At 38.0% G+C, this 144,179-nt stretch overlaps 9 protein-coding genes across 9 annotated transcripts; 2 read left to right on the top strand and 7 right to left on the bottom strand.

Annotated features, from left to right (window-relative positions):
* Positions 1–2,386: 2,386 nt before the first annotated feature.
* Positions 2,387–3,337, top strand: LOC121162158 (olfactory receptor 2AG1-like). Its single transcript, XM_040989007.1, has one exon. The coding sequence runs from the start codon at positions 2,387–2,389 to the stop codon at positions 3,335–3,337; it is 951 nt and encodes a 316-aa protein (XP_040844941.1).
* A 3,215-nt stretch (positions 3,338–6,552) lies between these two features.
* On the bottom strand, positions 6,553–7,476 carry LOC121162157 (olfactory receptor 2D3-like). Its single transcript, XM_040989006.1, has one exon. It carries the CDS (start codon positions 7,474–7,476, stop codon positions 6,553–6,555), a length of 924 nt encoding a protein of 307 aa, XP_040844940.1.
* A 42,796-nt stretch (positions 7,477–50,272) lies between these two features.
* Positions 50,273–51,196, bottom strand: LOC121162156 (olfactory receptor 2D3-like). Its single transcript, XM_040989005.1, has one exon. It carries the CDS (start codon positions 51,194–51,196, stop codon positions 50,273–50,275), a length of 924 nt encoding a protein of 307 aa, XP_040844939.1.
* A 10,173-nt stretch (positions 51,197–61,369) lies between these two features.
* LOC121162155 (olfactory receptor 2D3-like) lies at positions 61,370–62,293 on the bottom strand. The gene has a single exon (XM_040989004.1). The coding sequence runs from the start codon at positions 62,291–62,293 to the stop codon at positions 61,370–61,372; it is 924 nt and encodes a 307-aa protein (XP_040844938.1).
* A 13,531-nt stretch (positions 62,294–75,824) lies between these two features.
* LOC121162191 (olfactory receptor 6) lies at positions 75,825–76,781 on the bottom strand. The gene has a single exon (XM_040989031.1). The coding sequence runs from the start codon at positions 76,779–76,781 to the stop codon at positions 75,825–75,827; it is 957 nt and encodes a 318-aa protein (XP_040844965.1).
* Positions 76,782–90,758: 13,977 nt separating this feature from the next.
* LOC121162190 (olfactory receptor 6-like) lies at positions 90,759–91,694 on the bottom strand. The gene has a single exon (XM_040989030.1). It carries the CDS (start codon positions 91,692–91,694, stop codon positions 90,759–90,761), a length of 936 nt encoding a protein of 311 aa, XP_040844964.1.
* Positions 91,695–98,316: 6,622 nt separating this feature from the next.
* On the bottom strand, positions 98,317–99,255 carry LOC121162189 (olfactory receptor 6-like). The gene has a single exon (XM_040989029.1). It carries the CDS (start codon positions 99,250–99,252, stop codon positions 98,317–98,319), a length of 936 nt encoding a protein of 311 aa, XP_040844963.1. The 5' UTR covers positions 99,253–99,255.
* An 11,245-nt stretch (positions 99,256–110,500) lies between these two features.
* LOC121162154 (olfactory receptor 226) lies at positions 110,501–111,487 on the bottom strand. The gene has a single exon (XM_040989003.1). It carries the CDS (start codon positions 111,479–111,481, stop codon positions 110,501–110,503), a length of 981 nt encoding a protein of 326 aa, XP_040844937.1. The 5' UTR covers positions 111,482–111,487.
* A 26,786-nt stretch (positions 111,488–138,273) lies between these two features.
* Positions 138,274–139,236, top strand: LOC121162188 (olfactory receptor 10A5-like). Its single transcript, XM_040989028.1, has one exon. It carries the CDS (start codon positions 138,274–138,276, stop codon positions 139,234–139,236), a length of 963 nt encoding a protein of 320 aa, XP_040844962.1.
* The last annotated feature ends 4,943 nt before the right edge of the window (positions 139,237–144,179 follow it).

The raw sequence follows: 144,179 nt of genomic DNA, 5'->3' as shown, positions 1-144,179 counted from the left end.
CTTACAAACTTTCAGGAAGTAGTCATACAGACCTGGAGATAGTCCAGGCCAAGAATACCACAAACAAGGGAAGCAGTTATCCACAGAACCCATGAGCTCTACCTTATCATCAGGAGCACAGGAGTGGCTGCACAAGGGATTTTTTTGTAGGCTGGTCTACTTGGTTAGTAATTTAGAAATGGCCCTTCAGGGTTTCCCTAGGATCCCACAGCTCATTTATTGAAAGAAGTAATAGTGCAAGGATCCAGGACAAAAAACACACCCCAGAAGAGTCATTAACACTGTGTTTTCTGGACCAGCATTTTCAGCGGAGGTCAATCCAACTGAGGGCATAAGTCCTTCTGGAACTAGGAATAGAATAGAGTAGAAGGGAGCAGTCATGAGGTCAGAAGACTGGAAAGCTTCCCCAGGGAGAACACCCTGGCTCGTTGTTAGCTCCAGGGATAGTGAGGCAGGCCAAAGTGGCACCTCCTTTGAGCAGCCCTTGCTATATCTACTTCCTCCAGAATCCTGCAGTTTTCATCTTCACCCACATGCAGCAAATGAAGTCTGAGAATCTGGATCTACCAACTCGTTCTGACAACAGCTCAAGAATAGAGGTGCTCTTTTCCTGACCATTATGACAGAAGCAGTTTGTCCTCACTCTTGGCAAGTAGAAGAATGGGAAAGTCATCTTCTCATTGTGCAAAACTCTACCTGGAGACTGTATTGACTGTTGATCTGTATCTACTACCATCTGTAGAGATGTGCAAATGAATGAAAAGGAAGGGCACATCCTCCCTCCACATTTCTACTGGGATAGCCCCACTCTCAAAAAAAAAAATCAGGAAAGTGTGTGGCCAGGAATCTGGGCTTCTCATAACTTGAGGTAAGAACTTACATCTGTCTTTCAGAGAAGTATGTAACTTCCAGATCTGTTTGGTCAAAAGCTAGAGTAGGAAATCAAACTCAAGAAATTCAACATCTCTGTCTTTCAAATTTCCTAGTGCTTCAGGATGCATAGTTTACCACAATCCCTCTCTTCTTTGTTTTCTAAATATGAATGTTAAGTGAACTTGGGCTACAGTCCAGGCTTGGGTGTTTGCTTCCTGGTGGACGACTCAATAACAATCTTTACTGTCTGTGGGCTACATAGAGCTCTGAAGATGCATTTTGTACCCATCAAATGAGGATTAACCGAAATGGGCATTTGAAAAACTGATGATTTGCCAAACACATATTCTTCTATCCTTTAAATGCTTGAGTATTAACTATGTCAAAAGAGGCCAGTAGAACCTAACAAAATGTTAAAGTGTATTTTTTATAATTTTGGGAAATATTTATAGAAATATTCTCACTAATTTTACTCACGAATTTTTAACTGCATGCACAGTTGGCTCTATGTGTTTGCTTTCATCATGTTAGGACTACACACCAGCAACAGTTTTCCATAAGTGAATCTAATTCTTTTTATCTCTGTGCACATTCTTCTGGCTACAGAAATTATACTGCGCATTACAGGCATTAGAGAGAACAAGATTAGAACAAACAACAAAGGACCTTTCATTGCTTTTCACCATTGCTCCCGAACAGTAACACCATGACCTTTCTGTGAAAGTATTCACCTATTAGCATATTTTTGGATTCTCCCTACCCCCAGGTGCACATGTATCATTATTATATACAAATCTAAACTCTAAAGCATTTATTACTAAAAGCAACACTCTCTCACATATTACATCTTCTAGTTCCACACAATCCAGACTTCTTTTCCATAGGATAACAGATAAAGTGGTGCTGACCAAGATACCTAATAAACTGGAACAAACTTTAGCTCTTCCAATGGAGGCTTGAACATGGGTGCTTACAAACAAACTGGATGCTAAGTTCCACTTTCTAGAATAAAAAGTGAAAGAGCTGTATTTTCTTTCTTAAAATCACATCCTTGTACATGTGTGGAGCTTAATAAACAAACTAGGCAGAAACAGAAAGCTAACTGCATATTTAAGACATTGGTAAAACATTATACTGAAGTGTTGACACATGATTAAATGAGACCATACAGAGAATAGATCTTTAATGTTAAGCAGGAGAAGTTGAGATCCTTCTGAAGATATATATATATATATATATATACACATAGTTTTTGTGTCCTGATAAATGTTGGTATTTCAAGTGGTGAACTCTTGCATTTTGCAATGGATATAATGCTCATTTTCTTAGATGAAAACTCATCCAGATACATTTAAAAGGAGTAAACATTCAGCTATCAAGAAGCAGAAAAAGTTATCAGTGGGAATCATGTTTGTAATCTGAGGGACTTCTGATATCATGAACCAGTTTCTATGTTTGCAAACGTTGATTGAGAATCCATCCATCCATCCCAGGCAACTGAAGAGCACACAGAATGGAGCCATGGAACTCCACTGTCGGCACTGACTTCATCTTGGTGGGGATTCTGAATGACTGTGCACTTCCTGAACTGCTCTGTGCTACAATCACAGCCCTCTACATGTTGGCCCTGATCAGCAACAGCCTGCTGCTCCTGGTCATCACAGTGGATACTCGGCTGCACGTGCCCATGTACCACCTGCTTGGGCAGCTCTCTCTTATGGACCTCCTGTTCACATCTGTTGTCACTCCCAAGGCTCTTGTGGATTTTCTGCGTAGGGACTACACCATCTCCTTTGGAGGTTGTGCCATGCAGATGTTCCTGGCACTGACCCTGGGTGGTGCAGAGGACTTGCTCCTGGCCTTCATGGCCTATGACAGGTATGTGGCCATTTGTCACCCTCTGAACTATATGGTCTATATGAGACCAAGGGTTTGCTGGCTTATGGTGACCACATCCTGGATTCTGGCATTAGTCAGTGCCCTAGGATACACTGTGTATACAATGAATTATCCCTTCTGCAAAGCCAGGAAAATCAGTCATCTGCTCTGTGAGATCCCTCCCTTGCTTAGGTTAGCTTGTGCAGATACCTCTAGGTATGAGCTAATGGTATATGTGATGGGTGTGACCTTCCTAATCCCACCTCTTGCTGCCATCCTGTTCTCCTACACACTGATCCTATTCACTGTGCTCCACATGCCCTCAAATGAAAGCAAGAGGAAAGCTCTCGTCACCTGCTCTTCCCATCTGACTGTGGTGGCAATGTTCTATGGAGCTGCCACATTCATGTATGTTTTGCCCAGTTCCTTCCACAATCCCAAACAAGACAACATCATCTCTGTTTTCTACACAATTGTCACTCCAGCCCTGAACCCCCTTATCTACAGCCTGAGGAATAAAGAGGTTATGGGAGCCTTGAGAAGGGTCCTGGGAAAACATGTGGTTGTGATACACTCTGTCTTTTAGGAAATGCTCATGTAAAGCTTGTAAATTTCATTCCTTCGTAAAGTCAGAACATCTCTACTGCTGTGTATCAGATTTTCACAGGAAAAAAATAAATTTATCTTCTAATTAAGAATTAAGAATATTAGAATGTAACTGTGCTTACCAAGTAGTCTTTAATTTTTCATGAGCTATTTTCTAGGAGGTATTTTACACTGTTTAACCTTACTCTTCATCCTTTTTTGAAATTACTTTCTATTTTCCCAGATAATATTTAGTTAACCTGATATAGACAGTATCGCCAGTTTGAGCCGTAATTCCAAAGTAAACCTAAGGAGTATATAGTGGATAAATCAAACCAAATAAAGTTTTGAATTAAATAAAAGTTTGGAGTTCATTGTTCAATCAGATTTCAATGGGAAATGGGTTCTCAAGTTGTGTGCAAAGTTTAAATGGACAAATTTTGTTAAGAGATCATATAGACAGTCTTCAAACTGTACCATATAGTGGTAGTTTACATGTACTTGCATCATTTTCTTTCTTTTTTCGTTTTTCAGCCACTCTGGATGCTCCAATAGGTGTCTTTCTGTGTTTAGATTTGTGCTTGGAATAGGAATATTTTTTTAACGACTAAAAATTTAGACATTAAATAAATGAATAAAAGAGAAACTTAAGATGGCTGTGACCTTTCCATACTCTCTTTAAATAATGATATAGGTAATTTATAATTTTTCTGTTCATTTTAGCCTTATGTTGAACTTCAAAAAGTTTATACTTTAAGTGTGGAAAAAGGTGACACTTTACATTTCTAAATTTACATTTTACTTTACAATTTACATTTTAGTAGTATTTTATATAATATCTCCATTTCAAATTATTTTTCTCCATATTTTGTTTCACCCATTATGTCCCATTAAGCTCATTTTAACTATCTCTTCAGTCCAGTTTCTTTCTCTTCTTTCTTTTTCAGAAGAGGCGTGATTATTTTATCCACATCTTTAAAAAGTCATTGGTAATTTGACTGCAGCATGTTCAATTTACACTTTAACTTTAATTTGGGTGTTCTTCCAATACTCAGCCTTACCCTCTTACAATGATACCTTCCTATAGCTCCCAAATGTAACTTTACATTAACAAGGTTCTTGTACATCTTCAAAGCTAACTGTCTCATATGTCAATAGAATAGAGCATAATCCCAGCCACAGTCTCTGCACCTGCCCCTCTTCAAATGCCCTCTATATCTGTTCCTTTAGTGTTTTCCTCATTACAACTGATAGCCAAAAGCCAACCTACACTGGTTCTGCAGGGTCTAGTCTCAGTGAACTCCGCCAACAGTTTGCTCCTCAGAATCCCTTTCATATAAAACAATTTTGTTTCACTTTCTTGATCAAAGCAGTCACAGTACAAATATGTCTGACAGCCCCCATTATAAAGACTTCCCATTGGTTACTGTTATAATTGTTCAGTTCCTCTTTAGAAATGTTCCTACTGAAAGCCTCCTCTATGTATTCTCTGTTGACATTTTATCCCTCAGACAATCGAGCTGTTTTCGCTCTTCTTGGATCTGCTCTTTGTCAGTCATCATTGTGGTTACTGCTACATCTTTGCATCTTCCTCATTCCTCTTGTCTTCTTGATTTGCACATACCATGTACTTCCAATTGTCCTCCTTTCCACATTAATTCCTTTCAACTTTTTTTTTGGCATGCATTCTCCACTTGCTTTATTTGTAGTTAACATTTGGAAGCACTGTTCTAGCCCATGTCTATTTTCTTATCTTTAGCTTTTACATTTCCTCAGGAGAATGTGATTTTTTAGCAACAATGGTGGAACACTTTAATGCTGGGGTAGTACACAGTTTAACAAAAATAATAACATTCCTTACTGACACAGAGTTCGCCACCTAATAGAGAATTCTGACTTCAGCAAATAGCTGTATACTTCTTTTGCTTTGAGTTTGCCTATTGTTTAAAATGTGCCACAGAGTTTTTAGTGTATTTAAAATCTCCCAGGATCTACTATAAATGGACATTCTCAAGTTCCGCTACCTTATCTCAACTGGAAAGAATAAAAGGAAAATGCAGTCTAGATTTTTTAAGCAAACATAAGTCATTGCTGGTCACATAATTCAAAAGTATGGCTTATGTATGAAGTTCCTCCCACAGCATAAAACAGTGTCTCGGACCCCTTTCTTGTCCTTTTCCACCACTGTTCCACAAACTGACCAGTCTTTACTCTTTCCAGAATTATATCCAAAAAAGATTGTTTTTTTACCTTGTTTTGTATTTTTTTTAAAAGAAAGATAACATAGTTCACATATTTCATAAATATAATTCTAAGAATACAGGGCATTTTTCAAACTAACCCCTTTCTCCTTACAAGTTTGGATCTCAAGATCCTCTTAAAAATCCACTTATTCTTAGAAAACTTCTACCATTTTTTATTCTGTAGTGTGATGTTTTTTAAAGTGCAGACAGTGTTATAAATATTCATATTACACAAGAATACAATAGTGTGTGTGTTTGAGTGTGTATCACAAGCTCCTAGAAATACACCTGAGAAATACAAAGTATGTCCCAATAATATCCAGTAAAGGCATGCTTCGGGAAAGCCTATGTGCTCACATGTGTGTTAATTTTGCTTATCTGGTTCTTGGGTTGCTTCTGACATATATGAAGGCATGTCATATAGTACAATTTCTGAAAATTCTGTACGTAGATTTCAAAATTTTCTGTCAAGAGAACCTTACTTTTAATTTCCATTATCAACAGAGTATCTAATATACACTCATAGTTATATGCCTTTATGTTTTAATTTAATTATCTTTTAGGGAAGTAGAGAGTAATGTGTTTCCTCCTCTTTCTCCTCTCTCCACTCATTCCTTTCCTTGCTTCTTCCACCATTTTTCCTTCTTTCCTCCTTTCATTTTATTTCCCTCATTCCTTTATTTTATTGCAATTCTTTCCATTTTCGGTAAACAATCCTTCTTGGAATTTAAACTGAGATACATTTTATATATATAAATTAATATAAATATTACAAATAAAATTATTTATAAACATATAATATTGAACGGGTAGTTTCTCAAACTTATCCAATAATATAGGACATATAGGCAATATATGAAAATATTAAAAAGAAAAGAGGAAGAAATAGAATGTGACTGAGCTAATATGTTAGAAAAATAATTCTCTCTTCATCCCTGTTGGGTCATCGCAGAGATCACCACCTCCCAATGTGCTATTTTGCAGTTACTCTCCAGAGGGCCCCTTTGACATCCTTGTTCCTCAGACTGTAAATGATGGGGTTCAGCATGGGTGCCACTGCTGAATAGAACACAGAGATTGTTTTATCCCTTTCATTCATTACCTTGGAGTTTGGTCTCATATAAGCAAATATTGCTGAGCCATAGAAAAGACCAACAACAATAAGATGGGAACCACAAGTGGAAAAAGCTTTGAGCCTCCCCTCCCCAGACTGCATCCGAATCACAGTGGAGATGATGTTCCAGTAAGAGGTGAGGATGAGGGAGACAGGAGCGAGGAGGATCACCACACCCATTGCAAAGATGGCCATTTCTGTGCTGTAAGTGTCTGCAGAAGCCAGCTTCAGAAGGGCAGGAGGCTCACAGAAAAAATGATTAATAATGTTTTTGCCTCGGTAGGGCAGACGCAGTGTGAATGTCGTGTCCACCAGAGACACAAACGCTCCACTAACCCAGGAACCTACCGCCAGCCATACACACACCCAATGTGTCATGATGGTGGAGTAGTGCAGGGGCTTGCAGACAGCCACATACCTGTCATATGACATCACTGCCAGCAGTGCACATTCTGTACACCCAGCTAGAAGCAAAACAACCATCTGCGTTGAGCAGCCAGCAAAGGAAATGGTTTTCCTCTTTACCAGCAGGTGGGCGAGCACCTGGGGCACTGTAGTGGTAGAAAAGCAGAGATCAGCAAAGGACAAGTTCCTAAGGAAAAAGTACATGGGTGTGTGGAGTCTGGAGTCTGCGTGAATGAGCACGATGATGAGCAGGTTTCCCAGCACAGTGAGCAGGTAGATGACCAGGAAGAGGAAGAAGAGCAGCACTTGTGTCTTCGGGTCCTGGGACAGGCCCAGGAGGACAAACTCAGTCACAGAGGATTGGTTCTCTTCTCCCATGATGTTTATTCCTTTTTGTAGATGGGCAATGAGAAAAAAAAAACATGCAAATCAATTATTTGTAAAAATACATATAACTCATATCCTTTTTAAATCAATATTTAATGTGGGATATTTATTTCTCTGTCTTACTAGCTTCATTATGATAACAGATCTTTTTTGCCAAAATTTTTAACTATTCTGACAATCTGAAATCATTTTTGATTTTTTTCCCATCCTTTTATATAAAAGATCTATTTGAGAGAAGTCATCTTGTTTAACCCATGTGACTAATCTTGGAATGGCCTACTTTGGGTAGGGTGGAAAGTATCATTATCCCCTTGAATCTGTTTTGTGAAATATATGAAATGTGTTTTTACACACACATACATATATATATGTAAAAATAATTACATATTTACAACTTAATTTCCAAAAATGGCATATAGTTCTGAGAAGACTGTAGTTCTGTCCTCAGTGCACTTTTGCTTTATGTGGGCTTAGGAAAACAACAAACCAAAAAATCTTCTTGCTTTAAACCCTTTATACCTTTATGCCACATAGAATTTGAAAGCATTTATGGCAACTGGTCTTTTCTTCCTTATGTTTATATATAATACTAGCGACAAACTCTTTACTAGGTATGGAAAATCAAAATAATGGAAAATGTTTGTGAGTAGGAAGCATGGCCCTTGTACATATTTTTCTGTCATTCATGTTTAAGATGCAGAGTTCCAGAAAAACATCGATAAAAAGAACTCTCCTTTGTTAATTATAGCAGCAGTGTCTTTCAAATATTCTCAAACTATCTTTTATACTCTTTAATTTCTCTTTATTGGATCCTTTGGCAATAGCGATATTTATATCATATTTTATGTACCTTTATGATGCCTTTTTATTTGCCTTTTACTTCAATCCTCTTTAAGACTATTGAGAACTACTTAACAATGTCCCAATAAAATCTAATGAAATGAAAAATCATAGAAACTCTAAAATGGTACTGGTAACTTCCTAACTATTTTGGAATTCTGCAACTGTTGATGAATGTCATCACAACTGAATAGATCAAGTAACAGAAAGAGCTTCAGAACCTGAAAACCAGCATTTACATTAAGTCAGCCAGGGGAAAAGGTGGAGAAAATGAAGAAAGCCTGCAAGACTCATGGGCATCATTAAACACACAAAATTTTACTTTGTTAGAGTTCCAGAGGGAATGAGCAGGAGGAAAGGAGAGTGAATGATAGATAGATAGATAGATAGATAGATAGATAGATAGATAGATAGATAGAATAAGAGAAGATGTGGGAAAAGTTAGACAATATATTTAAGAAAATACAAAATAATGCCTGGAACTTTCATAGTTTTGGAATACATGCTCAAACCCCAGGATGCTCAAGTTCTCAAGATGCTCAAACCTCACCTACCCAAAAATATATCCTAGACACCTAATTGGCCAATCTGTCAGTCTCTCAAAAAACAAAGACAGATAGAATGCTAAAACTAGCAAGAGAAAAACACTAAGTCATACAATGAATCTTCATTAAACTAACTGATTTCTGTAAGGAAATATTGCAGGCCAACAGTGAATGGGATGATGTACTCAGAATGCTGAAAAGAAATACTGCCATTCAAGAGAACTATATCCGACATAGCCATTTTTTGAGAAACAAAATGTAAAAAAAAAAAAAAACCTTGACTGTAGAGATGTCTACACAATTATACCTACTCTTTGTGCAGAAAGTCACAAAAAAAATCTTGACTGTAGAGATATCTACACAATTACACCTGTTCTTTGTGTAGAAAGTCACAATCCTCCTTCATTTTAAGTTTTCCAGAGTGAATCATCTAAAATCAGTGGCAGCAGATTTGGCAGGTGAAATCAGGAGTCTTTCAGTTTTTTTCAACATTGCACATGCCTTGCTCAAAAGTAAAAGAATGAATTATAGAATAATTATAGAGAAATAAATACTGAGAAATATAGCAAACAGTATTTGCTGATAATTTGACTCATAAAAATTAAAAATAATTTGAGCCTTCAAACACTGTAAAAATGTGATGTAACATGAGTAACTGAGGATTCCTCTGTCATGTACCAAAATAAACAAATATTTCAGAAAAAATTTCTGCATTAGAGGAGCAATTTCTTTTAAAGGTATACTTAAGAATTCATAGTGTGGGGCCCGGCGCGGTGGCGCAAGTGGTTAAAGTCCTCGCCTTGCACGCCCGGGATCCCATATGGGCGCCGGTTCTAATCCCGGCAGCCCCGCTTCCCTTCCAGCTCCCTGCCTGTGGCCTGGGAAAGCAGTCGAGGGCAGCCCAAGGCTTTGGGACCCTGCACCCGCGTGGGAGACCCGGAAGAGGCTCCTGGCTTCGGATCGGCGTAGTATCGGCCCGTTGCGCTCACTTGGGGAGTGAATCATCGGACGGAAGATCTTCCTCTCTGTCTCTCCTCTCTGTATATCCGCCTTTCCAATAAGAAAATAATAAAAATAAATCTTTAAAAAAAAAAAAAAAGAATTCATAGTGTGTTTGAATAAAACTGTGAAGCATGGTCTCCTCAGTTTTTAAAACTCATTTTCCTAAATGAATCCATGAATTCAATGAGATCTTAACTAACTTCACAAAGGCTTTGGGTAGAGGAATTTAGTAAAATTCCTCTAAATATTTTTAAGTGAGTAATGTTATAGTAAAAATGAAGTGTATAAAAAAATCAGTGGTGGGATCTGTGACATAGTAGATTAAACTGTAGCCTTCAATGCAGGTATGCCATATGGGTGCCAGTTAGAGTCCTGGCTGTTTCGCTTCCAACCTAGCAACTTGCTAACGTGCCTGAAAAACCAGTGGAGGAAGGCCAAAATGCTTGGACACCTACACCCATGTGAGAGACTCAAAAGAAGCTCTTGGCTATAGTTTGGTCCAGCTTCAGCTTTTGCAGGGGACAACTAGCCAATGGAAGATCTCTCTGTCTCTGTCTTTCCCTCATTCTCAGTAATTGTGACTTTCAAATAAATACATCTTTTAAAATGAGCAGTGTTTATTACAGTACTATTCAGAATAACCAAGACATGCAATCAAACCAGAAATCCCTCAGTAGATAAATGGATAAAGAAAATTTGATGTGTGTGTGTGTGTGTGTACAGAAGGCATGAACTATTGTCTTTGTTGACAACATGAATGGAGTTTTCAGATATTATCTGAAGTAAAATAACCTAGGCACACAAAAATACATCCTGTTCTCACACATATTAAAGCTTAGAGATTTGAGCTCATAGAAATAAACAATAGCGCCCGGTGCCATGGCTAGTGGCTAAAGTCCTCGCCTTGAACATGCCGAGATCCCATATGGGCACTGGTTCTAATCACAGCAGCTCCAGTTCCCATCTTGCTTGTGGCCTGAGAGGACAATCGAGGATGGCCCAAAGCCTTGGGACCCTACACCCATGTGGGAGACCTGGAGTAAGTCCTGGCTCCTGGCTCCTGGCTCCTGGCTTCAGATCGGCACAGCACTGGCCTTTGTGCTCACTTGGGGACTGAATCATTGAATGGAAGATCTTCTTCTCTGTCCTTCCTCCTCTCTGTATATCTGACTTTGTAATAAAAATAAATAAATCTTTAAAAAAGAAGTAAACAATAATAAATAATAGAATGGTGTTTACTAATAGCTATCATAATAATAAAAACATCCACTTGGTGGGAGGGAGAAAAGATCAAAAGTGGGTTAATTGTTCAAAATACAATTTAAAAAAAATACAATTATATTGGAAAATAGAGTTCTGTGGCACACTAGATTAACAAAAGTTGGGAATAATAGTGATTATATATTCTAAAATAGAATTTTGGATCTTTGCTACACAAAGCATTGGACATTTGACATGTATTAAAATAGCATATCATATGAATATATATGATTGTAATAAGCAACATCCATCCATAAGGAAGATTAAATTTGGTGGGGCAGGAAACTAGGACTTGAAGGGTCTGTCCATTCATGCAGACCAGCATACTTGAACTCAATACCTTGTCCCAGCTCGAAAGCCAAGGAGCTGCACAGAAAAAGAAAATAATAAACTCCCTGAAGGGGGAGCATTGACAGCAAGAGGCAGAACAATGCCCAAGGAAAGGCTGTGTGAGTCTACAGCACTTGATGCCTTGGACAATACTGACCACTCTCTTAAGTAACTGCAGAACGGGATTCAAGGGGGGTATCTGTTCTACCTTGGAGCCTCCTGGATTGAGGAAAGGTGCAGGAGAGAGAAAAGGAAACTCCTTTCTTTGGAATAGAACCAAATTTTCAGAGTCCTCAAAGGGAAGACTTCCCCTTAGCATTCTATCCACTCTCACCTTGAGGGCTGGAATGACATAAACACTGGAGATTCAGTGCTGAAACAAAGAGATTAGTAATGGATGAAGAACGTTGTGATTTCTGCAGCCTGTTAAATTAGAGTAGGCAACTCCGTTGCAGTTTGCCAGAAATGTTGAGACTGAGGTATGATCTGAACTGTGAGTTTTATTCCATGCATCCCAAGGAGCACCAGTTGATTAAAAGTTCCAACACAAATTCACCATGGAACCAGCCTGCAGATTGTCCTGAAAGGAGTCATCAAACCTGAGGTTCTAAATGTTGTTGTAAACAGGGTATTCCCTGGAGCCATCAGTACTGCCAAGCTTTCTAAATTTTCTAGGCAAAGACATCCCAGGGGCACTTCTTAACTAAAATCCCAGTCTGAAATACCCGGAATCTCCTGTGAAGCCAACTGCAACAAAAGTGTTCCTAAAACCACCCTGGATTCCCCAATTACCCCTTCACAAATATCAGAAAACAGTTTCCAATAACGAAATTTTATAAAAGACAGATGACATAAGGATGTTCTCCATTAAAGGACATGCTCCCCAATTATGAACCTCCAGGGGATTTCAGAACTCTGGTGTGCATTTGTGTACAACCAAAAAATCAATTCTCTTCATCCAAGAAAATACACAAAATATTAGAGAGTATGGTACAGTCCAAGGGATTATCCCTGTTACATATGGGACTTTAGCTTTTGAAATATAGATGGGGATGAGAACTGAATTAGCCCCTTCCCACAAACCAAGTCTTTTTTTGTGTTCCAATTATCCATTGCGATGTTCAGACAAGGATATTTCTTCCTATATTTTCTTTGCTTGTTTGTTTGCTTTTCTGCTTTGTGTGTGTGTGTGTGTGTGTCTTGCAAGCACTATCCTTTCAAGTCTTTTTCCACCCATCTCCTCTGCTTCTCCATTTGTATAGCCATTGTTCAGCTTCTTATCAGGATCACCATAATAAAGCTCAATTTTGATGATTTTTTTTTTGCTTCCATGTTTGTTCTCTTACAATCCGTTATCCAAAAAGCACTAAGAGTGAACTTTCCGAATACAGTATAGAACAGAATACTGTAGAATATTTTAAAAGATTCATCATCTTTTAATAGATTACAAGGCTTTAGTGAGTTGAGTTGGGTAACAATAGAAACAACCACTTGGAAAGTCTCAGTGCGAACAATTCAGTAATAAATGTCTGTGCAATTGCAATTAAAGGAAATATTGAGACGAGATCCTTTGGGGCTAAACTGAGCTCTGAATCCAATGCTGCTGTTATTTTTTTTTTTAAGATTTTTTTTTTTTATTGGAAAGGCGGATATACAGAGAGGAGAGACAGAGAGGAAGATCTTCCATCCGATGATTCACTCCCCAAGTGAGCGCAACGGCCGATCTGAAGCCAGGAGCCTCTTCCAGGTCTCCCACGCGGGTGCAGGTTCCCAAAGCTTTGGGCCATCCTCGACTGCTTTCCCGGGCCACAGGCAGGGAGCTGGATGGGAAGCGGGGTTGCCAGGATTAGAACCGGCGCCCACATGGGATCCCGGGCGTGCAAGGCGAGGACCTTAACCACTGTGCTACCGCGCCAGGCCCGCTGCTGTCTTTTTAAAGAGAGAAACATGGAGACAGAGGGAAAACATCCACATTAGACAGAGGCAAAGGGGCCAGCGTGTGGCATATCTGGTTAAGCTGCCATCTGCAGTATCACTATCCCATATTTGTGCCAATCACATCATGGCTGTTCAACATCTGATAGAGCTCTCTGGTAAATTCATCTGGAAAAGCAGTGGACGACAATCCTAAATGCTTGTGCCCAATACCCACATGGGAGACCTAGAGAGTTGTCAGCTTCAGCCTGGCACAACCCAGGTCATTACAATGATTAGGAGTGGAATCAGAGAATGGAGGATTTCTCCCTATCCCACCCCACCTCACTGCTATGACTCTGCCTTCTAAGGGGTAAATGCATCTTAAAACAAAATACACAGTCAGAGACTGGAGTGATATCACCGAAGAGCAAAGATAAACCTGTGAGCAATAGAAGCTGCAACACAAGGCCGGCTCCTCCTCCAAGGGCTTTTTGAGAGAACCTCACCAGCAAATAACCTTATCATGCACTCCTCAGCTCCAGAATTGTATCAGAGTAAATTTCTGCTAATTTAAAAACAAAGATTGTAGTGATTTTCTCTAGTAACCCATGAAAATTACTGCCAAAATCCAACTCAATTTGTTCTGATTATTTTTATTAGACTTGTTTATTATTTCACATGTTGCTTTGATATAATCATGGGACACAAAGTGACATTATAAAAATATATCCATTGCAGTAAAATTTTACCAATCTAAGTAACAAAGCCACACCTTTAAGCATGTCATTCATTTCTCCTGCCTTACAACTTTGTACCTTGTGACAATTATTTGAAGTTCCCTGAAACCACTAGCCTCTAATAACCATCATTTTCTGCTTTCATGAGATATATTATTTCAGATGCCACATGTATGTTATATAATCACAATATATTCTTGCTATACCTGTCTTCTTTTAATTAGGGTACATTTCTCATATCATTCATATTATTGTAAATAACAGGAATTTCATTTTTCTAAAATCTTAAAAACATTCTTTTGAGTTTGCATACTACCATTTGTCATTCATTAACGAACAGAGCCTCAATTCATGTGTTGATTACTGTGGCTCTTGATGTAACGAATATGGGAATTCTGATATCTTTTCACAACAATAATTTTATGTACTTTGTACATATAATTAGAGGGGTTTTTTATATCTTTACTATCAGCTGTTCTAATAGTTATGAAATAATATCTCATTGTGGTGGTAGGTATGAGTTCCTGTGATAATTAAGATTTTTGTGGCTTATATAGCATAACTATTGGCCATTCATCTTTTCAGAAATGTCTCTTCAATTCCTCTGTGAATTGATCTTTTTTCTTTGTGGTTGTTTTAGTTCCTTATGTTTTGGATAATACCTTCTTATCAGGTGTGTGGTTTGCATATATTGAGCCTCATTCCTCGAGTTGTCTCTTCACTCTGTTTAGTTGCATGGAAGCTTAGTGGTTTTGTTTTTTATATAACCTATTTGTCTCTTTTAAAGTATTTTTTTTTTGTCTAATTGAAAAGCTGAGTGTCAGAGCAGAGGGAGGGAAAGATCTTATAGCCACTGGTTCACTCAGATATCTCTAATAAGCAGAGTAGGTTGATATGGAGCCAGGAGCCAGAAATCTCATCCAGGAATTGAACACTTGTGCCGTCAGCTGCTGCCTTCCTGATACATTAGCAGGAAGCTGGACGGGAAGAATGCAATAGCCAGGACTCCAACTGGCACTCCATTAACAGATGCAGGTGTCCAGAACAGTAGCTTTCTCCAGTGTGCCAAGCCATTCACATCTATTATGACTTTTGTTGCCTGTGCTTTTGGTCTGGGAATAATTTCTTGGATATAGCCCTCATGTACAGGTCCCAAAATTAAGCTTTAACAGGCGCCAACACCATTTTTTTAAAGATTTATTTATTTTTATTGCAAAGTCAGATATACAGAGAGGAGGAGAGACAGAGAGGAAGATCTTCCCTCTGCTCATTCATTCCCAAAGTGACTGTTAGAGCTGGAGCTGAACGACCCAAAGACAGAAGCCCAGTGCTTTTTCTGGGTCTTCCATGCAGATGCAGGTTCCCAAGGCTTCTCAGCCACAAGCAGGGAGCTGATAGAATACAGGCCACTGGGAAACTGGCACGACGTGGGATCATGGCACTTATAAGGCAAAGAACTGCACCGGCCTGCCAGCACCATTTCTTCTTCTTCTTCTTCTTCTTCTTCTTCCTTTTTTTTTTTTCATTTGTGACAGATTTTGTTCTACCTGGTATAATACATTCAAGCAAATGTCAGAATTTTCTTTCTGAAACTGAAGTTCTATAGTGTGTGTTTGTGTGTGTGATATTTTGTGTACCCATTTGACATTCAGTAAAAACTTGGGTTGTTTTCCATTTATAGGTTTGTTGAAACGCAACCAAAAATCATCATTTCACCTTTAAAACTTAACAGTAATCAGAAATGCCCCAATAGCATTTCACAGATATGTGTAATATATACATGCTGAGGGTAAAATTTAAAAGCAGTTTTTAAAACATAATAACTCATTAAAGTCATCAAATATATAGTCTTCAGGTTTCTCTTTGTCTCATAAATATTTTATGCTGATTGTAATTATTTTTGAACCAACATTTCTGACTCACAGCCTGTTTCATCATCTTTCTCATGCAGAGTCTGGTCGAGAATCTGTGCCACCAGGGCCACTTCCCAACGTCTTGGATGATGCTTGTGTTCAGGGCAGCCCTGTTGTAGAGAGCCAGCACCATTTCTAAGAATAACTAATGTTATTTATAATAAATATGACAGCTTCTAAAAAGATCCATAGTTTGAAGCCATTTTTAATCACTTTAAAATAATCCTTATATAGTGTAGACTGATGCTTTTTATAAACACATTAACTCCTAAAATGAATTGAAAAATCAAAACAAAGATTTATAGAAATGACTCATTTTAAAAATTCTTACATTAGATGTAATGACTCTATATAGTTGCTGTAGAAATTTCTCAATACAGAGTCCAGTGCAGTGGCATAGCAAGCTAATCCTCCACCCTGTAATGGTGCCAGCATCTTATATAGCTGCTGGTTCATATCCCAGCTACTCTGCTTCTGATCTAGCTCCCTGCCCGTGGCCTAGGAAAGCAGTTAAGGATGGCCCAAAGCCTTGAGCCCCTGCATGCCTTGGGTGTGCATACCCAGAAGAAACTCCTGGCTCCCAGTTTCAGAGAGGATCATCTCATCTATGGCCATTGCAGATTTTAGGGCATGAAACAGTATATGGAATGTCTCTCTTATCTCTCTTTTTCCCCCCTTCTGTCTTTGTAGATCTGCCTACCAAATAAAAAATAAATAAATCTCAAAAAAAATAATGGGATACGGATGATTTTTACCCTGAGCCAGGGGCAGTATGCATGCTGAACTTGGGGAGAAGTACACATTTTGTCTAGGCCTAGAGCTCCCTTCATCTGCCAGGAGATTACTGAAGGTAAGTGAGGCCTGCTCTGATGGCTAAAACACGAGGAGCAATGTATCAGGAACTGGAGAAAAGGCTCTAAAAAGGCTCAAGTGTGTCTGTGCTAGCACACTGAAGACGGAAGAATTTAGTAATGATGAAATTGACAGAAGAAATCTCTGAGCAGGATGTTGTATTATTTCTCTTTGTTGCTCATAGTAAAATGTGAAAATAAAATAAAATATAATTTATAGTTAATTGGGAAGCAGACACAAATATTTTGGCAATCTGCAGCCTGCGTATAGAATAAAACATTATGTTTAGGAGAGGGGGGAAGATATGGTCAAATTACTATTCAATAAAGAAATTAGTATGTGTGCTAGTGGCATAGCACACCAAACTAAGCTGCCTACTACAACACTAACATCCCACAGGGGTACCAGCCAGCACAAATCACGCTTGTTCCTTCTGTCCAGCACTCTGAAATAAGCACCATAGGCTATGGCTTAATACCCTGTACCATAATGCATATCACATGTAACATAAATTTATTATCTAAAAAGGTGACAGTTCTTACATGACCTAAAATTGCATTTCCACAAGCTTCAAAAATTTAAAATAATTTCTTTCATTTTTGTCTTTTTATTGTTTTCTTTTTAATTTGTATTAATATAAAGAGAACAGATGTTATGCAGTCCATTGGTACAGTTCCAAGTAAGCAGCCCCTTCTCTCACTTCCCTGCTTCCCACAAACATCCCTTCCTCCCGCCCCTCTCTTCATCAGTTTTTGCAAAAAAAAAAAAAATAATTTTAATCCATTCTGTATTTGACACTAGTCAGAATATTCAACATGTAAAAAGTAAAGACTACAGAATCTCTTACCATCCCAAGCTTTACCATGCATTATCAGGCAGTTCAGAAATAACAGAAAGAAAAAAGCATATATCCAGCATAGAAATCAAATACCATAAATGTAATATTTCTCTCCACATCCCATAAGAAATAATTAGATTTATGTTTGTTGGAAATATTGTTCTTTTCAGTCATCATCATCACTTGATTCATCATCACTTGATTCTTCATCGCTTGATTCTTCATCACTTGATTCATCATCATCATCATCATCTGTTTCATCATCCTCTTGCATTATAGATTTTATTTTTTCTGAAAATTAGGATTTATAAAACATTTTATTTTGTAGTCCTTGTTAAACAATAATACTATAACCAGGAACTGAGAAATTGTGCCCCTCACTTCTGTTACAATGAAGATCAAAATGACCTTATATTGGTACTGTGTCTCCTAGTATTCCTTAATTATTCTGAGCCTTTTAAGTTTATATATCTACTCTCCAGATGTTGTTAGGTATCTGCACAATTTTCATTTCTATTGGTTCAGTAGATGTACAATAAAACACCTACAGACTATATGTTTTATTATTTTCATGAATATTTTTGTGTGAAAATGGCATATGTTCTTTTTACAGAGATACAGCTTAAGTTTTGCTTCCTAATCTTAAAAGCATTTTAAATGACACAATCAACCATAAATGATTTGATCATTGCCAAAATCAGACACAGTCCTAGGGATAGTGAATGATAATGACAGAAAAGTTAAGGCCTGTTGTAGTAGGCGTTTATAAAGGTTTTCTGGAAATGAGATATTGAATGTAGCAAGATATAAAAAGTACACTGGTGAGTAGGTAAAATTACCATTGAGTTTTGAAGCATATGATGGGCAACAGCAAGACCACCTGCAGGTCTGAGGTTTTGACTCACCCTTGAATTCGTGGAGGAGTATCTCGGCCAAACTTCTTTTATTAATTTTTTTCAGGGCTTTTAAGACAACCTTCACTGCATAATCTGACCCATAGTGTTGGACCAGGATTTCAGCAAGATCTTCATTGTCAGCCTTCATTACTTTTGCCCTGGGAATATTGTTAATTTTTTTCTTCATTTTGATATAAGTGAGTTTACTTTTAAATTTCTTCAATTCTTCATCTACAAGTTCTTGAAACGATTCTGCCAGTTGCTCTCGTGTCACTTTATACTTTTCAGCCATTGTGCTGACCCTATTAGTGAATTAAAAACCAGATGAGGTAATGCAGATCAAAAATTTGTTTCAAATTAATGCTTTACTCCCATTATCATGAAACAAGAAGAGCAGGCTAGATAAGAAACAGATGAAAGTAATAAGAGCCATGGTCTGTGGGGAAAGGAAGTGAACCTGTATTCCATGAATAGATTCAACGTACTTAGAAAAAAATCTCTAGGCAATTATTTATTATTCATTATTATTTATTACTTATTATTATTTATTATTACCTACTTTTGTGGTAAACTTTTAACTGTAAATAGAACATTGTTAATCATATGCCCAACATTGCACTACTGCACTCTGGAGAACTTGTTCATCTTTCATGATTAAACAGCATCTTTTAATTTCCCTCTCTCCTCAGAAACCACCATTTTACTTTCTGGCTGTAAGAATTTATTTCAGATTCCACATTTAAGTACACCAGTCAGTAATAGCTATGCTTTGAATGTTTCATAAAAGCCTCTCAGTGGTTAAATGAAAAAACAAAATATATGTATGTTTGTACCTAGAAAATGGAACATCATTCGGCCATCCAAAGGAAAGCACTGTCATATGTGACAATATGGATATTACATCAAGTGAAATAAACCAGTCAGAGAAGCAAAGACTGCATGATATAATATATACAATATATAATATATCTAAAGTGGATGCATTTTATATAAAAGAACATAGAGACAGAGAATTATAAGAATTTGTAGATTACTCACCAAAAATTAAATTCTGAACTTTCTATATGTAGGAATTATTTCAAATTATGTGCTAATGATTAAGAATTTCTTGTCTAGAATTCAATTGTTATTTGCTCTCCAAATTTCCTATAGAAATTGGTACACAAACTGTTTTTATAGTCTTTAAAAAGAAAAAAAACTTCTGACTTAATCTGATAAGCTAAATGCTGAATCAATCATTGATGCTATATTCCAGAGAAATAAGAATAACAAATTATGGCATAGAAAAGTGAGAGAAAGATGAAGTCACTTCTGCCTAGAAGCTATTGGCATAGTGGGAAAATTTGCCAACTGATACTTCTGATGGTGGAAAGATAAAGATTTCTAAAAGGCTTGTCATCACATATATGTTTGGAGGGGGGAAGGAGCTTCTATGTGTTTTGAGATGAATTTATGGGATAGGATAGAAGCCAAAGACCAGGCAAGCTGTTTTAAAGAGGACTTATGGGATGCCCACTGTGTATCAAATATAGAAAACCAATTAATAAATCTTTTTCTTTATTTTTGAAGCTTAATCAAATGAAAAATAACATTAAGCCAAATCAATTATATAAAAACTATAAGTTTGCTTATAATAATTAGACAAAAGCAAAAGGGTACCACAATAGGATATAGCAAAAATAGTGTTAGAAAATACTGATTTTATCATGAATTAAATCACTTAAATTCTGTCTGGAGTTAGTTTTCCTTTTACATGTTTCTATATCTGGCTTAATGTTTACAGTATTGTTAATGTATATTCTGAATAAATCATGCAGGAGTTATAATAAATTTGCCTTCAATTTAACTTTTAATTAAAATTTCCATAGACTTTTCAATATAGCCTCACTTTAACTTCATAAAATGAGGTCAGAGATATTTCCAAATTTTCTATTTTCTAAAAGACACTATGTAAAATCCATTTTTTTGGATATTTGGTAGAATTATCCAGTGAAGTTATCTTGTCTTAGAGATTTGTTATATTCAAATTTTCTACATCTTTTAAAATCATAATAGTATGTGATTTTTAAAAATTGAAACATTTCTATGAAGTTGTTGAATTTGTACTGGTAATTATTTTCTCTTTCAGTGATAAAGATCTATTGTTATGTCCTATTTCACTTTAATATTAGTGATTTAAGTATTTTTAAAATTTCTATTGCAAGAGAAATATTAACACATCTTTCAAGGTAGACTGTCAAATGCTTTTTCTCTACCAGTTGGAAATACTATTAGACTTTCTTCTTTTGCCAATTAATACATTATTATTGTTACATTACCCTTTTGATGTATTATTGTTAGACCAGATGTGCTAAAAATTCTTAGATTCCAATTTATTTTTAAAATGGATTTTCCCTCTGTCTGTACAACTTTTTAACATTTCTTGAAAGGCAACCATACTGGCAAAAAAATTCTATTGAGTTTTGTCTAGCTTTCCATTATAGTTTTGAAGAAAAAATTGAAAGGATATTGACTTTGAGCCTTGTGCTTTGTTTTGCGTATTATCCTTGCACAGGGACCATGTAATCTCTGTATCATTCCAATGTGTTGGTATATGTGATGCTGAAGTGAGCACTGGTGTTTTGTTTCTTAATTTCAACATTTTGAATATTTCACTTTACTTTCTTGCAGAGTTTCTGAGAATTCAGGTATAATTCTTATCTTCGTTCCTCTGCAAATAAGGCATCCTCTCTTGTCTTCCACCTGAATCCTGCTCGTTTCAGGATTTTTTCTTGTCTCTGCCATTTGAAAATGGTGTGCTAAGGCCTGGTACAAGGGCTCACCTTGCACTCACCAGGATACCCTAAGGGTGCTGATTTGTATTTCACCTGCTCCACTTCCTATTCAGCTCCTTGATGGTGGCCTAGGAAAAGAGCAGAGGATGGCCTTGAATCCTGCACACTGCAGGGAGACTTGGAATAAGCTTGTGTCTCTTGGCTTCGGATCACTCAGCTCCAGCCATTGCAGCCTCTTGAAGAACAAACCAGTGGACAGATCTTTCTCTCTGTCTCCTCTCTATAAATCTGCCTTTCCAGTAAAAATAAATAAATCTTTCTTAAAAAGAATATGATGTGCCTCATCTATGTACTGTTTTTGGCATTTATTCTACTTAGCATTCTCTGAATTTTCCTTAATTTAGGGAATATTTTCATTCTTGCCTCCAGATTTCTTTGACTTTCTGTCTTCTCTGTCTGGAGTTCTCATAAATGTGTGTTGACCTTTGGTCGTGATCTCACAATATTCTATTTTGGTTTTGACCTTTCTGTTTTTGACCTTTCAGTTTTTAATGTCTCCATTAATCCAGACGCAAGCTCAGATATTCTTTTGTCATCAGTGTCCATTTTACTAATAATTCCTAGCAAAGGAATTCTCTGTGCTGCTTATGACAATCTTTTGTCTCTGGCATTTCTTTTTTGTTTCTTGATGTTGCTATCACACTGCACATCTGATCTTAATTGATGTCTACCTTATCTATTATAGTCCTTCAGATCTTAATTTGAGTTATTTAAAATTTGCAAACTAATAATACTAAAGTCCTTCTCAGTTTGTGTCTGTATTTGTTGTGTTTCTTCAAATTCTGCTTGAAGTTAAGTTTTTCATGTTCATTATATTTTCTTAATATTTAGACATGATATACTGGGAAAATATTACTGCTGTACACAAGCCTATAACATTGCAATTATATTATGCACCCTGGGGGGGAAGGTTGTGGGAGGAGTGGGGAAAATCCAAGCACCTATACAACTGTATCACATAATACAATGTTATTAACAATAAAAATTTTTTTAAAAAATTAAAACAAACAAACAAAAAACATTGCAATTATAAAATATTGACAAGGGGGAGGAATTTGCATTGCTGTGATTATGTCTTAGCACTTAAACAAGTCTGTGCCCATGCACTGTGCATTTAACAAGGATTGTCCACTCTCTTCACTCAGCATCCGGGTGGATAACACATATTATAATAGGCAGCAGTTGGGTGGAGAAGGTTAGAACATACTAGAGTTAAATACTTACTTTCCCCCCATGCTTAGGTATTTATTAATAACACCCAAAAAAGCTAAACCTTTATTTTAACTATTTTATACTGAGTGACAACTTATTAATAGCAAAATACTTCAGTATATTTAAAATCACCAATTTTGTTCTTTCCTTTCCAGAAGCTTGGTGAACTTTTCCAATTGTTTACTGTGTGGCTACATAGGACTCCTGGAAGTAGAAAAACTACAAAAGTGTCAATCACCCTATGACCGAATCCCTCTGGAATAAAATGTTCAAATTTGTTCATTTTGTTACTTTGACAATGGTTTTAATAGACATTTCTGATTGTGGTGGTCAGTTCTGTGATCTCACTTCACTAACAGAGCTAGAAACCCTCAACACACTCAATGGTGAAAACCAAAATCTTTACTATGAAAATCAAAAAACAAGACAAGAAGGTCAGTTCTTGCCACTTCTATCCAAAATCACACTGGAAATCCTACACAATTAGGATTAATTACCAATTAGGCAAGAAAAATGTTTAAAAGACTTTAGTATCATCACAGAGCTAAAATTATTCTGTTTTGAGTTGAAGTTAATTTTGTCAAGTTTGCTTTGCTCCTTTAAACCTATAGTTTCTTTTTGTCTATGTTTGTTATTTCTATGCCAGTATTTGTTATGTCCTTTGTTCTGTGAAATTTGCTTTGAACTTGTACTTGTTCTATTACTTTGAGATATAGACTTAGATTTTCTACTTTGAGATTTTAGCTTCCGCAGGTATTCATTTCTGTAAAGTTCCCTCTGAGCACTTCTGCTGCATTCCATAGATTTTAGTATGATACATTTTAATTTCTTCCAAGAGCTGTTATCTTAATAAATTGATTCATTGACTCAGTGTTCTGTACAACCCCAAGATCTTTTTCTTTAGACTCTCATCAGGATGGTACGGATGAAGACCCTCCAGGAATTTCCATAGAATTTGAGCACCAATAACACATTTCCCCTGAATTTGAACAGTAATTACGTTTGTATGAACAATTCCCGTACTTCATTCCCCCTTCTTCACACAGGAGGAAGAATCTTGCTCCATGCTGAATTGCTTGGATCAGGGGAGGGATGCTGCAAATAACTCTTCCTGTCTTGTCCAGTGTGCTTTTCTTATCATTATGCTAAAACAAGATACTGCAGCACAGGAATTAAACATGGAACTCAGAAACTTCACCACTATGGTGAAGCCCAGTACCAAGAGGGGTTCTTGCCATTAATACCTAGTCCAATGCCCCAAACTGTGCCTGTGATCCATATCAGCCTATCATCCATGGAAGTGTTAGCATTTCTGCATCCTTGAAGAGCCCAGTGAGAAGGAGTCCATCTGCTAGATGTAAGGAAATGGGCATGAGCATAGGAAATTGCCTTATTATCTGGTGCCATACATACAACAGTGAAACTCGACCTGTGACAGAATCCAACAGGGCCCACACACAGAGCGTTTAAATGCTTTCCAGAACCAGGAGAAATCCTGTGCCCCAGGGTTATTTCAGCCTGCTTTACCACCAGCTGTCACACAGGCTTAAGAAGCATGCCTGAAATTCTCCAAGTGTCTGAAGCTGTGAGGCTTCGGTGTAACCCAGCTCAGTATCAGTCTTGTTAGATAAGAGATTATTTCTCTCACCTTTATACTATCCTTGGGCCACTTGGTACAGAAAAATACCGTATCTATTGGAGGGACAGGACAAGGAAGCAAATGTAAGACTTTTTCATTGCAAATCAGTGCTGAGATAGTGAAACCCAAAACTGAGCAGATTATAATGTCCTCTGCTTCCAAACTAGTATCTGAGTATTGAGGTCTGAGCTGACCATGACGATAGCGTGAGCCCTGGCCATTCAGATGGGATGATATTCTAACCGATATTGCTTGTGGCTGGCTGCAGCAGTCTCAACCACGAATACAACACAGCAACAGGCAACCTACAGCTACATGGACATTGGTATCTCCTTGGCTCTAAGTACAATGCAACGTTGAAGCCTTTGTGGCCAGGAACCTTGTCCTTTCAGCCCCTTCACCCCTCACAAACCCAGGTGGGCAAATAATTCTTCGCCAATTCACTTTATGAGAGCTGGTCCCTGGGTATGTGAAGTGCAGGCCCTGCCAGATCATAGAGTAAGCTCATTCTGGCCCTACCCTGAAATTTGCAATTGGAGTATCTTTTCTGGGCACTTCCCAGTTCATCCTTAAGAGCTTAGCTGTGGATTTGGGAAAAACATGCACAGTAGCATCCTCTAGTGACAAACTGTGACAACTGTGAGTAGAAGGCAAATCTAGATAGAGGATCCATTTAAGATTCAGAGAGCAGAAAAGAGCAGAAGTTGAGAGAAAATTAGAATCCTGCTTAGAAGTTTTGAAAGGATAGACACAAAACCAGATTTTGAAAACTGGAGTAAATAACTAAACCTCCGATGCACTGAAAACAGCATTCGAGGAATCATAGAGAGCTGGGACATGAACTGGTGCCAATATGAGATCCTGGTGCATACAAGGTGAGGACTTTAGCCACTAGACTACTGCACTGCGCCCATGTTCATTAATTTTGTATACTGCTATCCTGCCAAATTCTTCTAAGAATTCCAATAGTTTCCTTTTGAGTCTTCTGGTTTTGCTATGTATAGAATCATGTTATCTACAGAGATAACTTTTGATTCTCATTTTCTATTTGAATTTCTTTAATTTCTTTTTCTTACTTTACAGCTCTAGTAAAGACTTCCAATCCTGTGTTCATTGATGTTAATGGGGTGTTAAGGTCCAACACTATTATTGCATTGGAGTATATGTCTCCCTTTAAAGCCATCAATATTTGTTTCATGTAGCTAGGTGCCCTGGCATTTTGTGCATATATATTTATTATGTTGATTTCTTCTTGCTGAATGAATCCTTTGATCATTATGCATTGTCCTCTCTCATCTCTTTTAATTATTTCCATATTACTGTCCATATGAGCTGATATAAGAATGGTTATTCCTGTAGGCATCAGACAGATGGGTAATGTTTTAATTTTTTATCTAGTCCACTAATCTATGTCATTTGATCAGTTTGAGGCATTTATATTCACGTTAGTCTCAGGAGATAGTGATTTGACTTGTCATTTTACCAGTGGGTTCCTCATTGCTTGATTAGGCTTCTTTTGACATTTATTGGGATGTTCTCCATGTTTGCCTTTGGATTTGGTAGATGTTATTCCTTTTCTCCGTCTGTAACACATCATTAAACAACATTTGTAGGACAAGTCTAGTAGAGATGAAGTCTTTCAGTTATTATTAGCTTTGAAAATTCTTTTTTCATCTTCAAAAACAAAGGAAAGTTTAGCTTGTTTTTCTGGACTGATATTGATTGATTAATTAACTGATTGATTGATTGATTGATTGGATCTGGAATATATCATACCATTCTCTTCTGGCCTGTAGAGTTTCCTCTGAAGTCAGCTGTGAGTCTCATTGGGGTTCTTCTATAAGTAAATTGACTTTTCTCAATACATATTTAAGGATCTTTTCTATGTGTTCAATTAAGAAAAGCTCAATTATGAAAGCTCAATTATGGTGAGGATCACTTTTGGTCAACTCTATTCAGAGTTTTGCACCCCTTCTGTATTTTGCGTCCCAATTCATTTCCCATGGTAGGGACTTTCTCAGTTATTACTTCATTGAATACATCTTTTAAACCACCTTCCTTCTCTGCACCTTCAGGAACTCCTATAACTATTATTTTTAGCCATTAAATGGTGTCCTTTAAACCTTGAGTGCTCTTCCTATATTGGTTTAGTTCCTCTCCTAGTTTTTTTTTTACTATTTCAGCATTATTTCAGGAGATGTATTCCAATTCTAAGATTCTTTCTTCTGCCTCACACATTCTATTATGAGGCTTTCTGTTGAGTGTACTTCATTTCTAGTAATTCTAGCCCATTTTTTAATGCTGTTATTTCCTGTGTAGCATACTCTTATATGTGCTTCTCATTTTTTTAGTAAAGATTTAATTTTTTGTATTGGAAAGACAGATATACAGAGAGGAAGACCTTTGTCTGCTGATTCACTCCCCAAGTGGCAACAATGGCCAGAACTGCACAGATCTGAAGCCAGGGACCCAAAGCTTCTTCCAGGTCTCCCACCCAGGTGCAGTGTCCCAAGGGTTTGGGCCATCCTCAACTGCTTTCCCAGGTCACATGTAGGGAGCTGGATGGGAAGCAGGGCTGCTAAGGACATGACGCGGTGCCCATACAAGATCCTGGCAAGTGCAAGATGAGAACTTTAGTAACTAAGCTACTGCGCTGGATCCCTTTTCATTGTTTATAAAGAGCTTTATAATGATGTTTTAAATTGCTTACCCAGCAGTACCTCAGTTAACTCTAAGGGTGACAGCTTTGCTGTTTTGCAGGAGAGATATCAATAACCTCATTTACTATTCCTATACATCTTCTTTTGCTCTTGGCCGTCACAACTCTGATTAGTGGATTCTTCTCCTTTGGGCTGGTTTTCAAGTTGTATTATCCACAGTTTTACAAGTCTAATTCGCTGATCCTGTTAAGTGCCCAGTTCTTCATTTGCTCCAGTAAATTTCTGTCCTGGCTCCCCTGCTGTACTTCTACAATGATCTCTGCAACCCCAGGTCCCAGTTTGGCACTGCCCACCCACTGCCCACCCTCTGTTGTGGCCACAACACTGCTCAAATTTCTTCCACTTCAAGGGTATCACAGATTAGGGAGACATCATTTATCACTTTAATCTAGTTCACAGTTTTGTCAGTGGTGCCCATTTATGGATTTTTTTTATTCCTTTGCTCTTCTTGCCAGAACCTGCTGGCAATTGGATCTGGGGAAAACCCAGGTCTGTTTCGATGGAACCTACAGGATTCCAAGTTGCTGTCGTTTTCCCAGCGAAATCAATGCAATGTGATGAATGGGAAATGAATTCTTTCCTGGCTTTGTGCTTGCAAAGCTTGCTTTTGCCTTTCCCCAGAGTCTTTGCTACAGAATTCAAAATAGCACCCAATACGGCACTGGTGGAGTTCTGGACCATGAAATCCACCCTGTTCCCTCGCCTGACCACTTGGTTTATGCCACTTTGGTTCTGCTTGTAGTCAAATTGAACAAGTCAGCAGGACCCAAAGTTCTATGGCTGGATTCAGCTCCTGAGTCCTCAGTGAACTCCTCTTCCCACCTGGTCTCAGTGGAGCTCTGATCCGTTGTGGTATCTGTTCACTGCAGCACTCTTGAGTAAATAAAATTACTGCTTTTTATTAGGGCCTGAGAGATCAAAAAATTAGAGATTGTAATTTTAAAAATTGTGAATTCTGCCATGATTAGTCTTTTTAGCTTTATAATTTTTAAATTCTGAGAAAAAGTTGAAAAACTCAATTTTTGATGCACTTACACAATCAATCTCAAAATTGCGAAATACCTGCTGCTTATTTGTAATTCTGTTCATTTTTTTTACGAGGCAAACTTGATACTTTGAGGGCTTTGTTTTGCATTTTCCTTTTTGCCTGATACCTGATAGTTTGATACAGAAATAAAATTCCTAACTTCTAACTCACTGCCGATTCAATGAGATGATAATTATCAACACATAATAGATATTGTTAAATTTAGCAATAACCTTCAGGTAAGCCTAACCTAAGACCTTCTTCTTAAAATTTCTTTGTTTGTCAAATATTGCCAAAATAGTTGATTTCAGTAAGGAAATGAAATTTGTTCAAGAGTTTTTAAAACTTATCAAAGTGGTATGGGAGCCAAAAACGTAGTGGTTATGCACTGCCCAGGGCTTCAGGTATCTGATTGAATGCTTTATTTTTTAAGATTTATTTATTTTTATTGGAAAGACAGATTTACAGAGAAAGAGAGACAGAAAGATCTTCCATCTACTGCTTCATTCCCCACAATGGCCAGAGTTGAGCCGATCTGAATCCAAGAGACAGCAGCTCCTTCTGGGTCTCCCATATGGGTGCAAGGTCCTAAGGCTTTGGGTTATCCTTGGTTGCTTTCCCAGGCAACAAGTAGGGAGCTGGATGGAAAGTGGGACAGCAGGGACATGAACTGGTGCTCATATGGAATCCCAGCACATGCAAGGTGAGGATTTTGGCCACTGAGCCAAAAAAACAGGCATGACTATATACATTTTTGAGGAAAGAAAAATATCTAATCATTCCATACTACAAATACAATAGTAAAACTTGATTCCTTTTATAATAGTACTTTTTCCAAATATATCTGAATAAGTACAGACTAAATTACTGTTCGAAGGACTTAGGATATACCTAATTGTAAAGTCTTAATTCTATAAACCTGAAATCTGACACTTGGCTAGGAAATGACCATGAGTAATTTTGGCATCTGAACACTTCATGGAAGACATACTTCAGCTTATTTATGATAGCACACACATGGATGAGATGCAACACCTCCACAGATGCAGAAATACATAAAACTGGCCAAAAAAGAAAAGAAAGGAAGGAGGGAAGGAAGGAGGGGAAAGAAAGAAAGAAAGAAAGAAAGAAAGAAAGAAAGAAAGAAAGAAAGAAAGAAAGAAAGAAAGAAAGAAAGAAAGAAAGAAAGAAAGAAAGAAAGAAAGAAAGAAAGAAGGAAAGAAAGGAAGGAAGGAAGGAAGAAAGAAAGAAAGAAAGAAAGAAAGAAAAAGAAAGAAAGAAAGAAAGAAAGAAAGAAAGAAAGAAAGAAAGAAAGAAAGAAAGAAAGAAAGAAAGAAAGAAAGAAGGAAGGAAAGAAAGAAGGAAAGAAAGGAAGGAAGGAAGGAAGAAAGAAAGAAAGAAAGAAAGAAACAAACAAACAAACAAACAAACAAACAAACAAACAAAGAAAGAAAGAAAGAAAGAAAAAGAAATGCCATAATACCAAAGGCAAATGGCACTGCACAGTTTAGATACTTACTGCAGTTGTATTAATACTGATAACACTTTCCCTAAGAATAAAAGCTGCCTGACAATCCCAGAAGTGTTCTCTAATTTAACAAGCCGGAGAGTTCCCCAAGCCCTGTACCTTTAAGCTAATCTGGTCTCTGAGTCCTTTCTGCTTTCTTGATTGTGCACCATTTCCCCCTTCAACCCTGCTTGCCACCAGGCATTATGGAAAACACTCGTGCTGGATACTTAGGCTATTTACCAATATCCAGCATCTCAATCATACCTTGATGTGTCCCCCTCCCAAAGGGGTCAAGTGCATCTATGATTATTGATCTGAGTTCTTCAAAGTGAAGACTTGCTCACTAACACTAGGAGTGTCATAACAATCAGGCCAGCTTTACCAGACTCCAGATCACAAAAACTGAGAATTCGATAATTGCTTCTATAGTTAACATTCTAAATGTAGACATGAGTCTGAGAGATTCACAAGAGCTCCAGACCCTGGTAGAAAACAAAGTAATACCCAGTCTATATGAACGATCAAGACAGAATGGAGGCCACTTGGCCACCACAAAGGAAAATGCTGGCCTTTGATGATTGCTAATCAAAAATTTTGGACCAACCAGAAAGTTGCATATGAGCCAATTATGTACTACTTAACTCCAACTTTAATCTATAGATTTATCGCCCTTGATCCCTTTGGGGAGTTTTTGAAAATAAGCAACAAATGTCTTCTTGTTCTGTAAGAAATAACTTCAATCTACATTCTTCTTCCTGGTATCAGTGATTGGCTTGATGCACACAAGGCAGGCAGAATCATGATTTTTGGAAGTTCTACAACAGAAACTAACCAGAGTGTTTCCATTACATCATGCAATTAACGTTCTCCTCTCTTTGCAGCTGTAAAGGAGACTGTGTTTAACATCAAGCCTAGTGCATAATTGTAAGTATACCAGGGTTGCAATGGACACTGGGTACGTAGTTTTCAGTAATTGTTTTGGTCAAGCTCATTATTCTGTCATATTAGGATGAAGACATTTAGGAGACTAGTAGTAAGAACTCTGCTCATAACACTCCTATAACCCTCAGGGTGATAGAAGTAACCGGATCTTTGTTCCTAGGAGAGATATTATCTTCTGTTTTCCTAAATACTAAAGAAAGCCCCTCAGGTTGATAGTAGGAGAAGGTTATCAGACAAGCCTACTGCAATGTATCTTCACTTTCGGTTAAGCTAGACTCCATTATACAGTTCAACTATGAGAATACATTCAATACCCAATTACCTGTATATTTATTTATTTATTTAAAGGCTATCATATCAAAAGTAATATATGATTTTTGTCCTTTTACAACTGGCTTATTTCACTGAGCATAATACTCTCCATTGGATCATTTTGTTGCAAATATTAGGATTTCATTCTTTATGGAAACAGTTAAGTATACCTTGGCAGTGTAATACTAGATTTTATACCTTTGCTTATACCTACAATACAGTTAAACACTTAAATAGCAGAATCTAAAACTTGCAATTGTTACTAAAGTACAAATCTATTGTGATAATATCAGGGAATATGATGGAGGGAAAATTGGGGAAGAAGAGGAGGATGGATGATTCCTTATTTCTATAAAATTATATCGTGGAAATTATAAAATGATAAAAAATTAATAGCAACCATGAACTTTTAGGCAATCTAAAATGGCAGGAATGGCAGTTTTGTATTTATTATCTTTTGGGCCATCACAGGTTAGGCCTCCATCTATAGTGTCCCGTGTATGCGCACATTTGAGTCGCAGCAGCTCCATTATTGATCCAGCTCTCTGCTAGTGGCCTGGGAAGGCAATGGATGAGGGCCTGGGTCCTTGGTTGGACTCCTGAACCCACATAGGAGACTCAGACAAGACTTCCTGGCTCCTGGCTTCAGATATGTTCACCTCTGGCTATTGTAAGCATTTGAGGAGTGAACCAGCAGAAAAAAGAGTCTATCTGTCTCTTTGTCTTTCTCTGTCTCTTCTCTATATAGGTCTGCCTTTCAAATAAAAATAAGTAAATCATAAAAAAAAATTGCCTAAATCTGAGTGTTGTAAGTGGTAGAGTTTGTCAGCTACTTCCTATTATTTTTTGATTTTTGATTAATGAAAATGTGGAGTTGATCATCTGCATTTTTCTAGTTTGCTCTGAGATCCACAAGCGTCTAGGTATTCTGGGGGATTTTGAAGAAATGCCAACATCAGCACTCAACCTCAAATGTTCAGATCAGATGAGCTTCTTTTTCTCTTAGCAAAGAAGCATCTTAGTCGCTCATCACCAAAACTTGTTATCTCTTGGTAGAAGGCATGATGCCTTTCAGCCTGAAGGGCACTTGGAAACAAATGAGTAAATCACTCATACGAATGAGCAGAGTTGAAAGATCTGTGTTATTATTCATACAACTTGATCTGAAATGAGAACGGCTTTCAACCCATGTTTATGGCCCTACTATCTCAATTTCTTAGTCTGGGTTTGTTGGTAATATTTTTTTCTTTTTATACTTGCAGTTATGTACTCAGTCATTACCTAATTTTAAATAATTTATATCAAATTTAATATGGTTTCAATTTTCTGATAAGACTGTGCTTGATGCAAATCCATTTACCAGCTGTAGTAAACAACGTATAGTTTTTTCTGTATTACTTGCTACCATGCTTTTCTGAAGTTCTTCAGATATCTAACACTGTGAGCAATCATGCTAACTCAACAGAAATTGACTTTCTATAGGTACTATTGGACGTATGATTGCGAATATTTAATTGCTTCATACCTCATAAATAGGTTTCCTATAGTTATGAGAAAATATTTGTTGAGCTACACTGAGTCTTCTGACACCAAAAAATGATCAGAAAAACTATTATAAAAATACACATAAATTATTCTTCAAAAGTATGACACAGATTTCCTTCAAACTATGAGTTTATATTGGAAAACAAAGATGGGATCCAGTTTTCTATTAACCATCATTTAGAGTACATTCTGTTTCAAAACAGGACATGTGATTTATAAATCAGTCCTACCCAGGAGCTCTTTCAAAGGTCAAGAATCCCAAGGGTCTATGATTAAAGCTCTCTGCCCATCTACTTCACCAAGTCTGCAAATCGTTCCCTGCAGTTTGTTACTACCACATTGATTCTACATATTTTTGAATTCCATTACAAAGAAACTCTATTATATTTCCATACTATGCCTATCTCCCTTAAAGGCTCAAATCCTTTGAACTGTATCAAATAATGATCACAGATATTGGTAAACATATCTAGCTTACATAATGTTTCCTTTGCCTATTTGGGACAAAGAAATAGATGGCCTACAGATCAAAATCCACAAGATAGTCTAATAGAGTTCTGCAGAAAACAGTGATTTTAAAATCTTGCATCATTAGAACACAAATTTAAGGAATTTAAGATTCTTCTAAGCATTGTCTTTTCAAATTCTTTCTGATTAATAAATCTTTTAAAATGCAATATTTATGAATGTATTTAAAAGACAGAGTAAAAGAGAGAGAGAAAGATATGGGCAGATACAGGCTCAAAGTTAGCAGCCACTAACTTCTTCAGGTCTCCCACGTGGGTGTAGTATCCTAAGAGCCTGAGTTATCCTCTGTTGCTTTTCCAGGAACATCAGCAAGGAGCGGAATAGGAAACAGAGCAGATGGATCTCAAACCAGCAGCCATGTGGGATGCTGGGAGCACAGGCAATGGCTTAATGGTTACACCATTGTTCCAGTCCCAATAGACCAACTTTTATGTTTAATCTTTATAGTATGAAAATACAAAGTTGATTGTGTCCCTTAACATTTACCAGTAATCTGATCACAACAGTCAGGATTATTCTAGGCACATATGCATTATTTTTCCAAACTGTAAAGATGAGCTTCACTAGAGTGCATGTAAGAAAGAAGTGCGACATATAAGAGGAAAGGGAAAAGGAGATTAAGCAGAACTTCAGAGTAGGTGAGAAGGGAACAATATGCATGGATACAAGGTAGTTCTATGTCATTTCCTACAATCATTAACTCCTGCCTATTTAACTTTGCCTTTTACTCTACTTGGCATCCTTTCTCTCATTTTGCAATGTGTCAATTTTTTTAAATATTTACTTAAATTACTCTGGAAATTTTACAGACTGGAAAAAGTGAACTAAAGTAAATGAACAGAAAGAATTATCGTATTGTGGAGTTGAATTTAAGAGTCTAAGGCTATTTCCCCCATTGAGAAGCACAGCATTTAGACATGAAATTATTGACCAGCATGGCAAATGGCTGACTTTTGTTTTCAGTTAGGACTATGACAATGATGTCTTCTAACATGCAAAGGACCTGAAATTTAAATACACACTATATAAACATAATACACCAAAACCATATATTCAAAAGACAATGAGCTTTGAGTCTATGTCAGTAAACCAACATTGTCATTGTTGGGTTTACTCTCTTGATGAATACTTGAGGACATTTGACTAAATTTATTGTTGGATTCTCCTCCCAGACTGACACAGCGATAATGCTTCTCATGGTTCTGACTATAACCCACATGGATCTAGGATCACATGGTTTTCCTCATTCAGTTCTCGTGCTTTAAATTTAACCAATTCTTGTAAGTTAATATATATTATCCTGAAATTTTCTTCTTGAGTCAAATAATTATGTTTTCCAGGGTCTTCCTTAACCTTGGGATGATAAACTCTGTGGCAACTAATCCGCAGACAGGAAAAATGAAGTAAGTGAATGAATTTTCTCCAAATGCTCTACCTCTAGACATCCACTTCCTTCAGTCCTGATAACTGTGATCGGATTGTTATTTCTTTATGTGAGAGGATATATTCAGTTGAGAACACAATACTGAAATTGAGCTATTGAGGCTGGTGTTGTGGTGCAGCAAAATAAGCTTACTGCTTGTGAAAACACAGGGGAGGGTGGAAGGGAAAATCCTTGAGCCTATGACACTGTATCATGAAAAATAAAAATAAACACTAATATTCCACATGGAAGGTCCGTTCAAGTCACAGTTACTCTAATTTCTATCCATCTTCCTGCTATATGCCTGGCCAAAATACAGAAGAGTTTTCGTGTTTGGTAGAGTGGTGGAGTTATTGCTTGAGATGAACACTTCCCACATCAAAGTGCCTGAGTTTGAATCATGGCTCTGCTCCTGACTCTAACTTCCTCTAATGCAAGCACACCATGGGAGGCAGCAGGTATTGAATCAAGTATGTGGGTCCCTGCCACTCACATGGAGACTTACATTAAGTCCCCAGAGCCCCATTCTGTATGGCCTGGCCTCTGCCGTTGTGGGAGAAGACCAGCAGAAGGGAGACCTCCATGTAAAAGTCTATCTCTTTTCCTTCCTCTTTATTTCTCATTTTATATTATCAAATAATAAACACAAATTTATTAATTTTAAAAATACAGACACCAGCATCAAAAAACACACAGACACCACACACACACACACACACACACACACACACTGGGAAGGGTTGAGAATCTATATTTTATTACCATAACAGGTGGCTCTAAGGCATACCAGTACTTGCCACTTGTTAACAGATGGGGCATGTTGCCATTTTGTAGCAATCTACATTTAATAAAACTTTCACACTTTGAGCAACACTGTGCATAGGCACGCAATGATTTTTCCCAAGAATGGGCAGGATCTAAGCTCTTGTGGAAATGACCTATTTTCTCATTCACATGACTTGATCTAGATTGCGTTGGGATCCAGGTTATTGAAAAATGTACATTATCACTTAATTCTAATTTTTCAGTGATCATTGTAAAGTTGCCTCATATGTTGATCTCTTCTTGAGAGGGTATTATTTTTGTGAACCTTCTGCTTCATTTCAAGACACTGAGGCTGGTTAATAGTATTTGATATATGCGCCTGAAATAAAGTAAAATGGTTCTGGAAGAGAAAGTACTCAGCAAATTGTATTTTCTTCCTAGCTGCAACTATGGATTACCAAACTATTTACCAAACTTGTAAATCTCAGTCCTAAAACTTTAACGTGTCTTTTTGAATTCTGTTAGAACAAACTTTGATGATTGGCTTGGAATTTAAGTCTTCAGTGGCTAAATATTTTAAACCTACCCCCCACAGGCCTTACTTACATCTACATGTCTGATCTATGTGTATATTGTGATTGCTTCATTGTTACTCCTAGTATGTTTTCTAACATGCATGCTTCTAGTTGACTCTTTTATCACCCCTTTCAATGAATGAAAAGGGAGTTTTCTCTCATGGACAATATAAGCTGGCTTTATAATGATTGCTTACTTAGACTTGAATAAATTTGCTCAATTATGAAAAGCAAGTTGCTATTGTTTATACATTTCAGGAAAATTAAACAACAACTATGTTTCTTGAGAAACCTGCATCAAATTGGCTTTGTTTCCTTTTGCATATTTCTTTTTATTGTCATTTTAAATAATACATCCCTTGAATTTGACTTTATATAAACAAACTCTGAGCTAACACTTTTTGAGAGGTAGAGAGTATTTCCTACAAGACAAGAAACATTGCAGTCCCAGCAATCCAAAAGGACAAGTATGCAAACTTCCTCTCCTACCTTTTCTGCCAAGACATTCAAGTAGTCAAAAGTTTCTGAATTTTCTCATTAACCTGTTATTATCTTACTAATATCACAGTCTGCTAATGCTGTGACATAGTTCTATACCTCTTATGTTATCCATTCCTTTCTTAAAGACATGTTTCCCATGCAAAAACAAATACATCCTATCACCATGCCAACTCATTTTAAGGCACATCAAAACTTGTCACTTGTTAACAGATAAGGCACTGTGCCATGCAGTAAAAACACATCATTAATGCAACAGATTTTAAATACCTGGCTTGTATATAGCAGTGCATAAGCTCCCCATCATTATCTTAAAATTAATTGTTTACAGTTGAACTTAAAATATAAATTTTTATGTAATTATTTAACATGACATTATGTAGTACCATATAAAATTAGTGAGGTTGCTTTGGAAAATTAATGTCTGGTAAGTTGAGCATATCTCAAAATGTACTTACCTACACATCTGTGAGTGTATACATGAATTGTTCTTTTTGACCTTGGCATAATGTAGGTATTCCCTCCATTGTAGGGGCATCTCTTAATTCCTCTCAGGTGTTGGCATCATGTCCAAGAACTTCATGGCAGCCATGCCTTGTTATTTGTTTATTAATAGATCAATGTCTGGAGAGAGATATCTGGGAAAAACAGACAACAAAACAGACAGAGTACAGAGGAAATTAGTAGGACATAAAGAAAGAAAGAAGAGATGGAAAATGGAACCATGAATGTGTATTATTTCTTAAAATAATTTCCCTTTGGACATATTTTTTTTCTTTTTTTATCTACCTGATATTTTACAATTATTCATTAAGATACAACTAGTTTCTCACTGCAAAGAGGAAAACTTATGAAGGCAAATACATACATAGAAAAATCAACCACAGCGTTATGGCATTGTATTGGGCTGAGTAATGTCCCTCTGAAGAAGCCTGCTTCCTAATCCTTGGGATCTATGAGTATGCTACCTTAGTAAAGGGAAATTGAAGTCTCAAATAGAATTAAGTTCATTCATCTTCTGATTTTAGGAAAGTCATCCTGGATGATCCTAGCAGAACCAGTATAAACACATAGCCCTTAAAAGTAGAAGAAAAAGGGCCCAGTGCTGACACCTAGCAGCTTAAAACTTCATCTTGCACTTACTGGGATCCCATATGTGTGCCAGTTCACATTCTGGTGGCCCTGCTTCCCATCCAGCTCCCTGCTTGTGGCCTGGGAAAGCAGTCAAGGACAGCACAAAGCCTTGGGACCCTGCACCCTCGGAGGAGACCCAGAGGAAGCTCCAGGCTCCCGACTTCAGATTGGCTCAGTTGCAGTCATTGAGGCCACTTGGGGACTGAATCATCTGATGGAAGATCTTCCTCTCTGTCCCTCCTCCTTTCTATACATCTGACTTTCCAGTAAAGATAAACAAACCTTCATTTAAAAACCTCTGAAATAGACCCACCATCATTTGATCTAAGCCTGGAGAGGCCTCCCAGACAATCAGAAATGTTTTGTTTTGTTTTAATGCACAACAGCAAGAACTTTTTTTTTTTAAAAAAAAATCACTTCACTGATGTTATCACATCCACAGTCAAATCCATGAGTTTGTCTCCATCCTTATTTCCCTCAGGATTTCAGTATTATCAGCAGAATACACTGCATTGTTTCTATCACTGATTTTTTTCTAGGACATTTCACCCTATTTGCATGAAGCAATAAGGACTTTGTCTTGTCCGATTTCTTTTGGCTTTTTTTTTTTATTTTTTAATATTGCTTACATAGTTAAGAGGAATACATGCTCCTGTGAGCCTCTGATAATGTTGAAGAGGTCAGGGATGGAGGAAGGTGGATGGGGCAAACATTTCAGTTCTTTTTTTTTTCTTCCTGTGTCCACAGGCAAGGAGAAGGTAGGGGTGCCACTCCTTGCTATCAAATTACATCAGCACCCATGGATGAGACAATAATATGATGACATCCTAGACACCCAGATGTAGGGAAGAATGTTCAGAGGGTGTTACTTGAGTGGTTTTGATAGTTCTGAGAAGTTGTGGTATCATTACTCCAGGGTTGAGAAAATCTTTCCAAGGTCTGCTTGTTGACAAAATCTACGTTAATGTACCCATAGACCCAGATACATGCTACAAAGCTTGGCCAGGAGAATTATCCAATATGTTCTGCTTTTCATCCTGTAATGAGGGAGTCAACATTCCCTGTTGGCCTAAATGAGCTGGCCAATATGTCCCCCACATTCATCTGTACATGCTGTCCACAGCCCAGGCATCAGCAACTGCACAAACCCAGGCCTAATACATGTACTCCAAGATCAGACCACATATCCTGTGATATTTCCTGTGGCCAGGGACTGACTCCAGTAGTCTAATGAGGGAGTCCTCCAGGAAACCTCACCTGGGGTGACCTCAAACTTGACTCTTACATGTACCAGCTGGTGCAGTGTCAGATGTAGTATGTCACCTAAACCAGACTACTCACATACTGGTAGGTGCAGCTACCTAGTCAGTTTCACCTCAGCTCCATCTCTCACACGAACTGACAGATGCTACAGCCCAACCCAGCTAACCCACAACAGACCCAGTCTTCATGCATATGAGCAGGTACCAATGCCTAGTTGGAGTAACCCCCCCAATAACCCTGGTTTTTATGCATGCCAACCTCTGTTGCAACATATCCTTGCCCAATCTATATCCCATTGGTCTCTTGTGCATACCTGTGGGTGCTGCAGCTTAGCATAACCAATCATGCCCCAGGAACTAAACCTCACACATGCTGACAGATGCTGGTGCTTTTTCCAGGCTGGCCTGACCCCAACCCTTGTTCTTGTGCTCACCCACCTAGCAGGGAAGTATCCACAGTTTCCCAACCAGGCATGTTCCCAGCCCTGGATCTTACACCTGCCAGTAGGTACTATAGTCCAACCTTTCATGATTTACATCCGATCATTGTACTCACCATTTGGTGTGGCCCAGCCCAGCCTAGCCCATCCCATGTCCCAGCTCTCATGCTTACCAGTGGAAGCAACACCCCAGCAAAGGAGTCCCCTGAAGCTCCCCTACCAATCCTGCTCCCAGCCTGGCTCTTGTTCATACCAACAGGTGCTGCAGTCCAGTCTGAAATGGCCTGCTCCCAGTCTTGGCATTTGCCATAAGATGCTATGCCTGGCTCAGTACAGGCTTCCCCTAGTCCCAGCTGTTGCCAATGGATGCAGCAACCTAGCTCAGGCTGGCCCACCCCCAGCTCTCATGTGAACTGTTGAGTGTTGCAATTCAGCCCAGCTTGGGCTGCACCCTGTTCTAGTTCCCATTAATGTCAGAGTGTGCTGTGGGCTGACCCATCTGTGCCTGTCCCCAGACTCATTCACACACATGCCAACGGTGCTGCAGTCCAGCCTGGTATATCCTCCTCCTAGCCCGAGCTCATGTGTTCACCAGTGGGAGCTATGCCCATCAGGGTACTTCTTTAAGTTCTCTTACCAGTGCTACTTCCCCAGCAACAAATCTCACATGTGTTGGTGAGTGCTGCTGCCCAGACTGTGATAGCCAGTCCCCAGTCTTAGTGCTCATTGGTGAGTACTGCAGTCTAACAGGCTGAATTTTCTACATGGGATGTGAATGTTCCTCAAAAAGATCTTTGTGTTCCCATGTCACTTGGAGGTTTCATTTTTTTTATCCAATTGTGTAAACCCATGGGGCAGGTTGCACACATTCATGTGCATTAATTTCATTATATCTACAGTATGATAATCATTATATTAAATTAATAATTTTGTTTAACAGGATTATATAAATTATTAAATATGAAGCACATGAATCATCCCTGACACACACTGAATTCTCAATAAGCATTACATATTATAATGATGTTTTGAGAGTTAAACTCTGGTTATGTTAGAAAGCCAATTACCCATCATACTGGCGATTATGCAAACCAAAGGGACAGAAAACAAGAGTTAATTTTTTAAAAAAAATACTGTCTACCACAAGAGGCTAAAAAAGAGATCTGAAGCACACAAATAAATTTCATAATCAAATGGCTTATTCTCCCAAAATACTCCTTTGCTACATTTCACTTTCACTTTCCTTAACGTACATCTATGGCCTCATGAAGAGTTCTTTATGCTTAAGAAATAAACATAAACAAAACTTAATCCATGTGGTATACTAACAACAACATGAAGTGGACAATGCTCCGTAATAAGCACTCAGGGCTGCCTTCAAAAGTAAGGATGAAGAGAAAGCCTCTCACTGGGTCCAATTTAATGCAATACAAGCAGTTTATATCTTGAGATTAAAAGATCCCCTATGGGGTAGACCTTAATTTCCTAAAATAAACACTGTCAAATGTGGTTCTTCAGTAGTTGGGGGGCTACACAGAACACATTTGTTAAACAAGGATTTGAGGGATAAATTATAAGGGTTAGCCTATGAGAATGGAAAATGTGTGAAAATAACCCTATCTCACATAAAGGCTGATGAGGGTCACCCACCAAAGGCAGGTCTTACTGATTGAATGTGCAGGCATGCTCTTTATCATCCTGGCTCTGGAGGCAGTCAGGAAGGCTATGTACAGGATCAACAATGAATATTTCCTCCCCACAAACAAAGTAGTCAACCTGCTGGCAGAAGAAGTAAATATTGGACTCCTCGTTGGGTAATATTACCCAGAGAAATCCTCAGATCTCCTAAATGTCAATAAATACATCAGATCCTTTCATTGTAGAGTTGGCAAGATTTTGTCCGTACACAGATTCTTCAATGATATAATCACTTTCACTAATATCATTATGTATATGTATTAGATACATCTATAACCATTGTACCCTATACATCTCTTACAAACAGTATATACATTTTATGACAAAAAGGGAAATAAACCCATATCTATTGAATTTACCAATGCTAAATATGCCCAATCATCTAAAAGCATCTCACTTGATAGAACAATGGAACATACTACTAATGTAACATTAAGATGTTCTACACATATACACACATACACACAAGCTATCATAATTATATATGCACATCTTATACATATTTAAGCGTTTTCCTTTTTTTTTATTGTTGCTTACATTGTATTATGTAGTACAGTTTTATAGGCACTGGGGATTCCCCCCACCCCTCCCATACCCCTCCCCCCATGGTGGATTCCTCCACCTTGTTGCATAACCATAGTTCAAGTTCAGTTGAGATTCATTGCTTGCAAACACATGCCTAGCATAAAGTTCAGTGTCTTATTGTCCAGATAAGTTCAGTGGCCTCTTGGGGAGACCTTCTATGGTCTGAAGATAGGTCTAACAGAGTAAAGATCCGGTCAGTTAAAAGCCCCAACAAGGCCTCAGTATCAATATATAACATTATGGAATTAATTGACATAGTATTGGGTAAACAATATGTTAAAAATAATGCAAGTTCCATTCTTCGAAACATCTGGGTTGAGACAGTATCAATGACAGGTTCCTAAATAATAAACTGAGTTCCAGGTAAATATAAATGACTCCTACAAATAGTCCTCATGTTATTAGTAATGGCTACACTGATTTGGATTTCAAAGAATAATCTGGACTGAAAATGTAAATTTTTGAATGATTAGCCATAGAGGGCATCAAAAGCCTTAGACATAAACAAGATCACCTGCAAAGAAAACGCAGGGCAGTTGTTCTCAGCAAATCACACCTATAAGCACAACTTCATGCAGAGATGCATGTTAATGGCAATTCAGAATTCCTAAATTGACTTACTTGTGTGGGATGCAATGTTTTAAACGATTAACAATTATTTTTATTGTTCTGAAGAAAACAAATAACTTTCTTCAATTTGTATCATAAATGCTTTCTTATCAATGTATATTAAAATGATGCAAATCTGGGCCCGGCACCGTGGCCTAGCGGCTAAATGTCCTTAACTTGAATGTGCCGAATTCTCATATGGACACTTGTTCTAATTCCTGCAGCTCCACTTCCCATCCAGCTCCCTGCTTGTGACCTGGGAAAGTAGTCCAGGACAGCCCAAACCCTTGGGTCACTGCACCCATGTGGGAGACCTGGTAAAGCTCCTTGCTCCTGGCTACGGATCGGCGCAGCAATAGCTGTTGCACTCACTTGGGGAGTGAATCATTGGACGAAAGATCTTGCTCTCTGTCTCTCCTCTTCTCTGTATATCTGACCTTCCAATAAAAATAAATAAATCTTTTTCAAAATGATGCAAATCATTTTATTTCATATACAATTTGAGCGTACAGAATAATCATGCAACACAGAAAACCGGGTTGCTTTGCCTTGAGTCTGGTCAAAATAACAGAAGATGCTCTGTTTTAGGATTTTTTGAACCAATCCATTCATATCCATCAGTAACACACAGCACTAATTTTGCACAGAATTTGTGTGTCTCTCTTCCCAAAGCTGTAGGCTTACTATTGCTGTCAAAGATTGAGTTTTCCTTATATGAAGCAAATTTATGATGGGTTAAAGCTAGCCAATATATTCTTGTTTCATTACTTAAAACAGACTATTACTTCATTAATAAATCTTTCACAAAATATGTTGAGAACAATAGAAACAAGTGTTAATGAGATTCAGGTCAACTTCATTAAACCCAATTATTTTTATACTAATTTTTAAAAAGGTTCTCTTGTCCTCACTTTCTTTTCCCAATGATGTTGTTTCTCTTGAATTATACGTGCCAAAACAGTATCTAGTTTTAAACTTTTGCCTTAGGCTCTGTAGGACATTTGACAGGTTCTAGATCCGTATGATTATAAACAGATTTCCTATCTGCTTAAGTTTCTGTGATATGTTCACAGTCATCTCATTTTGAATTGCAAAAATGCTCAAAATTTTTGCAAACATTGGCTCATACTAAATATCCCTTGCCTTTTCTTGTTAAAAGTCAGTATTGTCCCTAATTTTAAACTATATAGCAAACAAAAATGATTCTACACAGTTCTAGCACATTACCATGGATTCTATATTATTGTTCTGTAGGATCAAAAGAATCAAGCAAAAGAGTTATAACAGAAATGTACTTACATCGTTGCGAAGACTGGGAGGTCTCACCTGCTATCTGAAACCTGAAGAACCAGGAAAGCCATTACTATGATTGCAGATATGTCTGAAGATCGGAGAACCAGAGGCGCTGATGGCTTAAGTGCAGATGGAGGCCAGAAACCAGAGAAATGTTGGAGGGAGGTGAGGGTGATTCACCGGTTTTTCAACCTTTTTGTTCTTCATGAGCCCTCTCTAGAGTAGATGGTGATTGTCCACACTGGTGAGGTTGGATCTTCTTTAGTCCACTTACTGTCTCAAATGTAAATCTCCTCCAGAAAAAATCTTATGGACACACCCAGATAACTCGTAATGCATCTCAGACTAGTTAGTCTGACACAATTTATGATCACAGGATGGTGCTATCCAGGAGAGAAGTGCAATATTGGAGTGGGCATCTCTTGTGGTAGTTAGGATGCCACTTGATTGTTTTTACAGTTGCTGCCTATACTTTTGTTATCACATCCAGAAAAAGGAAAAAAAAATGCCAAGATCAATATCAGGGAGTTTTAACCTGATCTTTTCTCCTAGCAGTTATATGATTTCAAATCTTACATTTGAAACTAAACAACTCTAAGATAACTTCTGTGTATGGTTAAGGAAAGGGTCTAATTTCATTCACTCACAGGAAGATATCCAATTTTCCCAACACCATTCATTTTAAAATATTTCTCCATTGTATGTTCTTGGCACCCTTGTAACAACCTGTTTTGTTCTATAATTCCATGGTTCTCTATTTTGTTCTATTTATATAAATCTGTTTTTACTATGGGGCCATATTACTTCTATTACTTTGTTAAGTAATGAAATCATGAGATGTGACGCCTCTAACTTTGTCCTTCTTTAAATTTTTAGTTCTCTGGTATCTTTTATGGTTTAATATGAATTTAAGTATCATTTTTTCTATCTGTATGAAAATAGGATTGTAAATTTGACAGAAATCACATTGCACTTGAGGACATTTTGCAAAGTATAGAAATTTTAACAATATTGACTTTTTTCAATCCATTAACTGGGAACATTATGCCTTTATTTATGACTTCTTAATAATACATTTCTCAGTGTGTATAATTTAATTTAATTTTCTTGTATGATTTACTCTGGAATATTTTTGATTATCCTGTGTTTAACACATTAATTAGTTTGTGAATAGCTCATTGTTAGTATATAGTATAGTAACACAGATAACTTCTTTTCATGCTGATTTTGTATCCTGAATATGTATTAACTTTGTAATTTGGGAAGATTTCAGTGTATATGATCATTTCATCTTGAAACAAATAATTTAATATTTTTCTTCCGCAAATGGGTTTTTTCATTTTAACTTTTCCCTAATTGCTTCAATTATGATTTATTTTTTTCTAATATTTGCATTTTTTGGAAAGGCAGTTTTATAGAGGAGAGACAGGCAGAAAGATCTTCCATCTACTGTTTCACTCCCCTCTTCCCTGCCATGAAAAGAACTGAGCTGATCCAAAGCTGAGAGACAGGAGCCTCTTCCATGTCTCCCATGCAGGTACAGGGTCCCAAGGCTTTGGACCATCCTCCACTGCTTTCCCTTGTATATTAGCAGGGAGCTGGACAGAATATGGAGCAACTAAGGCACATACCATAGGGGATGCTGGCACAAGCAGAAGATTAGCCAGTTCAGCCACTATGCTCAACTTTAGTCAGAATTTCTATAACTATTCTGAATAGAAGTTACAAGAGTGGTATTCATTGACTTGTCCCTCAACTTAAAGGAGAAACTTCCAATACTTAATTATACAGTGTGAGGTTAGCTATAGGGTCATCATATATGATGTTTATCATGTTAAAACACATTTCCATTCATTCCTAATTCATGGATCAACTTTTTGTCTCAAAGTGACATTAAATGTATCAAATGCCTTTTCTGCATGCATTAAAATGATCTCATAGCATTCGCCCTTCATTCTATTAGTATAACATTTATGCTACATATCATAAATTCTTTGATATGTAGCATACATAACTTACATGTTATGTATAACATGAATGACATACTAATAGATTTTATGATATGTAAATCACATATACGATTTATGCATATTTAGCCATTTGTGTAGTCACGAGACGAATCTCACTCATTTTGAATAATCTTTTTAATGGGGTGTTGGACTAAGTCATTAGTATCTGGTTGAGAATGTTTACATCTAGGTAAGTCATGGATATTATCCTGTAGCTTTTTGGGTTTATTTGGCTTTTGCTGTTAATACTTTCTTTGTCTGGTTTTTATAACAAGAGTAAGGCTAGGCTCACAAATGAGTTTGGAATAATTCTATTATTAAATGTCTATAATTATTTTGAGGAGAATTTGTATTGTTCTTTAATATTTGTCAAAACCAAATAGTGAAGTCATTTGATCCTTGATGGGAGATTTGTATTTATTAATTTAATCTTATTACTGCTCGGCACATATTTCTTATTTATCCATACTTTAATTTGGGGAAGGTTTGTGTGTTCAGAAACTTGTCCATTTCTTCTATGTAATACAGATTGTTGTCATATAGCTGTAATGGTTTCTTTATGATCTTCTGTATTTCTGAAATTTTTAATCAAGAGTCTCATTTTTCATTTCTGGCTTTGACTTTTTTTGGGGGGGCGGTTATTTCATATGACAATTATAGTTTTTTGTTTGGCACTTGCCATAAGGCTCACAAAAATCCTTTTTGATAATAATATGTTAGTTGAAACGAGAGCAACTTAATATTGTCCATAAATACATAAATATATCAAAAAGAGATGAAATACTAATAAAAATTCGTACCCTTGTACTTTCCACTTAACAATTTACATTTTAAGTCTATTTCACATTTTATATCATCTATTTTTTAGCATGTGTAGTTGTTCTTCATTTAATTGCTTTGATTTGTTCTTATACTAAAGCGTTATACATCATGTTTACTGTATCAGAGCACACTGAATCTGTCTGAATAGTTATGAAATAGCTTTATACCTACTGATATTGTCTTCTTACTGAAGATTTGATTCTATAGTCCATATCTTAAAAGCTAACCAGAAATTAGATCAACTATGTTTAAGTCATAATTTGTGAATTGTACTCATTCTTATCTTCTATTATGCTATAATAATCTCCACACTTAGCCTCTGTTCTCTTTCTAAACAGCCATTTCATATCTTTAGATTCAGGTCACTTTTGTGTCATTTCTTTCACTAGAATAGGAAATTTATCCACAAAGTATCTGGAGTTCTCTTTTTCAAATTTCCTGCACACAGGCATCTTCACACACCCCAAATGTTCCATCATTTCACTGACACAGGCCAACCTCCACTGGCTCCTGGAGTCTGAGCCTCACTGGGATCTGCAATATTCTATAATCCTTCAGAGTGACTTCATTCCACTTTCTGGGTCATATCCATTAGAATACAAATACATCTAATAATTCCTGTGGCTAAGGAAGCCCTGTCTGTGATTCCAATCCCTTTCAGTTACTGTCACTTTTATTATTGTAGTTGTTTGTTTTTTTCATAAAAAGAATGTTCCTATTGTTTCCTATGATATTCCTGGTCACACCTTAACCCACTCTCAGACTCCACAAACTCCAGATATATCTCCTCCTTGTGTAATTCCCTCTATCTTTTTAGAGGTCTTTTTCTTCTTTAATTTGAAAATTACTATGGAAGAAATCAAACCTCAGCTGTTCTCTTACCTAAGAATATCTTCCCCCATAATTTCATCTGCACAAAGCTTAAACATAATGTCTTTAATATCAAGAGATCTGAATAACAACATAATCCATATGTAAAATTGCCTACTTTCCATTTATGATAGGGATTCCAAATTCTAATACTTGCCTCATTTTCCTGTTAATGTATCATTCCCTCATTTTTCCATGTCCATCCACATAATAGACTGAACTCAAATCCCACAGCATCTATTTCTCCTTACTACTTGGTAAATAAATCCTATTGACTTCACCTATAAAACTGATTCCACATATATGCATTTAGCTTGATCTTCCCTACAAGTATCTCAGCTCACGTCTTTATAACCTGCTTCTTATTGGTTGGCAATAGATTGCTAACAAATCTTTCTCTTTTTATGCTTGTCTGTATTATCTGTTTTCTCCTCACTGTACAAATTAAACCTCCTAAATACAAATTAGACTATTTTTTTGCATGCAGATATACCTTCTTGTTTCTTCCTTCCAGTCTACATCTTATACTCACTCTAATCTCATACCATTTCCCTCCTTGCAGTCTGTCACACAGTCTAACATTTCTTGTCTTAAGGCAAATTGGTACTGCTCTCACAGCCTGTGACATTTGTTCGTCAAATATGCATAGCACACTATTTCTCAATATGTATGTATCAACTTAAATGTTAACACTTCAAAGAAGTTTCAGTCTCTTATGTGTTCATGAATCAAGATATCATCACATAATTTATTTTGTTGTAGTTGCCATTATAAGTTTTTTTTTTCATTCAGTGGAACTTATAGTTGATAATAACATGAGTTCTTTCCTTGCTTAGTAGAAGAACTGGTAGTATGAGCTTCAGTCTGGTGTTCAAATTCAATCATTCATATACAGTGTAAAGAAATGCAACATATTTGAGTCATCGTTTCTATCCTCTCAGTTGGAGCAATGCAGATTGCTATGGCTTTGATATTAGTTTGGAAGTTGAATTTTGCCAAAGAACCATTTACTTAAGGCTTTGCCTTCAGAGCGGAACTATTGGAAAGTCATAGAAGTTCTAGAAGACAGTAGATCCTTGGTCCATTGAGGGGGTATGCTTGGAAGTTCTCATACTAGAGGTTTTTGATAAAAACTGGAGTTGGATCCAACTATCTCTGCCTCTAAGCTGACCATATAATCCTTCCTCCTTAGAGTGCCCACCACTGCTATATACATGCTCACAAAGACCAAACCAACAGAGCCATTCAGTCTTGGAATTGGACTTGAAAACTGTCATCTCTATGAAGATGGCTACTTTAGATATTTCAATACAGAAAATCAGCATGTTGAAGTGCTATCATTGCTATGTACCTATATCTGAAGATACGGAAGAGCCCTTTGAATTGGCTTACTGTGAAATGTCGCAAGAATATGCAGAAGCAGACTCAGTAAAATCCAGAATGCTGTAAACAGAATTATGGATGACGTTGGTGGGGCACAGAACACCAAAAATTATGTATCAACATTGAAAATAAAATCATACTGATGAAGTTTAATCTAGAGAATCTGGCAATTTGACTACAAATCAGCTAACATTTGGCAAGAGGCCTCAACAGGTTGAGTCACTCAGGGTGTGACACATAGATTGTTTTTGGTTCATAAAGGAATGGGCAATGCAAGGTCTCCTGGCTAATTTACAAAGCTTTCTCAGGGAATTCTGGGCATGTGAAGTCTTGAGACAACTCCATGCAGCCAGAACCTGTATAGGGGAGGTGCAGCATGGGTTGATATTTCTATCTAGAGAAATATAATAGTCGGATAACCTAAATTAGAGTTGATCTCAAGAGATGGAAGGCATAAGGTATGTGCTTGCTTGGCTCCCATCTGGTTAAAGCTGTTGTGGATTTCTTTGCTTTGCAACCTCTAGTTCTTTGCTATCTTTCCTGTCCCTTTTCTCAGTGATTTGGATCTTCCTTTTTGAGTTGTTGTTCCAGGGTTGAGTATTCCCAGTCTAGACACTTTTTCTTGTCAGCCTTATTTATATTTTCCTAACCTGCACATAGTAATAGGAAAAACAAATATGTTATTCTTTAAATGTACTCACCTCAGTGTCAGTAATTGCTAAATTTAGAATTGAAGGCCTTATTAAATATAATCTGTTTTGAGAGTAGGTGTTGAGGCTCACCAGGTTGAATCACCTCCTGAGATGACAGTACTCCATATGAGTGTCACTTCTAGTCCTGGCTGCTCTACTTCTGACCCAGATCACAGCTAATGTGCCTGGAAAGATAGCAAAAGATGGATCAACTCCTCGGGCCCATGCCACTTGTAGGGGAATCTGGATGACGTTTCTGACTCCAGGTTTTGGCTTACTGTAACTCTGACTTGTGAGATCAACTGGAGAGTGAATCAGGATGGTAGATCTTCCTCCCTGTCTCCATTCCTTCTCCATGTGAATCTGCCTTTTAAATAAATAAATATCATTTTTAAAAGTAATGTTACATGGTGTGATGGCTCAACAAGCCAATCCTCTGCCTATATGCATTGACATACATTATTGGTACTGTCTGTTCCACTTTCCACCAACTCCTAACTTACGGCCTAGAAAAGCAGTAGAGGATGACCCAAAGCACTGCATCCCTGCAACTATGTGGGAGACTTAGAAGAAGCTGTAGGCTCCTGGCTTCAAATCATCTCAGTAGCAGCCATTGTGGCCATTTATGGAATTAGTCATTGCATGAAAGATCTTTCTTTGTCTCTCCTTTTCTGTGTAAATCTGCCCTTTCTTCAAAAATAAGTAAATATTTACAAAGACTTTATTTTTGTGAAACTGTTCCAAAATATGTAATGTTTCAGGGATATAAGTATTCAAAAGATACTTGGCAAATACAACAACGAAGGAAATTACTCATTTTGCCAAAATAGGTTCTTAAATTTGTGATAACCTTGTTTTGTATTTTTCTCTTTCTCTCTTTCTGACATAAAATTAAATGCCTGCTTATTTTAAACTGCTGGCTGTGTGGGTTTTCTGCCTACCTTCCCTCTCTGCTTCATTCTTCATCCCATCCCTCCATATTTGCCTTCAATCCTTCCTCTCTGTCTTTGTCTCTCATCCTTCCATCCTAATTCCTTCCTTCACGTCTCCTGCTGTCTCTGCATCCATTCCTCCATTTAACTCTCTATCTACCTTTCCTTTCTTGCATTTAATTCTCTTGCTTCTATTTTTATTTTTTTAAAAAAAGTCTTTTCCCTCTATTTACTGAGTACCTGGTTGTAAAAAGGCAACTTGATTTCGGAGAAGAATATAGGAAAAAGAATGAAGAAAAAGTGAAGGGATAGAAAAATTGGGAACAATTTACAAACAAAAAGTCATTTTGCTCTTCATCCCTGTTGGGTCATCGCAGAGATCGCCACCTCCCAATGTGCTATTTTGCAGTTACTCTCCAGAGGGCCCCTTTGACATCCTTGTTCCTCAGACTGTAAATGATGGGGTTCAGCATGGGTGTCACTGCTGAATAGAACACAGACATTGTTTTATCCCTTTCATTCATTACCTTGGAGTTTGGTCTCATATAAGCAAATATTGCTGAGCCATAGAAGAGAAGAACAACAATAAGATGGGAACCACAAGTGGAAAAAGCTTTGAGCCTCCCCTCCCCAGACTGCATCTGAATCACAGTGGAGATGATGTTCCAGTAAGAGGTGAGGATAAGGGAGACAGGAGCTAGGAGGATCACCACACCCATTGCAAAGATGGCCATTTCTGTGCTATAGGTGTCTGCAGAAGCCAGCTTCAGAAGGGCAGGAGGCTCACAGAAAAAATGATTAATAATGTTTTTGCCTCGGTAGGGCAGACGCAGTGTGAATGTCGTGTCCACCAGAGACACAAAAGCTCCACTGACCCAGGAACCTACCGCCAGCCATACACACACCCAATGTGTCATGATGGTGGAGTAGTGCAGGGGCTTGCAGACAGCCACATACCTGTCATATGACATCACTGCCAGCAGTGCACATTCTGTACACCCAACCAGAAGCAAAACAACCATCTGCGTTGAGCAGCCAGCAAAGGAAATGGTTTTCCTCTTTACCAGCAGGTGGGCGAGCACCTGGGGCACTGTAGTGGTAGAAAAGCAGAGATCAGCAAAGGACAAGTTCCTAAGGAAAAAGTACATGGGTGTGTGGAGTCTGGAGTCTGCGTGAATGAGCACGATGATGAGCAGGTTTCCCAGCACAGTGAGCAGGTAGATGACCAGGAAGAGGAAGAAGAGCAGCACTTGTGTCTTCGGGTCCTGGGACAGGCCCAGGAGGACAAACTCAGTCACAGAGGATTGGTTCTCTTCTCCCATGATGTTTATTCCTTCCTATCAGATAGCAACAATTAATGAAACACATTGATCAGTTACATAATAATTCTGAGTATCTTGTTTTTTATATATCTTTTAGGTACATTCAATTTGCTCTGGAAACACAACAAAAAGATAAATGTGTAAGACTGTGGACATTTGATGATTTGCTTCATTATAGTAGTAGTTAATTTTACTCTCTGTATGCACCTCATAACATTATGTTGTACATCATAAATACACAATAAAGTTGTTTTTTTATGTTTAAGATCTTTATGAAAATAAGTGGACAGGTTATCTTTCTCTCATCTATTCATCCAATGTGTAGGTGGCAAAAGATTTCCTATATCTGCACTAAATGGAGAAAGAAAATTCATAGAATAAATGCCAACAATCTTAACACACTAAAAATAATAAATTTTTCTGTAGTAGATGCCACCAAAAGCAAAATTAAAAATCTGGAAATGTTGAGTATTCAAAAAAAGTAAGCAAATTTCTGTTTCTCATATATGAAGATCTAAAACTCAATGATTTTAAAAAGAGAAGGACCATTAGAAAATTATATAACTAATTTAAATCTCTAAAATTGAAAAAAAAAAACCTTAAGAGGTAAAAGAGAAAAACAAACATAAAACAAGCACAAGCACATTAAATAAGAAATCAGGTATCATATTTTGCCTATTGGTTATAATTTAAGCATGCAATTTTCAAGTTTGATGATTCAACAAGATGATTGTATATTATTAAGTGGAAAGAAAGTGATTGGACATTGCTTACAATATGTCATTTTAGTGTTTTCAATGGAGCATGAATGGATGAGTGCTTTTGTATATATTTTTCTTATCTGAAAGCGTTTCTCTGCAGGAGAAGTCCATTGATCTTGGACTGTTGCCGGGAGCTCTGGATCTGTCCTGCTGGATTTCAATATTGACTTCCTTGGTTGATGTGCAACCAAGAACACATTAATGTGTATGGATTCATTTGTACATGGCAATGAAAATAATACATCTATGATAGTATTTATGTGAAGATTAGATAAAATTAAGTTATTTGATAAGATTAGGACAGCAAGCAAGTCTACTTCATATTGTTTAATATCTCATTACAGTAATGCAAACAGGCTCTAGAAGCAACTGCAAGATTAGAAAAAACATTGTTAAGAACGAAGTATGGCCATGAGGACTGCTGTGTTTATTGAAGATTATAATTCTCATCGAGTTTTACTTTTTATGCTGTTTTCTTCTTTGTTAATCCTAAAGGATTGGAACAGTATTGATATGAAAAATCAAAGTCAAGACCAAATACAACCAGGAAGAATGAGAGGCAAGTCTAATTCAGATGTAATCCTGCTATTTTCTACTGTTTTTTATTTTTTTTTATTTCCATTATGGAAGATTTTTAAATACACATAAAATGACATTGATATTACAATTAAATTGCAATTACTTAACATTGGCACTTCCCTGCATTACTAGTAACTTTGCTTTTATTTAATTAGAGTTGAATGTTATAAGAAAACAAATGTAGGGCTGGTACAGCAGTACAACAGGCTAATCATCAGCCTGTAGCACCAGCATTCTGCCCTCTCTACTTCTGATCCAGCACCCTGCTTATGAACTGAGAAAGCAGCAGAGCATAGCTCAAGTCCTTGGACCTCTGAACCCATGTGGAAGACTTGGAAAGAAGCTCCAGGCTCCTGGCTTTGGATTGGCTCGGTTCCAGCCATAGCAGCATTTGGGGAGTCAACCAGAGAATGGAAGATTACTGTCCCTCTCTGTCCTTACTTCTTTATGTAAATCTGCCTTCCAAATAAAAATAAGCAAATTTAAAAAGAAAACATACCTAAAACTATCTTTAAAACTTCTTCATTGTTGAATCTCTAAAAGAGAAATTAACCTCACCATGTAAGTTTAAGATAAGAATATAAACTGTCCACAAAGTTAATTTTTAAAAAAGATATATTTTTTTAATTGGAAAGTCAGATATACAGAGAAGAGGAGACACAGAGAGGAAGATCTTCCATCTGGTGATTCACTCCCCAAGAGATCACAACAGCCAGAGCTGAGCGATCCTAAGCCAGGAGCCAGGAACCTTTTCTGGGTCTCCCACACGGGTACAAAGTCCCAAGGCTTTGAGCGTTCCTAGATTGCTTTCCCAGCCCACAAGTAGCGAGCAGGATAGGAAGCGGGGCCACTGGTGTTAGAACTGGCGCCCATAGGGGATCTCAGCACATGCAAGGTGAGGACTTTAGACATTAGGCTACCATGCCAGGCCCCAAAGTTAATTTTTTAATTAAGCTAACCATATACAAAAATTTTGGGGGAATATGAAATAGTGCCACAGGGCAGTTTATACACATGGTTAGTCAATCCAGTAAAAATAATCTGGTGAAATGGATTACCCATGGGAAGTAATATTCTAGTGAGAGCATGGCTAATGACTGAGAGGCGTTTTGTTGTCTGTCTGTAAGGAATAATGATTTTTTAAAGTGGAACATGCATTTTTTAAGTTAAAAAATAAAATAAATAAATACTTAAACATAAGAAATAGACAATATATAGAGTGACAATAAAATCAAGGTAGAATAATATCAAAATAGTGATATCCATTAGTTTAAAAAAGAAATCAGAATCATCAAAACGGCATAAAAATTAGTTAAATGCTAAAAGCAACATTTCCATTAATCAATAAACTGTGCATGTTAATGCAGTCAGGTTGCTAGTGGACAAAAAGTGAAGGGTTTCCACATCATTCATACAATATATTTCACAATATATTTTAGAGAGATTCAGGATGTGTTTGTGCATAGATAATAATTTTAAACACATTTCAGGTAAGATGATAAGATTTTTCTAAAACTAGTATAATTTCTTTTAATTACAAAGTTCCTCTAGAATACTGTTTCCTACTAATGGCCTTGTAAAAGCAGAGGAAGATGATTCAAGAGCTTGGGACCTTTCATATACATGAGAGATCCAGATGAAGAGCTTGTCTCCTGGCGTCAGCACTGAGAGCCCTGGCCATTGTAAACTATCTGGAGAGGAACCCCAGTGGAATCAAGATTTCTCTCTCTCTCTCTCTCTTTCTCATTAACTCTGACTTTAAGCTAAATAAATACAGCTTTCTAAAAAGTAATCTCACAATTTAAGTCTCATCTTAAAATTTGTTTCTCCAAAATTTACATGTCTGTGTTTTCAGAGTGATAGAATTACAGGACACTTTCTGTTTTCAACCTTTTGTGATTTTTATAGTCTGTACATGATCAGTCACAACATACAGTTTATAATCTGGGAATAAAAATTTTTTTCTGCTACCTTGGACCCTGCTCACTTGTTTACCCTCGTATCTTAAATTTTCTCTCCTCTTTATGTTCCAGGATATTGCAAAGCTGCTATTCATTAAGAAGAATTGCATTAAACTCTGTGAAGCTATTATCTCATCAGTCTTCAAACTGATCTTAGTTTGGAGTGATATCATCTCTCCATTTTATGTGGACATTGAAGCCGAGATCTAAGCTGATCAGTTTCCAGAATTCAGTTACTAGGATTGGTGTCCACATCCCTGGATTCAAGTCCCATTCACTTAACCATTACAGAGACTGTAGCTTTCTGAAAAACTAACAATATTGAAAGTAGTATTGGGAGAAAAAGAGAAAGAATAAATCAAGAGACTTCCACTCTACTGTACACTTACACAGATTAAGAGCCTTTCTTAAATTTTTTTTTGCTGTTTTATTTTTCTCAAATTTTGAAATTCTACTGTTTTCAATATTTCTAAATTTAAAACAAAAAAGCACAAATTACAGTAAGTAAGAGAAAGAAACAACCCAAGTATCTTTCAATGATGAAAAGTTAAACCAAGTTTGGTACGTGTGAACAATGGAGTATCACTGGGCATTTAATAGCAAAATTCTGTCATTCCACAAGGATGAATCTTGAGAACAACATAGCAACCGAAAGAAGGAAGTCACAAAAAGAGATGGTCCAAATCATGGAAACAACATTAAATCTTGTTTTCCAGTTGCTCAGGGGAGAAATAGTTATTGTTCCATAGATATAGCCTTTTGGTATCACATGACAAGAACTTTCTAGAGAACCATTACAATAAGGTGTGTTCAGTCTACTGGACTGCATGTGTAGAAATGGTAAAGAGATAATCATATTTTTTATTCCCATAATTTGCTTAAAGTTACGTTTTGAAAAAGAGTAATTAAAAATGGTACAATCTCTATGATTTATTATCCATAGCTTTTATTATCTCATTTCTGTTTAGAATTTTGTTAATAAATTTATCAAGTATTCAGTATTCATTGCTTCTTATCTGCATTTCTACCACTAACTCTTCAGATTCGTCTTGTTTCGTTTTTATCTCTATGATTTTTATCAAAACACTTTCTCTATCCCATATCCTTTTCAATAAATCTCTAAAACATTTGGCTTCATTTAGCTATAAGTGTTCCTTAAAACTTCTCCCTTATGAGACTATAGGGCGATACATCTCATTGCTTTTATCCTTATATTCTACAAGATTCTAATCAAATTTTCTAAACTTTATCACCTGGTTGAAACTTCTTCTTGTGATTATGTATATTGTATGTGGAAAACAAATCAGAAACAAGCAAGTTAAGTTATTATAAATACCCCAACATGTATCCTTATCTCAGCTTTTTCTTCTTTAAAGCAATTTTATTGAGGTTACTTAATATACAAATATTATACATGCCAATACCATACTTTTGGTGTTTTGATACATAAACATGATGAAACGAGCACTAAAATTAAGCCAACTCAGTATATTCATCACTTTCACACAGTAACCATTTCCTTTTCTCTCCTTGCTGTGAAATTTAAGATTAATGCTATTAGCAGCTTTTAAATACATAACTCATTGTTGTTAACTGTAGTTATTGTGATGCAACCTAGATTTCAAGAATATACTTATCTTGCCTTATTAAAATATTGTATCCTTCAACAACAGCACCCCAGTGTTATGCTGTTCAAAAAACAAAAAGAAAAATACTTTGCAATTCTGTGAGTTTTCTCTCTTCTGACAATATACTTTTTAAATAATTTTGCCATGATAATATCAAATTTCTCACCTTTTATACTGAACTTCAGTCAAAAAATGCTCTCCAATTCTTCCTAAAGTTCACAATAATTCACAGGTATGTTGTAGTCCTTTTAGCGTTCACCACCAATCCATCACCAAGAATAAAAAAAAATAATAGTAAAATATTTGTAGTTTTTACTCACTCTTAAGAAAGGTTTGGCTTTGCACTATGTACAAATAAAGATTTCAACTTCTTTTCAAGCAGCTGCTGTTATCTTGTAGTTATTTATTTACAAGTTTGTTTTCCTGCACTTGTTTGCTTGTTCAAGATGGTGTAACATATATCACATATTGCCATCATTGAATTTCAGTTTTTACTCTATATGTGGCAGGGGTTTAATAAAAGTTTAATGAGTTAATAAATACACTTACGCTGACATTCCACTCTATGATGTTATTTCCCTCAGGAGTAGCATATGAGGGTGGGGCTGGATGGGCTAACGTGACCTTAAACTCTGATGTAAGGATGAGAAAATCCTAACTTAAAACTCCCAGGACTGATCGTCATGTTAAACTCATGAATTCACTGTAAGAAATGTCTCATGGCTTTCGAAGCTAATGAGTGTCCTCATACAGTCTCTGTGGACATCCACATGTGTCTAACCACAAACGGTTCCTGATGCACCTCTGAGCAGGAGGCTCAGGGCTGTATCCTGGTCCTGATTGCTCCCAACGCCCAATCTGCAGTGGCTAAACAGAAAGAAGGAAATCATGAAGCAGGAGCATGAAAGACCAAGGTGCAGATAAAGTCCACAGCCCTTGGAGTCATTCTGGCATCCTTGACAAGGAGTTAACCCTTCCCTGAGGAATACAAAACAGGACTTATGAAGAGCATCTGTACTATAGCCTGATGGAAAGAGAGGGTTGCAGTAGACTAAGTCATCCTACCCCATGAACAGAAACAATATTTCAGATTTCTTAAAGGATACCTTCCCCTCGGCATCCTACCCACTCTGAGGATAGGGACTGGCATGAGACTGGCTTGGGAGAGTGAGTGCAGTGCTAAAGAGATAAGTAATGGATAAAGAAACTAATCATTTCTACCATCAGCTATTCCTAATCCAACGAGGCAACCTCCACTGCAGTTTGTCAAATTTGATGATGTTGGGGCATGATCTAACCTAAGCTTTATTCTATCCCATCCAGAAGAACAAACTCTTGTTAGAAAATGCAGTGCTAAATTCAGCTGGAAGCCAGCATGGAGGATTTTCCTGAAGGAAATCTTTGAAGTTGAGTTCCTCAAAGTTGCTATAATCAAGCTATTCCCTGGAGAAACCACACTGTTAACTTGTATACATAGTAATAGATACCCTGGGGAATTTTTTAATTATAATCTGAAACTGAAAGACCGGGTTCTCATGTGATATCAAGTCCTTCACCAATGTTTCCCCAACCCCATGTGGACTTCTATGCTATCAAGTTTTTCTCAGAATTTTTAAAGTGAAGACTTCATAATGATGATAATATAAAATGGAGATGAAATAAATGTTGTCATCCCTTAATATTCATAGGATATTGGTTCCAGGACCCCCAGGAATACCAAAATTCATGGATGGTCACATCCTATATAAAAACTAGAATGGAGGCTGGTATGGTGGCACGGTAACCTAATCCTTTGCCCTGTGCTGCCAACATTTCATACTAGTGTCTATTTGTGTACCGTCTGCTCCACTTTCAATTAGTGCTTATGGCCCAGGAAAGCAACAGAAGATGACTCAAGTCCTTGGAACCTTGCACCCATGTAGAAAACCGGAAAGAAGCTCTTGGCTCCCAGCTTCAAATAGGTTCAGCTCTGGCCATCACAACTATTTGGGGAGTGAACCAGTGGATGGAAGACCTTCTCTATGTCTCCCTCTTACTGTATAAAATCTGTCTTTCAAATAAAAATAAATGTGATTTGTTTAAAAAGAACTGGGATAGAGCCTGGCGTGATAACATAGTGGTTAAGGTCCTTGTCTTGCACTCCCAGGATCCCATTCGGGCGCCAGTTCGCTCAGCTCCAGCAGTTGCAGCTGCTTGGGGAGTGAATCATTGGATGGAAGATGTTCCTTTCTGTCTCTCTACCTCTCTGTATATCTGACTTTCCAATAAAAATAAATAAAATAAAATAAAATCTTAAAAAAAAGAACTGGGATGGTATTTTTTTACAACCTGTGCCATTTCCTGTGCACTTTAATCTCTAAATTACTTTGAATACCTTTACAAGCCATTATGTCTCCATTAAAAAATAAATGCAATTAGAGAAGTATTTTTAAGATTTATTTGTTATTTTTATTGGAAAGATAGATACACAGAGAGGAGGAGAGACAGAGAGGAAGATCTTCCTTCCAATGATTCAATCCCCAAGTGACTGCATTGGCCAGAACTGAGTCAATCTGAAACCAGGAGCCCGGAGCCTTTTCCAGGTCTCCCACACAGGTGCAGGGTCTCAAAGCTTTGGGCCACTCTCGGCTGCTTTCCCAGGCCACACGCATGCAGCTGGATGGGAAGTGGGCCACTGGGATTAGAACCAGCATCTCTAGGGGATCCCAACACATGCAAGATGAGGATTTTAGATGCTAGGCTACCACACGAGGGCCCAGAGAAATATTTTCAAGCAGCAGTTGGATGAATCTACACATGCAGAACCTGAGGGTATCAAGGGCCAATTACATGTTCTTCTTTATTTTATACTGCCTCCAATCTATAATCGACCAAACAATTTAAAATCCTAGTCTGTGTTTGATTTTTTTCCATGGTCTTCTATTAGGGGAAGAAATGTGCTGGAGCTTCTTGGCGTATTCCCAAACACCTTTACCGTCTACATGAGATCCTTACTGTAGCTACTGAAATACAGCAGACTGACGTCAAAAGTCAGCACATAATGCACAGTCAGATCAACAAGTTCTTGTTTTTCCTACCATGCTTCTCCAGTTTGAGCCTTCCTCATCAGCCGCACTGTTGCCCAGGCCAGAGACAGCAACAATATTATATTCCTTTATGCCTTTCAAATTGCATGGTCTATTTGGCCAGCTATTGTTTCACCACCCTATCTCTCCATCACTATGACTGCAGTTTAAATCCTTACTAGGGCTTCTTCATATGGCACAATCTTACTGATTCTTTTCCTGCTTTTATGCTTGTCTCTTTACAATCTATTTTTTTACACAGCATTCAACACAACCTTTCAAAACAGCATATGAGGGATGATGTTATACTGAATGTAAATAAAACCGATCTTTCAGAACCTTCAAGACTGATGAGTGGAACTGTGTCACCTGAAAAGATAATCCATCTGTTAGCTCTGAATGTGAGCAACTTTGGAATTAATGTCTCTGCAGATATAATGAAGGAAAATTTCGTAACAAGATCATCCTGCAATATGGTGGGCTCTCAACGATCCACATCCACCTTAGAAGAAAGGTGTATATATAGAGATGACCCCTAAGCCAGACAACAGCAGAGACTAGAATGATGGTACCACAGCCAAGGAGCCCTAGAAGCATCCAGAAGCTTGAGGAAGAGGTAAGTCTGCTTCTACAGAGCCCTTGCAGGGAATGTGGTCTGCAGATGCAGGATTTTGGACATTTGGCCTCTAGAACGGTGAGAAAATAAATTTCTGTTGTTTTAAGCTACAAAAATTTGGAACGAGTTGTTACGGGAGCCCTAAAACAATCAATGGGAAGGCCTTACTTTGGCCTCTGCCTCTTTCTATGACGCCTGTCACTCCAGACACATCTTCCCTCGCTGTCCTGATTGCAAACATCACATTCCTATTCAAGACAATGGACACCCTGATCTGTCTGCCTGAACCCTCTCCCCCCAAATTACTTTGTGTTAATTCTTTCTAACATTTAACCAAAGCGCAATTCTCAATTATTCTGATATATAAGATGTCCTTTAACTATGAGATGAGATTTCCTTTCATGACAATATGTCATGATCACAACCTACTCTTCTTGTTTTTCTTATTATTAAGAACATTTTGAAAAGTCTGTTATAGAGGATGCAAACTGTGAACGTCTTCCATTGCTATGCATTCAGTTCCTAGAGAAAGACTCAATAAACACATAATTAATTAATACAACCAATAGGTAGCTAGTGAATAAATGAACTAAAATAAATCGTGATATTGAAATCAATAGTATATAGTGTAATTAATTATAGAAACAATGGTCATATAACATGTTGGATAAATGAAAGAAATTTCATTATCTTTTATTATTTTAGAGAAAAAAAAGTTTACTCTAAAAAAAAGTTCTCAGAACATATTGACTTCATTAACTGCCTGGTTTCTTGTGTGCTGCCTATTGGTTTAGCTGCTGACACATAGTCATCACACAGTCAGTGAGGGTCTGTGTCTCGATAACAATTGACATTTTCACTTGCTCTGTTGACTTCTTCCGTTTCCTGTTGGCAGTTATATAGTTCTTATGAGCTCAAGGTGATTCATGGCCATGTTTTAGTTGATAATTTCTGTTATGTGATAAAACTTTCCTACTGTTTGTTTTGAAGTCCTTTAATACATACTAATTATTTTGGGAATACACTATGTTGAGATCCTTTTATGCAATCATGCTCATCCCAAAGCTGCTTCACAGTCAACCTTTCCTAACAAATGGCAGCAATCTTTCTGATGACGCATCATTATAAAGATCACTGTTGTGGCTGACATTGCAGCATAACATGTGACACATTCACCTGAGATTCCAGCATCCTGTATGAACTCCAGTTTCAATTTCAACTGCTCCAATTAGATTCCAGTTCCCTGCTAATGTCATTTGGAAAGCAGTGGACCAATTCCAAGTCCTTGGGTCCCTGCATACACATGGGAGGCCTGTATGAAGCTTCAGGTTCCTGGCTTCAGCCTGGCCCAGCCACAGCTGATGTGACATTTGGGGAGTAAACCAGTGAAAGGAGGATCTGTTTCTCTCTCTCTCTCTCTCTCTCTCTCTCATCTCTCTCTCTCTCTCTCTCTCTCTCTCTCTCTCTCTCTCTCTGAGGCTCTGCCTTCTGAATAAATCAAATATTTATATAAATAAAAACTAAGATAAAAATATTTTAAAAGACAACACTCTCTGGGAGGGTCTATCTTCTAAAAAGTTTCCTACATGCCGCCTTCACATCTTTGTTCCTTAGGCTGTAAATGAATGGGTTCATCATGGATGTTACAACTGAGTAGAACACTGAGATTACCTTGTCCCCCTCATTCATTTTCCTTGCATTTGGCTGCATATAAGTAAATATTGTTGACCCATAGAAGAAGACAACAACAATGAAATGGGAACCACAGGTAGAGAACACTTTGAGCCTTCCCTCTCCTGACTGTATTTGAATCACAGTGGAGATAATATTCCAGTAGGAGAAAAGGATCAAAGAGACAGGACCTAGGAGGATTATTACACCCATTGCAAAGATGGCCATCTCAGCTTTGTATGTTTCTTCTGAAGCCAGCTTCAAGAGTGCAGGAGGCTCACAAAAATAATGATTAATTACATTCAGCCCCTGATATGAAAGATCTAAAGTGAACGTGGTATCTACTAAAGACACAATTACCCCACTAGCCCAGGACCCTATGACTAGCAGAATGCAAACCCTGTGGGTCATGATGCTGGAGTAGTGCAGGGGCTTACACACAGCTACATAGCGGTCATAGGACATCACTGCTAGAAGCGAGCTCTCTGTACATCCCATTATTAGGAAAAAAAACATCTGAATGGAACATCCAGTAAAGGAAATGGCCTTTCTCATGACCAGGAAATGAAACAGCATCTGGGGAACAATAGTTGTGGAGAAACAGAGATCAGTAAATGACAGATTTTTAAGAAAGAAGTACATTGGTGTATGAAGTCGAGAGTCAACAAAAGTTAGGAATATAATCAGCAGATTCCCAGACACTGTCAGCAGATAGATAATGAGAAAAACCACAAACAGCAGGATCTGGGTCTGATGATTGGAAGAAAGGCCCACCAAGATGAATTCAGTCACATGAGTTTGGTTCTCTTTGCCCATTGATGATTATTTCTGTTTCCAGACCAACATAAATCGATCAATCAAAAGGTGACTATGATGGAGCACCAAATCCAGAAATCCTGTTTCTCACTGGAAGAACAGATGCATATTTTTTTTTAAATTCTTGTAAACATTTTACATAATTGATTTACTAATTTTTCTTCTTGTATTTCTTCAGAAGCCACTTGGTTTGTGGACACAGCCAAACTGGAACTCTACCTTCATTCTGACTACACTGGAAGAGCCTATCATCCACAGAGCCATTGTTGAACCATCATGTGGAAAATGTTAAGAAATATCTTCATAGAAATAATATGCTTTTGTCTGAATCAAACAAAAGGAATACAGATAAGTTACATGGATTCTCCATTTCAAGGAAATCTCAGGTTGCGTTTTAGTTTCATGGTTCACTCATCAATCAGCATATTTCAGCTTTAATTTTGCTAAGCAGCACAGGTCAATTTTTAGCTCATCCATTTTTCTCCCAGGGATTCTCTATCATCCTCCATAAGCAATGAAGATTATTTTTTATTTATTTTTATTTGAAAGGCAGACTTGCAGACAGAGGACAGACACAAAGATCTTCAGTCTGTTGGTTTACTCCAAATGGCCATAATGGCCAGAAGTGGGCTAGTCTGAAGCCAGGATCCTGGAGTTTCTTCCGGATCTCTCACATTAACGCAGAAGCCTAAGGACTTGGGCCATCTTTCACAGTTTTCCTGGGTTCATTAGCAGGGACCTGGATCAGAAGCAGAGCAACTGGGATTTGTACTAGTGTCCATATGGGGTGTACACACTGCAGGCAGAGGCTAAATCTATTAAACCATAGCCCTGGGCCCAAAAAGAGAATTTTAAAATGCTGTTTTCAATCATGTTATAATTCTTAGTTCTGGCTCTTTCCTAAATTCTTCATTAGAAAAATAGCCTGGATGATATAGTAAAGCAAAAAGAGACCTTATGTCATGGTGCTGACATAAAAAGGTTAAAAAGTGGCTGGACTTAAGCAGCACCACAATGTCCGGGCCCTTAACTGAGGGCAAGTGAAGCCACAATAGCTGTCTGCATAGTTGCAAGTTTCATCTGGCATAGCAGTGTTTGATCTCCTTTGTGCTGTAGTTTTATGCATAGTCCAACTAGCTGATGAATGCATTGATAATCAATTAGGCACTGGTCCAATGCTCTAAAGATAGTCACAAACTTCTGTTCAAAGTTTATACTTTGCTGTGCCTACATAAGAAATAATGGGATGTCTAGATCCAACCTAATGCATAAGTGTATGAGAAAGAGTAAGGGAATGCACACTTGACTTGGGTACACAGATATAATATACCCTCCCTAAGAAGGATTAAAATAGTTGTCCTAGAATTGTCCATCAAAATGAAGTATAGGGGCGGACATTGTGGCATACCTGCTAAAGCCACCACCTGTGACGCTGGTATCCACCATAGGCCTCAATGTAAGTTCTGGCTGCTCCACTTCCAACCTGGCTCCTGGCTCATAGCCTGGGAAAAGCAGCAGCAGATGACCCAAGTTCTTGGGCTCCTGAAAAACATATAGGATACCTAGAAGAAGCTCCTGGTTTCTGGCTCTAGCCTGAACTAGCACCAGCTGTTGAAGCCATTTGGAGAGTGAGTCAGTGGAGGGAAAATCTGTCTGTCTCTTCCTTTATCAATGTAACACTGACATTCAAATAAATAGAAGATAGTATGGATAGATAGATAGATAGATAGATAGATAGATAGATAGATAGATAGATAGATTTTTTTAAATGAAGTATAAGAGCAAAAACTCAGCATTCCTGTCTTAAGATAAAGAAAAGCCAGTGACTACAAACATACAAACATTTGTCTTCTCAATTGGACCATAATCCAACTGGAAGTAGTGGAGAAATAACAACAGAACTACTGTGACTGGACCAGCAGCACACGAACTGGCCAATATTGACTTGATGTTAAAACCATAGAGTGACAGTGAGCTTTTTCATACATATTGGATTTGAACTTGTCCCATTGTCCTTGACAGCCCAGAGAGTTTGGAAAGACGTTGAGAGACTGGTGAAGTCAAATGAGCAAGCTCTTCCCTTCAGCTTCAGAGTAAAGTGATGACACAAGAGGATTCATGGTAATGTTCACAACATCAACAACTAAAGCTGTCTATGTTGTCAGTGCTTTTGAAGCTATGTTTGCTATCTTCGAGAAAAGAAATAGAATTTATGGGTTATTCCAGTGTTTACTAAAATTGAAGAAAAACTAAAATAGTATTTTGCAATAGTATAAGCACAATTTAATTTAAGAAAATGTTTTAGTATCCATGAGTTGTGTGTGTGTGTGTGTGTGTGTGTGTGAGCATACTATATAACGTAAACTCTATTTCTTATTAAGGTTCTTTATGAAAACTTAAGAATACTGCTACAAGTTAAATGTTCTTAAGGACACTGTAGGACAAGTTGCCATTTTCCTCTCCTGCCACTGTAGTATTTTAATAAAAGTTAAAATTTGACTTTCTTTCTAAGTGCTTCATGGCATTATAGATATGGACAAAGGTAGAACACTTGTGTATTGCCGCCAATGTACACCTAACTGTTTCATTGGTAATGCTCCTTTTATGCAGGAGTAGAGACACCTACTGCAATGCATCTTCATTTCTTGGTATGCTAGTCTCCATTATATAGTGCATCTATGAGAACAAATGTATATCTACTTATTTCATATTTTGCATAAAGACTGCCTTGTATCAGAGAGAACATAAGATACATAAAACACTAATTTTTCAGCCTCTGTTAAATGAATAATGAAATTATATTTTTATGTGTACAATATGGTAAACTTAGGTATATGTAAATAACATTATTTCTAAAAGTACATAATGATTATGTTTGAATATTTGTTTACAAGCCTCTTTTTGATTACTTATTTTATTACTGATTTAACTGAAAGATAGAGACTAATTTCCTAACAAATTACTGCCTTTAATAGCCAGAGGCCAGCAACTCAATCCAGGCCTCCCACGGTGGTGACAGAAGTCCGACCACCTGAGCCATGAGCTGCTGCCTCCCAGCATACATAACCACAGACAGATGAGATGTAAGAGCTCTCTCTTTTTTGTTTTAAGTTTTTGGGGTGCAGGGCCAGGAAGTAACGATCTCATTTTACTCCATATACATATAATTCCTGGAATGCACTAAATTTTCAATAAGTGTTCTCTCACTGACTGAATTAATGAACAGATGACAAGTCATCTAGGAATGAAGTGACAGCACTTCACACACATGTACCATCACACATATGCACTCATATTGGTAGTCACAATTCATCGTGTAGTCACAACATCAGATTTGGGAGGCAGAGCTAACACCTGTCCCCTCAGAAAGCAGAAATCCTTAACAAACAGAAACACAGGAAATAAACATCAACTGTACTATTCATGCCAACAAGAGGGCATCATTGGCATGTACTCCTCTTCCAGCAGATACAGGAACAAATTCACCTGAAAGTCCTGGTATTCTCATTGCAGAAAGAAAGTGTTATCAATGCCTCTGAGGACCACAGTGCTGCTCCAACATTAGTACTCACCATGGCCTGACTCCTTGGCACTTTTGAGACAACAGGTGCTGTCTGGCATCTGAGACAATATCCTGTGAATCCAGTGTGTTTCAGCATGAGGAGACAGACTGAAAAAAGTGAAAGAGGAAGAAAAGGCCAGAGGTGAAAGGACTGAATGACTGGAGGAAACAAAAATCTTGGTAGCTGAAGTGGAGTAGTCTGAGCAACTCTCATTCTCCTGGTTTCAGAATCTAAACTGTCCTCACCTCTTTTAAGAGCTCTGTAGGAAGATTTGTAAGAACGAGAATTCTAGAAAAGAAGGAAAAACAAATCCCATCTCCCAAACAGATTATGAGCTATAAAATATGGAGCTGACCTGCTACTTGCATAGACTCATCATTTCTAGTTCAGAAGGACATTGGTTACTTCTGCAGCTTCCTCCTCACTTGGAAATCTGAGACAAATCTGCTCTGAGATGGGAGACTCTGGGTGAGGGAACCTCCCACTAAGGTAGAATGAGATCCAGAGATCTATGCTGCATTTATGAAGTTAGGTATTAGGCCTCCAGGACTCCCAAATCAAATCTTCTGATAGGTGACAAATAGCTGAACTTTGTATAACACTTCATCTTATTATTTTGATGTGTTGTTGACTTAGAGGCAGACTGTCATTTTCAAGCTCTGTTATTGAACTGAATCTTTTTCTATGAGGAATTCATAAAGAATCGAGGTCTGGAAGGTGATGCAAACAAGATAATCTCTAGGGTTCCCTGTGGAAGCAGCTCACTTGATTACCTAGCCACACAATGAGATGCCTTGGGACACTACGCTTATTTATAGTTGTGGATTGGAATCTTGAATATCTTTTAATTTCTAATCTCTCTAAAGAAACAAAAAAAATGTATGCTATTAGCCTCAGAAGGACACCAGAAATCACTCATTTACTTAGTTTATAGATTTCTTATAACATTTTTTAAATTTTTGAATGATGTATACATTGATTATTTAAATGTATGTATTTCATTTTGGAGTGCTAAGTATTCTATTTGATTAATCGTAAGTTCTATCTTCCACAAAATACTAGAACACAAATACAATTTATCCAAATCTGTTGCCAGTTTACAACAAAATGCCATTCCTTCCATTTCCCAATAAACATTCCTCATTTCCATAACAGATCTCTTCATAAGGATCTTTAACATCTAAAACTCTACCAACATATGTTTACAACTAAGATATAATCTAAGGAGTGAGTCCATTCCTATAGCTCTCTATCTCTCCTTCTGAATCCTGAATCCTCTCTCTCCTTCTGAATCCTCCTTCTGAATTTCGATAAGAATCATCTTTTAAGATCTACTCAGTGCAATTAATTTTTCCAATATGCACCTCAAAACTCTCCTAGCTTCTACCAGTTACATTATTCAAATCTATGTCTGTTAAAATAATAACCTAGCTTATCAGAACCAATTTTCCATTTTAGTCCTTTGTAACTGCTAACCAATAATATAAACTGAGTAGCATATAAACAACATTCTTTTCTAATAGTTATGGCAGCTAAGAATTCCAAAATTAAAACTGAGTGTCTGATTAGGGTTTGCTTTGGGGTTCACAGAAAAATCTCCCTGATGTGACTTCAAATGGTGGAATGGATGGTGCTTTCTCTAGGGTCTGTTTAATTGAAGCACAGATCCTAATTGTGACAATTTTGACTTTACAGTGTAATCAACTACCAAAACACATCCACCTTCTATTATTATCTTTTGTGTTAGACTTTTAGTACATGAATTGGAGAGCAAATATGCATTAATTCATTACACACAAAAATAGTGAGTAGTGTATCTCCTTCAAAAATCAAAGTTTGACTCACCCCACCAAGTGAAGAGTCATGACTATATGAGAATAAATACAATATAGAATTGATAGTGGGAAAGGCAATTATAAATACCACTATTATTATTAATACCACTAGGATTGTGTAACTAGGAAAGTGACATCAACAAAATGGGGAACCAAGAAATCCTAGATCTGGCTTCCTCCCAGCCACAGAAAAACTGAATTAAACATGATACATAGACCCAAATGTCTTTATGAGGAGTCCAGAATTGAGGTAGGAGGCTGCAATGCCAAGATGGCATAAAATCAAAGATATTTGCATTGAAATTGATAAAAACAATAATTTCACTCTAACAAAGTCTGTTTTTCTCTCCAAGATGGCAAAGATAAACATTAAGACTGACCACCATGGTCAGTCCCTTCTGGGGGACTTCCATAGACTGGGACACTGCAATCGCAGGTAAACAAAGGTGGTTTACAGGGGTGAAGCTGGAGAACATGTCTTGGTCAGACTAGGACACCTGCCCACATAGAAGTCCTGGGCTGGGATAGCTGGCATCAATCATAGCCACTGGCATATACAAAAACTGGAATTGGGGACCTGCTTGGCAGGTCTAAGCCACAGTAACTGCTAGTAAGTATTGGACCAGGCAGAGGGCCATGTTAGGCTAGGTCATGATACTAATAGGCAAGCAAGAATACTAGGTCTGGGGGCAGATTCTATGGGGAATTTGTGGGCTCATCCCTTTAGAACTGCACAAAAGCCAGCGGTAGTTATGGGTCAAACTGGACATCACCATGGAACTGGGGTTCTGAGTAGGCTAGGATGACTCAGACTGCAGCACCTGCAGGCATACCCTAGAGTTGTGTTTGGAAACAGGCCAGGGTATAGTATCCACAAGCACTTCACTGTGGGGTAAAATATTCCGGATAGGGCCCAAGATTATGTTGATATGTGTGAGATCTGGGTATGGGAGCAGGTCTGGTGGAGAAAGTTGGGAAATTCCTCTACTTGGCTATAGATATTGCTGTTGATCATGAGAGCTGAGGCTGGGTGTGGGCCAGACCAGGCAGGACTGCTCTACTTGCTGGTAGGTGTGTGGGCTGGCTAAGGGGTGGACCAGGCAAGGCCAGGACACTAGCTCACACTGGCATGCTTGGGAGCCAGGACAGGTTGTGGACCATGCTGCGCTAGACTTTTGTACCTTCCATTTTGTATGAGAGCCAGGAATGATAGCAGGCTGGGCAAGGATATGCGGCAGCACTCACCTGTGAAAGTTGGGACTCGGGGTGGGCTAGACTAGGCCAGGCTGCAGCATTCCATGGCAAATGTCAACACAGGGGATGGGTCATGTGGGGTTGGATTAGAGCAAGATACAAGGCACAGGCAAGATCTATGGTTGGAAGTGGGCCTGGTAGGGGAGATATAGGGACATCCCTGCTGGAGTACAGTTCCCACTGGTGTGTAACAGCCTGAATGAGAGCGACAAAATGGGCAGGACATGATTGCAGCATCCCTCAGCATGCATGTAAGCTGGAGTAGGGAGTGTTCCATATTGGGCTGGCACTTGTGAGAGCTAGAGTAGGTATAGGAAGTCTGGGCTATATCATAGCACACACTGAACCACATGAGAGCCAGATCAGGAGAAAGGCCTAGAAAGGCAGGGCTGTAGCAACCACTGGTAAGAGCCAGAATGGATGTATGAGAGCCAGATGAGATGCAGGATGGATTGGACCAGTTTGCTGCATATACTGGCATGCACAGGAACCACGTCTTGGAGTAGGGGGCAAACTGGTGTGTGTTATGGGGGTTATAAATTCAACCGAATACTATTTGCTGGTGTACACAAGGGCTGAGTGTACGATGGTTAGGTTTAGGCTGGTCTGCAACATCTGTTGGTTTGCATAAGAGATGGGATTGGGGATAGAATGAACCAGATGACTACAACCACCAGTGTGTAGGCTGATGATGGTGGAAGGATGAACCAGACCCCACACTGGCTGACACACACAGGAGTCAGATCTGGGTTTCTTGAGGTAACCCCTTCAACTGGACCATTGGACTAAAAACTCCAGCCACCAGAATTTATCATCTGACCTTGGAATGCAAATATCAGGATTGGGCCTTCTCAGTTGTTGATGCCTGTGCAGTGAATAGCATATCCAGACGCACATGGGGAACATGCCAACCAACACACTGAAGCCTGCAGAGGATTTTGAATACTACTTGATAGGAGGGAGGGCAGAGAAGACTGGACAACCCTCTGCCAAGGCTGACTAGGTTTGTCAGCAAGTATCTGGATGAGTGGAAACTACAAGGTGGGTCATATCAATCAACAGACCTTGGAAAGATTTCCTCAACCTGGGGCAATGAAAACAGCAGCATCTCAGAACTACCGAAACCACTCAAGCAACACCTTCGGAACATTCTCCACACTGAGGTCTTAGATTGACATCAAGTGGCCATCACCCAGTCTGAGGTACTGATGTAATTAGGCTGCTGGGAGCAGCTCCTTCCCCTACCCTCCCCAATTTAAAGGACACAAAAATTAGAAACATTTGTCCCACTCACCTTCCCCCATACCTCGACCCTCCCCACCTAATCAGCGGTACACATAGGCATACATCCTTTTCAACCATGTAAACAACATCAAAAATAAAATAATTTTTTAAACTACATGTTATTTTTAAAACCATGGTAAAGATATATACATATGTATATACATACATACACACATATACATGTACATATAAGACAAATACAGAAAAATTTCCTACTGTAGCCATATGGAAATCATGTTTATTTTAGTAAATTGAAAAGACAAAATTAGAAATATATATAGTCAAGATTATTATATATACTTAATATTTACATAAAATGATACACATAATATAATATACATAATAAATAATATGTAAGCTGCTGCATCCATAACAAAGTGTTTTTAAGGGTATAATTTTGTATAAAATAAATTTTGGCATCAGTTAAAAATTGGTGGTTACAGTTATGAAACTGTTTACTGATAAAAATCATGGCAGCCAGAGAAGGTACAAAAGAATAGGAGGAATTGAAATACATCACCATAAAAACACACAAAATGAAAAAGAAGCTGGAAAAAGAACAAAACAGTTACAAAATACCCCCCAAATTAACAAAATGGTAATAGCTAATGTAATCATTGACAATGATTACATTAAGCAAAAATAAACTCTACAATTATAAAGCAAAATGGCACAATGAGATTTGTAAAAGATTCAACTATGTGCCACTTACCAGATTTTCTCTTTAGATTCAGCTGCACATATGACCTGAGAGAGAAGGAATTAAATAAGGTAATCTATCCAAATGTTACTTAAAGAGAGTAGTAGTGACTATACTGATATTGGAAACAGAGTTCAAGGAGAAATACGTCAATAGAAAAATAATAACATTATACAATAGTAAAAGGGTAAGTTAATTGGACGATATAATAATTGATAAGTAAGTATATTTTTATCTATCTAGTATCAGAACACCTAATGAAAATTGTGTAAAAGCTATAAATTTGTGAAGAGGCTATGAGCCAAAATACAAATGGAACTCTTGCAACTATGTAGAATATGAAACAACTCAGTCAAAGAATTGACAAAGAGTATGAGTAGAAATATATTACAATGATATGTACATTGAAAAATGTCCAGCATCACTAATCATCACAGATATGCACATCAAAACAAAATGCGATACCATCTCACACCTGTTAGGATGCCTAACACAAAAACACAACAATACACTGTTGGACAATGAGTTAGTAAAACCATTACAGTAAACAGTATGAACATTCCTCAGAAATCTAAAAATAGGTCTACTATATGACCGCATCATTCCACCGCAGGAAATTTATGCAAAAAAAAAAATGAAACCAGAAAATGACAGTTATCTATACCTGTGTGCTTATGGCAGTTCAACTCCCAATAGTCAGGATATTGACTCAACCCAAATGCCCATCCATCAATGGACAACTAGATAAAGAAATTGTGATGTGTGTGTGTGTTTATAGATACATATTAGAATAATACTCATGAAAAATAATATGATTCTGTTATATGCTTAGTAAAATAAGTCCCAAAAAGGCAAATGTTTTCCCTGATTTATGTTCATCAATGTGTAGAGTATAAAACAAGCAATGTGGATGAGCAAAACAGACATTTTAAATTTGATTATTGCTCATAGCTCTTGCTCCTTAAGGAACAATAGTTTTTTTTTTTTACTTACTTTTTAAATTCTTTACTTGAGGGTAAGTTTCTGATCATAAAGCAAATTGAAATTGTATCACTGCAAATATTTTTTAAAATAAGAAAGGAATGAAGTTTAGTGAGTACAGGTGAGAGAGAGGGTAAGGTGGGAAGTGGTTCATTATGTTCTTAGAACACTATTTCTGAAATACATGAAATGTGTTCCTTTATATAAATCAAAATTAAAATAATAAAACAATAATTGCTGAGAATATGAAAAACTGAGATGTATACACTATTAATGGTATGATAAGATGCTGCAGCCACTATGGAAAATCTATGGAGATGCCTCAAAACACAAAAACACATATACTTTTAATCCAGAAATCCTAAATCCATATACATATCCAAAGGAAGGAAATCATTATGTAAAAGAGACGTTTGCACTCAAATTCACTGCAGCATTAGCGTCATTAGCCAAGATACGGAATAAACTAAAATGTTTATTGGCAGATTGATGGACAAAGAAAATATTACATGTTAAAACAATGAAACATAGTTCAGCATTAAGAAGGTTATAAATTCAACCTAAATGATCATGGAAGATCTTATGCTAAATGAAATTCACCTGTCATGGAGGGAAGGACAACTGTTACATCATTTAACCTCTGTTGGGTATTAGAAAATTCATTCTGAAGTAAAGATTTAGATTGATATTTTCACAGTAGAAGACAGAGAGAAGCATGTCTCTGTACATAGAGTACAAAGATGGCTCGCAGCAAGATGGCTGATAATGTCCTGAAGGTTAGATGTTGGACTCTCTGACACCTCAATGGCAGCATGATGAACTTTGTGAAACTTCACAAAGACACCCATTGTAAAACTGGAGGAGAGATCAGTAGGAGGAGGGAACTTGGGGAGGGGGAGGGGAAACCCTAGTGCCAGTGAACAAAATTGTCAGCATTTATTCTATGCTTTGTTGTATATTTAAACACTTTAAAACATAATATATTAAATATTAACGTGAAAACAAAAAAAACATAACAATGAAAAGAGCAGGAAAATATACTTTTATACAGACAGAAAGATAACTCACTTGAAATCTAACTTGTCAATTAAATAGAAGAAACAAAGACAAAAATGTTTTAAAACAATGTCTAAATGCACTATAAAAATATTAGCTAATTTGTTTACTTATTTATCTTCCATAATTTTATTAAAATATAATGGGAATGAAAAAACTGCATAAAGTGAATGCATACAATTAGTGGGTTCAGATATGTGTAGAATATGTATATGGATAATATATATACTCTCAATGTGTTATCACAAGCAAATAAATCATAATCTCCAAAAGTTTCTTTCTCACTTTTGGAGTTTTTTATATGTGTGTATTTGTGGGAACACTTATCATGAGTTGTACCCTCTGAAACCCTTAAAGTGCACAATATCTTATCATTACCTGTAAATGCTCCAAGCACAGAAGATCTTTAGAACTTCATCTTTTGTAACTATCACAACATACTCCCTTGAAAAACAGAACCTCACATCTCTTTATTCTCTCTGATGACACATAAAACATCAAAAATCAGAAAGTCTATATCAGAAAATAAATATTGACCTGCAAGCATAGATAATATTTAAATTAGAAAAATTAATAAGTCCAGGGATGACTGACCAAAATTAGGAAATATATTTTATTGAGAAATAATATATATTTAATACAATGTGACATTTTGCTATTTGTTTGCATTGTGAAATGAGTATAATCAGGTTAATAACATATTCACCATGCCTACTTAATTTGTGTGTGTGTGTGTGAAGAACATGATAAAAATAATCTTGTAAGTCTTAGAAATTATAATTTTCAATGAGTAATTTAACAAATGTTTCAAATTTATTTCATTTTCTTTGAAAAGCAAAAAAGTAGACAGAGAGCTCCCATCTTCTGATTAACTCCTCAAATACTTACAACAACCAGGGCTTGGCTATATTGAATCCAGAGACTCAATTGGATCTACTGTGTAAGTGGCAAATATCCAATTGCTTGAACCATGACCTGCTGCCACTGGAGTACACTAGTCAGAAGATAGAACCAGAAACAAAGACAGGACTTGAACTCAAGCAGCCTGGTTTATAACTTCCAATCAGCATGTTTATCACATGTCAAATGTGTCTCCAAGACTATTATCTTTAACCAGAAATACACACACACACACACACACACACTATATATATATATCTTGCGATAAAAAATAGAAAACTCTAAGATCAAAGTTTAAAATTATATAATTCAAGGAAAAACTTCTAATTCTTATTTAGTTCTGTATGAGGAGCATAACTTCTAATGCTTTATTTATTAAAGAAAAACGGTATATGCATTATTAAGGATATAGTGTTTAGGCTAAAAGTAATGAAGGCCAGGAAAATCTAATATATTATTATAAATTATTGAGTTGTCACAATTTGTAAAGCTTCCAAACATTTCAAATAAAACAAAAAGAAATAAAACAAGTCCATCTAGCATTCTATTACAAATTGTAAAACATGGAGGACATGTAATTATAAACTAGGAACAAATAATACATAGTGTATAAATGAATGTCCCAATTAAAATTATGAAATATGGGTTCCAAAGGGATGACAGGAAATAACACACTTATCATTCTTCCATTCTCAGCAGATCGTGTTTTATCAACTCATTCATCCTGTATCACTGGTAAGCCAGACAGAACTGTTCTACTGGTTTTTTTTTTAAAGATTTATTTGTATTATTTTTTTTTTATTGGAAAGGTGGATATACAGAGAAGAGAGACAGAGAGGAAGATCTTCCATCCGATGATTCACTCCCCAAGTGAGCGCAACAGCCAGTGCTATGCCAGTCCAAAGCCAGGAGCCTCTTCCGGGTCTCCCACACGGGTGCAGGTTCCCAAAGCTTTGGGCCGTCCTCGACTGCTTTCCCGGGCCACAGGCAGGGAGCTGGAAGGGAAGCAGGGCTGCCGGGATAGAACCGGCGCCCATATGGGATCCCGGGCGTGCAAGACGAGGACCTTAACCATTTGCGCCACCGCACCGGGCCCCATTCTACTGTTTTAATGACAAAATATATACCACTCCTCAGAATCTTGCATCTACCTGTCCAATGTTAAAAGAAAAAAATAAACCAGAAAAAAAAGATGTTCTGGAGAGCCCAAAAACTCTTCGCATTCAGGAGCCAATAACCAAGAGCTATTGGCCTTTTTTCACTGCCAGTGACTTCACTTGAAAAGGAATGGGCTATGTTGAAAATTCACATGTATAAATTCCAACACGGGAAGCAAATTAAAGCATGAAATTTTATATACAAATATGTTTAAATATACACAAATGTACATATGCATGCATTTTTACAAAATTTTCTCCCGCTCACTAAGTAATTCATGTTTCTACTGCCTTAAGCAGAAGTCAGAGCCTGATGGAAGTTGATCTCTAAGTTTGCTGAATTTTAAAGATAAAATGACCTATCATCAAAGTCTATGATTATAAAAGGATCTAGTCCCCCAACCACCTTGGAAACAATAAACTCAAATCATCGCCATGACATGGTCTACAGAAGAACTTCTGTGCGCACGCATGAGATACAGAAATAAGTCAAATAGAACACTTTACAAACAAAACTCTAAAATCCAGGTAGCTATTTCTTATGTTCACAAAAATGAATTAATTTTATAATTCTTTCACAAATGTATCCTGAGTTCTTGTTATTTCATCCACTACCTTATAAAATTGAATATTTAACTAAGGCTTGGAGAAGGGGCATTTTATTTTGCCTTTGGCTCCATATCCTAAAGCTCCATATCTTAAAGCATTGTACCAAGTCAGTATGGTTACAATTTCAGACTTTTTACTAATGAAGGTGTTTCTTGAGTTCAAGCCATGTGATAAAAGAATGGCTGGGTCTCTTCAACAACAAGAACCTTTTGAGAAAAGGGCCTGGCCCCGTGCTATGGTTTTTCTGATGCCATTCTTGACCTCTTTATTCCTTAGGCAGTAGATGATAGGGTTCAACATGGGAGTAAAGACAGCATATATGGCTGAGATCAATTTGTTAGAATTGAATGAAGCAATGGCCCGAGGTCGGACATACATGAAAATCACAGCAGTATAGAAGATGACCACCACGGTAAGGTGAGATGCACAGGTGGAGAATGCCTTCCGCTGCCCCCTGGCTGAGGGTATGTGCAGGATGGTGGAGACAATGAAAGCATAGGAAAGGACAGTTGCTGAGAGAGGAAACACTAAAATCACAATGGCTAGCACAAAATCCACTGTCTCTGCCATTGATAAATTCAAGCAGGCAAGTTTTAGGATAGGTGAGACATCACAGAAAAAATGGTTCAGCACATTATTGCCACAGAAGCCTACTCTGGAGATAAAATATACCTTTGCCATGGAGATGGTGAAGCCACTCACCCAGGAAATGATAGTTAGCTGAACACAAAACTCTGTGGTCATCATAACTGGATAGCGCAGAGGCCAGCAAATGGCCACATACCGGTCATAGGCCATGGCAGCCAAAAGCACACATTCAGTACAGGCAAGTGACATGAACAAATAGAGCTGGACCATGCATCCCAGGAAGGAGATTGTATTGGGATGAAGTAGGAATCCAGCCAGCATTTTGGGGACAGTGACAGATATATACCAGGCCTCCAGGAAGGACATAGTGCCTAGAAAATAATACATTGGCTTGTGCAGGCACCCAGTTACCCATACAGTGAGGATGATGACAAAATTCTCCAAAAGCACAAGTAGATAGGTGATGAGGAAGAGAATGAAAAGAAGAATCTGCAACCAAGGGGCAGTAGGGAAACCCACCAAGATGAATTCACTAATATCAGTGATATTTCCCTCCCACATAGTAATGACACTAATGGACAAAGGGTTGTCTGGAAATACAAAAGGAATGGACTATCCACATGAGCAGCAGGCAGACCTCAAGCTACAAGTAACTTACCATTAGCATTCACCTTGCTGTTATCACCTAGTCCTTCGTATAGTTCAGAAATTCCAAGGGTGTCCAAGATCCTCGCCAGAAAATCAAAGATTGGGACAGGATCCACAGATACAATGTACAATAGTTCAGTCTAATTCAGAGTCCAGGTCCTTGGATCAGAATTAGAAAGAGATCTTTTGGTAGCAGTGGGAATAAATCCTTCTCTTGTCAGCATATTTCCAGACTCCAGAGCAAACTTTCAGGCAGGGAATCCTAGTGATTAAATAACTTCTAAGGATGGTTTATCATATAGAGTAGGAAACAGGAGAAGTTCAAAGCCTAGGAAAAATAAAAGCAGTATGTCAACAGGGCATAACTCTGCTTGTCAGGAGAGCTGCTGACCCCAACCTGCTCCCCATCTACATCAGATATTTTTGAAGACTCTGACATTAATAGTTGACATTGTCTAGCCTGGGAACAAGTACTTAGCATGTCAGCTGAGAAGTCTGCATTACACGTTAGAGTACCTCAGGTCCATTCCTGGCTCCAGTCCTGCCTTCAGTTTTCTGTTAATACATATGCTGGGACTCATAACTTTCCTCCACCTGTGTAGGAGACCTGGATTGAGTTCTTAGCTCACAGCACCGTCCAGCTCAGCCTGCTGCACACATCCAGGAAGTAATGCAGCAGATGGGAGCAGTCTTCTCCAGACCTCCAGCAGCACAAATAAATAAATGCAATTTTACAATTAGTTTCAGCCCTGTGTTTGGGGCCTGGAATTTAACAATAGGGTAAAGAAATATCAACCTTTTCGAGTAAATACATTTTTACATTTTAAATGTCTCACATTAATTTAAATCATAGTTATAGGCACATATGCACCTATTATTATAGATGGGGTTTTTGTGGGGTTTTTTTAGCTAAAATCTCCAGACTGTTAATAAATACAAATTAGTTGGTTATATTTTTGAGAAAATGATGGTAATGAAATATAAATTTTTTACTTATTTCTCCACTAAGAACTGTTCCTTAATTTTAACAATTCTCAAAGAGAGATCATTTTGTCCAAGAGGTATAAGCCAATAATGAGGCAAGAAATCTAAGTCACATAATTAAAAAGCAAGTTTGTGAAGGAATGTTTGTATGTGAAGGTATACTCTGTAATTCTGATTTAATAGCAGTCATAGAAAACACAAGCAAAACATGAGACCAGTAGGAGCCCTTATTTTCAAAAACACAGCAGAACATTAAGAAAATTACACACCATAGGCTAGAACTGTAGTGCATTGGGTTAAGCCACCAGCTGCAATGTAGTTATTCCATATGAAAACTGTTTGGAGTCCCAATAGCTCTGCTTCCAATTCAGCCACCGTTAATGTGCCTTGGAAAGTAGCAGAAGACAGTCCCTGTACTTGGTCACCCATCACCCACATAAGAGCCTCTAGATGGAGTTACAGTCTCTTGACTTTATCTTGATCCAGCCTTACTTATTGCAGCCATTTGAGGAAAGATTGAACAAGCGCAAGATTTTCTCTCTCTGTCTCTCTCTCCCTCTCTCTCATTCCTCTCTCTCTTTTTCTTCCTCTCTCTCTCACTTTTCCCTTCCCTCTCTTCCACATTCTCTCTGACATTGCCTTTCAAATAAATGAATAAATCTTAGAAAAAAGAAAGCTACACACCAATGCAAGAAATAATTGCAAGGCCTTAATTCTAGCAGCTTTTATGATCAGAAGCAAACTTCAACTTGTCTAAACTTCACTGTTGAGTTAAAAGTAGACATACTTCGATACCTAAAATTCAGCAAATTATGACTATTAAAATGTATAGCAATATTAATGGTTATACTAAAGATTATATAAATATCTGAGGTCTGTTGAATTATAAACATAATAATCTTTGTCAAACAAATTGTTAGGAATGAGTAAACTAATCTTAATAATATGTGAGAAGTTCACTTTATATGAGTAAAATATACATTTTTTTCATTTTGTAGAAAGGGATAAACCACTAAATGCCAATGTTTTATAGTTACAAGAAGGATATATGCTTAGACACTCTTTTGGAAAAAGGACTTAGCACTGCTGCAGCAGTTGCCTTTAAGGAAAGAGATCGTTTTTTCTTCATATCAGCACCTCAACTGAGTCCTACTGGAAAATAAAAACACAAGGGGATAAATATTTCTGTCATAAACTAGTGATCAGAGAGCTCAGCTAGGCTCAGATAGCAACCATTTATCCTGTAATGTCTTTTTAGCCTTTATACTCATTGTTTTCTGATTTCCATTCTTCCACTCTCTCTTTTCCTCCAACTCTCAGCAGATAATTATAAGAGATAAATTCTCCTTCTTATAAGACAAAGGAGGCTACAAGAAGAAAATTTATGCAACTCTTAATATCGAATTTTTTACATTCTCCTTCTTGCATCTCCATTTATTCTTTCTGTACTTCTTACCTAAAAGCAGCCTCCATCATCCCTGTTTCTCTGCAAATTCATATAGCAAGTTGGTTTGTCTATTTTTACATACTGAATTCATTCCAGGGCTGGCATTGTGTTACAGTGAGTTAAGCTGATATTTGAGATGTGAGATGTTTGTATTCCATATGAAGAAGATAGTCCAAGCTCCGTCTGTTTAGCTCGTGATCCAGCTCACTGTTAATGTACCTGGGAAAGCAGCAGAAGCTTTTCAGAGTGCTTGGGCCCCTACCGCCTGTATGGGAGATCCCAGGTCAGCCCCAGGTTTTGTAGTCATTGGAAGTGGACAAGTGGATAGGCTATTTCTTCCACTGTTTTCCTCTTTACTAAATGAATGATTGAAATTTAAAAATATATATTATTTTCACAATAATATAAAAAGCACTATTTGATATGTTCAGAAAAGCTCAGTTAACAAAAAAAGCTTTTAAGTAGTCCCTAATGCAGGTATATGGGCAATATTCAATAAATACAACAAAAACATAAATGTAGGAATTGATAGACAACTTCCATGAAGAGAATATCCTAAGGCAAGAAAAACCTAGAGTACAAAGAATGAAGAAGTTGATGTTTTGGTTGGATGGTAGGGATAGGCCTCAGTGAGCAGAGTCCTGAAGAAGGAAAGCATGAGCCATCTGGGTCTACATAGAAAGAGCTTCCCAGACAAAATGGACAGGGGTTTCAAAGACCCTGCAGTGAAGCACAAAGTGAAGAATATCAAGGAAACCAAAGTGATTGCCGAAACATGAACAGAGGGAAGCTGTAAGTATAAGTAGTTAAGGCACTGCAGAGCTTTGGGAAGGATATCAAGGTGAGAAAATGGAAAAGCAAGAAAAGTCAAAATACCAAGGCATGAAGAGATGACAAGTTAATGATGGAATCAGTTACATTTTGATCAGAGTTGGTGGTGTGGGAAAGAGAAATATCAAGAGATAAGGTTAGAGGATGAGACTTCATGTAACTTGTTTTCTCACTTTACAGAATTTCTTACAGCCTTCTACCAGTTCTCCCCATTTCCAGCACACTGATCAAGGATCATCTGACAGATGGGCAACACCTAGAAAATGAGATGTTTCAAATTTAAATGTTCTCTCACATTAGTCTCAATTTCTTTTAAGGTTTTAAGGTTTTCTTTATCTTATTTTAAGATTTTTAAGGTTTTCTTTTATCTTTTAAGGTTTTCTTTATCTTATTTTTTTAATTCTTAAATTTTTAGTATTTTAACATATTCAGTATTATTTGTAGATACAATTCTAAGAATATAATGATATTCTCGTCCAGCCTGCCTTTCTCTCTCCCTCCCACTCTTCATCCCTCATCCTTTATTTCTCTTTTTTTAGTTTTCGAGATAGCATACCTAAATTTGCACTACAGTATAAAGGCATAATGCTTTAACACATAGAAAAACAAAATGATCCTAGTTTGATAGGAATATACACAGACGTTATAAACAACAACTGGAAAATGACCATTTCACACATGCAAAGTAAATTTTAAAGTAATCACAGATTATTAAAACCATAGTTGTCTACTCTTTAAATTGTGAGTAAATTGATGAGACTGTGTTTCAAACACAATGTGAACCTGCCCACCACCGTTCTGGGTACATTTAGTGAAAGCCAAAGACTACTCTCTGGTGCACTTTCCCCTGCTGAATGCCCACTGGCTTTCCTACTGGCCCTTCTTCATTACCATGCTTTACCTCTGACTTTGCTATCCCCAATAAGGATAACGTTGGTCATATACACGTTATGTATCATGCTGCATGAATTGTACTAGGACCTTTCCAGACGTTTTAACACTTAAATCTCACCATAACCTAATTAGAGTAGATATTACATTCCCCCATTTTAAATAGCAGGGTAAACAGTTTGATGAATTCTCACTAATGAAAAGTGACAAAGGAAGTAGGAGTTTTGTGCAGCAGTAAAGCCACCACTAGGGATGCCTGCATTGCCGATTGAAGTGCCTAGGCTTGAGTTCCAGCTCTGCTCTCCATTTCAGCTTGATTCTAACGTGCACTTTAGGAGACAGCAAGTAAGAGTTCAAGTACTTGAGTTGTGTCCTTGCCACTCTTGGAAGACCTGCCTTCAGCCTGATGCAGTCCTGGCTGGTCACTGGAGAATAAGCCAGCAGATGAATGATGTGTGTGTGTGTGTGTGTGTGTGTGTGTGTGTGTGTGTGTGTGTGTGTGTGTATTTAAAACCTAAATCTAAACGATCACATCCCTAACTGTACATTGATTTCTGATATGTTTACTGGGCAGACGTAGTTCACCTTTTCCAAGCTTGAGCTCACCTTCTGAGTCAGAGTGATACAGTTGATGTGGATTACTGATAAGATGCTATACATGGAGCAATCGAGTTTTCTTAAGAAAAGGGAAGTAGATCAAATCAAAGGAATACTGTAAATAAAGGGAAAGGGCTTCCCTAATTATGGTGGTAACAAGTAAATGGTTAAATTGAATAAGTAGCTCAGGTGTTCTACCAGGCAATAAGATAACCACAGAAATTTACATATTTATCTTAAAACACAAGGAGAGAAGAATTCAAATTTCCACCACAAATGATAAATGAGCACATAGACTTGTTTACACTGATTTCAATATCATACAATGCATACATGAATCAAAATATCACATAGTTCCCCATAAATATGTAAATTTTTATGTGCCAGTGAAAAACAGTTTAAAAGAAACTCAAAAGTTTAAATTAGTAAAGAAATGGTGAGTATATTCTTAAAAAGGGCCCAAGCTGAGACAGAGGCTATAAAAAGCCTAATGTCCACTTAATATTTAACTTAACTAATGCTATGTAGAATTCCTATGCCTGGATTGAGGAACCTTGATTAAATGTAAATATGAGCATAAGATACTCTAATCAAATCCTTCAGTGGCTGTTCTCTTTACATTGTAGCATGGGTCCCTCATGATGTGACCTCCATGTTCTCCTGAACTCTAGCCTTCTGTCTTTGTCACATACTCACTCCAAATACAAACTACGTTATAGAATTTTCAGTTTTCAGTGCAACATTCCCCTTCAATACTCTAAACAGGTATTTACAATTTATACTCTACCTGAATTTTTTGGTAACTCTTACCACCAGGCAAATGTTCATGTAGGTTTTATTCTCCTTAAAATTATCCCTAACCACCCACTTCCATTACTTAACCCCTATCCATCACTCCCAGATACTTCTTAAAATAATCTCTACTTTTATAACATTTTGGACCTTATACCATCATCAAGAGATAAAAATATTATTTTGTTACCTTGTTGGTTTCAGATTTATGAATTCCTTGAAAATGTCAAATTTGTCTTCTTTTTATATCTTTTTATCTTTAGAATCTAGCACATTTCCTGATACGTATTTGTCAATAAATGAATTATTCGTGGTATTTACATAAGTGAAATGTCTCACCACACAGCATTCCGAGATTTTATCCTAAAGGACCTGGATCTCAGATCATCTTGATTGATTCCAGCTGGGAGATTTTGGATCTGTTATCCAGTACTTAGATATGTAGCGAGATGTTCCTGAGAACTGGGACATATATCTTCCTCTTAGTCTTTCTAACTAAAAAGAGTTTCAGAAAGATGGCAGGAAGAAAATGGGTACATAAAAGGGAGGCTTTGGAATAACCCAAACTAAATCCTGAGAAATTGTTTTTCTGCGGAGCTGAGGAGTTCCATGACCATGTACTTCTTCCCACTAGAAGATCTGTAGTTGAGATGGTTTATAGAGGCACAAAAATATTATTCTGCTATTAGCTTAAAAAAAATGCAACATCATCTCAATTCTCACATGTTGCAAGCCCAAAATTCACAGGTTACATCTGGACACCAACAGCCCAAGAGGCAACACAATTTTCTCCTTGAGTGTGTTTTCTTTCTGAATTTGCTCACTGTGGGTCTTGCTCTTTTGCTCTGCCTTTGAATAGTGACTTTTACCAGCTCACTCAGATAAAAACTCAAAATCAGACAAGTCCGCAGCAATGAATCCATGGCTCAACAAAAATCATTGCTGTTTAAAGACACATCCTTGGGGACCTGATTCACAAAAGCTAGAGGACTTTTCAAGAGCAATAATGGCATAGAAGTTAGAGAAATTTCCCTAGTGATTGCTATAGGTCAACAGAGAAAATGCTAGATGATTATCAGGTGTGGACACAGGGAAACATAGCAACAAGTTGGTGACAAATCAGCCTTGACTTTCCTTCACCCTAGGGGAAATAACTACTGCACATGATGTTTTCTTTAAGACTTGAATAGTATTTTTATGACAATCTGATGAGGAAGATTTAAATGTTAAAAAAAAAGAGCTATTTAATACTGTTAACAGTGAATATAATATGCTCAAGAGAAGTGCAACTTTTCTCCACTCCTTGCACTCAAGCACTAAAGCTACAGAACTGTGCATAGTTTAGGGAATTGGTGGGCAAAGCTAATTCGAAGATTCTGTATTCTGTGCAGCCCAATTTCTTTATTCCATTTAAGAAGGGTTATTCTTACCTGGGGTTTTCCTTATGAGTTGTTTTACATTGTCCTCTTTGCAGGGAACTGTCATTGACAGTAACAAGAGAGGCATAAAAGGAAGTGGTTCCCTAGTCAATGATCCAGCAAAAGAACAAGCCAAGCTATAAAGCAGAGCAGGAGACAAGAGAAAAAAAAATGTGAAATAGGCAAGTAACGCATTTCTGCTCTAAACTAGTTCTGACGTTGTCTATCCCCTGACTTCCTCTTTCCTTGTTTCCTATTATAATCAGAATGAAAAAAACCTGAGGACCATGATCAGACTGTGGATCCAAGGAAAAGTACAGGAAGGTGGCACAGGCTAGGAATTAGGCAGGTGGACAGGAAATGACCTTGTATCCTGGATTGATGTGGGACTCGGGCAAAGAGGTCACTAATTCAATAAGATGGCGACTAACAGTCAAGGTCACTGGGTTACATGTGGTGAGCAAGATGGCAGCCAAGGACAGAGCCCTAAGTGTGAACCGGGCCAGGGGTCACGTTGTTTCAAAAAAAGACTGATTGGCCAGGGCTGTTTCATTCACCTGTCCCTGGCCTGTGGGAGGTGGCTTCCACAGTCATGTTCATAGTAATTGGCTCCTAGTTTCTCCCCTCCTGGAATTCCTGAAATTCCCAGCCTGAGGCTATCCCTTACCCTATATAAGAATCTGAATTCCCCCAATAAATCAGAACTGCTTAGAACCCCTGTCCATCTGTTTCTTTCTCGCGGGCCGGGAGGCTGGGTGGCTGGCAGCAGACTCACCCCCTCTGGCAATGGGGTACTACACGAATCTGTGGAGTAGACCCCACAGATTTAAAGATCAAAGACATAGATCTGTGACAAAACATACCATTCTGTGGCATAGTAGGCTAAGCTTCTGCCTGGGTGTCAGCATGCATATGCACACAGGTCTGTTTCCCAGCTGCTCCACTTCCCTTCCAGTTCCTTGCTTGTGGCCTGGGAAGCATTAGAGCTTCCCAAAGCCTTGGGACTCTGCCCTCGCATGGCAGACCCGGAAGAAGCTTCTGGCTCCTGATTTTGGATCAGCTCATCTCCAGCCATTGTAGAGTGAACCAGCAACTGGAAGATCTCTGTCTATCTCTCTCTCTCCCTCTATCTCTCTGACTCTGCCTTTTGAATATAATTGAATAAATAAATAAATAAATAAATAAATAAATAAACCCATAGCAAAGTCTACAGCATCCCCTACTTACATATGATTAAAAATAGCAGTTAAGGGGACAGCAGCTAAAAGATATAGCACAATAGTTGGTGATTTTTTCCCTCAGATTTCTGTTAAATTCCATTCTAAAATCAGCACACAAATGAATAAATATGGGGAATTTTTTTGTTGGTTTTATAACATATTTCACAAAGTTCATAGGAAAATGTAATTAAAATGTTAATAAACATTTGCATTCTATTCATACTTTTCTCAAAACCTTGAATGTACAAATTTCAATCTTTTTACCAATCTGTGTCTTTTAATCAGATTAGCTGTGACTGGGCTGTGGCACCCAACAGTCAGAACCAGAATGGATGTGGCCCGGCTGGGTAAGGCCACTGTTTCTGCCAGGACAGAAGGTGGACTAAGTCAGGCAGGGCTAAGGATTCACTGGGAGGAGATTTGATAGAAAAGCTTGGTGAACTGCTCTGTCAGAACACAATCCCTGCAGATGAGTGCAAGAACTAAGACAAGGAGCAGCCCACACCAAACCAGGTTACAGTACCTGCCTGCATATGTATGGATCAAATCTGGGAGCAAAAACTGGCCATGCTGAGCCAGTTCATAACACCTACTGGAAGATCTGAGAACCGGGATAGGGTGCAGGAGAGGCTGGGTTGGGCCACAATACCATACAGTTCACTGGGAGCCGGCTGGGCTAGGTTAGGCTACAGCACCTGCCAGCAAATGCTGAGCTGAAGCAGACCATGCCAGACTGGGCCACAACACCCATCCAAGAGAGACCCATACATGAGATCCAAGATGTTGGGGGGATGGGTAGTGTGACCTTAGTAGCAGCGCAGCATGGGCTCACCTGCTGAGCCACTGCTCCTGCTGGTGAGCTTGAGACTTGGAACCATGGTCAGACTAGGCCAGGAAGGGCTGCAACATCTGTTGGCCTACATGTGAACTAGGTTAGGGGGAGAGCCAGGCTGGGCTAAGCAACTATATCCACTGGTGTATGTGTAAGCCAGAGTAAGTGCAAGATGGCTGGATTTTGCTACAGCATCCATCAGCTGGCAAGTGCTGGGACTTGAGGCAAGCCCTGTCATGCTAGACTATAGAACCACCTGAAGAATACAAGATCCAGAACTGGGAGTGGGCCCAGTAGGAAAACTGTGGACACCTCTCTGTTAGGCTACAACTCTCACTGGTTAGATGAGAACTAGGACTGACGGTGGGCCTGGTTGGTCTGGCAGTGGCACTTGCAGGCATGAGTGCAGGCTGGATAATGCAGTCAATTGAGTTAAGCCAGGCTCCAGTGCCCATTGGTGTATACTACATATGAACAGAATGCATGACAGGCTGGACCAGTTTGCTGAACATAATAGCACACATAGGAACCTGGACTAGGGGTAGGCCTAGTAAGGATTATTGGAGGTTGCTCTGACTAGGCTACAGTTCCTGTTGATCTATATTGTTGCCAAGTGTGTCCTGGGCAGGGTTAAGCTGGGGTGCAAAATCCCATTGGTTTGTGTAAAACATGGGGCTGGAGACAGAACTGACCCAGCAACTGCAACCACCAGTGTGCGCATAGGCTGATGTGGGTGATGAACTAGGCAGATCCCATACTGCCTAGCAAAGAGTCAGGTCTGGATCACCTCACATGAAGTTTCTTTAAGGATACCCCAACTCCAACCATGGGGAGAATCAAAGGATCTATGGTCGGACCGCGGAGTACATGTGTCAGAACTGAGCCTCCTCATCAGCTTAGAGCAGTGGACATGATGCTGAAACGCACGTGGAGGATATGCCAGTCCACTGGAGACTTCTCTCCCTGTTTCTCCAAGATACAGGAAGAATTTAAAGAAAACTTGTAAACAATGATCCCATCCACTTTCCCCTAATCCTCAACCCTTCCCACCCAAATCAGTGGTTCACATGGGTGTGCATCCTTCTCAACTACGTAAACATCATCAAATTAAAAGTGGAATAAAAAGCTGGGCCCAGCGAAGTGGCCTAGCAGCTACAGTCCTCACCTTGAACACACCAGGATCCCAGATGGGTGCCAGTTCTAATCCAGGCAGCTCCATTTCCCATCCAGCTTGTGGTTGGGAAGGCAGTTGAGGATTGCCCAAAGCCTTGGGACCCTGCACCCGTGTGGGAGACCTGGAAAAGCTCCCGGCTCCTGGCTTCAGATCGGCACAGCACCAGCTGTTGCGGTCACTTGGGGAGTCCCATCGGAAGATCTTTCTCTCTGTCTCTCCTTCCCTCTGTATATCTGACTTTCCAATAAAAATAAATAAATCTTTTTTTTAATTAGAAAAAAACTAAAGTATTCTTACTTCCTACATAAATTCATAAGGAAGAATAAAGTTTTTGTTCATGAATTTATTGTCATAAAAGCATGGAGAACTCTAATGACTTAATGTCAATTTACTCATTCAACAAATAAGATTTATCTAAAATGAAGTAAAATAATTGTTAAGATTACTATAAGGTATAATTCCTTTTCTTTACCTCAAGATCACTCTGCTCATTCAAATATCTAACATAGTGTCTGTTTTACAACTGTGAGGATTATCATGGGTAAAGGCTTATAGTTGTTGATGAATATGTGAGAGGAACCTTTATACAGAAGATTGGAACTATTGTCAATAAGCTGTGTAAGTTGTGAGGGTGTTCTGTGTATAAGAATAAAGCAGAACACGGAACAATCGTCTAATCAAGATATAGCCACAAGGACAAAGTGAAGTACAGCTAAAGATCATTTTTTTCTCCCTGGAATGAGAATAAATCAGTACAAGCTGGGAGCTAAAAAAGCAAATAAAGGAGAACATCACAAAGGTTTAGGGACTTGAGCCATTTATTTTAAGTATGCATTTTTGATGAAATTTTAAAGATTTTTTTCATGTATTTATTTAAATGTATCATTTGCAACAACATGGTTGAAAGTGGAGAACATGATGCTGAGTCTAATAAGCCAGGCATAGAAATACTAATACAACGTATTCTCATACTGAAAACTAGAATATAAAAAGCAAATAATATCCATGAAAGAAGAAATACCCATTTGAGGTGCTTTTTAATGACACTAATCGCACTTTCTCTTCTGGGTCATTTAGAGCACTGTGTCAAACACTGCCAGGTGGGCTTCAATATATTCACTTTCATTTAACATTCATGCCTACTTTGGAATGCAGATATTATGACTCATATTTTACAAATGAGGAAACTGTTGACAACCAAAGAAACTGATTTCTCATGACCTATTCAAAAACACAGTATTACCAACATGAAATTCAAGGATTAAGCTAAATACTTGTCTGATATTATCCATTACCCAATAAATTTTCTACTTATTAGTTTCCTAACAAGGCAGCTTTAAAATCAAAATATTTATTAGAATATAATTAAATCTACTGTGTCATAATGTTGACCCCAGCATATGTGAGCTTTTGAAGTCATTTATTCCAGATATTCCAACTACTACCTCCTTCAATTTGAATTTTATCAAATGGTCTATCAGCCAGGATCCAAGTAAGAAACAGAAAAAAAAAATGTTCAAAATTTTAAGGAGTATTAAACATCATGACCATATAGGGACACTGGTTAAGGGTGCAGATGCCCAGCAAGGCAGGCTGAACCACACGTGGATGAGCATCGCAAAATCCCAGTGATAGCCACGACCTTGGAAGGGCTATCTGTGTTGTAGGAACTCTGGAAATTATCAGGACCTCACTCAGTTATCATAAGGCCCTTTGTCCTTTATTTCCCTCCCTCATCTCCTACTGCTGCTTCCCATTGCATCAGGTTGGAACCAATGGCCGACAGCGGCAGGGTGATTCAGTCCACAAGACCAATTCTTCTCTCACCTCTTTGGAGATATGGTGTGCTAAGAGATAAAGGAGAATGCAGAACAGAATACTTGGATTGAGAATAGCCAACCGAGTTCATATGGCACTAGTTACTGAGGCACTTATTTTAGATACAAAGATGAACAGTGGGGAGTCAGCATAGCAGTGGTATTACGTGCAAGGCCAGAATCACATATGGGAGTGCTAGCTCTAAACCTGGTTGCTGTGCTTCCAATCTAGCTCCGTGTTAATGAACCTGGGAAAGTGCCAGAACATGGCTAAAGTACTTGTGCCCTTGCCACTCACCCAGAGCATCTGGATCAAATTTCTGGATCCTGGCTTTTGTCTAGCTCAGTCACAGAAATTGTAACCATTTGGGAGGTGAGCAAACAGATGGAGAACTATTTATCTCTCTGTATCTCCCTTAATCTAGTTCACCATGCCTTTCAAATAAGTAAATAAATATTTTCAAAATGAAGCAAATAGATTTAACTCCTACTCTGGAGGAACTCAACATAGTGCAGATATAAAATACAATCTGATACATATTTAAAGTGCTAAAGGAAAGGTTTGTAACTTTTATTTTATCATCATTATATACTCATTAGCTTTGATATTGTCTGTCTGAAATGGGAGCACAAGAAATAATAAATGAGTGACAAGCAAGACAACAATTAGTTTTCTGAATCATTGAGTACATTAAATGAATAACATCATCAGAATGTATATTCTACATTGAGGCTATGGATAGAAGTAAGCAGTAGTGAGGCTCATGAATATTAGCATAATTCCATAATAATAACTATAATAAATAGAATGGGTAGATCCTATGTTCAAGTTGGCAATTCTTTTAAATCATTTATTATTTAAGTACATTTTATTTGAAACAAATGTAAACAGAGAATTCTCCATCCCCTGGTTCATTCTTCAAATACCTGCGTCATTTAGTGCTGTACCAGAGTGAGGCTAGGTGCCAAGAACTAAGTCCAATCTCCCACATGGGTGGCAGACATTGGATTCTTGGGTCATCAATTGCCACTTTACATAGTGTGCATTAGTAAGAAGCTATAATCAAAAACAGAGCTGTGACTTGAACCCAAGCACAACATTTCAAAATGTACTGTTCCAAGCAGAATCAAGTATTGCAACAAGCAATCATCCTGAGATGTTTCAGGCAGTACAGTAAAATCATAAAATTAATATAAAAGAAGATTGATTACAATATGTTGAATAATCTTGAGGAATCAAAATAGGACCCTAAGTTAATACAAATATAAAAGACCAATGAAATAAATAATTTACCAAAGGTGAACTATAGGATACAAAAAATCCAGAATAGGCCAAAGAATAATGAGATTGAATGAATAATTTACAAATCTCCCCAGAAAAAAAAAAACCCAGACCAGATGAAATCACCACTCTAGCAAACCTGTAATGAACAACTTAAAATCCCAGGACCTATAAAACTGTGTCACATAATGCAATGTAATTAATAATTTTCAAAAACCAGTTATTCTTTCCAAAGCAACCAAAATAATGTAAATAATGGTAACCTTCAAAATTTATTCTAGTAGTCCAAAAATACCTTCATTTGAAAACCAGACCAGGACATAATAAAAAAGCAAACTATATAGATATAAATACAGATATAGAGAGATAGATATATAGAGAGATATGTGATGAACATATATGTAAATTATTAAAAACATTAATAATAACTAATTGTTACAGCAATAACTGTATCTTATTTTTCTTCAATGTATATCTATACTTTTTTCCATAATATAACATCTCCAGAAATCCAAGTCTGAAACCGCATTCATAACAGAGCTCTCATAAATGTCATGAGAATGACATTCCCAAAAGACATGGTCTATGCCTCAAGACAACAATAATCAGCTGAAGAAGAGACACTGGCCACCACCCAGGGTCTTCTTGATAGCATTCTTGACTTCCTGGTTCCTTAGACAGTAGATAAATGGGTTCAGCATGGGTGTGAGAACTGCATACACAGCTGATATCAGTTTGTTGGAATTAAATGATGCAATAGCTCTGGGCCGGACATACATAAAAATCATAGCTGTATAATAAATTATGACCACAGTGAGATGAGATGCACATGTAGAAAACGCCTTCTTTCTTCCCTGAGTGGAAGGTATATGCAGAATAGTAGAGACAATGTAGATATAGGAAAGAATAGTAGTGATGAGAGGAAAGACAAGGATGACAATAGCCAGAGCAAAGTCCACTAGCTCAGCTGTGGACATGTCTTTGCATGCCAGTTTGAGGATTGGTGAGATATCACAGAAAAAGTGATTCATGACATTAGAGCCACAAAAGGTGACATGTGAAATGAAATATACTTTGATGACAGAGACTGTAAAGCCACTCGTGTAGGAGAAGATTACTAACTGTACACAATAACCCGATGTCATGATGACTGGGTATCGAAGAGGGTGGCAGATGGCCACATAGCGGTCATAGGCCATGGCTGCCAGGAGCACGCACTCTGTGCAGGCCAGTGAGATGAAAAAGTAGAGCTGGGTCATACAACCTGTGAAGGAGATGTTCCGTCTCTGCAGGAGGAACCCATCCAGCATCTTTGGGACAGTCACGGAGACATACCACACCTCTAGAAAGGACAAGCTACTCAGGAAATAGTACATGGGCTTGTGGAGGGAGCCTGTGGTCCAAACGGTGAACATGATGGTGAGATTCTCTGCTATCACTAACAGGTAGACCACAAGGAAGATGAGGAAGAGCAGGTTCTGCAGCCACGGGGCACTGGGGAAGCCCACCAGGATGAACTCACTGACCAGGGTGATGTTCATCCCCAGAGCAACGGAAAGCTCTGAGAGACACTGAAGTCTTCTATGGTGATGCCATGAGAGTCAGAGATGTGTATGGCATCGAAGAAGAAACCAAAATATGTCAGCAGTTCAGTATTCCCGGAAAATTAGACTCATAACATAGTTTGTTAAATCTAAGAAATTCTTCAAATATGAAGCATGTATTCTCATCAAATTTTTATTTTCTTAAAATGAAAGTCTCCCAGAATCAAACCGTTTCTATCCCAGTTCTTACTCACCTAATGACAACGAAGTTACTGCCAACAATTATGTAATTCTTGGCTTCTCTGAAAATGAGTGTAAAACCCTATTGTCTCTTCCATGCTTTTTCCAGTTCTCTATGTAACGGGGGAGTCACTGGGCTTCCTGAAAGGAAATATAGGTGATAAAACAGGCTGAGAAATTTCCAAAAGTCAAAATATGTGAATGGTTTCCAGGCTGTGTTCATTTGATCCAAGCCAATTTCCTCAAATCAGAATCTGAGGAAATTTTAATATGCTAATAATTATTGGAAAATTCTTTTGTGGGCCTGACATGGTAGCTTAGTGGCTCTAGTCCTTGCTTTTCACACAGGGGTCCATTATAGGTGCCTGTTTGTATCCCAGCTGGTCCACTTCCCACCCATGCTCCTGCTTGTGGCCTGGGAAAGGAGTCTAGGATGGCCCAAAGCCTTGGAACTCTGCACCCTCACAGGAGACCTGAAAGAAACACCTGGTCCTGGCTTCAGATTTGCTGATATCTGATCATTGCTGCCACTTGGGGAATGAACTAGAGGATGAAAGATCTTTCTTTTTGTGTCTCCTTCTCTGTGTAAATCTGCCTTTCCAATAAAGATAAATAAATCTGTAAAAAAAAAAAAAAAAGGAAAAAAGAAAATTCCTTAATGAGTGCTACATTCACTTCACATATAAAAGCAAACATTATATTTTTCACTCACAGAAATCCCGTCACAATTTGGCCTGTACTTGTATTTCAGTTTTCATCTCTTTTGACCCTCCAAACAAATGCAAAATTTCAGATATACTCAAAATTGCTGAAGTGTTGCTCTCCCAGAAAGCTATAACCTCTTTCATGACTGGGTATACAATATTGCTTCTGCATTTTATACTCTTTCTCTAAGCTATCTGATGACTCAAGAGTGGATATGGCTTTAGGAGACATCTATAAAACCTTGATTAAGTGACTCTTGAGCATTTTCTTTCTGGGCATAACACTTTCATGCATTGAGAGTCCCCCATGTACACTGCACTCCTTCAAACTCAAGACTTTATCTGTCACGTTCTGACTACAGATGCCTAGGATGTTGACTGGCAAACACAAGAAATTTCTGAAATCTGTTCTCTTCCAACTGATAAAATAAAAAACAATAACAATAAACTTAAATGGTGTGGGTAAGAGTCAGAGCCAGGATTCCTTCTTGCTTGCTTAGCAGAATGACAGAATAAACTATTATTATGTTTTCATGCCCTCCCATATGGACTGAGAAAAAATGCAAGGCTTACCTTTCTTCTGTAGCCCTGTGATAATTAAATGTAATTATTGAGATCATGTTTAATATAGGACTCAAACTGTAGTTCTCCCCTACAAGCATTAACTGTGATTGTATCACATTAGATTCCTAGAAGCTTACCCAATTACACATGCTCAATGTTTTCACTCAAATGTACCGATAAATAAACAGTTGTTTTCTTTCTTGCTCCTATTTTTCCTGCTATATTATGGTGAATCAAAAAAAAAATTCCTGGGGAAAATAATTTAAGTAGCCATGAAATGCTTGATCAATCGGGCCTTCTTCCTAATTTAATCTTCAATGAATTATTTTCACTGTTTCCCAAACCTTGAGCAAGGATATACAAGAGCTTCCTTTTTGGTTTTATTCCCCACAAATACTGCCTCTACTGTTCTGAATTATATGTCTAGATATTTTTCTCAAGCCTTTTCTTGTCATTTTAGGAACTCACCAATACATCTTAATATCTCTAACACTCACCATGGCCCACCTGTCCTTGCTCTATGAACAGAAAAATTATTCAGACAATCACATTGATCACAGGAAGGAAAATTTGTTTACAGATTTTTCTACTCTTAAAAGAACTATGCATGGCCCTTCCTTAGTATAGATGATAGGAATTGTAGCTCTAAAACTAGAAGAGGGGAACAGGGAAAGTTTAATAAAGCTAGTCCTTGTAACATTTATCTTTTGTCTCTTCCCAAGGGAAGAACTCACTCTGTTTGTTTGGGCTCTAGGGAAATTTAACGTGTATTGCTACGACGTGGGACCCTAGGAAGCTGCATTTTCATCTACCTCTGTCCATTTTGGCTTAATCCTGGATCATGTTTACCCATAGCTATGAACATGGTGTAGTATTTTTCACTTACTCCTATATGTAAGATAATGTAACATCAAGTTACTTAAGAACAAAGTGCTCTGAAAATTCTGAGGAAGGAGAGGTGCTTTCTTACTGAGAAATTGAAAAACAATTTTTGGAATATTTCATAGAAGGGGCATCTTTCCAGACTCATGGAATAAATATTTTGAAGTTGCATCATGCTAAAAAAATGTTGGCCACCAATTAAAAGACTGCTTCTAATGTGGGTTTTAGTAATTTTCAACAGTTGGGCCCAGAAATTTATCTTTATGCTTCAATTTATTCTTCAACAAACTTTGGTAATAATATCCTGTTTTTTCTTATCAATATCCTGTTATTGTTAGAAGAAAATGTTATCTATGCATCAGGAGTGACATCAACAGGACAGTAGAATAGGAAATCTTTACCTTGAATGTCCTTGACAACCTGCAGGAGAGGTTGAGATGATATATTGAAAATGAAGAAAGAAAATGCCATTCCCCAATCAATAATACTTTACACAGTAAAGTTTCCATTACAAATGAAATGAGGGAATTTATCACTATTAGAATGCTTTACAAGGAATGTGAAATAGAGTTTCTTAAACTCCCATGAAAACTGCATATTTTAATTATATAAAAACATGCAAAAATCCATAGTTAAGATAAATGTGTAGTCAACTTTTTGTGGCTTATGTGTGATCATGTAGAATGAGAGTTAATATTTTTTTTAAAAAAATCATAAAAAGAATAACATCTACGGACCTAGTGTGATGGTTCAAGTGACTAGTCTTCCATTTCAAAGTGCCAGGATCCCATATGGTCACCAGTTTGTGTCTAAGATGCTCCACTTTCTATCCAACTCCATGTTTTCGACCTGAGAAAGCAGCCAAGGATGGTCCAAAGTCTTGGGATCCTGCACCTATGTGGGAGACCCAGAAGAACATCCTGGCTCCTGACTTTAGACAGGTTTAGCTCCAGCCATTACAGCCACTTGGGGAATAAACTAGAGGATGGAAGATCTTACTATGTCTCTCCTTCTCTTTGCAAATCTACCTTTCCAATATGAATAATAAAACAAACACTTAAAATAAATAAAAATAATTGATATTTGCGTATCTAATATTTTCTGTTAGGGGGCTTGTCATCTCTAGATAGAATAGTTATTATCCAAAAATCATAAAACATTCATTGAAGTTTCAGAGAAAGAAGGAATTTAGTATGTAACTAGTAGAGACATCATGGAAAATAGTATGAGGAATCATCAAAACCCAACAAATACATTTACCCTAGGACCTAGCTATCCAATTCAAGTTTTACATTCAAATTAATGAAGTGAGCCTGTGAAAGTTATGCCAGCACATTCATGTTTCTTGCATCTTATTGCACAAGATATGGACTCAACTGAAATGTCCCTCAATGAATGATTGCATTAAAAATGTGGTAATTATCCACAGTGAAATATTACTAAGCCCTAAAAAAGTTTTGACATTTGTAACAAAACGCATGAAACTAGAATTCATTGTTCTAAGTAAAATCAGACACAGAAAAAAGAAAAGCATGCTTTCCCTCATTTCAAAGTTAATATGTAAACAGAATAAGATAAGCTGTACATATTTATAAGTAGTTATGAACGTTGCCTTCACTAAACTATGTACCCTACATAATAATACGCTCTTTATTCTTTATATTTTTGTCATAAAATTCATATGATATTAAGATCTCCATCCATGCATTCAATAAAAAGAAAAAGAAAAAAGGGAGTTAGAAGATGAGTTTATTGGGTTGCAAAAAATTGAAACCCATGATTATTTTTATATAATTCTCCAAATACTTTTTTTCCTTTAAATATTAGAAATGTACTATGTGAGTTGGTCTCAACTGTTCTCCCAAAAGGATTGCAACGTAAGGTGACAACTATGTTAATTGGATTGATTGTGATTAATTTCATAACATCCTCTTATATCAGAATATTACATTGTACATGCAAAGATAGTTTTGCCAGTCACATCTCAAGGAAATTTGGAGAAAAAAAGACATAACTATCTGAAAAGCCAATCTAAAACTGCTTTATGATAACATATACAAGGGAAAATTATAATCATGCTGGAATGTAAGACGAAGCCAAGATATCATTATTAGAAGATGAAACTGCTCTTGGAATGGAAAAATTAGTGTGGAAAACACACAATAATGATAGCTATTAATCAGAAGACAGAGTAATGGAGTATCTGATGGCCTGATTTCACTTCAAGGACCACTCACTGCCAAGGACCAGAGGAAACATGTGGGCATTGAATGAGAACTTGGAAGGCGTGCACCATGTGCTGAGAACAAGGTGAACTGACAGCCCTCTTTCAAGTTTTCCAGTACTTAGGGATTTGCAACCAGTTGGGTGACAATAACTGTGAAACTTAAAAACAACTGCAAGAGTAAACCCCAGAAGAAGCTCTTGTACCTCAATGAGCAAAGGAACTTATTCTACAGGAAGTGATTTTAAGACAAAATAAAGGCACAAGCCACACAGGATCATCTCTATTTATCCCTTGATGGAACTGTCTACTCAGACTTACCAGTAGCAAATGGTGATTTCTAAAAAACGTATATAATATGAACTTTAAATGTACATGAAATAACTACATATCAATTATTCATTGTTTTAACTTTGTTGGCTAAATGAAAAAAGCATCAATTTATGAATTTCATAAGAATTAATGTAAGTATAAATTAGAAGAATTTTTCAGTTAAAAACAGGTATTTGCTATGCACATCACTGTAAGAAAAAAACAAGGAATAGGTAGAACACCTTTATTGACACACAAAGCATTGAAACCAGTGCAATTTCATTTAATTGTGTGATATAAAAAGCCAAATATATATATATTAATGTGTTTCTCTATTTATTTCAATTTTATTTGAACAGTAGAAGCAGATCCTTCACCTACCCATTTATTCCCCCAAATGCCTGCAAAGCCAGAGCTGGACCAGGTTGAAATCAGGGGCCTGGAATTCAACGCAGGTTTCAACAGAGCTGGCAAAGTTCCAAGACCATAAGCCATCATCTTTTGACTCCCAGGTTATGCATTAGTAGGAAGATAAAATGGGAAGCAAAAGCAGGACTTAATCTAGGTACTATGATATTCAATATGCGTTTCCCAACCAAGATCTTTAAGCACTGAACCAAATTCCCACACCTTTTTCTTAAAAGTATGCTTCTGAAAATAAATTTATATTTGTAGAAATTTTGAAAGATGTTAAAAAATAGTGCTCATATGATCAAGAGTTTTTATTTTCTTTAACATTATCATCACACACTATCATATAAACTTAAGACCAACAATCTAAAATTTCAGGATTTTTCCACTAAACAATTCATTTTTAAAAGTTTTTGTTCAAGAATTTGCAAGCTTTCCCCTTACTATCATTTCTTCTGTTCCATGATACTTTCCAAGATATGATATTCTATTCAATTAATGCACTTTCTTTATTTCATTGGATAGTTTTGCAGTTTTTCCTTTACTTTTTTAAATATAGAAACTTTAAGTAAAGAGGGATTTCAGAGCTAAAGATTAACTATTGTTTGTAAAATACGTTAATTGCCTAGAAAAGTTTTAGGGTTGTTTTCTGATTTCTTAATGTGGAATATTAGCAAATAATAAAAGATTTTGTATTAATTTAAATTTGAGAAAGATTATTGATGTATTCATCCAATTAATGATAGGCAAGTTATGAAAATAAAGACAAAAGAGATATATGTGACCATAATTTAGACAAGTAATGTAAAGAACATGGCATCTATTCAGACTTGGTTGCAAACCAGCATATAGATTTGACACCAAATTTTTGAATTTTATTTTTCAAACTTTGCACATTGCGCTTGCTTTGGCAGCACATATACTAAAATTGAAACAAACTTTGCATATCTAAAACATATCTTGAAGAAAGGAGGGTACTTCAAATTTATTATAAATATGGGAATTGAAATATTTGTCTAATATATATTAAATATGTATTTTTATATATTCATTTTTATTTTTATATATTCATTTTACAGCACTTACATATCTTTGTGGTTAAAGTTGTGCTTATTGATATGGTATATTCTTTATACCTTACACTTTGTTTTTACTTCTCCTGTTTTGCAATTTCTATCAGAATGCAGCTCTGAGGAGCAGTGATGATAATAAACAGAAGGATAATTTCACATGGGAATGACATGCTTAATGAGATACAGTCAGTTACTTAAAGCAGTCGGTCTCAGATGAGCAAGAAGCACTGGCCACCACCAAGGGTCTTCTTGATAGCATTCTTGACTTCCTGGTTCCTTAGACAGTAGATAAATGGGTTCAGCATGGGTGTGAGAACTGCATACACAGCTGATATCAGCTTGTTGGAATTAAATGATGCAATAGCTCTAGGTCGAGCATACATAAAAATCATAGCTGTATAATAAATTATGACCACAGTGAGATGAGATGCACATGTAGAAAACGCCTTTGTCCTTCCCTGGGTGGAGGGTATATGCAGAATAGTAGAAACAATGTAGATATAGGAGAGAATAGTGGTAGTGAGAGGAAAGATAAGAATGACAATAGCCAGAGCAAAGTCCACTAGCTCAGCTGTGGACATGTCTTTGCATGCCAGTTTGAGGATTGGTGAGATATCACAGAAAAAGTGATTCATGACATTAGAGCCACAAAAGGTGACATGTGAAATAAAATATACTTTGATGACAGTAATCATAAAACCAGTCATGTAAGAGAAGGCAATTAACTGTACACAGTAACCAGTGGTCATGATGACTGGGTATCGAAGAGGGTGGCAGATGGCCACATAGCGGTCATAGGCCATGGCTGCCAGGAGCACGCACTCTGTGCAGGCCAGTGAGATGAAAAAGTAGAGCTGGGTCATACAACCTGTGAAGGAGATGTTCCGTCTCTGCAGGAGGAACCCATCCAGCATCTTTGGGACAGTCACAGAGACATACCACACCTCTAGAAAGGACAAGCTACTCAGGAAATAGTACATGGGCTTGTGAAGGGAGCCAGTGATCCAAACGGTGAGCATGATGATAAGATTCTCTGCTATCACTAACAGGTAGACCACAAGGAAGAGGAAAAAAAGCAATGTCTGCAGCCACGGGGCGGTGGGGAAGCCCACCAGGATGAATTCATGGACCAGGGTGATGTTCATCCCCAGAACGACGGAAAGCTCTGAGAGACACTGAAGTCTTCTATGGCAATGCCCTGAACAATGAGGATGCCTGTGGCATAAAAGGAGAGACCAAAGTAACTTCATTCAACCTTCTTTAAAAAATAGGATAATTAATAAAATAATTTTTGTTTGCAGGAACTCTATTTCTAACATAAAACACACATTTCTATCAATTTCAAAATGGCAATTTCTTAGAATTAAAACATTCTACCATTTCTAACTTCACTCACTGATAATTATTTCAACATCCCTAGCTCACTACTCACAGCTCCTTTTTAAATATACATCAATTCGTTATGTTATGTGTGTGTGTGTGTGTCCCCCTGTCTTTTACATTGGTTCAGGTTCTCCTTTTGATTAAGATACCCTACACAAACTTATATTCCTGCCTGAAATAAAATATGGAGGATAGTATGGTGTAGAAGAAATTTTTCTTGCAATGCAAACACTTTAGTTATTACAGATAGAAATCATTTAACTTCTTAATCCTTTTTTCCCCAACTCATTCATCTCTTTTGAACATCTAAATGTCATTGATGTGCCAGAAATATTCAACTACATTGTGTTCCCAATGCACACATAATCTCTCTTTTTGGGTTTTCCACACACTTTCCTCTGTTTCTTTTACATTCCCCAAAAATTGTTTCTAAGGAATCAGTAGTACTGGCTTCATTTAGGAGATAGCTACAAAAACTAGATGAAGTGCCTCATCTGCAATCACTTCCCAAAGCAATCCTCCAAAACCCAAAATATTTTCTTTCACAACTGTGAATAAAATGCCTATGACATTGACTAGCAAGCACAGATATTGGACTGACAAGTGAAGATCTCCCTTAAGGAAGTACAGACATATGCTGCACATGTTTGACACATCTGGAGCTTACACTTTTATTTTTAATTTTTTATGAAAGGTTTTCCATTCATTGTCCAATTGTCTGCAACACTTGGGACTGGGCCAGGCCAAAGCCAGGATCCTAGAATTCCTTCCAGTTTTTTGATGAGAGTGTCAGTGCCCCAAGCACCTACATTTTCTTCTGCAACCTCCAAAGCTGTACACTAGCAGGAAGCAGGGTTGGAAGTGAAGTCACCAGAATTCAAACCAGGCACTTCAACATGGGATGTGGGCATGTAACAAGGAGTAACAGAAATCCCTATGCTAATACCCAATCCGGTAGATACTTTCATGACCACAACATCTGAGAACATGAGACCTAGGTCCTGGTTTCAGATCATCCATCTTTCTAAATACCAATACCAATCACTGTTTAGCATCTTCCAGAGAAGAGTGAAGAAAGACTGACAGCATTGAGTGTAGTACAAGGATACAAGGATACAAGGATATGTGTGTGTGTGTGTGAGAGAGAGAGAGAGAGGGAGGGAGAGAAGAAGAGAGGACGCTAGACATACTATTTTAGCCTTATTTTATAGAATTATTTTACCACAGGGTCATTTTTGGAACATTATGAAAATCACTTTGTCATAATGCCTGAATTTAGTTCTTTCCCTCAAAAATTGTACATTCTGACCTCCAAGTGCTTTTTTATGTTGTACCAAGAGAGTAGTATATCAGCCAGACTTGTTTTTATGGAGAGATGCTAAAGGATCAGATACTAGAATACATGTTATTGACACCATTTTCTGTTTCCATAGCAGTGCTCCTATCTGGAACACAGCATTAAATTACCCCCTATAGCTATTGTCTCTGTACACAGCCTCCGGTGACACCTCCAACTTCTGCGGTAGATCCTACTTACACAATGTCTTAGACCACTTTTCCTGGGAAAAGCAACTAGTTCTGAAAGCACAGTAGTGAGTTTTCCCGTGTTCTAGCCTTAGAGGCCCTCCTTTGTAAAGCAACATGGATTTCATTCTACATCCTGGTCAGCACACATTCTTCCCTATAGAATTTAACAGCCTGTGTTTTAGAGTGATAGCAGATGTAGTAGCCACCCTAAAAGATTGCTTAACCCTAAAAGTATGCTTCAGTATGTTCTTCTGTATAACAAAAGTGACTGATCTGCCATGAGAATTAAATGTGATAATACGCAGAAACCACATAAGACTTGATCCGTGACTGTTCCTTATTGTTCTTTATAACGTGTAGCTATCAACAAATATCCCAGTTCATTGATTCATGCTCATTCAAGCACATGTATTAGTATTCACATATGATCAAACACATGTTCATATGTGCAGCATTTGTTATCTTTGACTCACTTGTACTTACCTTATAGAAGTTTAGGTAAACCCAAATTTGCTGGAGAACAGCTCAACCCTTTAAACAGTTCTAGATTCAGGTCACCATTATTCCCATCTTCTCTCTAAATTATTGCTTTCATGTAGTCAAGCCTGCTCCTCATGGTTTCAATTCCTCTCCACCCTTTTTGCCATGAACATATCTTATCAGGGTCCATGTTGAAACACGGATATATTTATAATTCTCCTTACTATCCTTGCTCTCAGAACCAAAACTTCTAAGACCTGGAACTCTCTGTTACTCAAGAAAAGAAATCATGTCACTATACAACATAGTTTTTCCAATCTTATATGAGATTGTTCTTAAGAAACAACTTAACAATGTATTTCTTCTAGAACAAGGAACATACCCTTTGTTTCCTTAAACAACTCCCAAAGACCCCACATGTATCCAGATTACACTTAATGTGAATAAAGTTGCAATGAACCTGAATTTCCCTGTTCATTCCCCCCCCACACCTCCCCAGTGTTATCCTTCTGCTCAGGAACAGTACCAGATGACATCTTCCCAATTCTTCTCTACATTCCTTGGATATGTATTCAAAAATCTATCTCACCTGATATTTGTGACTTCTTACCAATGTCCATTTGTCCTCTCTGTAAGAATGAAAAGTTCTTTAGACATTTGAACTGAAACTGAGAAAAAAAAGCCTTGCAGATTTTTACATTCCCAGAATATCTGTGCCTTGTGTTTGCTGAGACGTCATTGTAGGTGCTATAATGCTAAAGCAGGAAAATAGAAGCTCAGGCAGAATATATTCAGCACTCACCTGACCTGCCCTGTCTTTTCCCCAGGGGGCTCACTTACATTTATTCTCTCCAGGGTCCAAGGAAACTGTGTGTACTGCCAAGCCTATGTCCAGGGGATCTGGACAGGGAAGCTGAAGCTCCCTCTAGCTACCCATCAATTCCTGTTTATACCTGGACTTGTCTATCTTTACCTGAGGGCATAGAAAGGTGCTTTCTTTCTTTGTGTGTGTGTGTGTGTGTGTGTGTGTGTCTGTGTGTGTGTGTGTGTGTGTGTGCAGGATACTGTGATGCAAAATCATTTAAAAACCAAGATAAGAAACATAAGTGAGTTAATAGGATAAGGAAAGCCCATTACTTAAAAAAAAAAAAGAAGAATACTTACTGGTCTCATTAAGTTGGGGTTTTTTTATTGATCTTTTCAAATTGTTTATGATACAGTTCCTTATTTTCTGGGTTTTCTCTTACCCCTACCAATTTCTCCTATGCTATTACAATAGTATAGTTCTTCCAAAACAGTCACAAGTCCATCATTCTGCTACTTAACTGAACCCTGATATTGTAGGCATGATCAACAGAACTCCAGCATCCTACTATCAAGATGTATTTAACAATTTCATTATATGTAGGATGCTGTAATACACTTTCTTCAGACTTAAAATCTGTAAGTCATGGTGCTTGGTCTTTGGAAACTTGTAATGATGTAAGTCAAAGAAGGATACACTATAAGGACCATAAAATGTCCCCTGAGACACATCAAGCAAAAACAAAATGCTCTGGAAACTATAAGAGGAGAAAAAAACTTTTAACTTAGCACAATTGAAAATATTTTACTAAACAATGTCATTCAAGAGAGGACTCAGGTGATTAAAAACAGTTTAGGAATAGCATGATAGAAAAGATTTTTGGTTCAACAGCCTTAAGATCTGGTTCCTAACCTAGACTCTATTATACTTTCAACATTTGATTTAGAAATTTATCATCAGTCAACAGTTGATTAATCTATAAAACTTAGTAACAGAAGCTAATTTTTCAGTACATTCAGTCATGTCAAGCTCCAAATTAAGATGCAAGATTATACATGTATATTTTGGAGAATAAAGATGGTGGAATAGGGTAAAGAAAGGTTTAAACAGATGGAAAAACATTTAATCAGGATGAAGAAGAGAGGACATATTTCAGGAAATAGGAGAGGACAAAACAACAGCAGAGGGGTACCTGGAGACTGACAGACACAGGAAAGCAGCAGACACAACAGTGTTGTGTTACAGTGACTCATATTCCAGTGGCATTCAGTGATCTGAACTCCACCAGCATCTGGAACTCCACGGCAAACAGATGGGAAAGGACTTTCAGTGGGAGCTTGGGAGGTGAACCCAGACAAAGAACTGTCCATCCTGCTGGTCCATTCGATTTGACCAGGAGCAGAAACAGAGCAGCAGATCCCAGATGGACAGTGCGAGAACAGGATGAATTTCACAGCCCAGTCAGCCCCCTAGAGCCAAATTGGGTGCCATTTTGTGTAAAGAGGCAAAGGCAACGGAAAGGCCTGAGCATACGCTGAGCTGGAAGTGAGCTCAGTGAACTGCAGCAAAGTGACATTCTATAGATTCCACCTGGGGCAGGTCTGGGTAGCCCTTAGAACTGACGGCCAGCAGATCGAGAACTCTGGTAGTGGTACATCAGGCACCATTTTGTACAGTGTGGCAATAGCTTTGGGACTGCAGGGGACAAGAGTGAACTGCACATGTGCTGAGCTCACAAAAACTCACTGAGTTCCCTGGATTGCACTGGGCCTGCTGGAAAATAATACCGACTGTGGCATCGCACCAGTAAAAATAGATCCATGTGGCACCAAGACCTAACGTCCAACAGGTTCCAACAAGATCAGCACCACCAACAACCTAACTAGATAGGACACCTGGTGTCTCTCTAATCTGGGGACCTGCTCCAACCCAAAGTTGGAGGAAGGTTGCAGAGACAATGGTGCAGCCTCAGCACAGTATCACAGGAGGTGGAGAGTGGTGAGCCAAGAGCTGGGGCCGTGGAGACCACGGTGGAAATGTAACATAAGAACCCAGACCTGGAACTCTCTAGAGGGAGTGGCATACTTGGTTGCAAGCAAAAAGTTGTGTACCAACTGCACTAAGTAAAATCACATTGTAGACTTGTGGATGACATAGCTTAGAAACCTGCCACAAGGAGAAGACTCTGCTAACCAGAAATATAATGACCAAGAGCAAAAGAGGAGACAAAGGCACAATGAATATTAATGAAGACTCCCCTGCAAAGGAGCAAAGCCCTATGCCAACCTCAGAGTTAACTGAGGAAGACATCTAGAAAATGGGGGACACAGAATTCATAAAATTCATTTTAAAGCTTCTGATCAACAATGAGAAGCACATACAAGAGCTCAAAGAATTTAAGGAAGCAGTAAAGCAAATCAAGGCTGATATATCAGAAATTAAGAACACAGTGGAGCAAATTACAAGTACAGTGGAGAGTCTCCAAATAGAATGAAGCAAGCAGAAGAAAAAGTCTCAGAATTGGCAGATATCTCCTGTCACCAGGGGGAAGTGAACAATAAGCTGGAAGCAGAGCTGGATCAGGCCAAAAAAGTATTCAAGAATTGAAAGACACTATTAAGAGGCCAAAACTAAGAGTTATGGGAGTCCCAGAAGGTGCAGAAAGAGAAGTTGAGTTTGCAAATAAACTTAATAAAATAATCAAGGAAAATTTCCCTAATCTAGAGAAAGAATTGGGAAACCAGATCCAGGAGGGGCACAGAACTCCCAACAGGTTTGATCAAAAGTGATCTTCACCAAGACACATGATCATCAAGGTCTCTTCAATTGAACATAAGGAAAAAAATCCTGAAATGTGCACGTGAAAAAAATCAATTGCCATATAAAGGAATGCCAATTAAACTCACAGGTGATCTCTCACAGGAAACTCTACAGGCCAGAAGAGAATGGAGTGACATATTCCAGATTCTAAAAGAAAAAAATTGTCAGCCTAGGATAACATACCCAGCAAAGCTTACTTTTTTCTTTGAAAATGAAATAAAATTCTTCCACAGTAAAGAAAAGCTAAAAGAATTTGCCTCTTTCAAATCTGCCCTACAAATGATGCTTCAAAATGTTCTCTTAACAGTGAAGAGCAATAGCACCTACCAAAACCAAAGGCAAATGGGAAGAACATCCCAGTAAAATGACAACAGAAGACTAAACCAATGAACAACTCATTCCTAAAATGACGTGACCAAAGTACAATCCATACATATTAACCCTGAATGTAAATGGCTTAAGCTCAATCAAACATCATTGATTAGTAGACTGGATTTAAAAAATAAAACTCCTCTATTTATTGTCTAGAAGGGACTAACTTCAACAAAAGTCAGCGGAAACTGTATCACATGGGTTTTGTTGTTTTCTGTTAGTTGCATATCTTTAAAACACTTTCTTCTGATTAAATCATTCAATGATTCGTAGATCATGCAGTGGCATCATTTTCTGCAAGAAGGTTCTTGATTTTCACTTCTTCAGCTACAAGTTAGTCATTTAGTAGCATGTTATTTAACTTCATGGTGTTGTTAATTTCTTTTTTCTTCCTGATGTTGATTTTGTTTTGTGGCTCTTCATTTAAGGGGATGTATGATAGCTGTGTAATGGAGACTGTCATATCTAGTAACATGTCATTTAACTTCATGGCATTGTAAATTTCTATTTTTCTTTCTATTGTTGATTTTGCATCATGACTGTTCATTTGAGGGGATGTACAGTAGCTGTGAAATGGAGACTAACATCCAGATGTGAGGATCCAATGTAGTATGCATTTCTACTTCCAGACAAAGATGGACTTACAATGAAACTGTTCACTGTATCTTGACAATAGGATTCTGGACTCTCTGCCATTGTTCATGCCCACAATGATTGACATATGACTGTGTATGAAAAATGATATTTCAGTACTGATATAGAGGAACTAGGTGGGGGTGAGGGAATTGAGGAGGGGATAAGGAAATGCCAGGACTCTATGGAATTGTATCATAAAATGATAATAATAATAATAAAATGTAAAAAAAAGATTATACATGCATATTTGAAAAAGTTTGTTGAAAAAATGTATTAAAAGGCTCTTTGGTGAAAAAAAATATCTGAAATTCACATAGTTTTTTTCATAATACACATTTTCTTTCATTATTTTTTTGAGTCCTCATATTCATGTATATAAAAAAAAAACCTTGGTATATGTTTGCAAGAAAGAACCTTGACTGAATTTGAACTGTAATACTGCAACAAGGTGGAGGAATCCACCATGTGGGGAAGGCACAGGGAGGGGTTGGGGGAATCCCAGAGCCTATGAACCTGTGTCACATAATGCAATGTAATTAATTAAAAAAATCAAAGCCTTGGGACCAAAATAAATTTAAATTTGATTTCACTTTTCTTGAATCTCTAAGGCTTCTTTCTGACAACTGCACAAACATAAAATATGTGTGCTGAAATATGGATCACATCCAAGATTTGATCAGTAGGAATGAGTAAGATGGTTTTCAGTGTGGTGAAACCAGCATAAGAAACAACACCGAACGATGACTGCAAAGGGTGAGATACACATGAGGCCTCCACAGTGTTTAAAGGTCAGGCCATAGCCTCCTCCAGGAAGCACTTTGCCTGTGAGCACTGTGTGCCAGGAACACCCCTTCCTGTCTGTCAAGGTGTCCAGAATTGAGTGAGCTCTCAGAGGTCCTGCTAATAATTGTGCTCCAAGCAGCCTTAAAATTATCAGCTGCTTGAAGTTTTATAAGAGCAAAGGCCCCAGAGATGCAGTTATTTCTCAGCAAGTCAACAAGGTAGTAAGTGCAAGCAGAAGCAGACATGGAAAATGAAGACTTCACCAGAAACTTTCTGAAGTCCTGGAGAATCTGAACACCTATGTGTGACTATTTGGGATTTGGAGAGGGCAAGGTGGAGCGTAGGAGGTGTGGGGGCGTGGATTAGGAGGTGGCAGGGAGGAGACCTAGCCCTTCCCTTCCCCTTCTCCTTTACTAAGTGCTTTGTCTAAGAACCGTCTGATGAATGAAAATTAATTCTTGGTAGACACTGATCTTCATAAAGTATGACTAAGGAACAAAAATCAGGGAGACAATAATCATCTGAAGAACGATTCCAAGAGGAAATGAACTGTTTGCCATGTAGATGATCTCTCATTACCACAGATGGAACTGTCCACTCACACTTGCAAGCTCCAAATGGTGATTTCTAAGATACCTGGTATACTTTTTCTCTAAATGTGGGTAGGGCCTACATGTTCAGTTGTCCTTTATTTTAACTTTATCTTATCAATTAGTTAAATAAAAACAGCATCAATACCTTAATGTCCTGAACATTAAAAATTAAGGTAAAAATTCCAAAAACATCTTGCAAAAACATATTAGTATATGTACACTTCACTGTAATATAAAAGGAATAGATAGTATGGCTTTGCTTTATATAAGTCACTGAAATCAGTCAAAATGCCAAAACTATTTGGCATAGAAAAACTAACAATCTGCTTTTAAATTTTTTTCTATTGGTCAAATTTTCTTAAACTGACACTCTTAATTTTGTTTACCAAATCCTTAATAAATATATCTTTATTTGATACAAACAGGTATTTCTAAATATCAAAGAAGTACAAAGACTCACAATTCTCCATGTTTTAATAAAAACAGTATTTAAATAGTGAACACACTACTTCACTGAAATATTTTAAATATTCTAGAGCACTTGAAAGCTCTATTTATAAATAGTAATTTATACATTTTTATTTATTTTATGTTACAGCCTTAATACAATATCCCATTAATGAAACTAGTTATTATATACAATACATCTTAACACTAAAAGCTAAAGCTGTATCTTCACATTTATTTCATTTGCACACATCTTGTCAATGAAAAATTATATATCCAAAATTAAACAAACATATTGCAAGTGACATCTGTAAAGCAACGCGACAGCTACAAGAAATGAGATAACAACATCTACACATTATTCCTTCAATCTATTGGAAACAGCAGAAATAAATGCAGACAAAATAGTTTTTAAACTTTTGTGACTTGATGGAAATTATAATCTCTACACCTTAAAAAGAATAATAACACAGAGCACAATATTTTTAACAGTTACAATACATTTAAAACCTTCAGCCATTTCTTGCAATCTTAAATTAATATTTGGAATTTTACACCCACATGGGCTTGGCTGGCTAAAGTTACTACTTCAAAGAGTTTTACAGTCATTTTAGCACCTTCATCTAAGTCATCAAATGCAAGAATGTTAAATCTACTGCCTGATATCAGCGTCGTAGGATCATCAACTCATGCATCCTGTAACTATACCCTAACAGGCATGCTAATTTCCAAATATTTCACTACTCTACCTATGTAACATCACACATTGTTATTAGCAGTAATTGCACATATTTAGGGAACACAGCATTCCAATATTTATATAGATTGTGTTCTGCTCAAAACAGGATAATCAATATTTCCCTTCTTTGATATTACTTTATCATTAGATCCTTAAAGCTGCTTTCTTCTATTTGTACGGTTTTATAGACTAATAAAATTTAATCTTTAAGTAATTGTATTTGTAGGAAAATTTCAACTTTATAGTTCTCACATACCTCTCACCCAGATTGTTTCCTCTAATAAAATCCTTTCATTGTTATGAACACTTTGTCAAAACAAATAAACCAAAATTGATTTCACTAGTTACTATTCATATTCTACTACTTTACTCATATATTAATTTTTCCATTAAATCATTTTCTTATTCCTAATCAGTTCAACCCTACCACATTCTATTAGCGTCTTTCCTCTTTAGTCTGCTTTGAACTGAAATTTCTTAGTATGACTGAATTTATAACCGTAGCTGTTTTCTAACAAGATAAAATGAACCTTATAGATACTCTGAACAACTGTTTTAAAAATAATCTTTGTTAAGAAAGGTTTAGTTCTCTCGTTCAGTTGGAAAGGTGAGAAAATAGTAAATGACACTAGATAATTTCAAGTAAAAATGGTTTACCCCCTAAATGGCCACAACAGCGAGATCTGGTCCTGGCCAAAGATTGGATAAAGAAATCCTACATGGGTAGAAAGGGTCAAAATATTGGACTGTGCTCTACTAGTCCCAGGTGTATACCAGGAAGCTGGATTGCAAGCAGAGCAGACAGGATTCAAACTGGCACTCTGATGACAGTATCACAAACCGCAGCTCTATCCACCATAGCTTAATGCTGGCCCCTGATGAACTCACTACTCATGAAAGTTAAGCATATTTACTATTTTGCCACCACAAGTTAAAATGTCTGCATACACATGATTCCCTGGATCAAAATGATCACAATATTTTTAGGGTTTGTGGTACATATGTCTACATTTCCTTCCTAAAAGGATAAGTCTATTTTCATCTTCTTGTATCCTAGTGAAGTTTTAGAGATTTATTTGCTACACCTGCCAATCCCATCTATGGGCACCTAAAAGGAACCTTTCCTACATGGCTCCAAATTATACTTATTTATTATATATTTTATTCATAACCATCATGTACTAAATACTATAATTTTATGGTCACAAAATGATGCACAAGCAGTTTTGATTCTGTCTCCAAATAGCTTAATTCTAATTAAGGAGATAAAAGATTAAAGAAACAACTTCACTCAGCCAATAATTCAATATAAACACCAATCATGGGGAATCAGGAAAGGAAGCCTAATACTTCATGTTATTCAGGAGGTGATACGTCATCAAAACAACACCTGATGCTAGCTTATCTTCCTGCCTTGTATCACACTAGAATGATCTTCTGAGCCTGTCGTCTTCTAAATCTGCAGCTGGTGGTCTGAGACTACAAGCAGACCTTCCCATCAAAGTTTCTGTTGCTTTCCTATAATGAAGTCTGTGCTTCCTTGAATGAGATTGGTCATGTGTAAATTACAGTAGGGTAGCTATTATGGAGCTAGTCTCTAGCCTGTATTTCATGATCTTGTCCTGAAGAAACTCAGCTTATTGCTCCCACTCCATCCTTCCTCCTGGACTTTTTACAAGGAAGAATTCCATTTCTTGCAGACGACCTTAAAGCTATTTCTTAGTTTAGGCCCTATAGACTCCACTGGACTTTTAGAAGACATTTAGCCCAGCAGTTCAAAAGCATTTGTTAGAAGTCCCACCTCTTCTCTACCTGTCTCTGCCAGCTTTCCTGGGGTTAACGGCCTGGCCTTGGTATAAGTGCAAAGTATGGCGCAAGGCTTTCTTGACTTCCTGGTTGCGCAAGCAGTAAATGATAGGGTTGAGCAATGGGACAATGACAGCATAGAGTACAGAAACCAACTTGTTGGTGTCAAAAGCTGAGAGTGCTTTTGGCCTGGCATAGATGAAGATACTGGCTGCATAGAAGATGATTACAACAGTGAGGTGAGAGGCACAGGTTGAAAAGGCTTTATAGCGTCCAGCAGCTGAGGGGATGCGCAACACAGCACCGGTGATGGCCATGTAGGAGGCTCCAGTAACAGAAAGTGGTCCCAGTAGGATAAAAATGGCCAGAACAAAGTCTGTAAGCTCTGCCGTGGACATGTCAGTGCAGGAGAGGTTGAGCAATGGAGACACATCACAGAAAAAGTGGTTGATGATATTGGGACCGCAGTAAGAGAGCCGAGAAATGAGAAAAACCTTGACCATTGAAATGCCAAAACCCCCAGCCCAGGACCCAGCTGCCAGCTGCACACATAGCCGGTCACTGACAATGACAGGATACTGGAGAGGATGACAGATGGCCACATAACGATCATAGGCCATAACAGCAAGGAGAACACACTCAGTGCAGCCCAAGCCCAGGAAAAAGTAGAGCTGTGTCATACAGCCTTCAAAGGAGATGAGCTGTCTATGATCCTTAAACCCAATAAAACCAGCAAGCATTTTGGGAATAGTGACAGTGACATACCAGATCTCCAAGAAGGACATATTAGCCAGAAAAAAATACATGGGTTTATGGAGGGTTGGGTGGCTCCTGATTGCCATAATGATAAGCATGTTCTCGGTCAGTACCAGCACATACGCCAGCAGAGACAGAGCAAACATCAGGGCCCTCAGTGGTGCGGGAGCTGGGAAGCCCAGCAGCACAAACTCATTCACCCTCCCACTGTGGTTCCGCCGCTCCATGGTGTCTGCTGCCACTGCTCTTCAAATGATGAGAATGGAGTCGTCTGGAGAAAGTGACAAGAACTTAGCCTGTCTCTTGGCAATAGAATACAGTGTGTGTAGTGGATCACTGGGCTGAGGTCATTTTTTAATCATGAAATCAGCAGAGACAAACATGGATAAAAACAAATGTCTTTGTATTAGAGACTGGAAAGGAGTTTAGCGTGGTTCCTGGAGAAGCATGAATTGAGAAATACAAAACAGAAGTGACACTTCTTGGTTCCAATATCTTTTTTCTCCTAATAGAAGGCAATAAGGAAAGATCAAAATCATAAATCTTAATGGTTAAAATACAATACTAATAAATTTTATTGTGTAAAAACTTATACTATCTAGTGTACCCTAAAGTGTAAGTTTGTCTATCATTTGGGCTATGATTCTATTTGGGGAAATGATAATATAGAAACAACAATAATTTATAATACAACAGAGTATCTACTGTGCAATATTATTATAGACACTATCCTAAAATGCTTTCAGTATCAACTCACTTGTGCTTCAGAACAATTCTTTAAATTAGTACTATGAATAAGCCCACTTAAGGTCTATTACGTGTGTGTGTGTGTGTGTGTGTGTGTGTGTGTGTAGAGAAATTTGTTCTCTATACATAAATGGTTTGTTCTTGGTCACATAAGTTTAAAAAGATACAGAAAACCAGAAGCTCAGGGATTCCAAAATCTCTGACTAACCTGAAAAAACTATGACTTATGCCACATGTTAACACATTACAGGGAATCTTGGGCCATCTGGAAAAGTTCACATTTATAAAGAAGCAAGAACAAGGCAGGACCCAAGAAGCTGATACCGACTGTAGATTCAAGTCCCAACCCGCCCAGCACCTGAAAGGAGGGCTGGCCAGTGGACAGTGGATGGTAGGATGACTGAAACTGGGGGTTGCTTGGAGTGGGAGTTCAGCACTCCCTTTAGCAGCAACACCAGTGTCCACATAAGCTTTTAGAGGACTACTCTGTCTCTATTCCAGTGATGAAAATTTATCTTGCAATCCTTTAAACCCTGCCTGTTTCTTATATGGAATTTGCCAGTTCAACATAGCAATTGTAAGGAAAGGGTTATTTTTACCCTGTGTTCCTGTTTGGTCACAGCATTGGGAGGAAATACAAAGATGAGAAAGTGGAGTGAAATGGAATCAGCTGAATACCTGGATGCTTTTTCTCAGAAGTTAGCTTATGTTTTTGAATTGCTATAGGTTTTCTAAATTTTTATTTAATAAAATGTGTTGACATATAATTACCCATTATTGGGTGGTGTGTTTTTTTTATTATTTGTGGTGAAATTTGTCTGAAAGGCTACCAAATGATATTTAATAAGCAGTTATACCATATATTTAGAATTCAAGGTTTACTTCCACAATTTCACAGAACTTGTGCGAATTGGAGCTAGTGGATGATTAAGGAAAACACAAACCAAATGTGGATACAACTAAAAATTAAAATAATCCTTGCTGATACCTTACTTTTACTTGTAGCCCTGCTTATCTGAGGTTAGTAGAAGCAAATGTGCTCATCGATCAAACTTCGACCAGCTAATAACCCCTATCTGATTCCTCTTCATGCTCTGCCAGCAGTACTCAAGTTTTACTCAGCGCTGGGACTGTTGCCTTTCTCTTCTGCTAGATTACTACAAGGTAAACACAAGATGCCTATATCCGTGGCTTGCATTCCCTGGCTCCTCCGTTCTTACCATCCACGGCCATAATTCTGTTTAATTTCAAAATACAAGGTGGCTCAACTTTACTACAGATCACAGACTAAGCTGTCATACATAAAGATTAATAAAACACTCACCTTCCAAGACTTGAAACCTAACTTGCCATGATTATCACTTCCCATACATCATTTTCATAAATAGGGACGTCAGATCTACAGTTGTCCTTCAAGACCTTATCTATCCCTGATTCTTTCTCCTCAATATGTGCTTATGTATCTTCCATCACACTTTTTACTCTTTCAGCCTCAGAATTTCAAGCTTTTCTACTGTCACATTTCATTCTCTGTAAATGAAAAGAACTTAGCCTCCCAGGCTTGAACGCCAAACTGACCTTTCAGTCTGTCTCCTGTGGAAGCTCAAACCTCACTGCTTTATTCTTGTGCTTAAAACTAGTTTATAGTGTCCCACTAGTGTATGGAATTATATTGAAACAGTTTCACAATGCCTGCAGTTACTTCATGATCTACAATGCATCCACTAAAATTTTATCTTACTCTCTTATGATACCACACACAACACATTTGTTACTTCATGATTTTGTTCATGCTGTGATATCTGTGGGCATAATTCTATCCTACTTGGCCTTTCTGACTGGTGTATAGAGAAGGAAGAATTATAAAGGATTTAGATGGAAATTAACAAAAATAAAATAATAAGTGGACTACTAAAAAATAACAGATCTGACTACGTTGGTTATAGACCACATAATATATGAAGAAGTTAGATAAGGGTATGAAGATTGAGTCTTCACTATATAAAATTATGGTATAGAATACAATAGTGAACAGATATAATGAGAGATTGGGTGAAGACAGCTAACATACAAATAGTATAGATTAGGAATGGAAAATCAGGAAAACTTTGAGTGGCAAGCAGAGTATAAAAGACAAGTTATGAGCATAAAAGTTGAAGTGATGATGGTCTAGATATCAACAGAATGGCCATGATGCATAAACTATTGTTAAGTATTTGCTCCTTTGTTAGGTGTAGAGAGGAATTGGAAGATGAATGTATTGGACAGACATAAAGAACACATGACAGAAACAGTCACTTAAAGAGACATCTACTCACTTTATTCACAAGTCATTGATGTATCAGCTTGCTTAGCCAGCCAGCTTGGCTATGCTGAGGCAATATATATAAAAAGGGTGTAGCATCAAATGAATATTCAAAGAACCCTGCCAAACCAGAAAAGAGTAATTTATCGTGTACCTCCTTATGCTGTCTTGCAGTGACTCTGATTCAAAAGCCCAAGAGACTAACAGAGATGCAAGAGGGGAAAAAAATGAGACAGAAGACTGGGAAACAGCATGTTTCAGAAACTTTGGGAGTAGGAGTTTGTTATAAGTGTTACTTGAAGGAAAAGCAGCCACAATTTCCCTACAGCCTCATAGTCCCAGACCTCGCCATCTAATTTCTTGGCAATCTTAATTTTCTATCATGCCATATTCCTCAAGGGAAAATCACAGGCTTTGGTGGCGGGACTTTAATAAAGTAATCTTGGGCCATTTACTTTCTTCTGCAAACATTAGATTTCTAATCTACTTAATCAGATTTAAAAATGTTTCAAAGTTATTGAGAGGAGTAATTATTAAATGATACATAAAACTTTAAATTGGATTATTTCTTCTTTTAGCTACTGGCATCATTTGGGTAACATTCCTTAATGCCATGGTGTCATAGAAGCAGAAAACTGGGAGCTGTTGTATCTGAAATCTTTTTGTAAGCTTTTTTAAAAGCATTTATCTATTTACTTGAGAGACAGAGTTATAGAGAAAGAGAAAAAACAGAAAACGAGAGTCAGAGACCAAAAAAAAAAAAAAATCTCTCACCTGCTGGTTCACTCTCCAAATGGCTACTACTATGTGGTCTTGAACAAGCTGAGGTCAGGCACTCAAACACATGCACTATGTCCTACTGCCCTCACAGGTGTGTTAGCAGGAAACAGGGATTAGAAGAACAGCCAACACTTAAACCAACACTCCAATATGAAATGACAATCTGTGGCTTAACTTGCTATAGTACGATATCAGCCTCACACTTTCTGATTTTTAACTTCACAAAATCACAAAATGTTCATTATATTGTAGGAATTTTCAGGATGAAAAAGGCAAAAAATGGAAAAGATTTGGCAAATTATTGAACCCATAGTGTAACATAATAGCTAACAATAAGGGCTCTGTAGTCACATTGCTTGTGATCAACATATAACCTTGAAAAACATTATTTAAACATTCTGTGCATCTCTTTTCCTTCTGTAAAATGGGACCAAATTAATATGTAGATAGATATTTACATAGCTAGATATAAAAAGATACATCTATTTTAATGTGTATATTATATACACATTATATTACATTATATATATTAAGATATACATATATCTGAAAGATTTGCTGTGAAATTGAAATAAATTCATATATGATGGATGTTTCTTAATAACACCTGTAAATGTTAGCTATTATCTAAGAAACATAATCTGAAATAGACAGTGATTTATATGCAATAGAATTATTTGATATAATATGATCATGCAGATGGGAAAGATGCTAAACCAAAAACTTTTATAGAGTAGTAAGAAATAACAGAGAACTAGGCACAGAGTGATGCTCAGTGGCTAAATTCTTGTCCCATAGGCACCAGGATCTTATGTGGGTGCCAGCTCATGTTCCAGCTGCTCCTTTACCCATCCAGACCCCAGATTATGATCTAGGAAAGCAGTGTAAGACAACCCAAGCCCTTTGGCCCTTAACCCATGTGGGAGACCCAAAAGAAGCTCCTGGCTCCTGGCTTCAGGTAGACTCAGCTCCAGCCATTGTGGTCACTTGGGGAGTGAACCAGCAGACAGAAGCTCTTTCTCTCTATCTCTCCTTCTCTGTAAATCTGATCTGCCTTTCCAACAATAATAAATAAATATTTCAAAAGAAAGAAAAAGAGGGAGGAAGGAAGGGAGGGAGGGAAAGAAGTAGGAAGGAAAGAAGGGAGAAAAGGTCCAGCACAGTAGCCTTGTGACTAAATCTTTGCCTTGCATGCACCATAATCCCATATGAGTGCTGGTTCATGAGCCTGGCTGCTCCAGTTTCCATCCAGTTCAACACTTGCAATGTGGGAAAGCAACAGAGGATGGCCTAAAGCCTTGAGACACTGCTACCATGCAGGGCACCCAGAGGTTCCTTGCTCCTGGTTTCAGATCAGCTTAGCTCTGGGCATGGCATCCACTTGAGGAATTAATAAGTGGACGAAAGGGCTGTTTCTGTGTCTCCTTCTCTGTGCATAGCTATCTGCCTTTCTAATAAAAATAAATACATCTTTTTTAAAAAAAAGAACAAAAGAAAAAGAAAAGAAAGAGAGATCTTCCATCCATTGATTAACCAAACAGGCACAACACCTGGGGCTGGAACCTGAAACTCCATCCTGTTCTCCCACTGAATACCAGGGATTTGAACTCAGAATCTGAGCAAAAGAAACCTGAGCCAACACTCAACTGTAAGATGTTGAAAGTATAGATGGCTTAACTTGCTGCTCAACAACACAGGCTCTACAAATGCTCACAACAGCCAAAACAGGACCAGTCCAAAGACAGTTAGAACTCAATCTAGATTCACATGTAGGTGATAGGGACCCGACTACTCAAGTCATAACCTGCTGGCATCCAGGGTATGCATTAGCAAGAAGCTAGAATCAAGAGCAGAGCTGAGACATAAACCCAAACCCAGGACTTTGCTTTAGGAAGGAGCCACCACAAAAAGCTGTAACAACCATGTTAAGTGTCTGTCTCTAGTTTTGTTTTGGTTTCCTGTACTTTTGAGGTCTTATCCATAACATTTTTGCCCATTCCAATGTCCTGAAGCATCATTTCTATTTTATTTGAATCATTTATTCGTTGCAGTCTTACAATTAGGTCATTAATCACTTTTAGTTGATTTTTATACAGTGAATGATATATATCTAGTTTTTTTTTTCTTCTTCTGTTTGGAGATTTCCAACTTTTTTGTTCCTTGTACTTTTGTCATAGTTCAGTTGTTGGGACTGGCATTATAATGCGGCAGGCAAAGCCACTACCTGCATGCCATTATCCAGTATGAGTGCCAGTTCAAGTCCAGCCTGAAAAAGCAACAAAATATGGCCCAAGTGTTTGGGACCCTATGTGAGATAACTGGATGGAGTTCCTGGAGTGAACCAGCAGATGCAAGATCTTTTTCTATTTCTGTCTCTTCCTCTTTCTCTCATTAACTCTATTTTTCACATAAACAAAATAAATCTTTAGGGAGAAAAAAAAAGGTCACTTGGCTAAATATGCGTAGGTTTATTTTTACTCTGGATGTGAGTATTCTACATTCTGATATTTTTCTCTTTACCCATTAGTATCTTGTTTTTTAAGCTTGAAGAAATCCCTTTGGCGTATCTTGCACACAGGGCTTTTGGATAGTCTCTGATTTTAAGAATATTCCCATCTCTTCTTAATATTTAAAGGAGAGTACAGTATTTCTGGTGGACAATTTTTTTCCTCCAGTACCATGAAAACTCACCCCACTCTCCCCTTTTCTGTAATGTTCCTGCCAAGAAGCCTGCATTCACGTGAATTAAAGCATCTTAAGTATAATCTGCTTATTTTCTCCTGAAGCCATCTGATATGGGAAGTTGTCTCTTTCTCCAGGTTCAGGAAATTCTCTTTTCATTTGCCTTATAATCTCTTGACCTTCGCAATTTCATCTTATAGACTAATAACTGAGACAATTGTTCTTCCAATGCTGTCCTCAAACTTCTACAAACTTTATTTGTTCTTCTTCATTTTTATTCTCTTCCATATATTTTCAAACAGCATTATCTTTTCTTGTATTCTATTTGTTTTTTTAGTGGTGGTTGCTATTATTTTTATTTCAATCAGTGTAAATTTCAACTCAATGCATTCTTTGTAATTTAGTTACCACAATGTCTCTGTTAAATGATTGTTAGATAATTGAAACATTTTCTGCCTCCCTGACGCTCACTGAGTTTCCTTATAACAGCTATTTTAAATTCTGTTTCTGAAAAATTGAATATATAAGTAGCTATCTGACACTTAGCAATGCTGTTCATTAAAACAGTGCATAATTCCCAAAAATGTCTTGATGTCTACTGCCATGCTATGTTATATGATGGTATATGCATTAAGATTTAGGATTTTTTTTTCAATCTCTGCCTTCTGGCTTTTTTTTTTTTTACCTGACTTCTAGAAATTCTAAGCTATCTGCATATTTTAACTGTTCCTGTGAACACTTCTACTGTTTCAGCACTAGACGACGCCTCATTCAGGGTTTGCCATGAGCCTATGGTGTGTGTTAATGTCAATTCAGCGCTAGAGGGCACCTCTACTCCAGGTTTGTCCCGTTTTGCAATTTGTGTGTCATTAAGAATAAACTGGACAGTGTCTGGGTTCCCCAGTCACGTGGCTGTAACTGGGGGTATCCGTTCCAGATCAGGCTTCCTGCTGGGGACACTAGCTCCCTACCCAACGTTGCTAGGCGGGAGGAGATTCCTAGGCTTGTTCAAGGCCAAGGACCAAGAATTTCCTCTGTCCACAGCGATTATGCTGGGGACTGGTCAGAGACAGCTCTGGGCATTTCCAAGATCATGGCTCTGCCCACTGCCGCCATGTTGGTGGGTGGAGTCCAGGTAAGTCTGAGCAACAGCACTGGTGTCTGGACTTCCTTCCCCACCCCCCACTAGGGTCATAGCTCCCGATGATGAGTATGTGGTAAAGGCCTGGGTATTGAGCAGACTGAGCAGGGTAGCTTCATTTGTTGGCAAGTGTGTGAGTTGGTTTTGGAAGGGGACAGACCAGGCAGAGCCGAGCAAACCATAGCCCCCTGTCAAGTGCAGAAATCAGTATGGAATGCAGGTCATGCCAGGCTAGGCTATTACACCTGCTGGTTTGCATGAGCAAGGAATGAGAGCAGACTGAGCAGGGCCAAGTTGCAGCACTCATCAATGAGAGTTAGGACTGGGAGTTGGCTGGGACAAGCCAGAATGCAGCTTGGCAAAGACCAAGACAGGGGAGGGCCTATAACAATCTTGGTCAGAGCAACCACTGGCACATGTGAGTGAGATCTGCAGCTGAGATCAGGTCTAATTGAGGAGCTAAGAGGATGCCCTGACTGGGTTGTGGGCCCCACTGGTGAGCGTGAGGGCCAGAATGGGGACTGTGGTCTGATCTGGACATGGATGCAGTCTCCCTTGGCATGGGTGTGTACTGATCTGTTCCATGCAAGACTGGGCTAGAATCCAGCACCCCCTGGAGTTATCGAGAACCAGGATGGGTGTAGGATAGGCTGGGCTAGGTCTCTGTTCCTGCTGAACCACACATGAGCTATGTCTGGGTATGGACCAGGCTTGGCTGGCCTGTACTATTCTTACCCAACAGTAAGAACCGAAATGATGAGGGCTGGTCAGGAAAGGATTCTGGCTAGGATAGAAGGTCGACTTAATAGGGCTGGCCCATGAACCCACTGGTGTACACAAGATCTGGTATTGGGAGAGGTTCTGAGCTTGGCAACTCCTATGTCAGGACACAGTCCCTGCAGGTGAACACAAGAATGAAGATAGGGAGCAGCCCACAGGCCAGGTTACGGTACCCACAGGATTACCTTTGTCTCAAGTCTAGGGCAAGCCAGGCTGGGCCAGTTCATATCATTCACTGGCAAATCCGAGCACCAGAATGATGTGTGGGTGGGTTATGCCAAGTCAGACTGCAATACCAGACAGTTTACACTAGGGCCTAGACTGGGTGCTGACAGGGAAGGCTATGCTGTAGTCCCCACCAGCGTGAGCTGGAACTGGTGGAGGTCCAGGCCAGGTTGCAGTACCCACTAGCAAGTGCCAAGGTGAGGTGGGCCATACCAGACTGAGCCACCATACCCAACCAGCACACATGAGACGTGAGGGAGAATGGGTGAACCTAGTAGTAGGGCTGCAGAGAGCTCCCCTGCTGGGTCAGTATTCCGACTAATGAGTGTGAGAGCTGGGACTGGGGGGAAGACCAGGCTGGGCAGGGCTACAACACCTGTTGGCCTGCATGTCAGCTGTATTGGGGACAAGCCAGGCTGGGTGGATTGTACTTACTGGTAAATGCTTATGCCAGAAGGGGTGAGGGTTGGTTGGACTTTGCTGCAGCATCAGCTAGTAGATGCTGGCACGGGAAAAACATTCTGTCAAGCTAAACTGCAGTACCACCTGAAGAGTGAAAAATCTGGGAGTGGGAGTGGACCCAGTAGGGAAAGAGTGGACACCTTTCTCTTAGGTTGCCACTCCGACTGGTTAAAATGAGAACCAGGACTGGGACAGGAATGGCTAGACAGAGTGTGGCATCCACCAGCACATGTGTGGTCTGGATAGTGGGGTTGGTTGGTTTAAACTAGGTTTCAGTGCCCATTGACATGTATGAGAGCTGAATGGATGTGGGACAGACAGGACCAGCCTGCTGTACATACTGGTAAGCACAGAAACCAGGGCAGGGGGCAGGTCTGTGGGGGTTATTGTGGGTCACCCTTACTAGGATACAATTCCCACTGGTTTGTTTGGGGGCCAAGTGTGTGGTTGGCAGGGTCAGGCTGTACTGCAACACCCACTGGTTTGTGTAGAAGACAGGGCTAGAGACAATTGATCCAGCAATTGCAACTAACAGTGTGCGCATAGGCCAATTTGGACAATGAACTGTGCCAAAACTTATATTGGCATGCACACACAAGTATCTGGGATCATCTCAAATGAAGTTTCCTTGCGAATCCCCCCCCCCCCAGCTGAACCACTGGACTCAGAACTCCAACCATGGAGGAAATTGTAGGTTCCATGACCTGACCATGGAATGCATGTATCAGAGCTGGGCCTCCTCAGTGGCCTCTAAGGGAGCAGTGGACAGCATATCCAGATGCACATGGAGGATATGACAGTACACTGGAACCTGCAAAGAACACCTGGTACCATAACATAAGATGGAGGACAGAACAAATAATCAACTACCCCAGCAGAAAGTTGGCAGTAAATACCTGGGCAAATGGAGATTCTAAGGTGGACCATGTCAGCCAGTGGAGACTGAAGAGATTTCATCATGATTGGAGTGGCAAGATTGGCAGCAATACAGAACAGTTGAACTATCAAAACCACTTCATCAGGACCTTTGCAGTATGTCCCACATCAGGGACCCTGGAATGGTTGGGAGGCTGGATGTGGCTTCTCCCTTTATCTCTCCCCTCCCACCAGATACACAAAGCAAAAAAGAGAATGTCAAAACAATGGTCTCACCCACTTTCCTCTAGCCCTTGACCCTTTACACCCTAATCAAATATGTAAAAATAAAATTTATGCAAAAAGAATAAACTGGAAAAGTGACTTCGCCCTGTAAACCAAGATAAATCCAGATACATCATGTGTAGTCTTTGGTCTGCGATGAAATCACATGGAATTCTGTCTGACTCTGGATCTCACTGTGAGGTCCATGCCAGCAGGTCAAAAATCCCATCCCAAGGCCAGCAATTGTGGCACACTGTTTTAAGTGGCTACCTGCAAGGCCAGCATTCCATATTGGAGTCCTGGATTTTCTGCTTCTGATGCAACTTCTAATGTTGTATCTGGGAAAGACCCTTGCCACCTACGTGGAAATCTGACAGGAGTGCTAAGCTCCTGATCCTGGCCTTTGTAGCCATTTAGGGAGTGAACTCACAAGTTGTAGATATCTTTCTCCCTGTCTCTCTCCTTTGTCTCTGTAACTATGTCTTTCTGCTAAATTACTCTTTAAGGAAACACAAATCATAATGTTAAAAATTAAAACAAAATATTGTTGTGAAAGAAAATTAGTAGTGCTACAGAATTTATATAGCATGTATATTTAAAGAATATTTATCTGCTGAAATTGGATATATAATATATGTAATTCTAGTTGTTTGGATCAAGTAAGCAAAAATGTGATCTTGATTTGGCAGAGATCATAATAAAATTTAACAAATACACATTCGGAAAACAAGAATTATTACTATAACATCATGTCATATCAGGAGAAACATAACATGGAATAATGCAACTTTAAAGCATGCCTTGTCATAGTCCCTAGGTTGTTGAAGCCTTAGCTTCACTTCTGTTCCACACTCATGCTGATGCACACCCCAGCAAGCAGCAAGTGATGGTTCAGGGAGTTGAGGTCTTGCCACTCAGTTGAGTTCTGGTTCCAGTTCCAGGCTCTTGACCTCAGTTTGGTCTAGCCTTGGACATCCGGGGAGGGAGCCAGTGAATCAAAGACATCTCTCTTCCTCTGTCTCCCTGTTTTTAGCAGCTTTCATATGGCTCATATATAAAATTCTAGAAATATAATACTATTCCCTTCCTCATTCCCTCCCTTTCCCTTCCTACATTTCTTTAGAAAGGGGAAAATTCTATTTTTATTCAAAGGTACCTCACCAGTACTAGAATAATAAAACTTTTATTCTTCTAGAAATGATTTTTTATCATCTAATTATTGTACTTGAAAGGCAGCATTACAGAGAAACAAGTAAAGACATGGAGAGGAGAGGTCCTCCATCCACTGGTTCACTCTGCAAGTGGTTTCAACAACTGGAGCTGAACTAACAGGAAACTAAGGACCAGGAGCCTCCTCCAGGTCCCCCATGTGGTTGCAGGGTCCTAAGGAATTGGTCATTAATGCCGATGGAAAGAGGACTAGATAAAGAAACAGCAGTACGTCTCCTCTATGAAGTACTACTCAGCTATTAAAAAGAACGAAATTCTACCTTTGCAACCTAATAGTCCCAGTGATATCCAATTGTCACAATAGTATTTGTTAAAGAGATCAAGCCTTTTCCCTGGGTTATTTTTAGTTCTCTTGTCAAAGATTAGTTGGCTGCTCATGTCTGGACTCACTTCTGGGATTTCCATTCTGTTTTGTTTATCTTCTTCTCTGTTTCTGTACCATTATCAGACTGTTTTTTTTTTAAAGATTTATTTTTATTATTTTTTCATTGGAAAGGCGGATATACAGAGAGGAGAGACAGAGAGGAAGATCTTCCGTCCGATGATTCACTCCCCAAGTGAGCGCGACGGGCCGATACTATGCCGATCCGAAGCCAGGAGCCTCTTCCGGGTCTCCCACGCGGGTGCAGGGTCCCAAAGCTTTGGGCCGTCCTCGACTGCTTTCCCAGGCCACAGGCAGGGAGCTGGAAGGGAAGCGGGGCTGCCGGGATTAGAACCGGCACCCATATGGGATCCCGGGCGTGCTAGGTGAGGACCTTAACCACTTGCGCCACCGCGCCGGGCCCTATCAGACTGTTTTGATTACCAATTCCATGTTTTATGTTCTATAATCTGAAATTGTGATTCTTCCAGCTTTGTTTTTATTCTACAAGATAGCTTTGGCTATTCGTGGTCTCTTGGTTTTTTTTATTGCATTTCATTTTATGACATCGTTTCGTAGGCTCTGAGGTTACCCCATCCCCTCCTCGTACCCTCCTCCCATGGTGGATTACTCCAGCTTATTGCAGGATTACAGTTCAAATCCAGTCATGATCCCTTCATTGCAAGCATGTACCATGCATAGAGTCCAGCATCTTATTGTCCAGATAAATTCAACAATTTCTTGGGGAGACCATCTCTGGTCTAAAAGCAGAGTTGGCAGAATATCGTCCCAACAAATTAAAAGCCATAATATAACACCAACAACAGTTTACAACATTATGGTAACTCCCTTGACATGGTATTGAGTGAAGAATATGTTTGAAAATCAAGTTCTTAACCACATCCTGTGACTGCTTCATTGACATTTCAATTTTAGTTTCTATACATTTCAATTTTAGTGTATATACAACAGGCTTCTATCCACCTTAAAATGGCTATAGGATACTATTCAGCTCTCTCATGTCTATTTTCATTTTGTATTTAGCAGTTTATAGTATTGAAGCATAGTTCTTACTGAACTTTGCGAATTTTAGGATAGTCCAAACTGGCTTATAACTTCAACAAGACATACGTCAACAGTTGAGGCACAGTTGAGGCACAGAATAATTTTAGGAGGGGTGTGCAGAGAAATCTTCAATAACCCAGTGAGAAGTAATTTATTTTTGTGTCCTACCTAGTAAGGTATATGTGAGTCCCCACTGACTGTTTCCTGTCTGGTTCTAAGCTTTCCTTGTTCTCTATCTATTCTAATTTTGTTGTTGTTTTATGTTTTGTTTTATTTTATTTTGTTTTGTTTTTTTTTGGGGGGGAGCTCTGGGGTGACCCTGATGGTCATTGCAGGAGAGGGTGGGGATCCAAAGCACGGTCTCTTGTTTTTCAGAAGAATTTTTGCATCATTTTTTCCAGAGCTGAGAAAGCTGTTGGAATTTTGATTGGAATTGCATCAAATCTGTGCAATAACATGAACATGTTGTTGATGTTGATTTTACTGACGCAGAAACATGGGAAAGTTCTCCTTTTAATATCATCTTTTATTTCTTTTTTTAATGCTTTATAATTTTTATCCTAGAGATCTTCCACATCTTTGATTAGGTTTATACCAAGATACTTAAGTTTCTTTGACATTTTGAAAGGGACAATTCTTAAAAATTTCTAGAAGTTGCTGTTAGTAAACCCAAGGAAAATTAATGTAAATGAATTAAAATTAGAATAAAAAAAAGCAATAAAGAAATTTAAATTGTATACCAGGAATTATCTAGCACAGACTCAGTTAGTAATGGAGAAGTAAAGGAACAAGAGAGATAACATCATAGAAATGCAAAAAAGTTGGAATAGTAGACATAAATTCTAGTATTTCAATAAAACATTGGCCATAAATACATTAGGCATTATAATGAAAACTGAAAAATTGAATAAATTCATTAAATGTGTATAAAGTCACTATACATTATTTAGAAGAGAAATGCATCAGATTCAAAAACGAAAATCACCTGAAAGGAAAAGGGTAGGAACCAGTGTTGCGGCATAGTGGGTAAAGCAGCCGCTGGTAATGTGACACCCTCTTTGGATGCAAGTTCAAGTCCCAGCTTTTCCACTTATGATCCAGCTCCCAGCTGATATATTTATGAAAGTAGCAGAGGATGGCCCAAGTACTTTGGTCCCTCGGCCCACATGAAAGACTGTAGTGAAAGTCCCAGCTCTCAACTTCTGCCTGGCCCAACCCTGGTTGCTTCAGTCATTTGGATGCTGAATCTCTATAACTTTACCTTTCAAATAAATGTCGTTTAAAAAGGAAATAAAAGGTTTTATATAACATTATGCACATAATACATATATATAATACATATATGATGCAAAAAAGCTGGAATATATATATTAAAAGCAAACAAAATTACTCTCGACAAAAAAGTCTTATAATGAGAGAAAGCAATTTAACATTTATAAAAGTGTTGAATTATGACCAGCATGGTGTTGCAGTTGGTTAATCCTTGACCTTCAAGCACCACTATCCCATCTGGGCACCAGTTGGTGCCCCAGTCACTCCACTTTTGACCCAGCTCTCTGCTTACAGTCTGGGAAAACCTTGGAAGATGGCCCAACCCTTTGGGCTCCTGCACCCACGTATGTGGCCAAAAAGGAGCTCCTGGCTCCCAGCTTTGGATCAGCATACCTCTGGCCACTACAATTATTTGGAGGATAAACCAATGAATGGAGGACCTCTCTATGTCCCTCATTCTCTCTCTGTGACTCTGCCTTTCAAATAGATAAATAAAATGTTTAAAGGTTTATTTATTATTTTTCATCAGAAAGGCAAATATACACAGAGGAGGAGAGACAGAGAGGAAGATCTTGCATCCAATGGTTCACTCCCCAAGTGAGACCAATGGCTGTATGGCAAGAGTATAAAAAGAGAGAATGCAGGAGACCACAATAATTCACAATATGATAATTATTAACAATTCAACATTTAATAGGCATCAGATGACACCAATAATAGTCTCACAGCAATCAGGTTTCCAGAGTTTCTTTTTGTCGAGGTAAGAAAATACGGAAGATGAAATACATGACGATGGAGTCCTGGCAGCAAAACAGAGGTCAAATATTAATTTCCAAAACACATATATGTATCAGGTAGACACAATGTAAAAGTTACTGAATCCAGCTAAAACCTGATGTATAAGAGCTGTTAGTGAAGTAAGGATACACACATCTAAACATAGCTGTGAATACCTAAGTCAAAATGACTTAAAGTAATAGCAATCAATAAGTATAAGAAAGAATGGGAGTCAAGGTTTGAAGTTGTATAGGAGAGAAGCATTCTAAGACAAATAAAAAAATACAAAAAGTGCAAAGGCCAAAATCATCTTGCTGCTCACTATAGAGGAAAGAGAAAAAACTCTAATGACTAAAACCTAAGTCGTAATCCTGTAGTAGTGTTTCTGAAAACGGTTAAGACATTGGGAAAGTTACATGGTATATCTTGGCTTGAGCTATCTTTACAACGGAGATCAACACAACACATTCCTTTGCTGCATTGTCCAGAGGTTTAGATACACTGAGGAATGCTTAGGAAGCATTATAGAAATGTTAATGATGGTGATGATAATGAAGATGGAGAAAGAGCAGTTAAGGTAAATAGCTATTACTGCTAGAAGAGCATAAGCATGAAATAACAGATATGTCTTTGAAAGCTCACATTGGCAGCAGTGTGGAGACTGGGTGGTAAGAGGGCAGAGCTGTGGGTCAAAGACCAATCACAAAGCTTGCACAATTGCTTTTGAGGCAACAATTGTGGACAATACAAAACCATCTCTTCATTTGAGAATTTGAAATATCACAGTGTTTCAGGAGAACAAGCAGTAAGCCACTCAGAAGAAAATTACTACTGTTCTAGGCCATACCCATTCTGGTAAACCTTAGGTCAGTAGGGAGTTAGGCATCATGCATGGCTGCTTGCCAATATGAGTTCATTAGGAGGGTTGGATCTTCTGCTAAGTCATTAAACCTCTCACCAGGTCTGATTCTGTCTTTTCGCCTCAGATGTTCCTCCAAGCCCTGGTTAAGCCACTGGGAGCCAGAGTCAGCTATACTCCCTGAACAGCAGAGAGCCTCATTAACAACTTTTAAACAAGGTCATGCCAGTGACAGCTTATTAATAGACTGATTAATCAGCAACCCCAGGGGTGAGGAAGCCGAAAGACAGAAGTCAGCAATAATAGAGCTCAGCCAAGTGTCACTGCACAGGAAGGAGAAAACACATGTCAGGTTCCTAGGCTTTTTCTGTTTTGTTTGCAAAGTCTATGTGAGATATCAGACTAGAATTCTGGAGCTAGAGATCTGGAGGGACTGAGCCTAAGTGGGAGGAAGTGATTACAGAGCCAACCTGCCCTGGGCTTGGCCTGGCTTTTAATCTAGAGAAATCCTTGACAAGATGCTCATCAAGTGTTCCTGGATGCCTGTGTAAAGGAAACGATGCTCTTGAGACTTTTGATCATCACACCTTTTAGAATTACAGATTTTAAGTAATGGATTTTGATCCTCTCTGCATAGCCAAAGATCCTTCATCTTATTTTCCAAGTCCTTTTGAACTATTCTTTAGGGAAGTTAAATCATTGACCTTCTTTCCTTTCCTCCCTGTGTTTCTCCTCTGAAGAGCCCCATCACACTATTTAGTGCCAGAAATGAGATTTTAAAATATGTCAGAAGTCAAAATATCATGTAGATTTATTTATTTATTTATTTATTTATTTATTTATTTATTTATTTATTTGAGATTGGTTTATTTTTATTTGAAAGGCAGATTTTATGGAGAGAGAAAAAGAGATACAGACAGAAGGTCTTCCATCTATTGGTTCACTCCCAAGTGGCCACAATAGCTGGAGCTGAGTGATCTAAAGCTGGGAGCCAGAAACTTCTTTCAGGTCTCCGTCATGAGTGCAGAGTCATAAGGACTTGGGCCATCCTCTGCCGCTTTCCCAGGCCGTAAGCAGAGAGTGGGATTGGAAGTGGCATAGCTGGGGCTCAAACTGGCATCCATATGGAATGTCAGTGCCATAGACAAAGAATTAGCCTGCCACATGGCCAACTGGTCCCAACATCATGTACATTTAAATTACTGAGTATTCTTTGTCTAAACTATAGGAGGAGAATCTGAAGATACATTAAGGAGGGGAGAGAGGATAGAGTTAAGTCTAACATGGAAATTTAAAGATCCTTAGAACAGCAATAGGAAGAAACAAAACAAAATGGTGGGTAAGACCTACGTAACTGGAAATTATCTGCTCTATTTTATAAAGAACTAGCTCCTGGACCTGGCACAATAGCCTATTAGCTAAATGCTTGCCTTTCATATGCTGGGATCCCATATGGGCACTGGTTCATGTTCTGGCTGTTCCACCTCTCATCCAGTGCCCTACTTGTGGCCCAGGAAAGTAAGTAGTCAAGGATGGTCCAAAACCTTGGGACCCTGCACTCACATGGGATACCTGGAAAAAGCTCCTGGTTCCTGGCTTTAGATCTCCAGCTGTTGCAGCCACTTGGGGAGAGAACCAGTGGATTAAAGATCTTTCCCTTTGTCTCTTCTTCTCTCTGTAATTCTGCCTTTCCAATAAAAATAAATAAATCTTAAAAGAATGAATTCTTTTGAATCATTGAAAGTACTTACTGGAGGTGGTATGGGGTGATGGTGGGGGTGGTGCGTAAAACTATTACCTGCAATGCTGGCATCCAATATGGATGCCGGTTGGTGTTTGAGCTGTGCTACTTCTGATGCAGCTGTCCGCTAATGGCCTGGGAAAAGCAGCAGAAAATGACCTAAGTGTTTGGGCCCATACCACCCACATCAGATACATGGATGATGCTTCTGGATCCTGGCTTCAATCTGGGACAGGCCTGCCTGCGCGGCCATCCTGGGGGGTGAAGCAGCAGACAGAAGAAGTCTGTTTCTCATCTCTTTTTATAATTATGGCTTTCAAATTTATACATATATATATGTGTGTTTATTTCATAATGCTAATGAAGAATCTGGTTTTTGTAGTAAAATAATACTTTAGTATGATTTATTCCCTGGAGACATCATAGTGACAGTCACTCAATGAAGAAGTCAACCATTTCTGGAGTCACAATTATTCAAACACTGCTAGTATCATTGATCAGGCTTGTGCTGGGTTTTGTATTTGTATTTGTTGTTGTTCTTTTTTGTAACCATTGATTTAATTAGCAGGTATCTTAGTTTAAGACAAAAGAACATCTCCCATTTAACCTTATGTTAATACTACAAAATGTATCCAGAAGACAAACTCAGAGATTACAAGCTGATATTATGAATAACTCACACGTGAAATATCTACAGGGTTACTGAAGGATTCCCAACTTTTTAATGCTAAAAATAAATGCGGCTACTTTTAGAGTGTCCCCATTCAATAAAAGACTTGAGCAATTTAACTGTGTTGTCATAAAGCAAATCATTCTTCTTACCAAATAAAAAATGAAAAAGGAAACTAATAGCAGACATTGTTTGCCCAGTTAGCAACAAATAAAAGTGCAATCAGTGCTCAAATAGCATATATAGTATAAGAAATTATTGTAAGAGACAGCACAGCACAGCAAGCAAAGCCACTGTCTGCAACAGTGGAGATTTGAATTCTGGCTGCTCTACTTTCAGCTGGGCTCCCTACAAATGTGCCCGAGAAAGCAGTGGAAGATGGCCCAAGTGCTTAGGCCTCTGAACCCATATGGAAGACCTGGAGGAAACTCCAAAATCTGGCTTCAGCCTTTCCCAGCCTGGGCCATTGCAGCCATTTGGCAAGTGAATTAATAGAAAAAAAGATCTCTCTGTCTTTTCCTCTCTCTGAGTAACTCAGCCTTTCAAATAAATAAATCATTAAATACATGTGTATATATGTATATGGGACTGCAACAGTGGCATAGTAGACTAATGTTCCACCTGTGGCACCAGCATTATATGGTTGCTGGTTCAAGTCCCGGCTGCTCTACTTCTGATCCAGCTTCCTGCTTACGGCCTTGGAAACCAACAGACAATGGCTCAAATCCTTGGGATCCTGCTCCCAAGTAGGAGATCTGAAAGAAGCCCCTGCCTAACGGTTTCAGAACAGCTCAGCACTAGCCATTATGGCCATTTGAAGAATGAACCACTGAATGGTTAGTGTCTCTCTCTCTAGCTCTATCTCTCTTTCTCCCCTCTCTGTAAATTTGTCTCTAAAGCAAAAAATAATACATGGATCTTATTGGCTATTTCCGGCAGCTCTGGATGTATATGACATATGAACAGCATATGAAAACTGGCATCCCTGTGATTCAGGAAAGGCCTAACTCCACTTCCAAATGGTTCAAATGTATCTTTACCCATAATATTATTCATTATATTATTTTTCCATTCATTGCACACTCCTTTTTCCTGATGTCCTCGATAATCTGGTTGAGTCTCCTGAAACGCGGTGCCTCCAGATCACAGTTGTGCTCAGTACTAGGTTAGTAATGTATAGAAGCTCTCATTGTGGCTGCCTAGACCTCAGCCAGATGCCCAATTTTTTCAAGTTCAACACCTCTTGCAGCACTAAGTTTCAAGTATCTTTTCTACAAGGCGGTATACTCTCTGGTCATCTGCATATCCCCTGTCTTTATAAGACCTTTGATCTCATCCCACACATAAATAATGATGTTGTCCATTTTACCTACTACTTTGTATGACCTCTCTTTACGGCCATGTTTGATTTTGATCTCATGTCCTATTTCCAGGACAATAAAGACATTTATGTTTTTTGGTCTTGGCTTAATATCTTCATTCCTTAAAAAAATTATTTGGAAGGCATATTTACAAACACAAGGAGAGAGAGATAAAGAGCGATAGAGATAAAAAGAGATCTTCCACAATGGCTGGAGCTAGGCCAGTCTTCAAGTCAGAAGCCAGGAGCTTCCTCAGGGTCTTTCACATGGATACAGGCATTCAAGGACTTATGGCATTCTCTGTTGCCTTTCCAGGCCACAAGTAGGGAATTGGATAAGTGGAGTAGCCAGTACATGAACCGGTGCAATCTTACCTCCCAAATGTCTGTAACAGTGAGTGCATAGGTTTGCCAAAGCCGGGAGCCCAGAACTCTATCCAGCACTCCATCTGAATGGCAGCATCCCTTGAGTCATCATCTGCTGCCTCCTAGGCCCAGGAAGCTGAGCCAAGAGTATCTAGACTCAAATGAGGCCCTCCAATAAAGAATTCAGGTGACCCAAAAGCAGCTTAACTTAACCACTGTGCCACACTCCCTCTTCCAAAGATTTTACCTTTTGAAAACTGTGATTCCTCTAGACAAAGCCGAATTACCTTGTGTTTCTCCTGGGTTTACTACTGCTAAGCCACTTATACAGTGTAATTATATTTTGCATACCTATCACCTGAGTGAAAGGACAACCTCTCATTTATGTTCGCACTCCTGTTGCCTGGCACCCAATAAATATTTAAATAAGTGATTAATTCACAGATCACTATCTCTGCAGTAAACACCTATCTAACTGCCTCCAAGACAGTTCTGATAAAACAGCACTGCCAAATACTAATGCATGAATCAACTGTATGAAGCATGATTGGTTTCTCCCCTGTAAGACTGACACAGACACAGCAAATATGGTTGAAATTGGTAAGCAATATGTGACCTAAAATACTATTTTATTCTGATAATTACTTTTCTAAAAAAAAAAAAAACTAAAACCTCACCAGATGTTTCCCAAAAAGTAGTGAGACTTTTCACTATTCTCACAAATTCTCTGCTTCACTAGCCAACCTTCTTTTGCACACACTGCTAAAAGCTGAACTTAGTGAGGAAACGAAGAAGTCTCTGCCTTGACACACTGCAGTCTAATAAAAAGAGAAATAAATAATTCACAAATAAACATGTACCTGAGTGTTGTTATCATTGCCATAAAAGAAAGGAATAATATTCTTTGAGAAAGAACTTCTGACAGTTCTAATACGAGAGTTAGGAGAGTTCCTCTGAGAGTGTGGCAACAGAAAAGGTACTAGAAATTAACTTGGGACAAGTTTAAGTAGAACTTTAAAAATTAAATGAGTTGACTCTAAAACAAGGAAGATTTTTCTATTTTTATAGGAACAGGAAAATGCCTATAAGGCAAAAGCCATATATGCCAGTATATGGCAAAAGCCAATATAGTAAAAGCAAAAAAAAAAAAAAAAAAGATGTGGTTGTCATCAATATACACTCAAATGGATTATTCCTCCTCTGTGAGGGCAGCTTGAAATCCCAGGTTGGTGACACAATGGCACTTTTCAGAGCTTGGAGCTTTATCTTAGTTCCTTCTCACAGCATGTATAGGAACATGGGCTAATTTTCATATTTTTATCTGTATAATAAAGTTAGACATTAATGAGGGAAGAACCAGAATTTGCTTTATGTCTCATTTTTGTAAAAAAAAAAAAAAAAACATAATAAAAATAAACACAATGTAACACATTTCAAACAGCAAACTTTCAACGCTGATTCCTTTGATAGTTCGCTTTTCTACCCAAAGGCAATGGTCAATAACAATGTCTTCTGCACCTTTACAGAAATTTTCTATCTCATTCTTTGTATTTATTTCTGTTTACTGTTCATTTCTTTAAATATATGCAATTTGCAGGATACATATGTAATGAACATATCTTTCATACAAACATTTATGAGAGCTTTTTTTTAACATGATCTATTCACACTTACACAGAATTACAATGGAAAAAATCTGTAAGTTTTAATCAGTGCCATTTTCCTGAAAGTAATTTCTCATTCTTTTGTGATTAACATTGTAGTACAATGAAAAATTCATAATATAGTTTATCTCTTACGTTATATCACACCAAGCCTACATCATAAAATCTAAGTGCCACAACTCAATCCATCAGCCATGGAACAAAGGATTATCTTCTTTTTATTATTATTGGAAAGTCAGATATTCACTGAGGAGAGACAGGGAGGAAAATCTTTCGTCAGTTGATTGACTCCCAAACAGCCACAACAGCCAGAGCTGTGCCGATCCGAAGCCCAGAGCCTGGAGCCCCTTCCACGTTTCCCACACAGTTGCAGCGTCCCAAGGCTTAGGCCATCCTTTGACTGCTTTCCCAGGCCACAAGCAGGAAGGTGGATGGGAAGCAGGCCCACTGGGATTAGAAGCAGTGCCAGTAAGTGCAAGACAAGGACTTCAGCCTCTAGGCTACCACTCCAGGCCCAGAACAAGGGATTATATTTTATGTTTACACATCTTCCCTACAAATGAGCTGCTTAATATTAGCCAAAAACAAAACAACAAAAATAATTGTGGTTAAAGAGAGTTTCCTTGACCAAATCCTTTCAGTCATTTCCTCTTCCTCTCCTCCTCCTGAATTTTATTTATATAATTACTTGCTCTCGTCTAATAAGTTTTTTTGTAAATATCAGGCTTTATGAGCACAAGACTTTGTTTTATTTATTTGTATATTAGCATCTAGAACAATATTAGCTATGTAGTAATGACTTAAAACATTTATTGAATGAATAAGTTAGTTTTATGACATGTAATTACATAATTGACATTAGATATTACAGATGCTTTAATACATTAATATCAATGTTGACATAGCCTATCACATCATATCAGTCTTGTAAAATAAGCTGTTACCTTTGTTTTAGCAATAGATTACTAAAGTCACAAGTTACTTTCAGAATTGGCTTTAAATATTAATAGCTTAGAATCCAAAACTTTTATGCTTTTCTCCATACAGCCTAATCTATTTATAGCAAGGTTTTTCTCTGTTAAAAACCATCTTTTTGCCATTCAGCATTTTTCAGGTCCCAAAGGACAACAGATACAAGAAAGGTCAAGTCCCCATGAGAAAGGGAAGAATGAAGCACTTAGGTGTTCAGGGTGTCAGCCCTTCAGCTGGCCCTGGAGGACAGAGTTGGTACAGCTGGGAATAGCTCCTCTACAGTGAGCACCGAGGGCCCGGCCAACCAATATGCTGAATTCACTCTTATTTGATAGAGCACACAGTGGCAGAAACAACTATAGCCATTAGTAATTCTACACACAGACTTCCTGGGTGTCTTCTCTGACTCCTGTGAGGCAGAACCAGAACTCCTCCAATGCTCCCACACGTGACCCTCGTGGACATAGGTAAGGCTCCTGACCAAGAAACAAGGGGCACCTCATTTGGTTCAGTTACTCATTTGGACAAGATTTGGACAGGTACTGACAGAACACCTAATGCCAGCTTCAAATTGGGGAGTATCCTACCGGCTGCTTTCTTCTTTAGACCTCAGCTTCCCTTTCTGTGTCAGATTAAAACTGAGATCATAGGGCACGACAATTAAATTATCCAAGGTTTTTCAATTCTTATCTCTAAATTTTTCTGAATCAGGACACTTCCAGTATTTGGAGATTAAATAGGATATATATGCATTCCAGATGCTGCTTTTCCACTGAATAATTCAAGAAAGACTTATCTTGGTGGAACACTCTAGAGGCAGAAGATACCAGGGAACACTGTTTCTTTAAGACAACTCTGCGGCTACAAAAAGCTCAGATGACCAGGCCACTTCCTGGCACATTCCAAAGTCCAGCAAAGAGAAGCTTCCACAGTGGACCAGAGCCACTTGTTTCCAGAGGTTCCTTGCGAAGCCCAACAGTCCGTTCTGTCTTCTTTGCTCCTTCTCAGTCCTGTCCACTAGCATCATTCACTGTATGTATGTCATGAAATAGGACTGCATTCTAGTTAAAATGGTGTTCATGGAAGTAGGTAAGCAAAAAAAAGAAGAAGAAGAAGAAGAAGAAGAAGAAATAGGTAGACAGATACAAAATCCAAAAAAATAATGAATTTTCTGAAATCGATATGTTTCTTTGAACGGGAGAGAGAGGGAGACATGATTTCCAATCAGTGGTTCACTCCCCCAAATTCCATCAGAAACAGGGCTAGGACTGGCCAAACTTGTGAGTCTGGAATTCATCAAAGACCTTGTACATGGGTAGGAGGGCCTTGCCTACTTATGCCATCTCCTGCTGCCTTCCAGGTGTACAATAGCAGAAAACTAAAATTGAGTGGAGGCAGGACTAAAACTCAGACATTCATTAAAGGGTTGTTAGCATATATCGCAGGCAATCTCTTTTATAGTGCACCAAATGTATACCCAATGTGTTCACGTTTAGGCTCATTCATGCACATGTGCACACACGCACAGCCTAATCAGGTGATAGGTGGCCTATTTCTAGAAATAAAATGGGCAGTTACTAGTCTGCACTGAGACATCCAAATGTTAGTGGATAGTTACAATATAACTGCATAACTACAGTATCTCTAAGAGAATGAAGGGATAATTCTGGAAACTCTGCAGGGACTCATTCAAATTTTAAAGTTGAAAATGAGGAAATCAGTCAGGTGGGAGTGGAGTTATGCAGCAAGAAATAATATCATAAGCAATGACAAGGCCAGAGAATAGCAAACTAAAATTCTCACATATAATTTGGCCAAACAAATTTTTATATAGTTCATTAGCTTAAGAAGTGCTGTAATATTTTCACATTATTAAAAAAAATAGTGTGAAAGTTCATTATACTTGAAAGTTAAATTTGTTTAGATGTGAAATTTTGGAGCCCGTTAGTAAACTTTTATTGAAATTCAGTCATGTTTCTTTGCTTAGGTACTGTATGGATGTATATAGTGAATGTTAATGTCTCTATCATATTATAAATATATATTTATATATTTATATTTATTTGTGTGTTTATTTAATTACAAGTGACTATTGCCCCAACAGCCTAAAATATTTTGTATCTGCCTTTTAACAGACTTTCCCAACCTCTTGTGTACAACCATGAAAGGAAGGGATTTGATCAATAAATGGTCAGAAGCTGAGTGTTGCTGGAGATGAAGGTACCTGGATGGCACGGTTTAAAAAAATAAAAGATTCCTAGTGTATGATTTGCTGAAAATCCAAGTTTTGCTTTCAATTCACATTTTCTGATTATGAATTTGAGTGCAGGCTCATTCTTTCCCAAATGTACCTTAGTCTCTCTAAAGTTCAGTTTTTCCATCAGCAATAGGGAGTAGATAATATGGATCTATATTAGACAGTGATTACTTGAAGAACATAAAAAAGTAAAATAGAGGGCCTAATTGTATCACATATTCAGAAGATGTTACTAACACATGACCATAAATATCATTTGTATCACTACTGTGCATTTGTCTTGAAATTGATGAGTAATGGACACTCATCAGTTGATTCCATACTACATCCACTGTGAAGAACAATACTTATTAGCAAGGTGGTGCAGGTTTCTATAATAGAATGTGATCATGTCTTTTAGGTTGTTGGACCACATGGCAGATATTTTCACATGTATAAGAAGCGTTCATACTGTTTTCCACATGGCTGAACTGATTTATATTCCTATCAAGTGTATGAGTTCCTCATTTTGCACATCCTACCCAGCATCTTCTACTCCCTGTCTTTGGCTAGCAGACATTTGCACTAGGGTGAGGTAGGTAATACCTCACTATGGTTTTGATTTCCATTTCTCTGAAGGCTTAAGATGTTGACTGGTCTATCATCACTAGGCTACATGCTTGCATTTCTTTTGAAAATGTCTTTGCAATCTTTTGCCCATTTAATTTCAACATACTTATATAATGTAAATTAGATTTCTGAAAGAGTTACAGAAAGAGAAGGACAGACAGATATTTAATCTGCTTTTTCACTGTCCAGAGGCTGCAATAGCCAGGGCTGGGAAAGGCAAAAAGACAGGAGCCAGAAGCTTCCTTTGGGTCCTTCGTGTATGTGGCAGGAATCCAAATAATTTGGCAATTTTTACTGCTTTTCCCAGACCATTAACAGGGAACTGCATAAAAGGTGGAGCAGTTCAGTTATGTACCACCTCCCACATGGGATATAAAATTGTAAGCATTAACTTTACCTGCTGAGCCATAACAGTGGGCCAGCCCCAGAGTTGTTTTGCTGGTATTTGTTATTCTTCCTGAGTTTTTAAGTGGCTGATATATTCTGGACATTGATCCTGTCTCAGATAGGTAGAAAAAAAATATTTTTTCCAGTATTGTTGAATGTTTCTCCACTCTACTGATCGTTTCTTTGATGTCCAGAAGCATCTGAATTTAATCTTACCCATTTGCAAAGGACTGACTTTGAAATATATTAAAGAATTTTAATTAAATCTCTTTTTGTTGTAGCATGATACAGTTCTCAAGTATGACTTGTGAAGGCATGGGTTAAGCGGGTGCTGATATTGATTTGTCAGATATGTCATTGCTGAAGAACACATTGCCAGACGTGCTCACTGCAATTCGATTGTATAAAAAATATTTATTGTGTCAAATGAAGTAGTCTACATTTCCATGTTGGTTCAGAGGAGGTTCAATAAAATGGCCATACAATCTGCAACAATCCATGGGATCTTTTCTATTTTGTGTCATCTCAAAAACAAGTACTACCACAATAGGTTGCTTTCCACTATGTATGATATATCATGCTATGTTGGAAGTATACTTCACACATACAAACAGAAATATAAGAATTAGTTTTGATAGTACGAACAGACAAAAGAATTACACTGCAACAGAGGAAAATAATGGAGAAAAAAGTGCCAATTTATTTTTTTTTCTAAATGACTTCATCACAGTCTATATGAAGCTCTCTCACTTAACTCCATTATGAAAATTACTATAAAATACACGGATAGAGTGTGTTAAATTTCCTAATTTATTTTGAAATTTATGGTACAATTTCAGAGTTTAGAATTTCCCCCAGCCAAATTCCCACACTGAGATTGTTTTTCCCAATATTACAGTATATGAAATATGGTGCCAATGTGAACATGGATTATGAAAATGTACAACACAGAATGGCCTATTGCACAGCTCAGAGCTTAAACTCTGAGTACTTCCAGATATCTTTCTTCTCAGAAAAATAAGACCCCTTCTTTTATATCTGAAACACTGACTTCCTCCATCCTGACATTAAAGAAGAGTCAGGAAAAAAAAAAAACACAAACTCACAATCAGACCCTTCCAATCAAAATCCTCTCCAAGACCACAGTGCAGATTGATTTCTACTCCTATGGCTCCTGGAAACTGGACAAGAGTAACTCAGTTCATCCTCATCAGCTTCTCATCCCTGCCCACTGAAATCCAGTCATTGCTCTTCCTCACATTTCTGATCATCTACCTGATCACACTGATGGGAAACAGCCTTATCATCCTGCTTACTGTGGCAGACCCCATGCTGCGCAGTCCCATGTACTTCTTCCTCAGGAACTTGTCCTTCATGGAGATTGGTTTCAACCTGGCCATTGTGCCGAAAATGCTGGGGACTCTGCTTGACAAGGAAACAACCATCTCCTTCCTCGGCTGTGCCATCCAGATGTATTTCTCCTTCTTCTTCGGGGTAGCTGAGTGCTTCCTCCTGGCCACTATGGCATATGACCGCTATGTAGCCATCTGCAGTCCCTTGCACTACCCAGTCATCATGAACCAAAGGACATGTGCCAAACTCGCAGCTGCCTCCTGGTTCCCAGGCTTTCCCGTAGCCACTGTGCAGACCACATGGCTTTTCAGCTTCCCGTTCTGTGGCACCAACAAGGTGAATCACTTCTTCTGTGACAGTCCACCTGTGCTGAGGCTGGTGTGTGCAGACACTGCACTGTTTGAGGTCTATGCCATTGTGGGAACCATTCTGGTGGTCATGATACCTTGCTTGCTCATCTTATGTTCCTATACTCGTATCACGGCTGCCATCCTCAGGATTCCATCAGCTAAGGGCAAGCACAAGGTTTTCTCTGCCTGTTCCTCCCATCTCCTTGTTGTCTCCCTTTTCTACGTGTCTTTGAGCCTCACCTATTTCCGACCTAAGTCAAATAATTCCCCTGAGAGTAAGAAGCTTCTGTCACTGTCCTACACTGTTGTGACGCCCATGTTGAACCCCATCATCTACAGCCTGAGAAATAAAGAGGTGAAGAATGCCCTTGGCAGGACCTTCCACAAGGTCCTTCAGAAACCATGTCCACTAGTCAGTAAGAAGTAGGACTCGACTTTATCCAGTACAGAATATTCAGTCTTATCTATGAGATTCCTCTCAACCTGTTTTACTTTTCCGCTGGGACGAAATGCAATGGTTAAAATGACTTGTACAAAGCTCCATGGAGACAAAAAGAAACGTGGGTCACACCTATCACTAACACCCTGAATATGTCCTCTATTTGTCCATTCAGATTTTCTTCTTTTTCCTATAAATTCATTTGGTATTTCAACACTTCTATGAACAAGTACTTCCAGGTATGGGCATTCTCGTACAGACATGGCTTGAATAATATGGAACTGATAGCAATTTTAACATGACAGACTGACACATTAAAAGATGACAAAACCCATCAAAACTCATCTTGTCACTGGCTATCATTTAAGTATATACAATTCCCCATGTATCAAATGAATGGTCCAATTATCACTCCACATATATAGCTTTCCTCTCTGTCTCATCTCAGCTCTTGCCCATGAGGTGGTGCTAGGTCATGTAAGCTTACTGGTAGTCAGGGTTAATTTACCAAAGTGGATCAATCAACCTCGTGCATATGCTGTTTTAGCCCCAGCAATCATTCCCTTCCTCCTTAATTTTTTTCAAAAAAAAAATTACCCAAGCTTCCACAACTATATTCCTAATTTAAGTCATAGGTTTTGCGAACATTCTCCACCTGGATTAATCATGATTACTGGATTCTCTTCCCCATGCCTGAAAACTTCTCTGGAGTGCAGTGTACAAACTCTCCTGAGGACAAACCTGTAAATGTCCCAAATGTCAAAGAATGCTTGTACTCTTCCCTGATATTTCCCGAGTCCACGTCTGACATGACAGGTAGACCACTGAGTTCTGTGCCCTTACTCTTGTTAGCCTCACAAATGTAGGGAAACTTGCATGCCCAGGAAAGCTATGCCTCCAATGATAGGACTGTAGAATTTTCTTATTAAAGATTTATTTTTATTATTTTTTCATTGGAAAGGCGGATATACAGAGAGGAGAGACAGAGAGGAAGATCTTCCGTCCGATGATTCACTCCCCAAGTGAGCGCAACGGGCCGATACTATGCCGATCCGAAGCCAGGAGCCTCTTCCGGGTCTCCCACGCGGGTGCAGGTTCCCAAGGCTTTGGGCCGTCCTCGACTGCTTTCCCAGGCCACAGGCAGGGAGCTGGAAGGGAAGCGGGGCTGCCGGGATTAGAACCGGCGCCCATATGGGATCCCGGGCGGCAAGGTGAGGACCTTTAACCACTTGCGCCACCGCGCCGGGCCCTAGGACTGTAGAATTTTCACACATCTTTGCCCCTCCTGGGAATTCCGCAAATCTCACCCCTGTCAAAAAGTGGATCCACAACTTCAGCTGAGGAAGAAGCTGCATTGGGGAATCTCTTCCCTATGGTAAACACCAGAGAATGAAATAGTTCTGAGATGCAGCCTGGAATCCTCTAGAGTGATTGGTGCAGGCTCAGCCCCAGAGCTTCTCTGGAGTAAAGATTTCCACCCAGCTCACCACTTCTTTAAGAGAATGACCCAGCCACAGTGCAGGCTTTGCCTCGGACCCCTGGCACAAAGCTTCACAGAGAATGCGCTAGAGACACAACCCTAGCTCACCACCAATATGCACTGAGCTGAGCTCAGCCCACAGTAGCTTCAATTCAACAGATACAAACACTGCTCAGTGTTCCCCTGCAGTGGCTGGCACAGGAAATGTCATCATTTAGGACTCCTCTGGAGCCTTCTCTGGAGTGAATGACATAGTCCAAGGCTTCTCTGGAAGTTAGACAGATGTCACTACTAGGAGGTGAGTAAAGCGTGACAGGATGGGACACAGATGTGAAATCTTTTGTAGGGAAACCAAAGACTCACCACCAAAAGTGTGTCATCTTTGACACATTTGTCTTCTGACACACAAGAAAGGAGGTCAGGAATCTTATGTAAATACTTGGAGTTTTACTGCAATTGGCAGTATACAGGAAGTTTCGAAAATTGTGACAATATATATCTACATCCAAACAACCCTGAACACACCCAATCTTGTCTGATCCTGGAAGGTAAGCAGGGTCGAGCCTAGTTAGTGCTTGGATGGGAGGAATATATGTAAATGTGAAATAATTGTTGAAATGTGTAATTATTGGCATGGATACCTCTATGGAGCTTCTCAGGTTAAAATATATGTATTCTTCAAAAGAATTTATGTGAACATTCTAAATTAACATAGAGAAAAATTATACTGATTTATAGTAAAATCAAGAAATTATCTATGGCACCATTTGCTAATTGGCACAGAACATTATAAATGTTTTTACTCTCTTAAATATGAAAGGAAATCATTGAAGCTCTCCACTTTCTAATTTGTTTCCTTTTTAATTTTATTGCTTGGAAAATTGATAATTTTACATGTTTATACATTATGAAAATTTTCAATGAGATTAGTATGTATGCCTTCTAGTTTTTGGAGGGATTGACATTCTTACTGTAACGACTTCCATGTCTTGCTTGTAAATCAATCACCTTTAAAATTGTTTGATGAGTCAATTAATACAAACATTTCTAGTTTGTTATGTAAGCTTGAGCTGTATGAGTTACATCAGTATTTTATTCTCAGTACTATTGTGTCTATTCTTCTGAACATAAAATAATATATCATCAAGGTGAGTGATACAGGGAATACAAAACACAAAGATGAAATTTGAAACACTATAGAAAACCAAGATATAACCATTTAAATGGATAAACTTTTTGCTTTTCAATGAATGGATATCATTAGATACTTTAAAATTTATTTTATTCCATGGAGGATACTATTTTGTAGCATACATTATCCACCTACTTACATATATTAATCATCTTCCATGTTCAATACACATAGTATAGCTCTACCCAATTTTTGTTGTTACTTATAATTTGGTTGTCATATCCAAGAAATCATCTCCAAACCCAATATCATAATGTTTTTCTACTCTTTTCTCTAGGAGCATTATAGTTACAGGTCTTTTGCTAAATCTTTCATCTGTTTCTGACTTCCCAAATTGATCTTCTTTTTCTTCCAGGGGTCTGCTTTTCTGTCTTTATGACACCTTTGCCTAAGTTTCTACTCTTTAAAAGATAATAGGATAATGTTTTCCATATATTTATAGGTTTTATTATTCTTAATTTCTACTTTTCATGTGATTTTAAATTGTCCATGACTTAATTTTTTTAGTTAACAATCATTTTTTCTTATTGACTGTTGTTTAGTACACTTCTTAGAAAAGCCACCATCATCTAATACTAAATGGATACTTACTTTTCTTCATATTCACATAGCTGCATTTCAGCATTCAAATCATTCTTTATACTTAAAAATATTTTTGTATGATAACAGATGAAAGTGTGACTTGGTTTCTTTGTATTATCGGAAGTTCTTTATTATATAAACTGCCATAGGCTTCACTACATTTCAACAAATATCTAATGCAAACACAATGTACTTAATGACATTCCTGGAAAGAATATAGAATATTTTCATATTAGAAAAGATATAAAATTAGATTACAACATTACTAGAACAAGTGCATACTTCTTTCTCTATATTTGTAATATTCTTGTCTTTCAACATCTTTTATTCATTCATGTTAGAATTATTCTGTTATTTTAAAGAGAACCATAGCATGTTAACTATACTGAATATTTGTAATAATTAAACAATAATTTATATTTTACAACACTGTTTCTCTACTTGTGAATACAATGATACTAAATTTGTTCAACATGATTTCCAAATCTTATTTTGCTTTATTTTGTTGATTTGAAAGATGGAGTTCTATCATTATTGGTTTATTTTCTAAATAGCTGCAACAGCCAGGACTGCACTAGGCTAAAACCAGAAGGTAGGAACTCAATTAGGGTTCTAATAATGGGTGGGAGCAAACCAACTATTGCTTCCCAACTTGTACATCAGAAGGAAGCTGAAACAAGGAACAGAGTTATACTCTGTCTCGGCACTGTTATCAAAGTAAATGTCCCAGATGGTTGTGTGTGTGCGCGAGTGCTTCTCAAGAAGACCTTGTGACATTTCATAAAGGTCTTGGGTCTTTTGAAACAGTACACTAATACAGCCTGGGGTACCTATTCCAGGACATTTTTAAATCTTATTTATTGATGATGTAACATTTCTTTTTTGACTATTTTTACTTAGTACTTGAAAGAAATATTTCTTTTGTAGGTGTTGTATTTCTGTCTCACTGAATTTAGTTTTAACAAGTTTTCTTCTATGAGTAATGACGATTCCCCTTTCCAACATTTACTCCATACTTACCATTCTTACTGTATTGTATTGACTAATGCTGCAGGCAGAAACTAAACAAACTCTGCTATGGCATGCTATGGCATGCTAGGCAGCATTCAGCCAAAAGCAGAAGCTCTCAGCTGCAAGTGTTATTTTTAAGACAACAAGGTCAGGTGTTGGAGGTCACCAGAGAAGAGTCATCAGCAACCAGAGTAGGACCAAAACCGATCAGTACCAGGTGTCTGTGAACAGAAGCTGTAAGGGTTGACAAGGCTGGTGGTTGGCAAGCCAGAGCCTCAGGAAGCACACATTGCTAGGGTACTTTGCCATGTCTCTGTTTTCCTCCATCCTTTGCAAATATGATAATGCACCTGAGGACCTCCTGGCTGGTCCATGATTAGTCAGTTAACAAAAGAATCACCGGTGAATTAATTGATATAAACTATGGTTCCCCAGATGAATAAAAACCACCAAGACAGACACTGAATTGTTCCTTTCAATAATTCTTTTACGCATTTCTTTTTCATTACTGTTCACCATCTCTTCAAATACTGGTCCATGCTGAGCAGGTCATAATAGGCCATAAATGCCAACTCAATATTGATATCAAAACTCCCAACAGCAGAGGTGTTTGGTGTGGCAGTTAAGACCAATTAAGACACTGGCTTGTCCTATCAGAGCAGTTGA

Source organism: Ochotona curzoniae, unplaced genomic scaffold, assembly GCF_017591425.1.
Source record: "Ochotona curzoniae isolate NIBS_2020 unplaced genomic scaffold, NIBS_Ocur_1.0 contig_517, whole genome shotgun sequence".
NCBI classification, from domain to species: Eukaryota; Metazoa; Chordata; class Mammalia; order Lagomorpha; family Ochotonidae; genus Ochotona; species Ochotona curzoniae.
The sequence above is the reverse complement of the archived record's forward strand: the minus strand, read 5'-3'. Positions and strand labels throughout refer to the sequence as shown.

What these genes read in the sequence shown, in the direction of transcription:
- LOC121162155 (XM_040989004.1), bottom strand. Translation starts at nt 62,293, where the DNA reads ATGGGCAAAGAGAACCAAACTCATGTGACTGAATTCATCTTGGTGGGC.
- LOC121162158 (XM_040989007.1), top strand. Translation starts at nt 2,387, where the DNA reads ATGGAGCCATGGAACTCCACTGTCGGCACTGACTTCATCTTGGTGGGG.
- LOC121162156 (XM_040989005.1), bottom strand. Translation starts at nt 51,196, where the DNA reads ATGGGAGAAGAGAACCAATCCTCTGTGACTGAGTTTGTCCTCCTGGGC.
- LOC121162189 (XM_040989029.1), bottom strand. Translation starts at nt 99,252, where the DNA reads ATGAACATCACCCTGGTCCATGAATTCATCCTGGTGGGCTTCCCCACC.
- LOC121162157 (XM_040989006.1), bottom strand. Translation starts at nt 7,476, where the DNA reads ATGGGAGAAGAGAACCAATCCTCTGTGACTGAGTTTGTCCTCCTGGGC.
- LOC121162190 (XM_040989030.1), bottom strand. Translation starts at nt 91,694, where the DNA reads ATGAACATCACCCTGGTCAGTGAGTTCATCCTGGTGGGCTTCCCCAGT.
- LOC121162188 (XM_040989028.1), top strand. Translation starts at nt 138,274, where the DNA reads ATGGCTCCTGGAAACTGGACAAGAGTAACTCAGTTCATCCTCATCAGC.
- LOC121162154 (XM_040989003.1), bottom strand. Translation starts at nt 111,481, where the DNA reads ATGGAGCGGCGGAACCACAGTGGGAGGGTGAATGAGTTTGTGCTGCTG.
- LOC121162191 (XM_040989031.1), bottom strand. Translation starts at nt 76,781, where the DNA reads ATGTGGGAGGGAAATATCACTGATATTAGTGAATTCATCTTGGTGGGT.